This window comes from Mus musculus, chromosome 14 (genome assembly GCF_000001635.26).
Source record: "Mus musculus strain C57BL/6J chromosome 14, GRCm38.p6 C57BL/6J".
Taxonomy (NCBI): Eukaryota; Metazoa; Chordata; class Mammalia; order Rodentia; family Muridae; genus Mus; species Mus musculus.
This window is the reverse complement of record NC_000080.6, coordinates 48,980,373-49,106,062: the sequence shown is the minus strand read 5'-3', so window position 1 is coordinate 49,106,062 and position 125,690 is coordinate 48,980,373. Positions and strand designations below refer to the sequence as shown.

Sequence of the window (125,690 nt, the reverse complement as noted above, 5' to 3'; positions counted from 1 at the left end):
AAGAGAGCAGGCTGAGCAAGCCAGAGCAAGCAAGCCAGTAAAGAACATCCCTCCATGGCCCCTGCATCAGCTCCTGCTTCCTGACATGTTTGAGTTCCAGTCCTGACTTCCTTTGGTGATGAACAGTAACATGGAAGTGTAAGCTGAATAAACCCTTTCCTCCCCAAGTGCTTCTTGGTCATGAAGTTTGTGCAGGAATAGAAACCCTAACTAAGACAAGGAATAAGAAGACAGTGCATAGAATTAGCCATAGGAACTGCCGATCTGTCTATGATACCCAGCTCTCTTAGCTCTCTAGGTTCAGAACTACCCTAACACACTGCTTTTGTGTGGCATACATTAAACACTCATTTAATTGTTAGCAAGATGTCCTTCTGGAGAAGAGGACTTAAAACTTTGAGTGGCATCGAATATGTAACTTACTTGGTTTCCTCTTAATTTCAAGAGCAGTGAATGAGGGCTGAGGAGCTGGCTCAGTAGTTAAGAGCACTTGTTGCTCTTGCCGAGAGCCTGGGTTCAGTTCCCAGCGCTGACATGGCAGTTCACCATCATGTGACTCTGATACCCTCTTCTGGCTTCCAAGGGTACCAGGCACATGCATGGTGCACATGCATGCATGCATGCTGGTAGACACTTGTACAGATAAAATAATAAAAATAAACCTTTAAAGAGAAGTAAAAGATATTATGCTATTTGAACATGTTATGTGTATGATCGAGAATCAATACATAATCTTATATGTGGGAAAATAATGGATACACACACTCCCAACATTCTGTTATCTAAACTCAAGAAACTTCTGACTCAGCTTCTTCACCCACATGACCAGAATCCTGGTGGTTTTCTTCATTCATTGCTGCTGTTGTCTCTCATGGCTGAGCTGAGGGACTGTTAAAAAGTGCATGTTCTGTTTACCCATTGGATAAAGTGGTTCATAGACATAGCCTAGTGGGGCTGGTGAGGTGGCTCAGCAGATGATGATGATGATTCAGCAGATGATGATGATGATGATGATGATTCAGCAGATGATGATGATGAGTCAGCAGATGATGGTGCTTGTTCACAAACTGAGTATCTGTGTTTGATTCCCAGGACCCACATGGTGAATGGAAAGAACCAACTCCTGTTGGTAGTGTCTGTGACTTCCATATGAGCACTGTTGCATGTGCACACACACACACACACACACACACACACACACACACAAACATACACACACAGAACCACACATATAAACAAATGCAGACATACAAACATGTAAACACATGTAAATACATGCACAATCATGTAAACACATACGAACACATATATAAACATGTACATACACATACAAACACACACATATGCAACAAATACAAATGTAGTTTGCTTGTTATTTAAGAAGCAACCCAGTGCTGCCACTTAATGCATACCTCCTTCCATTTTGTACTCCATACCCTGCAGGGTGACAATTGACCTCAGTCACTCAGGATCAGGGCCTGTCCCTGCGTCAGTACCTCATGGGATCAAAATCACTCTCACTGCTCCCTGAAGACTTCCTCCCAGGAAGTTCATGAGCTATCAACCTCCCAGATTTGACTTCCAGCCCTCTACTTACTGACTATTGAAGGGAACAGAAAGCTGAGCCAAGCAGCAGACTTTGACCTGTTGAGACGTGCTCTTACCCAGGACACACTGCTTCAAGTACCATTATTCTTCAGCCCTGTGGAGCTTCCATTTCAGAAGGTAGGTGCACTAGTGAAATTTAGGATTTCTGGTGTTTTGTAAAATTACAGCAGCTGTTTTAAAGTATGTTTGATTTTATCAGGCTGGAAAGATGGCTGGCTGCTCTTCAGAGGTCCTGCGTTCAATTCCCAGCAACCATTTGGAAGTGCACAACCATCTATTAATGGGATCTGATGCACTATTCTGGCATATGCAGGCTGATGCAGAGGCCATGGAAGGGTGCTGCTTACTGGCTTTCTCACCCTGGCTTGCTCATCCTGCTTTCTTATAGAACCCAGGGGCATTAGCCTAGGGATAGCACCACGTACAATGGGCTGGATGCTTCCCAATTCCCTATTCCCTAACTGAGAAAATATGTTACAGCTGGATCTCATAGAGATATTTCCCCAATTAAGACTCCTTCCTCTCTAATGACTCTAGCTTGTGTCAAGTTGACACAAAACTGGGCAGCCAATGCAGTGGCTAAAGTTTAGCATAGAATAGGTTGAGAATGAACCTATTGGAGTGGAAGTGTTCTATTCTGGGGTCTAGGGTCTCCATGCTACTTCTTCAAACTACATCTCCTCCCCCTGTCCACCCTTCTCATATGGCCTGTCCTGATAAGGGAGCAATGGAAGTTATTTCTTATGGTTACAGATGGGAAACAAGACCTCATGAGTTTAAGGGAGTTTCTGTCTTGATGAGCATAAACTATCAAATCCTTTTGATGAACGACAGGTTCACACATGCACACACACACACACACACACACACACACACACACACACACAATGGTGTGTGTGTGTGGAGAACCTAGTCATTTCTCCCATCCCCATTTGCTTCATGTATGGGAATTGACACAGGTGATGTAGTTGTACAGCTTCTCTCGTTGTTTGAATCCAGAGTTTTGTGTTTTAGTCTTAGAGAACCTGTCCATGGCCTCTGCATCAGCTCCTGCCCGCATTGGTTCCTGTCCTGTTTGAATTCTTGTTCTAACTTTCTTCGGTGATGAACAGCCATGTGGATGTGTAAGCTAAATAAACCCTTTAATCCTCAACTTAATTTTTTGGTCATGGTGTTTCATTGCAGCAATAGAAACCCTAAGACACCCACTCTACAATCTTATTTACAAAGCAAATCCTCCGAATGATGCAACGTGAAAGGGTACTATTCTTTACTAAGAACACAGAAACTTTGGTGGCATCCCAGAAATTCTGGAGTACAGAAGTGCTGAGAGCCCTGGTGAACGAGAAGACTGGATATTAAGACTGAACCAATGCTGAGGGCCAACTTAAGGACAGCTGAGTTGTCTCTGCATTCAACGAGCAAACCAGTCTTTGTGGCATTAATAGTAAGATGCAGCATCCAGCTAACCATGCTGCAGAGCGCACACATCCAGATGGAAGCATCTGGATGGTGCACCGTGATTGGACAATTGTTCCTTTGGTGACTGGAACACCCTTTCTGCTTCTCACCCAGAGAATGCTGGTGCGCATGCAAGGATGGGAAGAAGGGCAGCATACTCCTGCTTTTGCTGGTGGATGTACCTGGCTCCAAACTACACTATACAAGGCATGTTTGGGGGGCAGAGATGAAAGTCATGAGCGTGTGGATACAGGGTAATCCCTTCTTGATGTAGGGGACACATCTCCCAGGAAGTTAAACACAATGATCAAACTGACCAAAAGTTGGCAATGTTTTCTTCCTTCCTTCCTGCCTCCTTTTCCCCTTTCCTTCCTTCTTTCTTCCACCTCTCCACTTCCTTTCTTTCCTTTTTTGCTCCACCTTCTTTTCTTTCTTATTTCACAACAGTGTCCCACAGTACAGCCATAGCTGGCCTTTCACTCAGCCTCTATGCAGACAAGACTCAGAGATCTTACTTCTGCCTCCCAAGTGCTAGGTATAAAGGTGAGCACTGCCATGCCCAGGAAGTTGGCTGCTTTTTGCTATGCCAGCAGTTATAAACAATGCTGGTAGGAAAATTATCCTCCAAACTACCTCCAACTCCAACAATCAATTTGATAACACAGTATAATAATTTATCCTTTAGTAAGCACTGTATCCTGCACATGTGGTAGTTTGGAGAATTCCCAGTTGAAGCTCCACACAGTTGATTCTTCTGTGACACTCCTTTTAGGAGAAAATAACTTCCAAGCAGTGTTGAAGGTTGTTTCCTGTGTTTTTGTTTTGTTTTTTGTTTTGTTTTAAATCTCCTAACTGCTATATGATTTCACCTTTAAAGAGCATATTTGACACAACAGTTTAGATGGTATCTAATTTTAAAGATGAGGGAACAGAACCAGAGTCTCTTCTAGGTCACCTCGTGCGGCTGTTATGACAACTGTGAGGTGAAATGCCTTGGAGAAGTGAGAGTTTATCCCAGACGCCAGGTCTCCTGCTATGGTTGAAGAGTGCAACAGGCAAATGTAACCATTTGTTTTGAACTAAAACATAGCTCAGGAGAGTACTGCTCAATCGGTGCTGTTATGCAGCTGTCTAGTGGTCCTCAAGTCCTGCAAGATGTCTTGATTTTATTAAAATTCACGTAACTGGTTATTGTACATCATTGCAATGGGTAATATCAGGTACAAATCCTCTGGTTGCCAGGTCACATTTATGTGAATTACAAAGGATGGCATATTTCCTTATTCTGCAGTATGAATTCCCTATTGGTACTAACATCGTTTGTGTTTTAGTTTGGTTGGTGGTGGGATCTTGTTCTGTAGCCAAGGCTATCTCAGACCTCACTACCTGAGGCTGGCCTTGAGCTTGTGGCAATCGTGCCTCAGCATCTTAAGTGGTGGAATGACAGGTGTGCCAGCACACCTGGCTGGATGTCACCACAGGCACAACAGATACATTTAACAGAAGACAGTCTTTGTTCTCTTCACTCCTCTGGCTTTCAGGCTTGTCACTTTAGCTATAACCTCTAAGAAACCTTTCGTTCTGTGGAGGGGATGGCCATTATCTATCATAGGCATGCACTAGTGTATGCACGTTGCTAGTACTGAATTCTAGACTCTATTCATGAGAAATGGGTATTTATTAACTAGTTGCTACTTAGCAAATACGCTCTACACCTTGGCTTGATTTTTACGTGATTACTAACTAAGCCAACGAGTTATATAAGACCAATTTCACTTGCATTTTTTTTAAAAACTCCATTAAAAGAGAATTCTTATTCTTGTAATGACTTTGTCTTCACTGGTTAAATTGACATTTAGTTATTGGGTTCTCTGGAGGAACATAACTGATAGTGTATGTAAGAGGATCTAGTAGAGTGGCTCACAGGCTGTGGTCCAGCTAGTCCAACAATGGCTGTCTCCCAATAAAAGGGCTGGATGTCTCAGCTGTTCTTCAGTAAACACTGGAATCCTGCAAAAACCGTTTCTCCTGCCAGTGAAGGAATGCCCCAGCAGTAGATGAACTTGCCCCTGAGGGTGAAGACAAGCTGGCAAAAAGCAGAAGCATCCTTCTTCCATGCCCTTTCCATAGGCTGCCACCAGAAGGGGTGGCCCAGATGTAAGATGAGTCTTCCCACCTCAAATGATCCAATCAAGAAAAATCCTTTCTTGGTGTGCCCAGCTGCTTGCGTTTTACTTAATTCAAGATGTCGTCAAGGTGACAGCCAAGAACAACCATAACAGTAACGTACAATACTAATTTACCTTCTGTGTGCTCAAACTAGTCACAGAAGCAGCAGCAGCAGGCTAGCACAGGAAGCAATGTAGCGAACATGGAAATACATGTGAGTATTTCCTCTTGGGAGTCAAGGGGGTAACTATGTCAGCCTGACATAATTTGTGGGTGAACAGCCAAAAGTAATTGAAGTAAGAAGTCAGGAAATATTTCACATGAAACACAAATATCCACAGGATTGTTGTAAGAATGGGTCATAATAATTCTTAGATCTCTTGATAGAACATTCAAATCAGGAAATGAAAACATATGTGCAAACATCCTTTATTTTCTCTTATTTCAAGCAGTCTCACCCCTCAGCTATACACTCCAGGTACAATTGCTGTAATTTTCCTGTCAATATAGACACTTCATTTAAAAAATCCCCAAATTACTATTTTTATTTCCAGAATTTATCTTTATGCCCTGCATAAACAGAACCCCAAAACTCTGATACTGAGAAATATTTTGGCTTCTAGAAACGTGTGGGATAATTATGTACCAGGTATGCCTATTGCTGAGATCCATTTAAAAACAACCAACCAAGGCTGGCCAAAGGGCTCAGTGGGTAAACATGCTTGTAACCAAGTCTGACAACCTGAGTTCATCCCAGGACCCATTTAGTGGAAGGAGAGAAATGACTACCACAGTCACCCTCCAACCTCACTTGTGTATGTGCCTTCACAAAATTAATATATATTCTAAAAAGAGGCAGTTAAAAGACTCACTTTCTCCCTATGGCTTCCAAGGTACCTTCAAAGGCTTGTGCAGGAGAGTTCCCTAAATATGGGGAATCTCACTGAAATTATATCTTGAGATGATGGATCGGAAAGATATGTGTTTGAAAACATACAACTTTGCAGTTGTCACTGTTTTTTTAGGGAGGAGGGAAGGGTTTTTCTATATAGCTCTGGCTATCCTAGAACTCACTATGTAGACCAAGCTGGCATTCAGAGATCTGCCTGCCTCTGTCTCCCAAATGCTAGGAGTGAAGATGTGTATCACTATCCCCAGCTTTCAGTTGTTTAAGGTTGTGTGTGTGTGTGTGTGTGTGTGTGTGTGTGTGTGTGTGTTTATGTGTGTGTGTTGCATGTTTGAGCTTGTCCTATTATGTGGAAGCATCAGGAGGGCAGCAAATGGCAGGGCACATAAGTGTGGGCCACCATACCTGATTTTATTTCATGTAGGTGCTGGTGATGGAACTCAGGTCTCCTCAGCCACTCTCTCTATCTACAGCCACTCTCAGTCAGACAGATTCTAGTGACATCTGATGTGAAGGCCTGATTGATGGATAATGTATTTGTCAGGGCAAGAATGAAACAATCAGATACCTGATGGGAAACTTCATGACAAAATTGTATTTTGCATTTTTTATGTCTTTTCTCATAAATTGTGCCTAGATCCTTAGTGAGCGGCAGATTCATGCCATTATTTGTAACAGTAATTACTTTTAGCCTTACTGCAAATTTTTAGAAAATGACAATAGGCACAGAGCATCATCAGGGACCAGGACAAGAGTGTAGCACAAGAGAACACAATGGGACAAAAGACATTGAGACAGACAGATGAGAAGTCAGATTAGTACAATGAAAACAACTTCTAAAAGCTGCTAACTGCATGTGGAGAAAGGACTCCTCACACCCTTAATAAAGGCGAGAATTTCAGCTCTCAGCGTCCTAGTTGCCAAACAGAGAGATTTATCAGTTACAAGGATACATGTGTCGCTCCTCTCCCCCCACACCCTCTCCTTCACTCTTCCCTCCATCCGATTTTTGTGAGGTAGGATCTTGCTGTGTAGTCGAGTACCTTTGAACCTGTTATGTCGCCCTAGCTAGCCCTAAACTCAATTCTCCTGCCTTTACTTTCCAAGAGCTTTGACTGTACAAATGTCACTGCAACCAACCTGGGTTCATTTTCTGTGTCTGTGCATATACTAGTTAGCCTGCTTGCCATTGATATACATTCTATGTGCTGCAGCATAGATTCAACACTTGGCTTTTCCCTGGTTTACTGGAACACTATCAAAAAGTATGTGGTGTGTAGAAATGGTGTGACCTACTTCCAGCTCCGAGGCTATGAACACTGCAATCTCATTTCATCCATGTACACACGTTACAACATGCACTATCATGAAAGCCAGGACCGTGGGCACAAGATCTGATTGAAGAGAAATGGCATTTTGGAATTGTGTTCAGCCTAATTTATTAGAGTACATCCTTCACTATGCTGCTCATTAACTCTTCAAGTGTCACTGTAAAATCTTAGGCAGCCTGGTGGTTCCCTCTATTATAAATTCCCTAAGCACCACACTTTTTCTTCTATGAAGGCCTTAGGACACGTTTTTTTGCATCCTGAGTTTCAACATCTATATTAGATATATGACCTGAATTGTTATTACTTAGCTGTTATTCAACATTTTTCTTGATATGAATTTATTTTTAAAAAATTAGAAGTTTTGTTAGAATTGGAAATGTATCAGAGTATCTGGCAGAGATAACCATGAAAAAATATATACTAGTGGTAGTGGCACACACCTTTAATCCCAGCACTCAGGAGGCAGAGGCAGGTGGATCTCTGTGAGTTCTAGTGCAGCTTGATCTACAGAGTGAATTCCAGGAGAGCTAGAGCTACATAGTGAGTCCCTGCCACAAAAGAAAGTCAAACCAAACCCAACCAAACCAACCAAACCAACCAAGCCCAAAATAAACAAAGATAAATAACTCCCCCCAAAAATGTATGTACATTTTGTGGGCACTGACAACTGGTGTGTGTGTGTGTGTGTGTGTGTGTGTGTGTGTGTGCGTGCGCGCATGCATGAGATGGACACAGGACTCTCCTGGGCAGGACCCAGCCTGAGAAGGACCCCGAGAGGACTGCAGTGGTCTGCGGACGTTCCTGACAGCCCACCTGAGCCTCAGCACCCAGCCATTCCCTTTCTCACTTTCAGAAGTCAGTGAGTCTGGCACTGAGACAGAGATCCTGGTCTACACACAGGATTGTGTCTTCTGCCACCAAACTCCGTTGCTTCACAGTAGAGCTCATACAGGCAACAGGTTTAACAGAATTAGAGGAAAGAAAATTTCCATTATTAGAGATCTTGCCATTATTGTTTTAACATTATTAGAACACATTCACTGTAAATGAGGGGTTTTCATAGGACATGTTCGGGCACACATCGTTCACTCCACAGTCGACCTCTCATTTGCCTCCCCCTCCTTCCACTTCTCCTTCCTCTTCCCAAGGAGGTCCTTTTTTTCCTTTTGTGTCTTGGACAAATTAAAATCTCTCTTATTTGTTGTCATTTGTCTGGGTGTTTTGCCTGCATGCCTGTGTACCATGAGCACACTTGATACTGTTGGAGGCCAGAAGAAAGAGGCAGGTCCCCTGGAACTGGAGTTACAGTTGTTATGAGCTACCCCACGGGTGCTGGGAATTGAACTTGGATCCTTTAGGAGAGCAGTCAGTTCTCTTAACCACGGAGCCATCTCTCTAGCCTCAGTCTCTTTTCTATGATTACTATTTTCTCTTTAGCATAAACACCCTTGTTCTGAAACATACATACATACATTTATACATACATACATACATTTATACATACATTTATACATACATACATACATTTATACATACATACATACATTTATACATACATACATACATTTATACATACATACATCATACATACATACATACATTTTTACTTACAGGTTTTTGGAAGCTAATTTTTTAACTCAAGTAATGCCTCATTAAATCTATCAGGCACCTGACAAACATTTGTCAATTAAATTTCTTTAAACATTTAAATTATCAAAGATCCAAGAGGCAATAATTGGCACATTTAAGCATTGTAAATTGTGAGAAAACAAGTCTTTAGTCTAATCTTGTATTTTTTCCCTTGGGCACAGGATGGCATAATATGACAGAATATTCACAATATAGTTATCTCTATCAGAGAGCCAATTCAGATTTAATCAGTGATTCACCTTATCACAGTGACTTCTACTCATAAGAATTTATTATGAGTGACACCTCAGTATAAACACCGTAAAGACCTCCAGAAATCAACTAAGTGCCAAGGCTCTGTGAGCAGACAGGGCTTATGTCTGAATTTGTTCGGTGTTCCTGTGGGCAAAATTTACTTTTACTCAGCCTTTGTTTTAATAAAATATTTTTCTTATATGTGAATTTTGAGCAAAAGTTGTTCGATGATTCATGATGAAGCTTTACGAAACTTCCACACCGACTGTTTTACAGCGGTTCTCTTGACTCTAAGGCCCTGACTAGAAGCAACTGACTAGGTGTTCCTGCAACATAACGTACAGCTGCATATTCAAAAACAGGGGCATTTAAAAACAGAGCCTGGCCCATGGAAAGGAAGGCTGTTACAAATCTTTAGAAAGGAGTGGGCATTGAATGCTTATGCACCTCGAACTTGGTGTCATTCAGTGCTCACAGTAACCCCAAGAAACAAGACACCAAAGACCACAAAGGTTAAATAACTTCTCCAGGACCACCCAGCTTGGTAAAGAGCAGCACTAGGATTTGAAATCAAGCCTTTGTGACTTCAAGGACTATTCTCCCTTTACCACCCTGGGCTTATGGTCAAAAGAAATGTTTAAAATATCACTGGGGGCTGGGGATAGTAGAATACTGGCTTAGCATGTGAGCAAGGCTCTGTATTCCATCTTTAGCAACACACACACACACACACACACACACACACACACACACACACAGGAGGGGGAGAAAATAATCACATAAATCAGCAACTCAATTTCATCACTATATAGGGAGGGATGAAAGCTTTGGCTTTATGGAAGGGGCGACTCCCTGATCCTACTGCATCAAATCAAACCCGGTTTACCTTTGGAAAACAGCAAGAAGCTTACAAAGCCGATTCTGGGGGAGTTAAGTTCCAGAAGGGAATTTCTGGGGCTCACTGAAGCAAAGCCAGCAGTATTGAGGGGCTGCAGCCTTAACTAAAGTTGAGTCTCACACACTGACTGCTCGGCAGGCTCATTGCCGCCGAGCGGTGCCACAGCGGTCACTAGCTTCTCAGAGCAGTAGAAATGGCAGCAAGAGTACATCTTACCTGTGCAGAACATGAGCTAGCCACAGATCACACGAGGAACCTTTCAGACACACAGGGAACAATCAAACCATCTAACCATTATGGACTTCTTTTAGGTGAAAGGGAAAGTTGTCTTTATTACACACTTAAGATTTTGCTATTTATTGTACCATTCCTAAGCTTATTCGGTTCCTAGGGGAGTTGATAATAAAAAGATGTGAAGATAAATTGGATGGGAGATAGGGAAGAATTGGCATAGTTAAGTAAATGAATTTAAGAAAACACACACACACACACACACCCATGCACGTGCATTCACACACCTCCAATAAATACAGGGCTAAAAGTGTTACAAGGCAAAAAATCTTTCTAGATGTGAACCAGTGACTTGAAATTATACACTTGTATACATTACAGTATCAATAAGATTATATAAAATTCCCTCTGATGTCTTCCCTTTAATACCATCTATATGTTATTTTCTTCATTGACAACATATCAATAAAACAGGGACAATGGGAAAACACCTTTTTAGTGTGGAGATATGTGCATGTGTGTATTTAGCCTGCCATATTAAACATACAGAATTAAATCTAATTACTTTTTTTCCTGCACATCCAAACCTAAACCACACAGAGGCAAGAAGCATTTCCTTGCATGAATGTGCTCAGTATAATTTAATATTTGTCCTTCTGTCATGCAGTTTCCAGGCTTCTCAGACAGACCTACAGACATCCATGATGCCCTTGGGATGCTCCTTCTGAGCCACCACCTTTTTGGATTGTTTCTGTTTGGAAAACCGTGAGAAGTACCTTTTCACGTTAAAATATCAACGCATTGTAGAAGTTACAAAGCACAACTCTAATCTGTATTACTTTCTTCTCTGTCTAGTTCTGGAATGTCATATGATAGGGGAACCACATTAAAAGTTTAAAATTAGGAGTTTGTATTAACTAGTTTAAGGACTCCAGTTTAGTCTCTGGGTTGCTCAGTGACTTCATTCTGACATATCTAGCTCATGTTTAGGTCTTCAGTATTAAACACAATGAGTAGCATGCGCTATTTCAGGGGAAGATGCTTAAGGCCAGTGGTGGTCACATTAAATTGCTTGGGACTGAGAATGTAGCTCAGTGGCTGAGCACATGCTTAGCCCTTTGGTTCAACTCTCAGGACGTAACAAAATGATACCTATGTACACCACATGCATGCGCAAGAACACACACACACACACACACACACACACACACACACACACACACACACACACACACACACACACAAAGACAGAGGTGGGAAGCCCCTCTGGTAGTATATTAGTTAAAAAGGTCACAAGCATCTCTAGTTGCTTCTGGATATTGACTTAGCAAAAGCCGTGTTAGAGGGACTGGAACCTGCTTTATTTTAGATTCATAAAAATTACAGAAAAAGGATGTTTTATTGATTCTGAACCCTGAAATAATAAATGTAGGATGTTCCACGTGTAACAAAAATAGTGATGAAATAAGACATTGGTGATTTGTCCTGATGAATCTAAGAAAATAGTCCATCAGAATTTAGTCAGTTTACAAAGGATTATATAATGAACTTGCAATCACCACCACTATACAGAAAAGTATAGTGCTTTAATTTTGTGTGTGTGCACATGTACACGTTCATATGTGCTGTTCTCCAGGAGCCATCTACCTGGTTACTGACTCTTCCTTCGCTGGGATATAGGACTTGCTACTCAGGCTGGCTGATGTGGTCCAGGGATCTGCCTTTCTCTGCCTCTCTAGACCTGGAATTACAAACACAAGGCATCACTCCTTCACTTGTGTTGTGGGTACTAGAGATTCAATTTAGGTCCTTAAGCTTGTGCAGCAAGCAATTTCTACTGATTGAGCTATCTCAGACCCTAACCCCTTTAATCCTAATGAAATATTATACTATTTTTATAATCAAAAAGTAATTTATATTGCTTCCATTAGAAAAATCAGTAATGTGGGGCACCAGTGGTGGTGCAAACCTTTAATCCTAGCACTTGGGAGGCAGAGGCAGGTGGATCTCTGAATTTGAAGCCAGCTTGGTCTCCAGAGCAAATTCTAGAACAGCCAATGCTACACAGAGAAGCCCTGTCTCAAAAAAACGACAAAAAGATTAACTGAACTTTCTGTATTCTTGTCAACGTTCTCATTTTACTGGTACAAATACTACTTATTAGACTTTCAAATGTCAAGTTGGCATGTTTGCTGTACAGTGTCTCTTCCATTCTTAATTTCATTGGTATGAGGGAGAGCAAGATAAAAGTAGCTCCCAAGAGTCCCACACCAATCTGGAGGTAGCGGTCCAGGACACACTTACTCGACTGGATAGCTTGTCAGTAATTTCACAATCACTTTATTATTTTTGGTGTATTAAGAAATAAAATCGTTACTAGTTTGTGAGAGGAAAGCCATGTGAAAGACGTGGAAGGACAGAATGTGTGTGAGTAAGCAAAGGTCCCTCAGCCTGAATGGAATACACTTGAGGTACAGCAACCCCCGCCCCCCAAAACTCAACAAACCCCCCAAAACCAGGCAAAAATACTATTCTGTTTAAAAGCCACAATGTAACTAGTTTTTACTATCAGCCATGCAGTGTTAATCTTGTGAAGAGCTGCAGGCTGCTTGGAGAGGCAACACACACACTTTGAACACTTCAATAAACACAATGTAAACAGTCACTTTAATGATGTTTCCTTTGTCAACCCCAAGCAGTGTGCGTTTCCCTTGCCTCTGAGCCCAGACTGGCAGAGTAGCAACAGCTGTGCCCGGGAAGAATTCTCAACACTCATCTGCCTGTTGTACTTTGCTTTTCAAGGTGGATGGTCAGAATCATTAGACTCCTTGCGCCCACCCCCCAAAAAGCTTCCCCAGTAGCTTCACTAAGTTAACTGAACCAGAAGGACCAGTTGCACCCCAACTATACATCGTCACACACAGATGGGCTATGGTAGAGACGAAATCTGCTAGCCCAAAGGAAGGAAAGCAAACACTAAAGTAAGGGACGAGTGTATTCCACAGGGTGTATATTTCAGCCCTCAGAAGGGGAATGGTGCCTTCATTTAAAAATACTTTTATTAGTTGGAAAACCCACAGAATAAACAATACCAAATCAATCTCTACTGGGATCTTTTACAAACTGACCCTTAAAATGACATCACCTCCAACTACATCACTTGCGTGACTTTTAATTTATTCATTGTATAAACTTTAATAACAGTTGTAAATCCTAAAATTTGTGTACTTTTGACCCAGATGAAAACTCAAGGCTTGATATTTCAAATGTATGCTTTTAAAGAGATTAATGGGAAAATAAAGCTATTCTCAAAGTATGTGAATAATTTCAGATATATTTAAATACTCCTCATATCTTCTTTCCATGAGGAGGTGTGTGCTACTGCAGCTCCAGCTTCTACAGTGAGAGATACAATTCTGCCAATTTCAAAAGTGGAAAATTCCTTGTATTAAACTCAATAATGAAAGGGACTTCATATTTTAATCACTGATAATTAATAGCTAACAATATAAATGGAATCACCTTTTTTGTTGAGATTTGAAATAAGCAGGTGATACTTTTAAAATAGGGAAAAACCAAGGTTTGAAATTATAGCCATTAATTATCTACTTATAGCCTGCAGAGGGCACTCAAGACCCTCGAAGAAAAGGTAAAAAATTTTTTTTCCACTTTTTATTTTTTTTAATTGGGTATTTATTTCATTTACATTTCCAATGCTATCCCAAAAGTCCCCCATAACCTCCCCCCAACTCCCCTACCCACCCACTCCCACTTCTTGGCCCTGGTGTTCCCCTGTACTGAGGCATATAAAGTTTGCACGACCAAAAAATTTGAAGGATTAACAATTTTTTTAAAAATCATTACCTTCATTACCAGTATTTATGAAAAACATTTTTCTTTTTGAAAAACTATTATCTAACAAAGGACATTTAAAGGAAACATACAGTTTTCAAAATTCTACTTCCTAATAGGGAACCCCCATCTTTCCATTCCTGGCATTCAGCACCTGTTCAGGCTGGAGCATCGTATACCAACACACACTGATGTCAATTACACAATGTCCAGGGGCTAAGAAAAATCAACCCAGCCCTCAGAGGGCCATGCTTCAGGGCTGGGAAGCTAGTGAATGCGGTATGCCACAGTCCTTCTCCAGGACACCCATGGACAATGTGCTACGCCAACGATGTGGGTGCTGAAGAGAAAGAAAGAAAGAAAGAAAGAAAGCCTGGTGGAAAGCCAGCAGCCCTTGAGGATTTTTAACCATTTTCTAAGACAAATCTCATGGTACTTTTAGCAATCTTCATTTTAATGAATCTCTCTATTATTATGAAATAACGATGTTTGCAGACGTATCTGAAGAGATGTCACAATATTTTTCTTCCCCTGAAACAATGCTGAAATGGCTCACAGGTAAACTCAGCTCAACAGGCATGGAATACACTTCAGGAGCACACAGATACCTATGCTGCATATATGCATATTCCATGAGGGCATATTTAAAATAGTGAATACTTTATTGCCTATTTATTACGTGGAGGAGTCAACTACTAAAACATAAGTTTCTTAGCAACATAACTATGGAATCTTGCCCTTTAACAGTATCTTCTACAGTTTTTCTCTGATTCCCCCAAAGTATCTGAAAACCTATCATTAAATTAGGACTACAGGAGGCTATTATGTCACAAATTTATGTATGCCTTTGAGTTATTTTTATTTATTTATTAATTACAAAATTGCAAAAGTTTGAGTAGAAAAAGCATAAGAAATCATTTAAACATTAGGTTTTATTGTAGATTGCTACTAGAATAATGAACAATTATATAACATCTTGTTTCTTTTTATTTATAAAGTGAATCATTAATAAAAACTTGATAATTAAAAACAAATTTTGTTACAAATAATTGTGTATATATTATGTATCTTTACATTTTATAGGTCATGAAGTATACTTGAATAAATCTTTGACATCTTGCAAAATAATATTAATAATCGTTTTTAAAAAGTGAATTCCTTGACAAACCGTATGAAACATGCCTGAATTTTCTTTCTTAAACTGCACAGACTACTTCCGAGTTTAAACATATGGGAGAAAAGGTAAAGCAAGAGGCAGAAACACTAACAGAATGATTAGCAAGTGGGAAAAGGAATGCAGTTATTACTTTAATGAGACTATGAGGCGCTACTTCTTCACGGAAAGTAAATCTAACAAGACTGTGTGCTGCATGCTTCCCTAACTGCAACTCTGTGCTATGCTATGCAGTGTATTTTCCAGTTCTGCTGGGGACGGCTGGGGAGATGAGGAGGCACTGCAGTCTCACGAAACCCAAGTGTTTTCTCAGCATAACTGTAGCCACTCCTTTGATTCTTGGGTTATCTGGGGGGCAGTAAACATGCACATGAAACAAAACACGAAGTTGTATTTGGAAGGTGGCCTTTGTTTTTTCTCTCTTCAAAGCCCATGATTCTTAATATCATTGTTAGGCAGAGCAAAGAAGAAATGTTTGTTCTTTTACGTAAGAAATAAACTTCATTTGGTATTCAATTGACTTTCTAACTTAGCAGACAAGACTTTACATCTTCAAAAACTGAGACTAAATTGCATTCTTGGCCCTTGCTTTAAAAGGTTATAGAGAATAGGCGCACAGGCTGGGAGTGCTCTAGTGATCTCCCTAATCTCGGCTGCACTTTGTCAGAACGAGCTAACTGGTGGTTAAGGGAAATACCCTAGATCAAAGGGGGATTAATCAGCGACCGAATCCTTGCTGAATCAACCTGTCATTCAAGAAAATTATTTCCACGGAACTTAGCAGAGGATTGAAGGTATTTGCATAACAGCAACCAACATACTTCAGCCAGGTTAAAAGGTTCAGGATTCATCCCATGTTTAGCTTTTTGGCTCCTTTTCCTTTCAGCAGCCTGGCACAATGGTCTCTAATCTGATGATACAGCTAACTATCTCAGGGGTGTCAGAACAGGGAAGTATTGCAAAGTTTGGATGAGGGATGGATCAATTTCACTTTCAGCAACTCCTAAATCTGATTTGTTGGAATTTAAGATGTAATCCTAAAAAGTCCCTTAAACCTGAGGACTGTTTATTAACATCCCTTTTTTGACCTTTGTCTTAGAGACAACTTCTGCGAGGGGGGCAGTCCATGCAGAGGTTTTGGGTGGGAGCCCCACCTATCTAATTCTCAGGGGTAATGTGAAAATCTATGAATGACTGTTAAGGTTTTAAAATATAGTAACAACAACAACAACAAAAATTGGCAATAGTTACTATGTGCAAAATTTCTGCTGTTAAACATAGCACAAGAAATCTAAGACCACAATATTTTAACAGGAGAAATACTGAGATGGCATGAAAGGAAGTGATTCTGAGATGGGCTAAGGTTTAAATAAAATTAAATGCTCCAAGGACATCGTCCAAGGAACCTATTTGCTTCCAAGTTGACAGGTTCCATTATTTAATCATATAAAACATCCCACTCTCTAGCTGCTAGTGTGTGCTTTAAAACACTGCTTACTAAAAACGTGGAGAACAGGCTTGACTCAAATCATGACCTAGCTTTTCTAGAGTTCATTCTAGGATGAACATTTTTTTAACCCTTTGGGTTGAGCAAGAATGATTACAACACTGATATCAGATTTCATAATCATATTTTGTCACTAAATGTGAATTTAGCACGATCGAATCTAGAGCAAGTCTGACAATGTCCAAATCTCTCACTGGAAGTCGACACTCATATTCACTGCACATGCAAAGCACCTTTCAAGTTAAAAAAAATGCAAAGAATAGCTATCAAAGAAAATGAATAAAATCCATAGTGAGATAATTTTTTAGAAAATGATTGAAGTTTTAACCAAAGAAAGGACTCTTAGAGTGTCTTATAGCTTAGAATAAGAACATGTCAATCACGATTAAGCTTCTGGAATCGGAATCCCTTTGAAATGCAGCTGTTTCTTCTTTAATTGTGGCAGTGGACTCTGAAGAAAAGAAAGGTCCAGCCGTAAAGATGAGTAAGGAATACAAAACAGCTCAGGATTAGCTGCGGAGTTCAAAGGTCGCTAATTACACTAAGGAGTTCCCAGACACAGGGAAAACATTAAACAGGTCACCTACCAAACCGGGAACACGCTTTGTCTTCAGAAATTATCCTGAAGTGACAGGTTTCTAGACAAAATCAGAAGCATCGGTGTGTCCAGCTGATCTCCATGGGATGGAAATGTGAGCTGGCTTTGAGTTCCCCAGTGCTGTGTTACAACGGAATGGCAACAGATGGCACTGGTTCCCTGTCACCCCAACGCTTTTCTAGTAACCCCTAGATTTTCCCCAGGTTTCTAGAAATGTCAAATTAGAGGTCACTGGTTTTTCTAATTTGTCTATGAAGAGTTTGCTTCAAGGATTACACATGGAATCTTTCCCTGCTCACTAGATAAATGTGTCTTATCTACCACAGTACAATTGGTTAAGCATTTGTACAATCAAAATTTCCAAACAGGTCCATTAATAAATTAAAGTGAAATGTTAAGTTTTGAGTTGAAGAGTGATAAAAAGCCTCTACAGAACAGTGTTTTCTCAGGAAAGATGTTTCCGTCCCTCCCTCCCTCTGGGTAGGTCAGGATAGCTAGCTCAGGTCCCCGGCAGGCAGCCCATCTCCTCCATTTCCTCAGGAGGACCATGAAAATAGAACTTAATTCTAGGATAATGTTTTGAAGGCAATAAGGGTCTAGAATGAGTAGGACTGACTCTACAAACTGTATTTCAAGTCCTAAGTTTATATATACTTCCCTTCAATGATGGCAACTCTACTTCTAAGAATCAGCAGCTTCTTCCAAGCTTTTTTTTTTTAGAAGACTCAAGGGGAAAAAAAAGACAAAAAGAAGCAGAACCCAGAATAAGTTTAATTAAAAAATATTATTCTACAATTCATATTTATTGTCTGGCTTCTAAATTTGGCATCAGTTAAGTTCCCAGGATCTTTAGATCTTTTTTTTTTTTTAAATAGTCACTTTAAGTTCAATTTGATGACAGTATGCTGCTCTAAAAAAAGAATATGTCATGTAATTGTAGAAATGAGAGAAGATAAGGAACTTGGCTAGACAGTTTTAAAGGAATCAAGAAAATGGTAAAAAGAAAACGACAGGGACAGACTTAAAGAGAAAAAAATTGCTATATTAAATAAGTCTAAATGATACCCACAGAAAGGCTTTTGGTTGTTTACCTGAGTTCATTCATTAACAGAGTTTATTTTATTTTTAAAAACTAAACAAACACTATAATACCTACAATTATTTTAAAGCCTTGTCTAAGGACACTAAAGAATCATAGATCATTATGCTCATCTTCTGAAGTTACTACAGTCTTAAGTCTACTGGCATCCTAAACACAGTTGTTCTGGCATATAACTGAATTTGTTACAGCAGCCTTTGATGGGTTAGGGTCACAGCTCAGCTGGGAGGGTGCTTGTCTGGCAGGCATGAAACCCTGAGTTCGAGTCCTAGAAGGGTACTGGACATGGTGGTATACCACTGTAATCCCAGCACTTAAGAGGGATCATCCTTAGCTACACAGTGAGACCCAGGCCAGCCTGGGCTTTATGAGACCCTGTCTCAGAAAGACAGGAGTTCTAGAACATCAAATAGGAATATGGAGGTTTATTGGCTAGCAGGAGAGATATGATAAAAACCAGGCTACTATTTGAACATTATCCCATTATTTCCCACTGGCTCTTTTGAAAGAAACAATTTGTGATTACTTTAACCAGACCATGGGTATTCTGCAACAGCACGCTCTTTGTACTGAGGCTTGGATAAGCACACAGTTTCCTTGTAAATCAATTACAGCCCATAGGATGGCTGACTGAACCTGCACTAGGAGAAGGCTGAGCTCTTACTCAAGGAAGGGACTCTGATTGCAGCACTGTTTCTCTCTCCATGGGACAGGAAGGGACGTGTGGTACAGAGACTAAAGACTAGTCTAAAGCGAAGCCACTCACAGCTTTTATATATCCTGAGTCATACTGGCATGAAATCAGAGCATCGTAACAATGACAAAAAGGGACATTAGCCTTGAAAATATTCTTTTACACTGAATCAGACTATAAATGTAAGATATGAATGTTTTCATAAAGAAACCACTCAGTAATTTTTCAGTCATGGGCTATGGGAAGACATGTAAAAAAATAAATACTATGATTCTATGATAGAATGTTACCATCATATAAATCCTTTTGAATATGAAAAACATCATGGTAACAATGATGCGTATGTTACTGGAGCAGGTGCTTTAGAATTCCAGATGTAATAATCAGAAGAAATTAGTTTCCGATCTACAAAAGGAAAAAGAAAAGAAATTAATGATAAAAGTGTTTAACCTTAGCAAAAACTCAGTAAGAGAACAAAGCCATTAGTTTTTTAATTTGTGAAGTGCAGTCATAACATGGTAATAACTTTGAAATATTAACACTTATTTTATTCTATTGAGGCTTTATTAAAACTTATACATATAAAAAATGAGCTCATAAATATTTGGGTAAACCACACTGAAACTTATATGAAATATCTCATTTATACCAAACATTTATTCTCCCTACATCTCTAGTTGTACTTCTAATGGACCATTACTTTAATGGTAAAAATTATTTCACTATTTCTTCTTGATTTTCTCTTTATGATCTCTACCAAGTCCCAAATTCTAGTCGAGGTATTCATTATTCAAATCAAAGAGTTAGAGACATGAATAACGTCCATCTCCCTCACAAGACTCTGAAGAGGTTGCCTTCCTGGCTTCTTATAGTTTGGCTCTAATTTAAGCATTGTGTTTTAACAGCTTTGCAACTCTGGACAAATGTTAACCTCCTTGAATTAAAGTTTCATAAGCTACAAACTGATAAAATTATGCTTACTTGGAACACACACATTTTTATTACTACATATACCACTGACTATGCAATTCAGCTTTTTCAACCTTTCTTCATGATCTTCAAAATGAACACAACGTAGGCTACATTACGTCCCCTTTTCTACTTTGATAATACTGGGAGGCAGCGCAGCACACGGTTAAAAAGATAGGCTCTGGCGGCCAACAGCCTGTGTTTGAATCTCATGACTGCCACTTACTACCTCGATGGCCCTCACCTCGTCTCTGCTCCATCAATGTCTCCAGCCATAAAGCAGAGACACCAACACTTGAGGTGCTGTGAGGCTTGATGAGTTAAGATACATAAAACACATAGACATTGCACCGGACACACCACAGGTGAAGATGCTACTATTAAAATGGATATTTATATTCAGTGTGAGGCAAGATGGAGGTTTGAAGGGATGAAAGACAGGTACAGTGAGTGACTCATCTGAAATGAACTCTTCATTCAGTGTTTTTATATAAAGTGCAAGCAGAAGCTAGGCTTGGAGCACACATCTCTAACCCCAGGACCTGGGCATCTGAGGCAAAAACATGGCGAGCTGGAGGCCATCCTGGGCTATGCAGGTGAGATATCTCAATAAATAAATAAATAAGATATATTACTAGTGTATTAAAAAATGGTATGTCAGAGAAACTTCCTATTCTTAACTATGCTTTCTAAAATTATGTTTGGTAAATACTAATAAAGTACTTAAATATATTTTAGTTATTATCTAAAGAAAGAACATTTCTCACAGATAATCGAAAATATTCACTTGTTTGTATTTAGACACAATAATGATTGTTTAATATTTCATAGAAGAACATATATACTATGAACATGCCTTCATCAATTTCAGAATACATACACTGGGAACATTTAAACACAGCAAAAAACAGCTAGAGGAGAAAGGACAGGAACAACATGGAGGGAAAGAAAACTGTCTTATTCTGATTCCATTACTCAGAGTTGCTGCCACTCAGAGATTGCTCACAGTTCTGTAGTTCAGAGTTTTCTATTTCTTCTGAGGCATTCAGGTATAATTATGGTCTTGTCCCGTCCTTCTACTTTTCTGAGACCTTAATCCTCAGTTTTAGGAATCTGAGTGTGAGGCTGTGGCTGTAGCTCAGTGAGAGAGCACCTGTATGTTTTTGCCATGTGTGGCTCATCTGCCACCTGCAGCTTGCCCTTGTGATTGTACACTTCATTCGTGTGACTCCTCTTAACACTCAGAGTATAAAGTGTCTGATGCTTTGAATAGTTAGCTAGTGCATGAAACTTTAGGCAACCTCAGTTTTAGGCTCCACTCTCCCAGGTCTCAAGGCCTTTAGAGTAGTAAACAGTTCCCTACTACTTCTCCTTTATAACTGAAGGGACTAAAACTTTAAGAAGTTCATTAGCTTTTCCAAAGTTACATAGAATAAGACACTGAAGCCAACAAGAGTTGAACATAACCAGAGCTAAGCAAATCCATATATAGCATATACTAAAACCCTCACTAATTGGACACTGCTCACCCAGACTGTATTCAAACAGAAGACAGGCAGCAACACAAAGTTCACAGAGGGTTATATAGGAGTGGACCAAGCCACAGAAACGTTTATAAAATGAGATTATTCTGCAGTCTTCAAGTTTCATTACACGTTAAACTCACCTTAGGCAGCGACAACATATGCCCATTTTAATTCTTTAGTTTGAATCTATATGACTTACATGCACTTATTTTTGGCTTTCCTGATGCAAAAACTTGAACTGAATGCTGGTCTGCATAACATCCAGTGAGTGTATAATCTGCAATCCTAAAGTTAAGCTGGAGAAAGGAGAGAAACATTCAGCCGAGGCGGTATCGTGTCCACACCCTTCCTTTCACCATTTTAAAAGCTTTCCCTGATAGTTCGCAAAGCTTATACACAAATATTAAACTACAATTGTGAGAACACATCCTCCCACTCTGTACGAGTTTTGTTCTTTGTAGGTGCTTAACATACCCCAAGTATTCCACTAATGTGAACCCAGGTGCACACGGTGAAGTAATTAGTACTCATGATGGAGCAGAGCTGGCATCTGAACTAAGAACTGCTTTTTAAAAGTACTGTCTGATATATTGTATAGTCCTTTCTCCCTAGCAGGCTATCAGTGACAAATTCAGATCATACTTTTAAAAATAATTAATCAATCAATCAAGTTCTGTATGTATAGGTGTTTTGCCTGCATGCAAGTCTGTGTCTGATGCCCTCAGAAGTCAGAAGAGGAGCGGGAGCCCCTGAAACTGGAGTTACAGACGCCTGTGAGCCATCATGTGGGAGCTGGGTATCGAACCTGAGTCCTCTGGAAGAGAGCAGTTTCAGTAGGTACTCTTAACCTCTGAGCCATGTCGCAAGCCCCAATCTCGTTCCTTAAGTGGAGGAATGTATATGCTCTTTAGTAAAGCACAAAGATGCAATCACGTCAAGAAGACGCATCAGTTTATCTCACACTCGGGGAAATGGCCTGTTCTACTTAACTTTTTGATAACCAAAGCCCAACTTTTATAGACCTGTTACCACGTTATCCCTTCCCTCATCTAGAAAACCCTTCTAAAATGAAACCTGCAGCTCTCGGGGTCCATTGGCGATGTGAGATCACCATGGTGACAGCAGGTACGTACGCACTGAGCTGTAAGAGTAGACACAGCTCCTTTCCAGGCTGTGGTTCTCACCTGTGTTGGTAAACACCTCATTTGCAAGATCCTGCTATCTCTACACTAAGCCAAGAGTCTACACACGCCAGGCGAGCCCTCCATCTCTGAGTCACATCCCGAGCCTCATACCTTTTTTCTCCTCTCTTCTCTACAAATTTCTTCAATTTTTTTTTTTTGTGTGTATGTGTGTGTGCATGTGAGTGTAATACATTTTAGAGTGTAAGGATCACTTATAGCAATTCTTTAAGAGCAAAGAGCTTGTGCTTGCTTCAGTGCTATAATTCTCAGTGCTGGAGTTTACATAGATGAGGCTCATTTCCATATTTACTATATGATCTTAATTAGATTGGAACTGGTTAAGTAAAATTAAATGAGAGAAATTTTCTAAAAATTATCTTCGGTGAGCATACAATATAGTAACATTTTATATTTTTTTCTGGAAAAAAGTCAGGAATTTTTAATAATCTTTAAAAAGAGACAGGAAAAACGGAGTTTTCAGCAGTGCACCTGAGACCCCACTACCGCTGCCTTTGTAGATCTCTTATCACTGGCTTCCCTGGGAATGTAGCAATCTGTTTCCCTGTAACCTTCCTGGCTACTCCTGCAATCTTCCTTCTTAACTCCTCTGAATTTTCCCTTATTTTATTTATTCTGATCTTATTCATTTCCTTGCCTCAACCTTTTCTTTTCCATTGGTCCTCCTAAATCCTTATATGTGGCTGCTCTCTCAAGTGCATCAAGTTCTATGGTTTCAGCTGCCTGATAGACACTCACATTAAGATATGCTGGTACTACTACATATACATAATACATTCATCGATACATACATTCAGCAAATATTTATGTATTAGGCACTGGACTAGATGGTGAGATTAAAACAAAGAATAGTAAGACTTACACAGCCTCGGCCATCATGCACTTTCCCCTCATCCACTGCAGACTAACACTCATAAAGAACCATTTTGATAACCTAAATCACCTACCAATGGAATAAAAGATGCACACCCTCTGTTCCAACCTCAATTACCTGCCCTTCCTATGGAGAGCTTATATTTCTAGCACAGGCTTTTGAAGCCTTGCTGAGTTCTCTTCACTCTCTGAAGTCACTTTAGAAAATATGTTTATGTAAGCAAGTGCACTATGTGTGTTGTGTTGTGAGTGTGTAAATACAGGCCCATGTATGCGTGGATGCAGAGGTCAGAGGGCAATGGTTGAGAACTGGCGCTTCCCACCCTGAGTTCCTGGGATGGAACTTTGACCCACTGCCCCTTACTTAACCCACTTTTCAGATGGAGATATTAGTCAACTTTCATGCGCCTCTTGTCCTCAGCCTGTTTTGGCCAGAAGGACTCATGTTTTCTCTGAGACACCAAAAGCAGTTACTATTGATGCGTCACTAGTTTATAATGTCGGAACCGCCTGAGAAACCAAGGGCTCTATCTTATTTTTGAACACAAATCAAATTTGATAACTAAGAGCTGGGTAGTTTAAACTGTAATGTTAAGTTATTCTAAACTACGTCTCTTAAAATTTAAGTATTTAGCAAAACATAAAAATGACTGCTCCTGGCCACGTGTGCTGATTTGTGCTTGTCTTCCCAGTGTGGAAGAGAGGCTGAAGTAGGAGGCTAAGCTTGGGCTATGGCAGACATCCTGTCTTTACAGCAAAAATGGAAGAAAGAACAAAAACAAAAACAAACACCACAGAACAAACACAACCCTCACAAATTTTTCTTAAAAAAGACTTAGCTACACAAAAAACATAGAAAAAATTTAAATTGCTGGAAAACAGTAAAACTCATATATATATGCAGTTTAGAAATAAAGGAGCCAGTTCTGACCCAACGTTCACATATTCACCTTTATATACGCTGTATTTCCAATACAAATGTGATCAAATGGCTGCTTGTTATGGCCCTTAACTCCAAAAGTTAGAGTTCCAGAAAGACTAATTTCCATTGATTTGGGGAACTTCTGGCCTAAAACCACAAATGTACCAATCAGTTATTCTAAAACAAAAAATTCTACAGGAAATGAAAAAAAAATCAATAAACAAAACCATACTCACCGATAATCCAGACCAGTAAGCTTTTTTCTCGAAATACCTCAAGTTGACCAAAACTAGCTTTGTATTCCAAATGGGTAATTGGACCTCTTTAAAACAAAACAAAACAGAACAAAATAGAAAAAAATCTCAGATAAAAGTTTTAAAGAGATGAGTCAAATCTTCTTACTATCTTTACATCATCAAAGCAGATCTGTATTCCAATTGCAGATGAGAATGAATAATAAATACTGATCTTAGAAAGCGGCAGAAATCACATAAGCATTTACAGTAACTATATATCTTACATTAGTGTTCCTAGAGACAGTTATAGAATCATGGAGTCCATTCATCTCACAGGCATGGGTGCAACATTAAAACCACGACTTTGCTATTTAAGTACACTTTGTAAAGAGCTAGTCTGCAGACTCCATTTTAAAAGTAGAACAGGTTTATGTTATAACTGGCTAATTCGATTCGCCAGGTTGTTGTTGGTTGAGATGGATTTCTATGTAGACTTCAGAAAAACTGAGAGGACAGCAATTATAGAGTGATATCATTTATCTCTACCTGTTGTAAAAAGGTATGTGAGCTTCACAGACTTCAAAATTATTTCTCACACTTTCATGGAGTTTGAAGTTAACTGTTACTTTTAGCTGTACTCCTTCTTCTTTCATGTGGTAAGAACCCAGTATTGGTGGGACAGGAACCTGAAAACAGACAATCATTATGTACAAGTATGGCTTTAGTAGGTGGGGAGTGTTCTACACTGCTTTCACAACAATGGTGGCTCTACACTCATCCTGAAGGCAGAGTCTCCTGCCTCTCTGAGCAGATATGAGAAAGGTACCTTGGCGGGCGTACACACTTGTTCCTCCTTGCGCTCTCGGAACGGCAGCACAGGTTGTATTCCACACACTAACTGTTCTGCCCACACTTCTGGCTGCTCCTGTCCTACCTGTGACTCTGCTGTTTCTCCTCCCCACGCCCCTCCTCAGGAACGGCTTAACTGGTCAGTAATGATTGAAGAGGAAACTGTCTGCATGCTGGTATGAGTTTGGTTGTTGCTCCTTGATTTTGGTTTTTGGAGAAAGAGTGCCTCTGTGTAGTTTTGACTGTCCTGGATCTTGATTTGTAGTTCAGGCTGGCCTCAAACTCAGAGACTCACCTGTCTCTGCCTTCTGAGGGCTGGGATTAAAAGCTTGTGTCACTTATTTGTGCTTTTGAAGCAAGACACAGGGAGGTTCTCCCTTATATGTGGGTCCTAGGGCTGTAAGAGCATGCACAAGACAGAGAAACTCAAAAGAAGACAGAAGCAGAGAGGAGACAGGAGAGAGTGTCAGACTAGAAGGATCTAACTTTGGTTCTAATTCTCAGGTAGCCTAGATCTAGTTCTTCTCTTGAATGATAATGACAATTCCTGTTGGCCTCTCAAAATCAATGTCTTCTAGTCAATCTACCTTGAACAAGATTTCCTCATGTGCTGGTTGATAATGAGGACAAGAGACAAATGACACAATACAGTAGGAATCATGCTAGGCTTTCGGAGCCTGGAGAATCTGCCTTCCGACCCAGGCTTTGCCACTCACAGTCAGAGGATTCTTTCTGTGCAGGTCATTCAGCCTAAGACGTTCCTCATATAAAACAGAGACAACGTCTACTTTAAGATTTGTTGAGATTACTAGAAAAAGACACACAAAGTGCCTAGGACAGTGTCTGACATACCACACTTATAAGTAATAGTAATAACTACTACTAAGATTACATCTTTATTTAGCTAAGGATGCCTGGGATTAGAATGATTTCATGTTTATATTTAAAACCTGTAGCCTTAGTTTCCTAGTTAAAGATTAAAAAGAAAACCTTCACTGACTTTGAAAATGAATGGTATTACAGGCATCAGAGATAAGAGCCTATTCAAAGAATTGAACTTTTATGTTCTTTACTACTCTGCCTTGTAAATGACTCATGAAAATTTCTCATCTGAGACCAATAATGGCTCAACTTTTCCAAAACAGTTTACCTGAGAAGTGTAGTGGCATAAGTTGAAGGACTCTAAAGGCGGAGTGAATGGAAATTTATACGGCCCACTAAATGCAGAATCCTCCATTGTGTCAATGCTACTAGAAGTCAGAATGGCAGAATCCAGAGAAGTCACACAGGGATGAACAATAATATCCTGAAGTGGAGACCCGTTGGTGGGGAGACTCAAGCTGATGGTAACAGCTGGCATGACCCCTTCCAAGTCACACTGTAACACAAGGAACAAGGTTGACCAAGACCTTAAAAGCAATGCAGCATCTCTGAGGCTTTTCTCAATTCAAATCATCTCTTCTAATTCAACCTCTCGCTCTAGGCATTATTCTCTTAACTCTGTCTTCTGACTAACAATCTGATACCCTGTTAACCAAGCCAGTGGTCAGAGAGCCTTCACCGACCCTTGGCTCACCTTTTAGCTCCCACAGAAGCTAGTTTAAGTTCACTGGTTTCTCCCAGGCTCCTTTGCAACCTTATTTACATAGGCCCTCCTAACTTTTCAGCTCAGTAGCTGTATCTAGATTTGCTTTCTTCTAGTCCATCCAATCTTCATCAATACCAAGCACATTGATGAATCCTAATTCAGCTTTTGTTATATTGAATCTGGGTTCAGACAATTCAGTGGTTCCTTTCAAGCCTTTCAGTGTTTGCTTCCCATCTAACTGGTCTTCTAACCCTTGACTTAAATGTTACAAATAGAAACCCTGCATTTTTCCTGAATAAATCATACTGTTTTGTACCTCCACATACACCTTAACACCTGCCAGTCCTTGCAGGTATATTCCCCCCCCCCTCCCCATATAGTATTTTGCTTAGTCTGGTTTGATAGCTTTGTGGGTAAAGGCACTTGTAGCCAAGGTTGGCAGTCTGAGTTTGATGATTCCCAGACCCACCTAATAGGAGAGAACCAACCATTCCAAGTTGTCCTGTTCTGCGCATGTGCACTGTGGAACCGTGCACCCACACTCACCAAACAAAGGTGCAAAAGAAAGCCTTGCACTCGTCACACCTAGCCCATTTTGTGACATGTAAGCCTTACATACATTGTGCTGCTTTCCTGAGAGTATACTTTTGCATGTAGACACTTCCCTGTGTGAGCTGGGTAAGCATGAGGGATTTCATTATCCTTGGGATGTCAGGAAAGGCAGGTGAGACAGCTCCAAAGTTCTTTCCATGAACTCCTGTTATGGCCCTCGCCTTAAATTCCTGCTTTGAGGTTCAACAGGCTGAGATGGCAGGTCTCAGACTTCTCTGTGAACTTTGGTTTCTCTACCTATACCAGGCTCCAGAATGAAGCATTGAGTGACTTGTTTTTGAAACCAGAAGAAAAGACTTATTCCCCAGCTTCTCTGGTACTTGAGGTTTACCATCTCTATTTCATAAATGACACCAGCAAATCTTACTTGTGTGTGTATAAATGTGGGTACAGGGAGAGGGGTATATTCAGGGTCTTCCTTTGTACCTTAATTCTAGCTTGACATTGACTTCCTATTTTACCTTTAATTGTTTATGTGTTCTGTGTGTGGTCTGTGCAATGAGTACAGAGTCTGTGGAAGCCAGAACCAGAAGACAATGGATCACCTGGAGCTGGAGTTACAAGTAGTTAGTTGTGAGCTGCCTGGCATGGGTACTGAGAACCCAACTTGGGTTTTCTGTAAGAGCAGCAAGCACTCTTATTCACTGATCCACCTCTTCAGCCCTGATATACTTTGTAAAGTACTGGATCCAATTAGCCAACTGATCCATAAAAGTGGCATTGTTTGTTTGACTACATACAAGGTATTTAACAGTAGGACTCAGCAGGGAAATGTTTAGGTCTAAATGAAATACAGTCCTCCCCATGCACTGACTACGTCACCAGTATGTCACTGCTTATGCTTCTGTTTGCTTCCTTTTTTAAAAAAAAATTTTTATTATGTACATAACATTATGCAGATATAAATACATATATATACACACACACATATATGTATATATCTGCATGTCAGAAAAGGGTACCAGATCTCATTATAGATAGTTGTGAACCACCATGTGGTTGCTGGGAATTGAAATCAGGACCTCTGGGAGAGTGGTCAGTGCTCACAACCTCTGAGCCACCTCTCCAGCCCTCTGTTTCCCTGTTGCAGCTTCTGTGCTTCTTCATAAGTCCACTGCTAATCATAGGGGATCCTCAAAAGGTTAGCAGTGTCCACCCTTTTCTAACTTCTTATTTTTTCCTAGTATTAATATAAAGTCTTTCACTTTGTGATGTTTTTAATGTCTGTTTGGTTTTATGGTACGTGTGTTTGCCTGAGTTTATGTATGCACATCACATGTGTGTACCCAGAGGTCAGAAAAGGCGTCAGATCCCCCAGAACTGAAATTACAGACAGTTGTGAGCCACCATGTGGGCACTGGGAATCAAACCCTGGTCCTCTGCAGGAACAAGCGCTCTTAACCACTAAGTCATCTCATTTTGTAAAATCTGATGTACAATTTAAAGTATGAATTCATTAGTGGTTCTGCTTCACATTTAAGTACTTCAACAGTACTGAACTGTGCTAGGGTATAAGTTGTAGTTTAGGAAGGTCGTTGTTTTCTTCTTGTGACAATTAGAAAAATATCAAAGTTCAAATTTGAAAGTTAAAATGACAACTATTCTTATTAGAACTTAAAAATATATGCTGTTTGTATATTTGTAAGAATTTAGGCTTGTTTTTGCTATTTAGGGAAAGATTAAAATATACAAATATTTACTAGTAAAGGATATTAAAATTTAATACATCGTGAATGTGTCATTCACAATGAGATCAAAAAAAGGGTGCCACTATACAAACTTCCAATAAATTTCCCACTATCTAGTCAATTAAAAACCACAAATACAGGATGAGGACAGCCAAGCTAGATGGAATTTATGTACTCTTTTTAAAACGTTTGGCATATGCAAATCTGGACCCCAGGAACTATAAAAGCAGAAGGCACAGGAAAGGTTATCTTATTTTAAAATGATAAAAGATTTACAAAATTATGTGACTTTGTAAGGCCGCAGAACACTTAGTGGCAAAGGTGAACACCAGAGAAACATTTAGTGTTAGGTTGTGGTATACTGCATTCTCCCGCCCCACTTTAAAACACTTTTTAGAAAGTTACATAGATTTGTGTTTGTGTGTGTGAGTATGCATGGATGGATGTGTATAAGCATGTGTGCTACAGCACACAGTGGAGGTCCGAGGTCTCGAAGCACGTGGACAGGCTTGGGGTAAGGAAGCCTTTACTGGCTGAGCCGTCTCACCAGTCCCTCCTCCTTTATTTAAGAAAGATTTTCATCTTGGTAATCTGAGCCAGGACTAAGGATAAGAATCACCCACACATCCCAGAAAAACCAAAAACAAACAAACAAAAAAATCCCTAGGGTCAACTTATCAGTAACCAGAGAGATGTTCACATCATGTTAATCACAACACACCCAGGATGAAAACATCATGACCTTTTCCACTTTTTATTCCACTGTGCTCTTGAGAAAGAGACTCAGCTACTTTAAGAGTGATGAATGAGATAGTTCATGATTTTTTTTTTTCAAGCTTCTTAAAGTAGTCTTCCAACTAGGATGGATAATTTGAAAGCAGTTTTAAGCATGACAAAACTTTTAAGTTACTTTAATTCAAAAAAGTCAATTTCCCTGTCTAATTTTGTTCTTAAAATTTACTTTATTCATAGGACTTAAAGTGACTGAACATTAAAGTTACCAAAATATATAAAGAACTAAAAAAGATATTTGAGAATACTAGTAACATATAGAGGTAGTATTTAACTGGAGGACTTTGATATCTGATCATTATTCAACCTGACATTCAACACATTATCTGTATTGAAGTTTCTAACTGTTTTCTTACATTTTCTAAGTTTAAGACAAATGAGTCTACTGTTGAGTTACTTAAATAAAACAAGAGCCCTTCTTGGTATTTGATGTTAAAGTCAGAGGACTTGTTCAACTTCATCTAGAAAAATGGAAGCTAGATAATTTCAATATTTATTCACAAGTTCTCTGAAACAACTCGTTTTTAATAGTGGACCTGATGCTCTATTTCTTCAGTGTGGCCAGACTTAGAGTGATTGGCTTTGCATCTAAAACACAGAGCATAGTAGAACTGATGCCATGTAACTTTGAATCAATCTCAATCTCTTTCTCTCTTCACACACACACACACACACACAAAAACACACACACACACACACACACACAAGCACATACTATTTGATCTGAAAGAAGCTAGTCACTAAGTTGTCAGGACACTTAAGCAGCCAGTAAAGACATCAGTAGGAGTGGAACTGAGGCTCCTCCCATCAGCCAGCACTGACTTGCCACCCAGTGAGTGAGTCGTGTTGCAAGCTGATATTCCAACCCCAGTCAGATCTTCAGATGACAATGGCTGGAATCAACATGTTGACTATGGGCTAATGAGATTCTACAATGGCGGGTCCAGCTAAGCTGCTCCTAAAGTTCTAACCCACAGAACTAGGAAGATAATGTCTATTTTAGAGCAATGGGATGATTCATTACATTATAGTCATTAAATAAACAATTTGTAAGAAACACAGAAAGATAACATAAAATTTCATGGCTGTTGCTAAGGATAACAAGTACACCATTTAGAAATGTAAAGTACAAGTTACAAAACTGACTGTTCTTCAGTGTAAAATGGTATGACAAAGCAAATCCTGGAGAAAACCTCACCTTGCAAGCGACTGTTCCGGCAACTTGCCATGTGTCTGCTATATCCTGCTTACCATATTGCATGCATTTTACCGTTTCGGTGATAGAAATAGAAATCTGTGCTTTTCCTTTGTATGCTCCAACTTTCCAGGCTGGCTGTTTTTGCGGCTGAGTCACAGATACGGAATTAATGCTATTCAGTGAATTCTGCAAGTTAGCATCCAATAAAGTACCCAAAGGACAAGCCTGTAGAAGCAAGTCAGGCAACTGACTCAGTTTTGTGTGTAGGTCAGTGTCATTTTTCTGACTCGAGTAAAGAAAATCCTGTATCCCCAACAGCAGTTCCAAGCCTTGTGAGACCCCACTAATGCTAATTAAAGGTGGGCGAGGGGACAGAGCTTGTTCAACTAATGGAACACTTGCATATATCATGCTATCCCTCAGGAAGGCAATGACTGGCCAGAGCTCTTCACCTCCTACTGAAAGCCCATAGATGGATGTTTTATTGATGCGTGAGCAGCCATCACGTCTCTCCATGAAGTCCTTATCATCATCCAATAGTCTAAGTTGAAAGAGCAATGCTCTAAGAAAGGGGCCATCTTCAGGTACAGGAACATAAGTCATTCCATTGAAGGCTTTGGCTCGCTTTTCAACAGTTGGGTATCGTCTGCAGTAGGGGAACAGAAACATTACAAATGATTCCTTCAAGTAAAATCTTTCAAGAATTAAAAGATTTTAAAACACAAGTCAAACAGTCATGACAGTAAGGCATAAAGCAACACATAACTACTATACACTACCAAAGAAAATAACCCTGAGCCATTAAACCTGCTCCCTTCTGACATGTTTAGTATCTCAAAGGATAAAATGTATTAAATACTGCTGAAAATTACTGACTCGATTTTATTTAGTTTTTTTCAATAGGTGGAGTACATGATTCTAACTCAAAACCTTTGTTTTTCAGACTCAGATTCCTTCTTGGTTGAAGTCATGGTTAATCCTAATTGTCAACCTGATGGGATTTAGTCTACAGGGAAACAGATCTCTGGCTATGTCTGTGGGGTTTTCTGGATTAGGTTGAGGTTGGAATAAACTAAAAAGAGAGAATGGGGCAGTAGCACCCATGGCTCTCTGGTTCCTGACTGCAGAAGCAATGAGTCAGCTGCTGCCTCAGGCTCCTAGACTGTGACTTCATCCGAAGAGATGGTACTCTCAAACTCTGAGCCAATGTTAAATCCTTCTTTTAGGTATCTATAATAAGCCTTTTTTTTTTTTTTAATTCCATCTTAGTAGGTTAGTCACAAAGAAGTGGTTATATTTAACACTCGAAACTTTTAGATTTATTGATTGAGATGATGCTAAGTTTATATAATGAAATAACAGATGTCGTGAATGTCCTTACCAACTCTTGAAAAAACTATGAAAGATCATTTTAGTAATAACAGCTTATCTCTCTAGCCCTGGAAGATATTTTGAGATAAATAAAAAAAGAGGAAAATCAAATTAATCCTTTATGGTTTATATGATCTGGGTAGAATGTAAATTTACTTAGTAATTTATCTTCCCCATCACAAAATACAATATGCTTAGGCACTTTCAGCCATTTATAAGAGTCCATTAATGATATCCGCACTTCTCTCCAGGGCTAAGAACTGACCCTACCACTGAACCTAAATCGCCAGCTCCTAACCACAGTTTTCACTTTCAACAAATATGTTTTTCTTTATTCCTTTCCTTTCTATTTTAAGGTCCAGAATAAAGTTACTTGCTAACTCCTCATTTTTTGAGTATATAAGCTAACTCTCTGTGATGGCTACTCTTGGTTGTCAACTTGACTGTATCTGGAATAAACTAAAATGCAAGTGTCTGGATACACCTGTGAGGGATCTTTTTGTGTTTCTTTTTCTTTCTTTCTTCCTTTTCTGTTCTTCTTCTTCTTTTTTTTTTTTCCAAGACAGAATTTCTCTGTATAGCTCTGGCTGTCCTGGAACTCACTCTGTAGACCTGGCTGGCTTTGAACTCAGAAATCCTCCTGCCTCTGACTCCCAAGTGCTGGGATTAAAGGCATGTGCCACCACTGCCCGGCCTTTGTGTGTTTCTTAATTAAATCATGTCAAGTGGGAATACCTACTTCTAATGCAGATTTTCAAGGTGGGAGGATCCACTTTTAATCTGGACCATACCTTCTGCTGGCATCTATACAAAGAACATAGAGGGAAGATGCTTGCTTTCTCTCTTAGCCTGCTCTCCTCCACTCCCACTGGCAAAAGTCCATGCCTGCACTGGCATCAAGAACCTACTTCTTAGGGATTCCAGTGTATATGAAGACCAGCAGAGACATCCAGCTTCATGGACCGAACAACTACTGGATTCTTGGACTTTCCATTGCTAGACAGCCATTGTTGGATTAGCAGGATCACAGCCTACAAGCCACGTCAATAAATCTCATATATATATATATATATATATATATATATATATATATATATATATACACACACACACACACACACATACATATATATATACACATATATATATATACACACAATGTATATATATATGTATATGTACACACACATTTATATATATATGTGTATATTATATATGTGCATGTACATTATATATAATATATATAACACACATATATGTGTATATTATATATGCATATATAGTATATATATGCATGTATAGTATATATAATACATATATATAATATAAAAATATACAATGAATAATATATTTATTCTATCAGTTCTGTTCCTCTAGAGAACTCTGACTTTTCTTATTTGTAAAACAAATGGCAGGTCAAGGGGTATATCTCAGTGGAAGAGTATGTATTTGGTGTTCATGAAACATTGGGTTCAATTTCCACCATAAAAACAAATAAAAGCCTAGCAAATGGATAGTAATGACTATGTAATTTTCAAAATAATTTTTATAACAAAATTATTTAAGATATAAAAAGGCAAATAATCTTAATGCAACAATCTTGATTATAAGTCAAGATTAGTATTTCCTCTAATAAGATGCTATTATTTGATAATAATTAAAAATAATGTACTATAATGATTAGATTCTTATGTATTTTTCTGACTAAATAGGGAAAAATTAGCTAGTACACCATTAGTTCCCTCATATTTCTAGTTACCTGGAGGATAAAATTCTTAAGCATAAAACCCTCACGGTTGAATATAAAAAAAAATTAATCTGGGACCTTAAACAATGCCTCAATGTGTTTAATAAATATTTCGTTGGATGACTTAATGTGTCATTTTACACTAATCTAGGTTTTGTTTCAAGACAGGATTCAAGCCTTAGGTATCCCTATAGCTATGGGGTATAATACCAGCCTGCGCTGTACTTAAGCTGATATTATAATCAAGATTATTGTAGTAAGATCATTTGCCTTCTTGTATCTTAAATGACAGCCACTACTCTTTGGCGTGTATATAGAGAATATGCAGTAGTGTGGCTGTTTTGTTACAGGATATTTGATTATTATACATACCAATTGTTAGCAAAATATAAAAGCTTAATTAGATACTGTTTTGCCAGATGCAGTAGCTGTGTTCTGAAGAGATGTAGTTTAGGTGTGCCTCTAAAAGCCTCCATAGATAAGATGCTAAAGAATGGAAAGTTCTTGCCTATTTTAACTCAAGTTGTTTGGGTGAGGTCTTGTGTTCCTTGCTCTACCACTTTAGGAAGTCATAAAGCTACCCTGAGTTACCTTACCCTAAAGGAGAAATGGCTCTGCTCCTACTGACTTGGCTTGGAGGCCCCCACCCAACCCATTTTGGTGACATGGTTCAGCCTGCCAAAGGTGTAGGGGAGGAACTAGAGGCTTCTTTTATAAGTGACTAGACTTTGATAGTTCGTGTTCTCTCTCTCTCTCTCTCTCTCTCTCTCTCTCTCTCTCTCTCTCTCTCTCTCTTTCTCTCTCTCTCTCTAGTTCGTGTTCTCTCTCTCTCTCTCTCTCTCTCTCTCTCTCTCTCTCTGCTTTGAAGAGATAGGGATTTTTCTCTTTGGACTTGCAAGAACAACAGAGAAGCAGCTGGCAGGACCCAAGTAAAACAGAATTCTAGGCAAGAGAGCTAAAGAGATCTCTTGGGTTTAGAGAAGCTCAAGAGTAAGGTCGACTAGCTTAGTAGTATGACACAGATCTCTAAAAAACTAGCAGTTTAGTTGTAAGGATCAGGCTTGTAAATAGATATTTTATATATAGCTAAGAAAATTAAGTTACCTCCTTGAGCTAGCAGGTTTTTATCTCAGTTTAGGCCTCCTGCCTCCCGTGTCTTTATTGGCTTTAATTAGATCATTTCAATGGTTACATTGTTTGCCCTGAGTTGAGGAGGGTAGCCCAGGGAGTAGCACTATTAGCAGGTGTTGCCTTGTTGGAGAAAGTGTATCACTGTGGGTGTGGGCTTTAAGACCTTCCTTCTAGCTCCCTGGAAGACAGTCTGTCCTGCCTGAAGTCCGATCAAGACACAACACAGACCTCGCAGCTCCTTCTCTAGCACTGTGTCTGCCTGGATGATGCCATGCTTCCTGCCAGATGTTAATGAATTGAACCTCTGAAACTGTAAGCCAGTCCCAGTTAAATGTTGTACCTTGGTCATAGTGTCTGTTCATAGCAATGAAATTGGGGCTAAGATAGAAGTTATTAGCTAGCAGAGACCCTGACATGAACCTTTTAAGGCCTTCCCTCCTCAAAACATCAACTACTACCATACAACTAGTGAACAGCTGACTCAGGTGACTTTGGGTGGTTGGGGTGTTTTCTTGTCAGTCATCCATGCTCCCTTAAGTAACCCCAGTAAAACACATTGGTTTGCCAAGCTCAACTTGAATAGTCCTTTGGTCTGTTGCTGTCCTTTAGATCTAGGATTATCACACATTTCTTTACATCTTTTTCTAAAAGGTTATAGAGCATGTGTTAATTCATATCTATTAGCCTTAACATCAGCTCCAAGTGGTCCGAATCTGAACTTCACAAAACTAGGAATTCATTCAAAACAGAATTAAAGTGACACAGAGATTAATTATGTGACCCCCTCCCCGCAACTTGCTACCTCCATTGAGATGTAGTGAAACTCACCTAAACATATCTGAATGTGTCTTCTAAAGTATATAGTATACACAACTGGGAAAGCATTCTGAAAACTAATATGACTTTTCTTTTAAAATATTTTTACCATTTTTCAATTATGTGTATGTATGTGGAAGGGTGGCAGTGGCTATGTACAGATGGCTTTGGAGTCTAGAAAAAGATGTTGGTTTTAATAGTGAGGGCTACAGTTAGTGGTGACTGGTGAGCTGTCCCACACGGGTTCTGGGAATAGGACATGTTCTCAATTACTGAGCATCTCTTCAGCCCTGCATGGCTTCTTCAGAGAACTTACTTTTTCAATTAACAAAAAGTCTCACTTCTATTACAATGTTAAGATACAAATACATGCACATAAAACCAGAACACTGGCACAAAAAAGAAAGTAATAGAACAGAGGCAGACCAATGTTTATATGAAGAAATATAGCAAACATCAATAGTGAGTCAATAAAAGACAGAGAGTTTACATAACGATGTTAGGAAAACTCAAGTCATATAAAGAAGAAGTGAAATTCCTACTTAACACCATATTCAAAGATGTACTCCTAGTGGACTTAAATATAACAGATAAAATTATACAGAATGGATAAAATGGTATCTTTGGAAAGGGTAATTCACAGAAAAGGTATTTCAAGAGTCTAATGAATATTGTTACAGAAAGGTATACAAATAGAAATTAGTTCTCCTTTACTGGTAAAATTAAAATAAGAGTCAGGGAAATACAGAAATTCATCGATTTCTTTTTTTTTAAGTGTTTATTTATTTTATGTATATGAGTACACTATAGTTGTCTTCTGACACACCAGAAGAGGGCATCAGATCACATTACAGATGGTTTTGAGCCACCACGTGGTTGCTGAGAACTGAACTCAGGACCTCTGGAAGAGCAGTCAGTGCTCTTAACTGCTGAGCCATTTCTCCAGCCCAATTCACTGATTTCTAATGACTCTGTTTGCATTCAGGGAAGCTATTTGTCAGTATTTTGTTAAATCAGTACAGACATGTTCTAAGGCCCTGTTTGAGGATGTTTACTAGATAGCACTGTTCTGAAAGGTAGAGGCAGCTTGGACCCTATCATTAAGGAATGTAAATAAAGAAAACCATAGATTCATACAGTTCAAGTATCTAGAGCTGCATTATCCAGTATGGTAGACACCAGGTACATGTGTTACTGAAATGTAAGCAAAACTAACAACTAATGGGGGTCATGGTTGTTGCATTCCTTTAATTCTAGTATTTGGAAACCAGAAGCAGGAGGGTATCTATGAGTTTGTGGCTAGCTTGGTCTACACAGTGAATTCTGGGTAAGCCAGTGGTACACAGTGAGGCTCTGTCTCAAAACCACAGCAACAAAAACCTAATAACTGAGTTCCTCAGTTACACCATTCAAATGCTTTCTGGTTTACATTCGAAGAGATTTAAAATTGGTCACCTTTCTACCATACATTGCTGCTTTCCAAGAACACACATCTACTCATTAACACAGAGGCTTCTTAGAAATAATGCCAAGAGACAGGTAACAACTTCAAGAACTGACAGATGGGATCTCCTGAAATCAAAACAGTTCTGCAAAGCAAATAAAACTACAAGCAAAGTGGCGAGACAGCCTATAGACTGGGGGGAACTTAGCCAGCTATACTTTATATCGGGGTTAATATCTAATATAAAGAACTGCAGAGTCCTCTCCATAGAATTATCTTGGTAAGATATGGCAAATTCTAAAGGTGGGACCAAACCACTTATGCCACCTGGATAAAAAGGTGACTGTAATTTAATTTTTCACACTTCTATTTTGCTCACCCACTAGAAGCTGCAAACTATAACGTTCTTTAAGCAATCATTTTTGTACCAAACTTAAACAGATGGAATTAATTTTAAAGATACATTAGTATAGCCGGGTGTCGTGGCCCACACCTGTAATCCCAGCACTCTGGAGGTATCTGTAAATTCAAGGCCAGCCTGGTCTACGTATCAAGTTCTAGGACAGCCAGGTATACATGAATCCTGTCTCAAATATATAAATAAATAAAGATACAATAGCAGTAATACTAGAAAACATGTAGCATCATGTAACAAGCAACTCATTCCTTACAACAAAGTGAGATAAACGTAGAAAGCCTAAATTGCCCAAGGGCACCCTGCTAGCTGCTCCTGGGACAGCTGAGACTCAGCGCACCACAAAAACTCCTGCTTAGATTCATCCTTGGACCCATCATGCCTGAGGATCCAGACTTGCAATTACCTGGAGAATCTGACGGTGCCTCCAAGTGGAGTTCCTGGTTCGTGACGTATGAGCCACACTGCCCGCAGGGCCATGGTTAAGCCTCCCAAGTATCAGAGCGATGTAGAAACTAAGGTCGCCATCCAGCCAAAGTAGACCCCGCCTTCTAGATGGGCTGTACCAGGCAACGTCCGGGTTCTCCCTGAGCCGCAAGAGCTCACTGGAGATGCTCGCTCTTCCGGGTGAGGTGACTCAAGTCTCCCGGTCCCTTCAAGAGATTAAAACACTCCTCAGAAGGTCTTAAGAACCTACACCCGGAATCTCAAGGGACTGGAATACTCTTCTCGCCCACTTCCGGGACGGCGGCCCGCGAGGCTCAAGACGCGTCACCCTGTCGCAAACGAGCGCCTCCGCGGCCCGCTCGCCGCTCGCTCCTTTCGCCCGCCCCGCGAAGTCGGCCGGGCGCGCGCAGCCCCACTTCCGGCGTGCGAGGCGGTGACAATGGGAGCGGCGCGGGCGGCGCCGGGAGGCAGCTGACAGGCGTCTGCGGCTCCGCTTCATGGCTGCTCTCCCTCTCTGCCTTCGCTGTGTGAGGACCGGGGCAGCCAGCAGCGGTGCGCAGCCCGGGCCGGAGGCGGTAGGCCGAGCTGGGACTGGTGAGCGGCGCCGCTGAGGCGCAGCATGTGAAGCGGAGACGGCCTCGAGCGCGGGGCGAGCCTCTCAGCCGGCCGGCATGGCCACGACGGCCGAGCTCTTCGAGGTGGGTCCCGGGGCTCGGCGGGCGGCGGCGGCGGCGGCGGGGGAGGGGCGGGTGGCGGCGGGACGCTGGGCCGGCTCGGGTGGCAGGGCGGCCAGACGTCCCGGAGACCGGACGGGCAGTGGGCAGGGCTGACTCCGGAGCCCAGGGCCGGCGAGCCGGGTCTTGCTGTGCGGATCCTCGCGACGGTGCTACAGGGGGCATCTGAATGGAGACTCTGGGGGGCTCCTCGGTGCCGAGGTTCCGACAAGCTCAGAAGCGGCCCTGGGGTGCCTGCCGTCTTACCTTACAGTCGAAAAGGCTGGGAGGATTCTTTTAAGGACAATAAAGGCCTACTTAGCCTCAGCACGGAAGGGAAGCGACACATCTTACTGCATTTAATTGCTGTGGAACCCTCCGACTGCTAGTTAAAGGATCCTTGGGCTGTGAGAAGCTGTGGGAGCGTTCAGGTGCATTTTCTTGAGTGTTTCAATATTTAAACTTGACAGTTGGATTTTGTGGCGTGTCAGTGTCAGAAGCGGTGAGGTTTGAGATAATGGAATGGGGTTACAAGACAATGAAACAGTATCTTCTTGTGTGGAAAAAAATAGAAGTAGTCATATGAAGAAAAATGAGGAATACACCTTCTCCCCCGCTGGGGCGTGATTACTCCATAGCAGCAGAAGTGTAAGTTGTAGAGAACACTGCAGTTCACAGTTAAGAATGTCACCATAGGTGAAAATTGTATCCATTGAGCATCAGCGTGTTCTGTGGCGTGAATTTTAAATGCCATTGTTTCCATTAAAAAAAAAATCTAACTTTTCAGTTACTTTTTTTTGTTACTGAACGTTGACTTGCAGTCATTCCTAGCATAGATACTGCATTTGTTTAGAGAAATAGCATGCCTAAATTGTAAGTTGTAATGAAAGTGATTTGAGTAAAAGTTATAATTACACCTAGGAAAAATTTATTGCTGTTCCTCAGATGTAAATGTCTGGAGATATTATAACATTTGCTTCACCAGTCATAAAATTCTGCTCATTTACTGTGTATCCTTGGTCAAGATACTAGGTAATTCTGTAATTACTTGTTTCAATTTTTATATCTTACAGGCTTTGGGATCTTTAAATAATACTTTCATGACGAGCTACTTATTAACAGAAAAACAGTATATTATCCTACTGTTATAGTGAATTCTCTTTAACATCCACAATTTCCTCTTGGATGGAAAATTATATTTTCTTCTTTAGACGTATACCAAGATGTCTTCAGTAACTTATTCGAAAATGTGTTTTCTTTCTCAGGGATGAAGAAAGTGGGGGTGGGGGGAAGGGGTGAAGAAATTTGTATTTTGTTCTCTAAGTCTTGTCATTTAGTGGAGTTGTTAAAGTTGTTTAGCTTAGTGACAGCAGTTCTGTAGGAGAGAAACCCAATGATGATACAGTAATCGGAAGATTCGTAGAACACACAGGCATATTGATAGGTCTCATAACTGGAGTGATCCCAACTCTGTCATTTGTAGTTGTTGTTTCATCAAAATCAGAAACATAATAATAGTTACAATGAAGTAGTGCCAGTTATGCATAATTAAGTCTGTTTGTCCTTTCCTGTGAGTCTAACCCTGCACTAGGTTCTGCTTGTGAATAAACCTTCATTCTCCAAGTGAAAAGTTACCTTTTTTTTTTTCTAATAGAAAGGGAAGAAGGAAAAAGGCCCCCAGTGTCTGCTGCCATTTCCTGCAGCTACTGCTACAAATATGGGTTGCAGATTAAGTCAGGCTGTGTCTTTCTCTCCTACTTCCCATTCTAAGTCACAGCTGGAGAGCAAGGGAAACAGGGCAGGATGTAGTCAAGGATATTTTGTTTTTATGCATCCTGGTTTTCATGTACTTCTAAATAGAATTGGACTTCCATTTTCCACATCAGAGAAATTAAGTGGAAACAAAGTTGAGCTTTGAATTTATGAAATTTCATTGCTAACTCTGCTTTTTATAAAATCTTATTACTGGTTTGGTGACTCATCCTTTTTTAAACAGACAACTTCTGACAATAAAATCAAACTGTAAATCTTTACTCAGTTGACGGGATGATTTATTACTAGGTGACTCAGTTATTACAATAATGTATATCCTGGAAGTTGCCCAGAATACCTTCTTAATTTCATTCCTCGTTGACAGGTCTTTCTGAAGGAATCTGTCTGTGGTGTTTTTAAGTAATAAACTCAGGATGGCCTATCTGAACTGAGATTCCTCAGTGGTTTGGATAGTCAGCATATTAAAACATGGCTTGAGTGGTAAATTCTTCTGTTGCTGCCTATATTGCTCTTTTTCTATGTACCACCGAAGATACTTCCTTCTCCTTTGTTGACTGTCTCTCCTGTCATTCTTACTGATTCTTCACATTTCTCTTGGTAGGTTACATTTTATAGGAGAGTTCTTTGTTAAAAACTAGGGCCAGTTATTCATTCAGTAAATATTTTTGAGTACTTATCAACTTCAAGATAAACTGCTAAAATTAACAGTATTGAATGTCTCATCAGACATGCCACAGAAAAGTCTATTCATTGGTTAAAAGATCCTGAAGTAAAAAATTATAGTTGGGGTAGACAGATGAGTTAACTGATAACATGGTGCAGAGGAAGGTCAGACTCCTTCTCCTGGGGTAATTAGGGAAAGTCCCACATACTAATAGTATCCCAAGTTAGGTGTTAATAGATGAGAGTAGAAACTTCAAGCAGGAGGGTAACTCCAGCTTGTAAGGGGAAGGGTAGACCAGTTTGGTCTACAGAGTGAGTTCCAGGACAGCCAGGGCTATACAGAGAAACCCTGTCTCGGAAAAAAAAAAAAAAGAAAAAAGAAAAAAAAAAGAAAGAAAGAAAGAAAGAAAGAAAAAGAAAGAAAGAAAGAAAGAAAGAAAGAAAGAAAGAAAGAAAGAAAGAAAGACTGAGAAGAGGGAAGAGGGCAGTGTGTGTGTTTCTGTGTGTGCGTGTGCGCGTGCACGTTTGTGTGTGAAGAAAGTAGTGGTTCAGGACAAGTGTTTGAGAGGAGAGGGAGAATTTGAGGAAGTTTTAAGAAAGTTTTTGTAGATCATGTGTAAAGGAGTTGATGACTTTTTCCTAGTAGGCTTACATGAGTCATAAGACTTTAATGTTATTGTGAATAATGACTTTCAGTGTGGATTATTGATATCTGTCATTGTTACTAATAACTGTTCTTGACATTTGTCAATCCTTTCAAATTGTCTGTTTTTGATTATTTAACCTAGAAGGTAAAATTCTTAAACTAATTTATTGGAGACAGAAAGATGAGGATTTGGGAAGGCATTTTGGAAAAGAACAAAGAGAATTTGGTTACAGAGGAGTTAGTTTATGTGTGTTCATGAAGTTGGGAAAGGAGGTGGTTGATGATACATGAACCAGAGCAAAGAAAACATAATTGTGTGTTAAGGAGAGAAGGAATATGTTTTTGTCTGTCTGTTTGTTTGTTTTTTAAAGTATATGCTAGGCTGGATCTAGTGGGTGGTCTGTAATCTCAGTTACTTTAGAGACCACTGCAGGATTGCTAGTTGAAGACAATATGGGACAATTTAGATTCTTGTCTCAAAATAAAAAGCAAGAAAGACTGAGGTTCTAGCTGAGTGCTTGACACTCAGGGCACTGAGTTAAATCCCCAATGTTGCAAAGAGGAGGAAAAATGTATAGATTAAAGCTAGGGGTTGTAGCACATACCTGTAATCCCAGCCTTGGAAGGTGGGTAGAATTAGGAGTTCAAGATATACTTGGCTATATTCAAAACCCTAAAAATAAACAAAACTACCCAACTAGTTGTAGCAGTTTTGAAATTATTGCTTTATATAGAGAATAACCTAGGCCTGGGAATGAATGGCACCCCTCAGCTATACGTCTCAGCAGCTGGATGGGGGAGCAAACTACCTATCTCCTTTGTCTCTGCATTCTCTCATCTCATAGCATGGCTAAGAGAATAATCATTTCTACTTCAGAAGAAGGTTATTTTGAAGATTACTTTATGTTTCTATCTAGGGGTAGAGAGAATGAAGAGTTACCTTGAATTTGACAAACTACTTAGAAGAATACAGTTCAAAGAATGGTAGCCACTTGGAATTTAAGTGAATTAATAGGAAGGAGGGACCTGGCAGGGTAGTACATACTTGTGATTATGGAATTGGGGTTGCAGAACAGGAAGAGTGTGAGTTTGAAGGCAGCTTGAGCTACATGGTGAGGTGTTAAAAAAAAGAAGGAAAAATGAGATTGAGGGTCTCTTAGCTTTTTAGAGGTGACTGAAGTCATCCTAGAGATAGTGGTAGCCAACTACAGTGAGAGAGACTTGAAGAAGTGACTGGAAGGTTATAGTCATGGTGTCTACAAGATTTGTCACCCTCTAACACTCTTTCTTGTGGGTCTATGCCTTTTCATGAGTTTGAAAGTTGAAGACAGGCATTTATTGGGTGAGAGGAAACACACACATGGCAGCAGACACACAGAAAGACTTCTCAGAGCAGAAGCGGACTCGGAAAGCCAAATCTCCAGGATGTTTTAAACTCAGTAATAAAACAAACTTGGAACTAACTTCTCTGATATTCTCATTTCTTGGAATTGAAATCAAGTAAGATGAGATGAAAGAGTTGAGCTATGGTGATATTTAAAGATCATTCTTGCTTTAAAATTTTAAATCGAATTCTGTGACTCTCTTCAATCATGTAAAAGATACCATTACATTCTTTACTTTTTCTTTGGAACCTGAAATATCAGATATTTTTCAGAAATAAAGCATATTCTCTCATGGGAAAGAGATTTTACTTAATATAACCTAAAAAAATTGATGCATTTTAACTACCACCATTCAGTCTTTTAAAACATTGATACCTCCTTCAAGACTGAATCTTGTATAGGTAGTTTACAAAAAACATTTTGAAGTTTGTCTTGATTTTGTATATTAATGGGCTTTATTTTTCTGCCTTCCCGTATTAGTTTGAGATCCATTTTTGCAATCTGAGAAGGATTTTATAGTGCTTTTTAAATAATCAATAATTAATAGAGTTTATTAATTTATAGACAATAGGACTGGAGAGATGGCTCAGAGGTTAAAAGCACTGACTACTCTTTCAGAGGTGTTGAGTTCAATTCCCAGCAACCACATGGTGGCTCACAACCATCTGTAATGGGATCCGATGCCCTCTTCTGGTATGTCTGAAGACAGCTACAGCGTACTCATCATATAATAAATAAATAAATAAATAAATAAATAAATAAATAAATAAATAAATAAATAAATAAAATAAATCTTTTTTAAAATCGTAGAAAATGTATAGAGAATATCATTAAAAATTGAATGGAAATAGAGAGGAGGACAAAATCATTCACTTACAGTGTTATTATTGGTTAGGCTCATATTTCTAATATATCTTGTATATTATATATTGTATATTAGACCATGCACACACACATAATAGAAGGCAAAAATGGATGGGTGAGAGAAGAGAGACTGAAGTAAGCATGTAATATTGGTTAATGAACTCCCATCCTCAAGCTCCTTTATAACTGGAATGAATCTATTCATGAAGGTAGAGTTTTCGTGATCTAAACACATTCAGTTATACCTAATCGCACAACACTGCTTCATAGAGGATTACATTTCCAACACATTTTGGGAAAGAGTCAAAGCTAGAAGTTGTGTTAATAGGAAGAAGGCATCCTGTAGAGTAAGTTACATGACCACAAGTTAGGTAGCTGGAGTGGTGTGAGTTGTAGTCTGCTGAAAGGCTGATGGGAGTCTGACTATTTGGGGAAAAAGAAATAAGGGTGAGTGGCTCAAGATGAGCTCTAAAGCTCACAGAGAATGTGAACTCAATTGGGATTGCTTAGGGAAGTTTCTGAATAAAAGGAAGGAAGCAATGTTTTGATAATTTCTTGGCAGAAATAAGCATTGCAAATATAAGGGAAATAGGCAACAGGCAGGAGTTGAATTTACAGTTTTGTTGGCCTAAAAGAATACCAAAATACTTGACTGAAAATTTCTATTCTTTCACCTAAATTGTGGGGGAATTACTCTGGTTTCTTTGAGTGTATGGGTCGTTTGCACATTATATTGATCTATTTTGGAGGTAGTGGTGTAGGAAAATTAAAGTTGATTGGATTTGTATTCTTGATTAAAAGAGATAATTTCCAAGAGATTTTCAGTAGGGATGAGCAAAATTGCTTTGCTTTGTCTTTCAGTTGCTAATGTTTACACCGTAGTCAATTATGTGGAATTAAATATAATGTGATAGCACATAGTACTTTGACTTTTATTGCAGTTTTGCTGAATCAAAAAAATTTACTATAGCCAAGCAAAAGGTATAATATAAACCTTTACTATTCTTATGAAATTCTAAAAGGTTGTTTTCTTGTTCATTTTGTTTGTTTTGTGAGAAGCCTTTTGGGAGCACATGGCCTGTTCTTTTTCTGTAACACCAACCTGGCTTTTTAACTACATGCTTTATATTTCACTCTGATACCTAATGAACATCTGTAGTATGATACATCCAGAACAAAACTCTTGTTTCCTTTCTCTCTTACCCATCTCCTTCCCTGGTTTTTTCCAACTCGATAAAAAGTACTGCTACATCTTTGTTCAAACCATAAACCTTTAAGAAAATTCTGTTTCCCATTTCCTCCTTTCTCTTTACTTCCATTCCTTTAGCAGTATATAAATGCCTCCCTTAAGACTATAAGAAGCCATGTCTCAGCACTCGGGGGGCTTTCTGCCACTTTCACCTCTTTGACAGTATTATTGGTTGCATCCTCTTTTTTTTTTTTTTTTCCTCTTGGATATTTTTTCTATTAGATATTTTCTTTATTTACATTTCAAATGTTATCCCCTTTCCTGGTTTCCCCTTCGAAAACCCCTATCTCTTCCACTCTCCCACTGCTCACCAACCCACCCACTCCCACTTCCCGGCCCTGGCATTCCCCTATACTGGAGCATAGAGCCTTCACAGAACCAAGGGCCTCTCCTCTCATTGATGACCAATTAGGCCATCCTCTGCTACATATGCAGCTGGGGGTCCTTCCATGTGTACTCTTTGGTTGGTGGTTTAGTCCCTGGGAGCTCTGGGGGTACTGGCTAGTTCGTATTGTTGTTTCTCCTATGGGGCTGCAAACCCCTTCAGCTCCTTGGGTCCTTTCTTTAGCTCCTCCATTGGGGACCCTGTGCTCAGTCCAATGGTTGGCTGAGAGCATTCATCTCTGTATTTTTCAGGCACTGGTAGAGCCCCTTAGGAGACAGCTATATCAGGCTCCTGTCAGCAAGCACTTGTTAGCATCCACAGTAGTGTCTGAGTTTGATGACTGTATATGGGATAGATCCCCAGGTGGGGCAGTGTCTAGATTGCCTTTCCTTTAGTCTCTGCTCCACATTTTGTCTCTTTTAACTCCTTCCACAGGTATTTTGTTCCCCCTTATAAGAAGGACCTAAGTATCCACACTTTGGTCTTCCTTCTTCTTGAGCTTCATATGGTCTGTGAATTGTATCTTGGGTATTCTGAGCTTCTGGGCTAACATCCACTTATTAGTGAGTATATACCATGTGTGTTCTTTGTGTTTCGGTTACCTCACTCAGGATGATATTTTTCTAGTTCCATCCATTTGCCTAAGAATTTCACAAATTCATTGTTTTTAATAGCTGCGTAGTACTCCATTGTGTATATGTACCACATTTTCTGTATCCATTCCTCTGTTGAGGGACATCTGGGTTCTTTTCAGCTTCTGGCTATTATAAATAAGGCTGCTATGAACATAGTGGAGCATGTGTCCTTATTACATGTTGGAGCATCTTCTAGGTATACTCAGGAGTAGTATTGCTGAGTCCTCAGGTAGTATTATGTCCAATTTTCTGAGGAGCCACTGAACTGATTTCCAGAGTGGTTGTACCAGCTTGCAATCCCACCAGCAGTGGAGGAATGTTCCTCTTACTCCACATCCTCACCAGCATCTGCTGTCACCTGAGTTTTTGATCTTAGCCATTCTGAATGGTATGAGGTAGAATCTCAGGGTTGTTTTGATTTGCATCTCCCTGATGACTATAAATGTTGAACATTTCTTGAGGTGCTTCTCAGCCATTCGGTATTCCTCAGTTGAGATTTCTGGGTGCCATTGCATTTGGAGCATAGATGTTCAGAATTGAGAGTTCTTCTTGGTAGATTTTTCCTTTGATAAGTTTGAAGTGTCTTTCCTTATCTTTTTTTATGACTTTTGGTTGAAAGTCAACTTTATTCAACATTTACTCCAGCTTGTTTCTTGGGACCATTTACCTGGAAAATTGTTTTCCACCCCCTTTACTCTGAGGTGTGTTTCCTGTATGCAGCAAAATGCTGGGTCCTGTGTACATATGCAGTCTGTTAGTCTTTGATTTTTATTGGGGAATTGAGTCCACTGATGTTAAGAGATATTAAGGAATAGTGATTTTTGCTCCCTGTTATTATTGATGTTATTTTTATGTTTGTGTGGTTATCTTCTATTGGGTTTGTTGAAAGAAAATTACTTTCTTGCTTTTTCTTGGCTGTAGTTTCCCGCTTTGTCTTGGCATTTTCCATCTATCATCCTTTGTAGGGTTGGCTTTGTGGAAAGATATTGTGTAGATTTGGTTTTGTCATGGAATATCTTGGTTTCTCCATCTGTGGTAATTGAGAGTTTTGCTGGTTATAGTAGTCTGGGCTGGCATTTGTGTTCTCTTAAGGTCTGTATGAGATCTCCCCAGGATCTTCTAGCTTCCATAGTCTCTGTTGAGAAGTCTGGTGTAATTCTGATAGTTCTGCCTTTATATGTTACTTGACCTTTTTCTCTTATTGCTTTTAATATTCTTTCTTTGTTTAGTGAGTTTGGTGTTTTGATTATTTTGTGACAGGAGGAATTTCTTTTCTGGTCCAATCTATTTGGAATTCTGTAGGCTATGTTTATGGGCATCTCTTTCTTTAGGTTAGGGAAGTTTTCTTCTATAATTTTGTTGGAGATATTTACCAGCCCTTTACTTTGAGAATCTTCACTCTTCTATACCTATTATCCTTAGGTTTGGTCTTCTCATTGTGTCCTGGATTTCCTGGATGTTTTGGGTTAGGATCTTTTTGCATTTTGCATTTCTTTGACTGTTGTATCAATGTTTTCTGTGGTATCTTCTGCACCTGAGATTCTTTCTTCTAACTCTTGTATTCTGTTGATGATGCTTGCATCTATGACTCCTGATCTCTTTCCTAGGTTTTCTATCTCCAGTGTTGTCTCCCTTTTTGATTTCTTTATTGTTTCTATTTCCATTTTTAGATCCTGGATGGTTTTGTTCAGTTCCTTCACCTGTTTGGTTGTGTTTCCCTGTAAGTTTTTACAGGGATTTTTGTGTTTCCATTTTAAAGTCTTCTACCTGTTTACCTGTGTTCTCTTGTATTTCTTTAAGGGAGTTATTTATGTCCTTTTCAATTTCCTCTATCATCATCATGAGATGTGATTTTTAAATCAGAGTCTTGCTTTTTTGGTGTGTTGGGGTAACCAGAGTTCACTGTGGTGGGAGAATTGGTTCTGATGATGCCAAGTAGTCCTGGCTTCTGTTGCTTATGTTCTTGCACTTGCCTTTCACCATCTGGTTATCTCTGGTGTTAGCTGGTCTTGCTGTCTCTGACTTTGGCTTGTCCTTCCTGCAAGCCTGTGTGTCAGTACTCCTGAGAGAGTAGTTCTCTCTGGGAGGAATTTGGGTATGAAGAACTGTGGTACAGGGTCAGCTCTGGGTTGCAGACAGAGACCAGAAGGATCCTGTACCCAGCTTATCCTTGGTTCCTATGTCCTGATGACTCTGTGAGTGTTCCTCTTGGGCCAGGAATTTGAGGAGATGTGGTGGTCTTACCTGGGCTTGCAGGAATGTAGGCACTCCTGGGAGACCAGCTCTCTCCTGGCAGTATTTGTGTATGTATCTCTGTGGCACAGGATCAGCTCTGGGCACAGACAGAGACCAGAAGACTCCTGTCCCAGGCAGACCTGTGTTCCTGTGTCCTGAGGGTTCTGAGCAGGTTCCTCTGAGCAGCAGTGGAGGTCCTAACTGCACTCACAGGCCTGCCCACACTCCTGGGAGGCTTGCTCCCTCTTGGTGCTATTTGAGGATCCAGTTGCATCCTCTTAAAAACAAATACTGAGACAGTTTATTATGCAGCACATTTATTTGGAGGTACCTGTGCTTTGAAGAGGTAAGGTGAGGAAGTAAAATAGGACATATGGAGAAGTGAACATCTGTGGCCCTGTGTGATGTTGGTAACACCTGTGTGAAAAGTTACAAAATTAAAATGACCTGCCACTTTGTCTGGTTTTGACCAGACAGATCATGTCTTTCTTTGTATGCTTATCTCAGTCATTGGCATCATGTTACATTAAGATAGGTATGATATTCAGTGAAATGCCCCTCAGCACCTGAGGGGATCTCTGAGAACACTACCAGGTAAAAGCACTCCTACCAGCTCAAGTCCCTTTTTTCAGGGAGAACTGGAGGGCAACATCACTTTCCACAACAGGCCAGTCTTGTGTTACTAGATTCTATACCATATTCATTTGACTAACAGATCCTCCAGCAATCTAATTCATTCTCATGGAGGAAAACTAGAAGATTATTAATAGAATAAATTTCGGGTATCCCTGTGGTAGATAGATGGTTTCAAATTGCATCTGAACCTATATCTTTTCTCTGTGATCATTCTGATTCCAGCTTACTTTTAGATAATATTTTTACTAGTTTTACTGTTTAAACTAGTTAACATAGTCTTCTTAGGCTATGGTGACATTTATTGATTGAGGGAATTGATCTTCCCAACAGAATTGTTTCTGTGACACCTAAAATACTACTAGTCATTGCTGTAGCCTAATAGAACCTCTGCTTCCTTTTGAGGGCCACAGTGATTGCTCCTGCCAAAGGTGGAGGCCAGAAGGGGGCATCAGATCCCTTGGAACTGGAGTTACAGGCAGTTAGTTGTGAGATCCCTGACACAGAGTCCTCTGGAAGAACAGTGAGCAGTCTTGACTGCTGAGCCATCTTTCCAGCACATGCAATGCAGTTCCTACTTCCTTTTGGCTTAGACAAAGCATTTCTCCTTTGGTACCATGATATCTTTCACTGAAGACATGAGTTGAGAACAATTAGCAGATAGAGTAGGCAGGGGAGTTTGTACTTTACTTTTTATTCCTAATCCTAATAACTTTTCTGTTAAGAGATCAACATTAAAGGTTTTTTATTTGGACTATATCCTGCAGCTTAAGAGACAGAGAGTACCGCCTCTGAACTGGTGCTTTTGTTACATCTGAGTGTAGGTCTAGTTGGATTATTATAATATTATAATAAATTTGAGTCCTCTGTCCCATGTTTATCTTATCTTTTGCCTGGCCATTATTGAGAGAATATAGTACAACACATTAAAGATAACCTTAGAAGCTGTGTTGATGTTTTATTAAGGAATAAAAACAGCACCTTCTTTTTGGGTTAATTTGACCAAGAGTGAGCCCAAATTTCAATTCTCTGCTTTTCTCCCCATGTCTGTAGTCTGGTTACTGGCCTACTACTTATCTGTAATCTTTCTGTCCCTGTTACTTGTGTCTGTCTTGTCCCCAAATCTGTGCCTGTCCCTAACAAGGGGCTTTGTTCCATATTTATTGAAAAGCACAGGAAACATGGCATGTGAACAGAATCAGAGATACTTTCATAGAAATCTTTAACAGAGTATTACAAGAGAAGTTACTTTACTGGCTCCAGCTGACTCTTGAAAACACTACTGCAAACAGACATCATTAAGCTATATCCAGATTGCTTCCAACATTTATGGTGGTTATTGGATGCTTCCAACGTCTTGGCTGCTTTCAGCAAATGATTATCACAAACACATGCACAAATATATTACTTTGGGTAAGGGTAGAAGACTTCTTTGTTCACTTATTTTTGTGTGTATTCTATAGAATTTTGTTTTTATTATGAGGCTTGTGTTTGAGTTCTTATCACACTCTAGTTTAAATTTATATCAGCTTAAACTCAATAAATTACTAACAGTGTTCTACACTCATCTCATTTATCGTTGGTATCACAAAATTACATTTACATATTGTATGCCCCAAACGTAAGCTTATAACCTTTGAAATATGTTAATCGCTTACATTTTGTAAAAAACAAAATATCAAGTTGTACCCAAAGTTATTTTTTAGACTACCTACCTGTTAATTTACCTTTATTAGAACTTTTATTTCATGTCTTAGGTTATTAGCGCCCATTTATTTCACCTTATATTCTGGGCAGGTCTAGTGGTAATACACTCTTATCTATCTATCTACCTATCTATGTTTTAAATCTAGGGAATTTTAAAAAAGATTTATGTATATGAGTACACTGTAGCTGTCTTCAGACACACCAGAAGGCGGCATCAGATCCCATTACAGATGGTTGTGAGCCACCATGTGGTTGTTGGTAACTGAACTCAGAACCTCTGGAAAGCAGCCAGTGCTCTTAACCACTGGCCCATCTTTCCAGCCTTTAAATCTAGAAACATTTTAATTTCTCCTTTGCTTTTGAATACCGATGTTGCTGGGTATAAGATTCTTTGACAGCTTTTTGTATAGCACTTTGAGCTGATAAGCATCAGCTTCCAATGTGATATCAAACCCTGCTAATCATCTTAGGGGACCCCGTGACCTCATTTTTTTCATGCTGCCTTCACAAGTCTTTGCCCTTCAGAAGTTTAAAAGTGCTGGGATTGCAGGCATGCATCATTGCCTAACATGCATATTTGCTCGTTTGATTGGACCTTCTACTTCAGTAACTTAAACAGTTGTAATATAATAATGCTTTCTCTGAGAAAATTTAATATGCTTGTTATCAGTGTATACATGTTTTCTTGTTTCATTGAATGTTGCTTTATGTGTTTTTTTAATAAAACGTAGCTTCTCATCTAAGTTTACCTACTTTGTTAAGTGCAGTTTCATTAAATATTTATGTAAGTTGTTTTCAGTATTACACACAATACATAGTTATTCCAAAATCTTTTGTTTATATATGTATTTCCTTGAAATTTTATTTAATTTTAATTACTGATTACAATTTTGAGACAGGGATTGCAATGCAACCAAGACTGGCCTTGAATTTGTTATCATGCTGCCTGGATCTCCAAGTGATCGGAGAATAAAATTATGGGGTTAATGCTCTGAGCATTTATAACACTGTTGATTTTACCAAAAGACCTGCCAGCTGTCTTCTTAAAAGGTTGTATCTGTTAACATTTTTGACAGTAATGAAAGTGCAAATTTCAGTTTACTTTCTTTTGGCCACATTGAGCTCTGTAATTAAAATTATATTTCTTGCTTCTTAGGTTAAAAAATAATAATAACTTGCTGGATGTCATGTGGCATGGGTCTTTAATCCCACCAGCACTAGCAAGGCAAAGACAGCAGGATCTCTGAGTTTAAGGTCAACCTGGTCATCATAACAAGTTTCAGACCAGCCAAGGCTGCATAGTGATAAGCTATGCCCCTCATCCGCACCCCCCCCCCCGAAAAAAAGATTACTTGACTTTGTTTGTTAATAAAGCTGTACATGTGCTTTGGTTTTGGTTTGGGAGGTTGGTTGGTTGGTTGGTTGGTTGGTTTTTTTTTTTTTTTAAATAAATTGCCTCCTATGTTCTTTCATCGTTTTCAATTTGGTTCCTCCAACTAATCAGTAAAAACTTTTAAAAAAATATGTTTATTCTGTGAACCAGGAGCCTTTTGTGGCCGATGAATACATTGAACGTCTCGTGTGGAGAACCCCAGGAGGTGGTTCTAGGGGTGGACCTGAAGCTTTTGATCCTAAAAGGTAAACTTGGAAAAAAAATCCATAGTTCCAATATAGTACTAAAAATTGTGTTGAGAATAGAGATGGCTGAATTGGAATTACTTTGAGTATTCACTGAAAATGATTTTAATTAACAGTTTGTTCCCACCTCAAAAAAAAAATTCTTAACAGCATTAGAAGTCTGAAATTGTGTTTTTCCTTAAGCATGTTAGCCAATTGAATAAAAGAATTTTATCCTTTATTAAGAATTTGATTTTTCCATTTAATATTAAATTAGAAAAGGCTGGTTATACTTCTGAAGTTACAAGATGGTTGGGTATAGTAGTGTATACATGCAATCTCAGTACTTTAGAGGCTGAGGCAGGGTTCTGAGTTGGAGTTTAGCCTAGAATATGTGCAAAACCCTGACTCTGAATAAGCAAATTAATAATAATAAGCTAACTACATTCTTTTAAATTTAATAGCTGTAAATCAGGGAAACAGAGCCACTAAAATCTATAATATATACAGTTTTTTGTTGTACATTAGTCTTCTTGAATTTTAAATAAAGTAGAGCTTGTTTGGATATTTAATGGGGATTGTTGAGGTTTTTATTTACCTTAGAGATAATCCACTGCAAAGTCAATAACAACTGGCTGAATTTCTAAGTGCTATGTATTGTCAAAGTCACGTGACCTGTTCAAAGTGAAAAGAAAGTTAGGACATTAAAGAAATTGCAACAAGATGCTGTAAAGAAAATGAATATGCATGTCCCTCTCTCAAAGGACCCTTATTAAAACCTTCATAAAGTTTGTCTGTTCCTTATGGTTACTGGCAGGCAAGTTGGTTGTGCTATTATTTTCCTCTATTAGGTTATTAGAAGAATTTGTGAATCATATTCAAGAACTGCAGATAATGGATGAAAGGATTCAAAGGAAAGTGGAGAAATTAGAACAACAGTGTCAGAAGGAAGCTAAGGAGTTTGCTAAGAAGGTACAGGAGCTCCAGAAAAGCAACCAGGTATGCATTTGGCTAAGAACGAGGAGTTTAATAGACTACACCATTGCCATTTTCCTTAGAGAATAGTATCTTCATTCCTTTTTAGCTTTAGGCTTTTTAAGAGTCGTGCCAAATTACAGTAACTTCTAACTCTCTGGTCCTATGGAAAAAAAATTAATGTGCTCTTACTGCCTACCATTGGCGTTGGTGTTGGCATTGGCGTTGGCGTTGGCTACTAGATAAGTTCAGAATCCCAGTGCTACCTTTTTCAGGTTAGGGGTAGATGCTTGACAGTGACCCTTGCTTCACCTCTTATTAAATACGCTTTCACAAGACTGACTAGACCACAGCCCTGCATTTTAAGAAACACCTGGTTAGTATTGCTATTTAAGTATCATTTTAATTCTGTTTAATCATAAATAAGACTAGACCTGGATCAAGTTATTCCTTAGAGTGGTAGTTTTTAAACCTTCCTAATGGGACCCTTTAATACTGTTTCTCATAGCATGTTGACCTCCAACCGTAAAATTATTTTGTTGCTACTTCAGCTGTACTATTGCCCTTGTTAAGAATCATAATACAAATATTTGACATGTAGGATATCTGATACATGACCCCCAAAGGGGTTGTGAACTGCCAGTTGAAAGAAATTTGAAAGTAGTTTCACAAAAGTCATTAGGATATGCCTCAGTGAGGGTTCTACTCTGTGAGAAAAACAGGTGTACATCTCTCCTCAGTCCACTTTCCAGAAACACCAAGCCACTAGTCTGCCCCAGGTCTATGCTTGACAACTTCTTAACTCCTCTTAGGTCCTGACATTCACCTGAATGTCTGAATCTTCCACTGGCTTGGTTTAATTTGGAATTGATCTTTGTTAAGTGTTGTTTGGAGAGCATTGCTGAGCTTGGCTCACTCTCAGGCCGGTCTTCAGATTCTATGGAACTAGTAAGCTTGTTTCTGCTAATGTGTCATTTATGTATTTGGTTAAAGAAGTCAATAATTTATGTATGGTAAGTGTTTTTGAATAACCATGGTGACAGTTTCCTTATACTTCTAATAAAGCTTTGCTTTTAGTAATAAAAAATAACGTTAATAGTTGAGGTAACAAACTAGAGCCAGTCTGTGTGAGTTTGAATTGTAACCTGACCACTAAGCTAATTGTATAATTTCAAGCAATTTAACATCTCTGAGCTTCCTGTTTTTATGTATAAAATGGGTTGTGATAACTAAATAAGTAAATATATTAATAGTAATATGTAATTGATATATATACATATATATATCACCTATGTGATAAGTGATATATTTAGAATAGTATCTGATGCAAAGCAAGTCCTCAGTAAATGTTTCAGCTTTTCCCCCTTTAAGAGTAGAACAAAAGAATCCTGTTGAATTATCAGCAGTTATCAATTGTCTGCTATTGACAAATCTAAGGGATTCATTGCATTGTTTTTAATGTGTTGTAGGACAAAGGAAAGAAAATGCTGAAAGTAAAATAGTTTTGCTTTAGTAAAATAATTGCTATAGTCTATCTTGTTTTCAAAACTTGGAAAAAACAATGTTATCACAACTATTAGTGTCACTGGCATTTGGAAGGAAGTATTAAGACAGTCTTGCTATGTATTGTAGCTCACAGTGGCCACTCCCTTGCATTGTTTTCTTATCTCAGTGTCCCATGTGCTGAAATTATAGCATGTATCAACACACCCAGCTTAGCATTGCCTTTTAAATATTTTTTAATGTTAATTTTTAAATCAATTTCTTTTAAGCTTCTAATACATTTTTTAAAAAATGTTCCAATTTGGTAACAAGAGTGTTCTTTAAAAGTACAATTCCATGAGCTGGGGAGGTGGCTCTGGATAAAGTGCTGGCTATGCAAGCATGAGATCCTGAGTTCCTAAAAAGCTGGGTTCAGTGTCTGCATGGATCTGTAACCGCAGCAGCGGGGATGAGGTGAAGAGGTGGACAACAGGCAGGCTCCCTTTGAGCTTGCATGTTGAAATGGCAGCAAGCTGTCCAAGTTCAGAGAGTCCCTGTTCACAATGTAAGGTGGAGCATAAGGTGGAGTGCAGTAGAGGAAGGCTCCTGATGTTGACCTCAGACCTCTACACTGTATTGCATAGGTGCTTGTACTTCCCCACATGCATACGTGCCCTCCTCCAGAACTAGTCCTCTGATACTTAATTGTTTTCACAGCCATTTAGGACTTTTGGGTGTCTGTGGTATCAAAGTTAGAAGCTTGGTTAAGAGTTTTTAGATTGTGTTGTGCTAGTGAGTATGAATTGTTTTGTGGTCCTCTTATAAAAGTTTTGTTATTGTTAGTAGTGGTGAGGTTGGTATGTGATCTACCATTAATGCCCTGAGCTGGTAGTTTACTTTTAGTAGGTATTATATTACAAACTTAATTCTCTGATTGTATTTTTTCTGTGCACAAATTCCTAGGTTGCTTTCCAACATTTCCAAGAGCTAGATGAGCACATTAGCTATGTAGCTACCAAAGTGTGTCACCTTGGAGACCAGTTGGAAGGGGTAAACACACCTAGGCAACGTGCAGTGGAGGCACAGAAATTGATGAAATACTTTAATGAGTTTCTAGATGGAGAATTGAAATCTGATGTTTTTACAAATTCTGAAAAGGTAAGCATTGCCAAAAGAAATAATCAAAATTTAATTGGTTTGCCTTGTACTTTTCAAAAGATCTATTCATATGTGGGGATGCACATACCTGTGCACAGTTGCCTTGCATTTTTATGAAGTTACAATTAGTTTGTAAATGCTGAAGTAACTGTATTTTTAAGTATTTCTTTATCCTTTAACTATTAATGAAATGTATATAGTCTTTAATAGTTATATATTATTAGGCGATAGATCTCACCTAAAGTGATAATGAGCTGAAAAGAATTAAGGCAGCTTAGATCATGATCATTGAAAACTGGGTTGGTTATGTTATTCCTGTCATAACATAGTCACCTAATCGTCATCTAAAGCTGTGTGCTGTTGGCTGGTCTACAATCTCCAGAGAAGGCAACTTGGCTTGCTTTCCTCCCCTTAGGGGAAAAAGGCATCCTCGTGAATCATGGATCCTCCTTGTACTATTACCCACTCACGTCTTGAATACAGTTTTAATCCAAATTTACTGCATACAACATTAGATTATAAGATGTTAAAAACTAAGTATTAAGAACCTTTGCTTTGAATTAAGCAATGTATTTTTATGATTAGGACTCTATAAAGCCAAAGGATTTATAATTTTTAGATTAAAAAAATGGTTTCATGTCTATAGATAATCCCTCTAAAGAAAAGACAGTGTTTAGAAGATTGAATTTCAAGAATTATAGAATAGTCCTGATAGTATCAACAAAAGTGTAATGCTTAAGGATTTGTTAAATACTAGTAGTATTGTTTTATATTTATTCAAGGGTATATATTGGACTTGAACAGTAAATTGCATGTCAGGATAGGTCTGGAATTTTAAAGCTTTTTTTCCTAGATATTAATAAGTATAACATAAAAGTACCTATTTAAAAAGTAAAAATTCTGTTTTATATAGAAACAGTTGGCTATAGTAAGGCCAGTTCTTCAGATTACTTCTGATTATACCTGTTGGGTCATATGCTCCAAACAAAATACAAGTATCTTAATCAATTGTTGGCCTGTTGTTTTGTTTTGAAAATATTGTTTTAATACAGTATATTCTGATTATGGTTTTTCTTCCTCCAACTCCTTCCAGATCATCCTCATTCCCCCAGCCACCAAGTCCACGCCTTTTCTTTCTCACTCATTATGATATCAGCAGGCATCTAAAATGATTATAATAATAAAATAATTATAATAATTGTTATTTTTATTATTGTTTTTATTTTATTTTTATTTTCTAATTTAATAATTATTTTATCTAATAGTAATGGCTTATTATTATTATCATTATTATTATATAAAATAAAAGCAAGCAAACCACAGTAAGACAAAACAGGGAAATGAGTCAAAGAAAAAGCTGAAAAAACATAGATGCAGAAAACACACAATCACACATAGAAATCTCATAAAAATAGAAAACTGGAACCATAATATATATACAAAGGACCTATCAGATTAAAAAACAAAAGGCCCTTACAAAGCATTATGAGACAAAGAACCTTTCAAATGCTATTGAGTTCATTTGTCTTGGCCACTACTGCTGAACATGGGGACTGGCCTTAAGAATGGTATGTATATCCAGTGAGACTTATTTAGAGAAAGGTAATTTTTCATTTGCAAGTAATTGTCAATTGGACATAGCTTTTTGGTAGGATGTGGGCCTGTGTTCACTTCCCTCTCAACACAGGGAACCCATCAGGCCCAGATGTGGGCCTGTGTTCACTCCCCTTTCAACACAGGGAACCCATCAGGCCCAGATGTGGTCCTTGTATGTGCTATTGTAGTTTCTATGAGTTCACATGTGGATCAGACCTGCTATGTCTAGAAGGCCATGTTTCCTCTGGCTCCTAAGATCTTTCTGCCTCTCCTTCAGGGTTCCTTGGGGGAGGGAAATGATGAGAACACTCATTTAGGACAGTTATCCAAGGTCTTTCACTCTCCTCAGTGTCCCGTTGTGGGTATTAGTTGTCATCTAGTGTAGGGGAAAACATCCATGCATGATGGCTGAGTGAGATGCTGATCAATGGATTTACCAGAACATCATTAGGCACCATTTCATTGCTATGATCCTTTTGAAGCTCAGGATGATAATTTAGAATCTTTGAACGAAGTATCTATATTTAGATTGACTGACTTTTTTTTTTAAAAAACTGGCTTTATACTTATTTGAATGTTTGCTCTTTAAACTTTAAAATTTTTAAATTACCCTCAACTAATCACTTAGCTTTTGATGTTACTGTTGTCTGCTAATCTCTTCAGGTTTTAGTTAAAAGAAAATAGCCTTTCCATTGTTAATATCTTTCTGGGTTACTAAATGGTCTGTAATTGGAGACTCACGGTGTGTAAGTTAGTTTCTCTCCTTTGCTTCACTCTCATTTGTACCCTGGTTTCTGTTGTTTTTATCTGGTGTAATCTATAGTTTATTCTGCTTTTCCCACTTGCCTTGTTTTGATTTGTCTCTTGGTTACTGTTTAATAATGAAGAGTCATCATTCTTTGACTTGGAATTGCTACAGCTGCCATATGTTAAGAATGCATTTGTGGGGTTGTGAGAGTTGCCTTAGTGGTTAATAAGTTTGTGACACATAGTTTGTCTTGTAGAAGACAAAAGTTCTGTTCCCAGCATCCACATGAGTGGCTGACAACTATTCATATATCCAGTTCCAAGGAGTCCAACACCCTTTTCTGACCTCTGTGGGCACCAAGCATACATGTAGTACATATACGTGCAGAAAAAGGCCATACACATAAAATTAAGTAAATAAATAAAATTTTAATTCATATGTGGCCTTAGATTGAAAATTATCAAGTGAATTTCTAGCTATCTCAGTTTCAGGATTTTTGCCAGCCACTTTCCCAATAGAAAGAAAAGGGAAATCACCCACGTAGCTCTAGGGAGATTTGACTGTAGGAGGAATTCGAAGTAGATGAAATGCCAAGCACATCATATTACTTTTTTCTTCTTGTCTCCGTGTGTGTGTGTGTGTGTGTGTGTGTGTGTGTGTGTGTGTGTGTGTGTGTGTGTGTCCCTCCCTTATTCTTTTTTTTTAAATATTTTTTATTACATATTTTCCTCAATTACATTTCCAATGCTATCCCAAAAGTCCCCCATACCCTCCCCCCCAACTTCCCTACCCACTCATTCCCATTTTTTTGGCCCTGGCGTTCCCCTGTACTGGGACATATACAGTTTGCCTGTCCAATGGGCCTCTCTTTCCAGTGATGGCCGACTAGGCCATCTTTTGATACATATGCAGCTAGAGTCAAGAGCTCCGGGGTACTGGTTAGTTCATAATGTTGATCCACCTATAGGGTTGTAGTTCCCTTTAGCTCCTTGGGTACCTTCTCTAGCTCCTCCATTGGGGGCCCTGTGATCCATCCATTAGCTGACTGTGAGAATCCACTTCTGTGTTTGCTAGGCCCTGGCATAGTCTCACAAGAGACAGCTATATCTGGGTCCTTTCAGCAAAATCTTGCTAGTGTATGCAATGGTGTCAGTGGTTGGAAGCTGATTATGGGGTGGATCCCTGGATATGGCAGTCTCTAGATGGTACATCCATTTGTCTCAGCTCCAAACTTTGTCTCTGTAACTCCTTCCATGGGTGTTTTGTTCCCAATTCTAAGGAGGGGCATAGTGTCCACACTTCATTCAGTCTTCATTCTTCTTGAGTTTCATGTGTTTAGCAAATTGTATCTTATATCTTGGGTATCCTAGGTTTTGGGCTAATATCCACTTATCAGTGAGTACATATTGTGTGAGTTCCTTTGTGAATGTGTTACCTCACTCAGGATGATGCCCTCTCAGGTCCATCCATTTGGCTAGGAATTTCATAAATTCATTCTTTTTAATAGCTGAGTAGTACTCCATTGTGTAAATGTACCACATTTTCTGTATCCATTCCTCTGTTGAGGGGCATCTGGGTTCTTTCCAGCTTCTGGCTATTATAAATAAGGCTGCTATGAACATAGTGGAGCATGTGTCCTTCTTACCAGTTGGGGCATCTTCTGGATATATGCCCAGGAGAGGTATTGCTGGATCCTCCGGTAGTACTATGTCCAATTTTCTGAGGAACCGCCAGACTGATTTCCAGAGTGGTTGTACAAGCCTGTAATCCCACCAACAATGGAGGAGTGTTCCTCTTTCTCCACATCCACGCCAGCATCTGCTGTTACCTGAATTTTTGATCTTAGCCATTCTGACTGGTGTGAGGTGGAATCTCAGGGTTGTTTTGATTTGCATTTCCCTGATGATTAAGGATGCTGAACATTTTTTCAGGTGCTTCTCTGCCATTCGGTATTCCTCAGGTGAGAATTCTTTGTTCAGTTCTGAGCCCCATTTTTTAATGGGGTTATTTGATTTTCTGAAGTCCACCTTCTTGAGTTCTTTATATATGTTGGATATTAGTCCCCTATCTGATTTAGGATAGGTAAAGATCCTTTCCCAATCTGTTGGTGGTCTTTTTGTCTTATTGACGGTGTCTTTTGCCTTGCAGAAGCTTTGGAGTTTCATGAGGTCCCATTTGTCAATTCTCGATCTTACAGCACACATTAAACAAAGTTTTCAGTCTTGTAGGGATATTATCATTTTTGCTTTAAAAAAAAATCTGTTTTATGTTTATTTCTTTCTTTACATGTATGTATGTATGTATGTATGTATGTATCCTTCTTTTCCTTCCTTAAGACAAGTTCTCCTGTAGTGCAGGCTGTCTATACTACATGACTGAATTTCTGATCTCCCTTCATCTCTTAGGTGCTGGGTACAGGTGTGCATCACCACACTGGTTTTTATAGGATGCTGGGGGTAGAATCAGGGCTTTTGCCTGCTAAGCAAACGCTCTACAGATTGAGCTACACCTTACTCTCACATAGTATCTTAGTGCTTTGTTTGTGTATAAGACCTGATAAATATTGTAAATTGTTTTAAACTGCTTGAATGCAAACTGTTTATGAGGTGTTATTTTGGTACCTTTTTGTATTTATTGATGCATATTTTAAGTGATATTGTAATCTAGAGGGCTATATATACTTTAGACAACTCTTACCAAACAGTTAGCACTGAGGATTCAATTAAAACACCTTTTAAAGAACAGAAGTATGGTCCTTCTACTACTACATCAAGCACACTTCCCGAAAGGAGTAAGAGCAGCTAGAACCCTGATGAAAGCAGAGCTGGATATTAGCTGTGCTCTGAAAAGGGTGCTGATGAGGGAAAATGATGGGCATCACTAGTCACACTGCATGGCATGGAGGATATTGAGTCTGGAGGATACCTGTACTCATGTGTCAGGGTGACATTGAGTGACCTGCTGAGTCGTCAGACAGGGAGAGATCTGAAGCAGGAATATCACTGTGCACTGTCACATGGAATAAGCAAGAGAAAGCCCTGCCAGGGTTAACATAAGCGCTTAGAGAAGTCTATACTAATAGTCTGAGTCCTTCTTTTATGGTTCTTAGACTCTTATTTTTGTGTATAAGAGTATGATTCATCACAAAGAGTTATTGTACCAAAATAAAGTACTAAATTGCAATTTAAAGGAAGAAGTAGCCCCTATTTGACTTCCTGTACTGTTTCATAAATAAGCATAAATGTCTATACTTAAAGAATTTTAGAAACCTTGCCTAAGTTTCTTTGTTCAACTTGAAAGTATATACACATTTCTATACTATATTTCACCCAAGACATCATATTAAACTGCTGTCTTTGCTTTTTTGTGCGTGTGTTCTAAGTTTATATGGTTACTAACCATTTTGTTATCATTTTATTCATTCAGCTTAATATATGCAACAGCATAGTCTAAATCTTAAGTTTGTCTATTCTGTTTGATTTTATAAACTTAGTAGAAACTTACACTTTACTTTTGACAAACAAAGAGTTTTAATTTGTTCAGAGTGAAATTAAACTGCAGATTTTGTTGGGAAGAATAATGGTATCAATTTTTTTTTTAAAAAAAGAAAAACCTCAATATTTTAAGTACCAGAAGGATACATACTTGGGTTTTGAGTTGTTATGGTATTACCCACAAAGTTTTAAAGAAAAGTGTTTGGGCCTGCTGTTATGACTGTATGTAAGGAGGTATTAATCTTTTTAGCTATACTCTTAAATTTTGAAATGTAAGAGGTTTTGTTTTATTGTTCCTTTTACTTATTTTTAATAGATAAAGGAAGCAGCAGACGTCATTCAAAAACTGCATCTGATTGCCCAGGAGTTACCTTTCGATAGGCAAGTTTATATCTCAAGAGCTTACTTGTAAATACAATTTATGGGATAAAATTGTATTTTTCCTTCTCATTGAGGCAACAAGAATTTATTGAGCACCTCATTTGTACAAGATACAATGTAATATAATGATAAACCTAGAAGCAGATACATTTCTTTGGTTTTTGAAAAACAAAATTGATGGAGATCTTTTAAATTGACAAAGTAAAGATGTTGATTTTTCTGCTTGGAACTTTAAGAACCTGGCTGTACTTGGCTATTCAACTCCGTTTTTGTTTTTCCTATTACTAGACTAGGGCTAAATTAAAGGGTTCTGATCATCTTTGAAAAGCTCGTGAAAGCTATATAGTTTCGTCAAGAAATTAGGATGTGTACAGATTGTTGTATATAATTGTATGGAGTTTTAGACTGCTCATAGAACCTATCCTAGAGAATTTAAGTTAAGAATGCCCTTTTAAATGCAAGGTCCTGGGGCTATCACTAACTAGACTTTACCCTAAAATAAACTGTCCACTGAGAAAGAAATGCTTTTCATGATCTCAACTAGTTATGGAATGCTGAAGTCCTTTAATGAAATCTCAAAAGAAGCAATTCCTTCAGGTGATAGTCTGAAAGAAAGCCAACTTTCTGCATAACAGAACATGGTTTTCTGTTGATATGTAAAGGTCTTCAGATATAGCTACAATGTGAATATATGTTGTTATACTTAAAGCTTGACCTTATTTTCCTAGCATATAGCTAACCATCTCCCATATATTTATTTTACTCCCAACCCTATCATAACAGATGAGCAGTAATAGTATTTTAATCACCCAAGAGTTGGACCATTACTTAAATAGATAAAGTATCTGGGTCAAGATTACGTGGATGTTAATAATTGGCTGTATTCTCTATCCTGCCTTACATTCTGTTTTTTCCTACTAGACTGTTAACATTTGCGCCTGTGTTTATCTGTTTATCCTCTTTATTTTCTGTGTGTGGGGGGTAAGGGGGTAGAGAATGTGTGTGTGTGTGTGTGTGTGTGTGTGTGTGTGTGTGTGTGTGTGTGTGTGTCTCGGGGTGGTCAAAAAAGTTGTGAATACTGGTGAATGAATCCAGATCCTGACACATGTTAGGCATGCCTCTGTGCCAAGCCTCAGAGTTATGTGAGTATGTTTGTATGTATATATGTTTCTTAATCAGATCTAATGTATTCACATAGATCATTGGAGCATTTCTGTTGTCTACCTTGACTCTTATAATGTTTTTGTGTAGCACTATAAAAGTATATCTTTTCTCACCTTCTTTTAGCATCTCCTGTCCTCAAATGATGAATTATATAGGATCTTTCAAAATCACTTTCTTTTTTTTTTTTAAAGCAGTAGTAATTTGTGTTTTTATTCTTCACATAATAATATTCCTCTATCACATAATATAATATAAATTGAAATTAGATACATAAATTCATATTTTTTCCAATTATCTTTTTTTAAAATTTTTTATTAGGTATTTTCCTCATTTACATTTCCAATGCTATACCAAAAGTCCCCCATACCCACCCCCCCTACTCCCATACCCACCCACTCCCCCTTTTTGGCCCTGGTGTTCCCCTGTACTGGGGCATATAAAGTTTGCAAGTCCAGTGGGCCTCTCTTTCCAGTGATGGCTGACTAGGCCATTTTTTGATACATATGCAGCTAGAGACAAGAGCTTCCAGGTACTGGTTAGTTCATATTGTTGTTCCACCTATAGGGTTGCAGTTCCCTTTAGCTCCTTGGGTACTTTCTCTAGCTCCTCCATTGGGAGCCCTGTGATCCATCCAATAGCTGACTGTGAGCATCCACTTCTGTGTTTGCTAGGCCCCGGCATAGTCTCATAAGAGACAGCTATATCTGGGTCCTTTCAGCAAAATCTTGCTAGTGTATGCAATGGTGTCAGCGTTTGGAAGCTGATTATGGGATGGATCCCTGGATATGGCAATCACTAGATGGTCCATCCTTTCATCACGGCTCCAAACTTTGTCTCTGTAACTCCTTCCATGAGTGTTTTGTTCCCAATTCTAAGAAGGGGCAAAGTGTCCACACTTTGGTCTTCGTTCTTCTTGATTTTCCTGCATTTAGCAAATTGTATCTTATATCTTGGGTATCCTAAGTTTCTGGGCTAATATCCACTTAATATATCACTTATGAGTACATATCATTTGAGTTCTTTTGTGATTGGGTTACCTCACTCAGGATGATGCCCTCCAGGTCCATCCATTTGGCTAGGAATTTCATAAATTCATTCTTTTTAATAGCTGAGTAGTACTCCATTGTGTAAATGTACCACATTTTCTGTATCCATTCCTCTGTTACTTTTGATGCTTAATATTAGAAATGTTTTAGTGTATATTATGGTTTTCAGTTTATAAAAATTGATGGTTATTCTCATGGGCTCATCATTGAATTCTCTTGTGGTCTCTTTCATTTTTCTAGTTTTAGAATAATTTATTTCTGGTTTTTATCATTTGTGAATACTGAATTATCATATATGGTCTTTTCCTTTTTTTTTTCTTTTCTTTTTTTTTTTTTTTTCTCCAAGACAAGGTTTCTCTGTGTAGCCCTGGCTGTCCTGGAACTCACTCTATAGACCAGGATGGCGTCGAACTCAGAAATCCACCTGCCTCTGCCTCCCAAGTGCTGGGAACTGCCTGGCATATATGGTCATTTTTAAAATGACTTAAAAGTTTATGTTGTGATTATTCTTCACAGTAGCCAAGTGAATTTAAAACAAGTAAGGACAAAATCGAGCATTGAGATTGGCTGGGTTGTTAGTGCCTCAAGTGGAACTCTTTCTTTAACAAAGGAATTGGTTATTCCATGTAAATTTCCTAAATAAGAAATAGCAATTTCATTTGAACTGTCTAATTTCAGTACCTAGCATGTTTCCTTTCAGTATTCTCGTCCACAGCTTTATCTTTCCTTTTATAGTGACATTTTACTTTTATAATAAATTTATATTTAAGAAAAGTTAGAAAGATAATACAGAGTCCATATACTTCACCACCCCCAGTTTCCCCCTGCTTTGTATTGTCTTACATTATGTTATCTTTGCCACAACCTCATCATTGACTTTCTGTTTTTTAGGTTTTCAGAAGTAAAATCAAAAATTGCAAGTAAGTGCAGTCTATTTCTTAAGTACTTTTTTTTAAAGATTTATTTATTTTTATGTATGTGAGTACACTGTAGTTGAACAGCTGGTTGTGAGCCTTCATGTGATTGTTGGGAATTGAAATTTTAGGACTTCTGCTTGCTCCAGTCAATCAATTCCACTCGCTTTGACCCAAAGATTTATTTATTATTATATCTAAGTACACTGTAGCTGTCTTCAGACACACCAGAAGAGGGAGTCAGATCTCATTACGGGTGGTTGTGAGCCATGTACTTGTTGGGATTTGAACTCAGGTCCTTCAGAAGAGCAGTCAGTGCTCTTACCCACTGAGCCACCTCACCAGCCCAGTACTTTTTTAAAAAAGAAAAAAAAGTTGTACTTTAAAAAAAAAAAAAAAAAAAAAACAAAAAACAGCTGATGAGGAAGCGGGGGCAATACCAATTAATTCTTCCCGTCCTAGAGTTTGCGTCCTTTCCCTCAAAATACCCAACCTCTGCTTTGTTCTTCTAGGACCGTGTGTGAGTGTGTGTGTGTGTTTCTATATTTTAAATAATCGTGAACAGGTACCTTTAGACTTTATATTTAGTTTAAGTTTGTATTTTTAGAGATTATGTTCAGTTATATATCTCTGAAAAGGGTTTTTGTTTTATTGTGGAGACAGGAGCATTTAATTCTTATTTAGCTATTTGACTCCTTACATGTTTATAGTTTATAATTTCGGGTTTGTTTTCATGAGACAGGGTCTCACTATATATCTCTGGCTATCCTGGAACACACTATGTAAGTAAACCAGGCTGGCCTGTAACTCACAGAGATCTGTCTGCCTCCTGAGTGCTGTGGGATTATATCAGTCTTTGGGTTGTGTTTTAAGCTATATCCATGCTTCTGGTAAAAAAATAATCACTGTAATTTTACTAAGCTTCACCCATGTTAACTGTTTGGCAAGCCATTTCGCAGAAAGCCAACCACATGTGTCTTAGAATAAGGACATGTAAAGATATTTGGATTCCCTCAGAATATTTGTAATCACTATAAATTAATGCAAGGTTCAAATAGTAAATAAGAACTATAATAGACTTGAGAATATGGTATTAAATCAAAGGCTACATACTATCGTAGGATAAAATTTGATGGTGAATCAGCTGTTATTCACAGTAGAAGTACCTGACTTCTAGTAAAAGCTTTTATAGTTCTTATTCCTTTCCAAAGCTTGAGATTAAAGATTAAAGGTTTTTTTCCCCTATATTTTGTCATCAGAATTGACATCTCCTTTTTCTTTCATTTAAATATGTAGTCACCTTTTGGTTTATGTAATAATTATAAATGGCTGTTAAATTCTGAAGAGTTTTATCAGCTTACTAGTTTATAAGTTTTTGTGTCTTGAAATACAGATTTGTGTACATTAGTATATTGTATGAGCTAAAGTCACTGTTTATAATCTCATGTTTTTGTAATTCTTCCAAAAGAAGATAGACCCATAACCACTATAAATTTTTATAATCTTTGTAGACTTAGAGAGCTGTAATAAGTTGTATACTAAGATTGTCTTGATGCAGTTGGATGCTTTTCTTTTTAGGTAAATACCATGACTTAGAATGCCAGCTGATTCAGGAGTTTACAAGTGCCCAAAGAAGAGGGGAGGTCTCCCGGATGAGGGAGGTGGCTGCAGTCCTCCTTCATTTTAAGGTAAATGGTAAGATTTTTAACTTATGATCAGCTTCGAGGTTCTGAAGATTTCATATTCTATGTCCCTCAATTTCCCTTATTATTGCATAAGTATATAACAGAGTAACTTTATTGATGTTGTTAAGTGTTATTTAATATTTAATTTTATGGTGCTCTTAATATTATAATAAGGAATTTAAAATAGTTCAGGAAAGAAAATCATGTCATCAGCCTTCTTGCTTTTTAATGTACCATTTTCAGTCAGAAATACTTGTAAGTAGAAAGAACACCTGACTGTAAATATCTGTTGGAAGATAAGAAGCGAAGACTAGATGCACTGTGAGTAGGAATCTGGGAGATCTTGGGTGCGGAAGACGGATATGTGGATTATGGCGCTGTCTTCCTGGAATCTACACTGGAAAGAAAAATCTCACTGAAAATTCCTTTTAATTTAATCATGGAAAATAGGACAAGATACATATGTTAAGTTATTGGATTCTTCTCTAGCATTTATTTTATTTATGTCTAATGGTTATTGTTCATCCACTGGGATACAAGGCATAGTTTAACTACATATATAGCACTTTTGTTGTGATTCTTATTATAGTAGAAACAGACAATGCTAACATTGTTTCTTCTTTATAGGGTTATTCCCATTGTATTGATGTTTATATAAAGCAGTGCCAGGAGGTAATTTTACAGTATACTTTATTACATTTTATTTTATACTAATTTGTATTTTGAAGCCATTTAAAAATAACACATTGGCAATGTAAAATAACTTTGTTGTTTAGGGTGCTTACTTGAGAAATGACATATTTGAAGATGCAGCAATACTCTGTCAGCGAGTGAACAAGCAGGTTGGAGACATCTTTAGTAATCCAGAAGCAGTGCTGGCTAAGCTTATTCAGAGTGTGTTTGAAATCAAACTACAGGTAACGTTAAACGCTAATGAATTAAATAGGCTTTAGGGCTGTGTGTATGTGTGTGTGTGTGTGTGTGTGTGTGTGTGTGTGTGTGTGTGTGTGTGTGAGAGTGTGTGTGTGTGTGTGTGTGTGTGTATGTGTGTGTGTGTGTGTGTGTGTGTGTGTGTGTGTGTGTGAGAGTGTGTGTGTGTGTGTGTGTGTGTGTATGTGTGTGTGTGTATGTGTGTGTGTGTATGTGTGTGTATGTGTGTGTGTGTGTGTGTGTTCCTACAAGATTTTCAAAATTTATATTTATTATTTTAAATTTTTTTGTTTGTTTTGTGTGTATTCATACATGAGGAATGCAGGCACCCACAGAAACCAGACACGTTAGATCCCCTTGGAGCTGATTGTGAGCCACCTGATGTGGGTGCCAGGAACTGGCTCTGCAGCCCTCTACAACTCCATGCCACATGTATTCTCTCCCCCTCTCAGTTTCTCACCTCCCCTAAGGTCTCTTCCCCCTCTATCTCCTTGCTAGTGTTATGACTTATACACAACATACTCATGTAATCTTATCTCTAGGCTTCACAGACAAGAAACATTGTGCTATTGGTGCTTTGACATTTGGTTTATTTGTTTAAGATAATGATCCTGAGAAATTAATACAATTTAATATTTGCTTAACCAAATGTTTTCTCTTTCAGAGTTTTGTGAAGGATCAGTTAGAAGAATGTAGGAAATCTGATGCTGAGCAGTATCTTAAAAGTCTCTATGATCTGTATACAAGGTATATTATTATCTCATTACTTTTTTATTACCTTTTTGGAGACAGAATCTCACTGTACCTAGCTAGCCTGAAGCACACTGTATAGATCAGGCTGACTAGAAACTCCCCGAGGTTCACCGCTTGCACAGCATGGACAACCATGCCTTCTTAAGTACATTTCAGATTTTTCTCTCTCATTTTTAAATTAAAATAGAAAATGGAAAGTATTTAAGTATTTTGTCAGATAGTAGTGTGCCTTTTAGTATTAAATGCATCCTTGAATAGACTAGAGTTGAATGCAAGCAGAATTTTTATTGAACTAACAAGACCTTGCAAAAACTGACTTAAGAATTTTGTTTCTAATTTCTGAGCTAATTTTTGTACGAGTTTTGTTGGTGGAGTTTACTTTTAAGAATTAGGACAGTTATTTCTGAGTTCGAGGCCAGCCTGGTCTACAAAGTGAGTTCCAGGACAGCCAGGGCTATACAGAGAAACCCTGTCTGGGGGGGGTGGGGGGGGGAATTAGGACAGTTACATTTATCTGCAGCCACTTTGTTTTGGGAGAAAGTTCACCTTAATAACAGCATCAATACTGTCTCAGCATCCTCAAGCATCCACACTGACAAAGACAGAAATGATGAACAGACAGTAGAATTTGTCATACCATTTGGGTACCTTGTAGATGAAGACTTTAGAGCGTACATTAGGCTGCTCTCCACTCTTGCCATTTCTACATTGTTTCACAGTCTTTTTTCCTAGGTCATTTCTACCACTTAATGACAGTTTTATAGACTATATATAATGTTATTTGTAATTTTCATATATAACTTTGTAAGCTGTTTTCTATATCCTAAGTAGTCTCCCATTATTTAAGAAATGATGGTTTGATATAAACAATGGTTTGATATAAACCATTAAAGTACCTTTATAAATATATACGATCTTTAATGTTATTGTTGTATCTAAAATATACATCTTTTTCTCTCTGTTTCCTATGAAAAGAACCACCGGTCTTTCCAGCAAATTGATGGAGTTTAACTTAGGTACTGATAAACAGACTTTCTTGTCTAAGCTTATCAAATCCATTTTCATTTCCTATCTGGAGAACTATATTGAAGTGGAGATTGGATATTTGAAAAGCAGAAGTGCTATGATCCTACAGCGCTATTATGATTCAAAAAACCACCAAAAGAGATCCATTGGCACAGGAGGGTAGGTTTCTAAAAATTAAATATAGTTAAAAATGTTAACAACATTCAGTTTGGGCAAACTTAGTACATATTAGCTGTCATTAAGATTTGCTGTGAATAGCTCTTCATATTATATGTGCTATTGGCCAAACCCTTTCTTGGATCACATGCTGAAATGGCCCCAAAACATGATTAAAATGTAAATTAAATACTTCTCAATCAAAATAATATGACGAGAGTACTTGTAATATAAAGAATTCTGTAGTCTCAGTTCCTTCACTGAGTTACTCTGAGTTACTGACTAAGACTTCCGTCATTTGTGTGAAACTGTGAAGAAAGAGGGGCTACTTTACACTTTCAGCAGCCCTGGGTTGAGCTGTTTTGTTTTTTGTTTTTGTCATTTATACATAAAACTATTAAATTATGTTTTAAAGTCTCAGATAATTTGCTTATAAGAAGAAAAGAGTTTGCTGTAAAGTTGGTAACATTTAGTTGTCCAGATTGTCTCCCGATTGGGACCCAGTAGATTCTAGGAGGAGGACTAGCCTCTATGGTGCCTTGTGGAAAGTAGAGTCCACACTTGCACACCCAGGCCTTTCTTGTAATGATTAGAGGGTACAATAATAAATAAAGGTAAGATCTTAATGGCATTGAAAGTCTTAAGTTGGTGACATGGCTCAGCTGGTAAAACTACTTCCTGTGTGAGGCTTTATAATCCAAATTCCATTCCCAGAATCCACGATAGGAGAATAGACTCTGAAAAGGTGCCCTCTGACCTTTGTGTACCTGCATGCATACATATCTAATAAATTATAAAAAGTTCCTGAGTTCTTATGCCAAATCAAAATTTTTATTTCAAAAAGCTAAAACCTAAAGAGTAATCATAAGACTTAAAAAAAGGAGTTCATAGCAAAAATAGTTTAACCAAGAGATATCTACATAATAAATGTTCCAAGTGATCCTTAGTCACTAAGAAAAGCTCAGGTATAGTTAATAAATCTAGTTTAACAGAGTGAAGGCATGAGCAGTGTGAGCCTTGGGAACATTGGGAGCAGGATCCATAGGGTTTACTGGCTGCCAGCCTTGCTCCAGGTGCAATGAAAGACCCTGACTAATGGAACGGTGGTGAAGAATGACCAAGCAAGATTCGTGACATCATCATTTGGCTTACATGCACCCAGACATACTTGTGCACATACTCAGCAAAGATGAGAACTCCAAATTTACCCTTTTTTGATGAAAGTCATTTAAAAGCTAATACTTGTAATTAGAATTTCAGTCTCTTGGTTATTGGTTCATTTTGGGTTTTGGCTTTTTCTTTTTTGTTGATGTATGCTAAGGTTGAGAGTATTTGCAGTTAAAAATCTAAATGTAGTAACCACTTTTTTCATTTGTTTTTATGGTGTACTAGTATTCAAGATTTGAAAGAAAGGATTAGACAACGTACCAACTTACCACTGGGGCCAAGTATTGATACACATGGGGAAACTTTCCTATCTCAAGAAGTGGTAGTTAATCTTTTACAAGAAACCAAACAAGCCTTTGAAAGATGTCATAGGGTAAGAATAATAAATTAATTTTAAGATATAGTTGTATAATTCAAGTTTTACTTCATTTATGGAAAAAATTAGGACCAACCAATTTTTTAATATAGATTTTTAATTAATACGGTTTGTACAAATTGCATATACTTATAGGTACCATATGAAGTTTTGATAGAAATTATATGAGTAATGTTATAATCAGGATGAGTATATGTATTCTCAAACATTCGTTTCTTTGTGGTAAAAACATTTAAAACCTAAAAGGACTTGTTATATTTAAAAGTCTATAGAACATTGTTAATCTGTTGTCATCCTACTGGGACAGTAAACCACCATAGTCATTTCTCTTCCCTAGTTAACAGTACTGTTCTGCAGCCTTTCCTCATTCTCTCTCTCTTCCCATTCCTTCCTTAGCCGCTACTGACCGTGTTCTACTGACCATGAAATTCTCTTCTTTAGATTTGGCATATGAGCAAGATCATGCAGTATTTGTTGTTCTAAGACTCACTTATCTCACTTAACATGTCTTCCAGTTCCTTCCCCATTGTGCAAACAAAAGGATTTTAATGGCTTTTCATAGCTGAAAACTGTTCCTTTGTGTGTGTATATACCATATTTTCTTTATCCACTATTTAATGGATTCTTAAATTGATTCTGTCTTTTGACTATTGTGAATATTGTTGCAATAAAATTGGAATGTAGAGCCCTCTTTAAACAAGTAGATTTCTTTTCCTTTTTTGTATACCAAGTAGCGGGACTATTGGGTCCCACTTTTTAACTTTTTTTTGTTTTGTTTTGTTTTTTTGTTTGTTTTTTTGAGACAGGGTTCCTCTGTCTAGCCTTGGCTGTCCTGGAACTCACTCTGTAGACCAGGCTGGCCTCAAACTCAGAAATCTGCCTGCCTCTTAACTTTTTTTTTTTTAAAGATTTATTTATTTATGTTATTTATATGAGTACACTGTAGCTGTCTTCAAACACACCAGTAGAGGGCATCGGATCCCATTACAGAGGGTTGGTGATTCACCATGTGGTTGCTAAGAATTGAACTCAGGACCTGTGGAAGAGCAGTCAATGCTCTTAACCACTGAGTCATCTCTCCAGCCCCTCTTTTTAACTTTTTGAGGAACCTCTCTCTACACCATTTTTCACAACCGCTGTTTACATTCCCACCAGGGTGTAGAAATGTTCTCTTTTTTTCCCATAACCAGCATGTTACCTTTTGTCTTTTTGCCTTCCTAACTGAAGTAAAATGATTGTTTTCACTGTGTTAGTGCCTTATATGTTCTTCATATGAACCTATGATTGTTAGATTTTATAATTATACATATTTTCTCCTTATTCTGTAAGTTTTCTTTCATTCTTTGCTGTTTCCTGTACTGTGTAGAAGCTTTATAGTTTAGTGTAATCTTGTCTGCTTTTACTTTTGTTTCCTTTGCTTTGGGGGTCTCAGTCAAGAAGATTTTATCCATTCCAGTGTTATAAAGTATTTTCACTATTTTTTGTATTTTCATAATTTTAGTGGTTATATTTAAGACTTTAATTTGAGTTCATTTTTGTCTGTGATCAGTGATAGTAGGTACCTGCATACTATCCCACACCAAATGAACACAGTCTTTCTCTAATTTGTCTTAACATTTTTTGTCAGATCAAAAAGAAACTTCCTGTGGCCAAACATGGGGCAACACCAATCTATGTATATAATGTAACTCTTTAGTGGGTAGTTTAATAATGTGTCCATTTAGCCACATAGAAACAGTAGGTTCACCATTAGGGTCTGTTACCTTGGCCATGGCCTTTGACCAAGTTCACAGTACTAGGCCTGAACTCACTCATGTGGAACAAGCTTCAGATCCCATTAAAACCTAGTTGGTTGCTTCCATAACTGCCATGCACACTGTTCTGCCAGCTTAGTACTCATTCCTGATCAGTTTAGGTTTTCTGCTCCTTTATGATAAGGTATGTGTCCTGGAATTTACCCATTTCTTCTAGACTATCAAAGTCGTTGACATATCTTTATTCATGATAATCTGTAATCCTTTGCATTTTTATAGTTTTCATTATAATGTATACTTTTTCATCTTTGATTTACTTATATAGAAATTTTTGTTTTTCCTTTTTCTGAAAGGGTCTTACTCTGTAGCCCTGGTTGGCCTGGGATTCACTATGTCACTATGTTGACCAAGCTGGCCTGGAATCGACAAAGAGCCTCTGCTTCCAGAGTGTTGGGATTAACACTGTTCATGATCATACCTAGCTCTTAGTCTATTTGTTTTAGTTGTTCGTCTATTTATTTTGAGATTATAATGTAATTACATTATTCTCCATCACCCTTCTTTATTCTTTTAAATTTATAGCCTCTTTTTATTAATTATTGTTATATTCTTAAATTCATGAATACAACCTTCTCAATCTGTATAATGTTACTTGTATGTATGTTTTCATAACCAAGTTGACATGCTATTCCCTGGGGAAAGTTGTTTCTCCTGTCCTCAGCATTCCTTAGTTGCCTGTAGTCCTTTGTGGAGGGCTGAAGCCTCCAGTTCTCCCCAACCCCATGTTAGCATAGCTTTTGTTGTCCTTGTTCAGCTCATGTGTTGTTGGTGGGCTTATGAATGTAGCTTCTGACATTTCTAGGAGACATACTCTCAAAGCAAACTTGAAATCTGAAAATCAAAAGTAGTAATAACTAAATGTGAAATGGTACATTTTTAAAAGTCCATGTTCCTCTTGCTCTTGTAATCTTTTTCTCCTCTTCCATAACCATCCCTGAGCCTAAGGTGAAGTAATTGTGTGGTAGCTGTATTTGCTGAGACTTAAGTCTGCTTTTAAAAACATAGTTATTTGTCTCTGTAAACTTCTTGCCAGAACTGCTTCATCAACAAGATACTGGTTATTTCCATTATTGTGTATATCAAGAAAAAATTCCTTCTTTATTGATTTTTGCTGATGTAGTTGTTTAATTTCCATGCATTTATATAATTTCCAAAGATTTTTCTTGTTATTAATTTATTTTATTTAGGAAAATACTCAACTTTTAAGAATTTATTCAAATTTGTTTTATGTCTCCTATCATCTATAATGAAAAATGTTCCATGTGCTGTTGAGAATATATATGCCCCTCTAAGGGACCTTATTGTATTGGAACATATCTTTCCCTTTAAACTTGTTAGTGTTTGCATATTTGATTGTTCTAATATTAGGTAATTTTAGTTGTTAGTTCCTTTTGTTGAATTAGTTCTATCATTATATAATGTCTTATCCTTGTCACTTTTTAGCTTTTATTAGATTTAAATAATTCCTGCTTTTCATTTGGATTTCAATTCTATAATATCCTTTCCTTTTCTTTCTATAATATACAATTGTCTTTAGAGGTGAAATGGGTCTTTTGTTTATATAAGTAGTATATAGTTGAGTCCTTGATTCCACTCAGCCATGCAGAGAATTTAGTCCATTTACATTTAGTATAATCATTGATTGGTAAGATTTTACTACTGCCAATTTTTTTGCTTGTTTGTTATTTTTGTTTTGTTTTCTTTGCTTTTTTATTTTTTAGTTTCTTTCTCCCTTTTACAGTTTTTCTTTGTAATTAAATGATTTTTATCTACTAGTGTATATTAATAGATCTATATTTTATAGTTATGACGTTACTCAAACAACTTTCAATTATAACAAGCTGTTTTAAACAACAATTTAACTACTATAGGATAGGAGCAAAAAAAGAAAGAATAATAAAAACTTTTCTACAGCATTCCAATTCTCTCTACATTTTCAATTTTTTAATGTCCCACTTCACTTTTAGTGTAGTTATTACTCTTGTGTTTTAGATTTTATGAAAGTGTTATACTTTTTTTTTATGTACTAAAGCTTTCTGGAATTTATTTGTAGTGTCAATTCTTCTCAGGGAGTTTAGTATCTTTAGATGTTTTCATCTTGTTAGCATCTCATTTTTTTAGTTTGGCGAACTCCGTTTAAACATATGTTTTGGGGTTGTTTTTTGTTTTGTTTGTAAGAGAAATGCGAAAGTGATAAATATTCTCGGCATTTGTCTGAAAATGTCTTACCTCTCTATTTCTAAAAGCTAGTTTTGCTGAGTTGGCATTCCTGGTTGGCAGGTTTTGGTTGTTGGGCTGCTTTTGTGTTCTTGTTTTTCCCTTCAATGTGTGGGTATCAAGTTTCTGCCACTCTGCAATTGAATGACAGAATAGAGTTTTAGGTTGCTTTGTTTATTTGTTTTTAAAAGACTCAGATACATAGTACTGGAAGGGAACCGAAGAAGCCACATTTTGCCTCTAAAGACAGATGTATACTCTCAATCTCGTTATCTGCTGTTCCCTTTTTTTGTTTTTTGTTTGTTTGTTTTGCTTTGCTTTTAGAACCTTTTCTTTAACCTTTGACATTTGGTTATGGCTCTTTGTAGTATAAATTCTCTATTCTTTTTTTTTTCTTTTGAGACAGGGTTTCTCTGTGTAGCCCTGGCTGTCCTGGAACTCACTCTGTAGACCAGGCTGGCTTCGAACTCAGAAATCCGCCTGCCTCTGCCTCCCGAGTGCTGGGATTAAAGGCCTGTGCCACCTCTTACTTTCCTATCCTTGCATCCCTATAGCCCAAGTATTAACTCTTTTAATGCTTTCCTACAGGTCTGTATGCTTTAGATATTCTGATTACTTTTTTCTTCTCCCTACCTGTTTTGGGGGGAGGGGTGGCTGATTCTTCAGCTTCTTTCTGCTATTTATATTTCGATTACTTTTTCATTCTATTTACTATTCTTTTAATTTCAGGATTTCTTTTTGGTTTTTTTTTTTTTTTAATTATTGCAACTTTCTTTGGCAAATTGCAGAATTATTTGCATATGTTTTCTTGTGGTTTCTAGAATATCTTTAAAACATCTCCTTTGAGTTTTCTGTGGTTCTGGTGCCTTGCTTTTGGTCCTTATTGGGTTCTTGGGAACTCAGGATGCTTGGTGACCTACAGCAGTGTCTGCATGCTGAAAGATTAGGTGTTAATTGCCAGCGTAGTAATTTGCCTTTGTCTATGTATATTCATTCTTCCAGAATAATCTGTTTATTATTTTCACTAAGACCGTTGTCACTGTCCCTGTTTTAACACTAGATGGCACCCTAAATAGAGATTTTTTTTTTAACCAACTCTCTGGTTCCCTAGCTGTCATTTCAACAGTAGAGAGTGCCTCAAAGCCCCAGTCTGTCATAAATCCATAATCATCCTTTAAAGCTGACATTGCAGGATAGCAGGAAAGACCTAGACATTAGGAGCTCCTTAGAAAGGTAGGTCATGCTGTTTATGCATCTTTCTCCTGAGCCAGGGTGGGCGTATTAGTGATCCAAAAGCTGTTTCCACAGTTACTGGTCTGTGTTCAGCACTGCAGGGTTCTTTCTTAGCACTCCACAGCCTTGCTCTGGGAGGCCTGGTCCATAGTTCCAAAGTAAAAACTTGCATTCATCACTTTCTTCTTTCTCCAAATGAAGTTATCTATGTTTGATGTCACATCAATCACAATACTTGATCTTACTCAAAGTTCATAGTCTATCAAAATGAGTATAGCACAGGGATAAGACAAAGGCTTACACTGTTATGGTCTGCCCAGTGCTGTGGTCTGTTTGTAGCCTCTGACCTCTAAAGATCTGGAGGTGCTTTTGTCTGGCCCACTCAGACTGTCATTTCCGCCTTGTACACACGGGTATAAAGGCTCCAACTGTGGGCACTGGGCTCAAGAGAAGGCCTATTGGGTTGTGTCTGATATTAACTCTTACCATAATAGGCCTGACATTCAGTTCCAAGGAAAACTTGTATGCTTAATTTCCTTTCCTCCTTTTAGCAAATAAAATCTTGGTACACATTGTTCAGGTCTATAGTAGCATGATAAAAAACTCTTGGTTGCCATTACTGAACCTAAGCTGACCTGTACCTGAGACTTGTGGCTGAAGGACCTGACATTCATTATCTTAGACATTTATTCAAGGACTAAGCTGCAGTTGGTAGTGGTGTGGGCCTGAGCTCAGGTCTGTGTTGTAGGTTTCTGCTTAGCCAGTCCAGAGTCCATCCATAGAGACTGGCTTTGGGCCAGCGCTGAGGCTCTGCTTGGTACTGTACTTTATAGCGCGTTCTGCTAACTAATCTAACCACTTGAAATGTTGCACATTAACTTATCTAATCATCATAAAGACCTGGTGATGATTCTTACAGTTTTCCGGTGGACCACTATAGCTCTTACATACTAGAATCAAGTATTTAATTCCTCCATAAACTGAGGGAAATGTAGTTTATTTATATGCATATATTATTTCTACATTTTGAATGCCAATCCATTAATATAAACATTAGTAGAAATTTTCAAAGAATATATACTGACTCTGCATGTTTCCATCAGTTGCTGGGTGAAGAAGACTCCTGTCTGCAAGTCTAGCAGAATATCTTGAATAGTGTTAGGAGTGGGCTCCCTCTGATGTGATGGGTCTCATCTTGTATTTTATTGGTTTCTAGGAGAGAAAAGTTTGGTTTTGATTGGAATAATAGTGAATCTATAATTCTATTTGGGAAGAACTGATACATATTTTTTATTGTAAAATAAAAGATGACTTTTATTTTGTTCTTGTGTCCTGTTGCTCTGGCCAGGCTTCTAGTATAGTGTGAAATAGAAGTGCAGAGAACAAACACTCATCTTTATACCTTTCCTTCAGGGTACAGCATGTAGTCTTTGATCTCTAAGTATGATGCTGACTATAGGCTTTTTATAAATAATGCCTTTTAGTTTCAGCAAAGTCTTTTATACTAGTTTATTTAAGTGTAGTGTTAAGTTAGATATTATTTGATCCTAGTACTTGGAAAGTGAGATCTTGAGTATAGCTCTCCCACATATGCAAAGTTGGATTGAAACCAGCTTTGGCCACAGGAGATGCGTATCACACAGTAAGCAAAGCAACAAAATAAAACAAAGGATTGCGTGTTACAGTTTGGTATATGCTTTCTCTTTATTCTTTTGGGAGAATTGTGCTAACTGATATTTCAGATGTTAAGGGTTGCTAAATTTAAAAGACAAAACAAAACTTTTTAAAAAACTGCATTTATTTATAATTTGTGGGCATGCATTTTGGAGGTCAGAGGAAAACTTAAGGAAGTTGGTTCTCTCTATCTTCAAAGTAGGTCCAAGGAGTTAAATATGTTTTATCAGACTTGGCAGTGAGCTTGTTCAGCTCTGAGCAATCTTGGCTGGCCCTTGTATGCTAAATTTTGTTACAAGATTTTGCAAAAGTGTCTATGAATACTGTTTGCCTTTGATGTCTTTGTCATGTTGTAGTAATGAAAATAATGCTATACCCATAGGATGATAAGCCGAGTACTTCTGTTTCCCCTTTCAGTTGTTTGTGAGTATAGACGATGGCCCTTCTGTATTAAATGTTTGCTGTAACTCACCAGGAAAGTGATTTGAGCTTGTGGTTTTCTTTGTAAGGATTTTAAACTAAAATTTCAGCTTATTTATTATATACAGAAACATTCAGGTAATCTAATTGTAAGTGAGCTTTGGCAGTTTTGTCTGTCTATCTGTCTGTCTGTCTATCTGTTATCTGTCTTTCAGACAGGGTCTCACAATGTAGACCAGGCTGACCTCAACTTCCCGAGATGCATCCACCTTCCTGTGCCTCCTAAGTGCTGGTATTAAAGGTGTACAAAACTCTGACCACCTAGTGTATATCTTTTAAAGACTTTTATATTTTTACAGAAGTTGCACTTATTTGAATAAAGTTATGACACTTTCTTACATTACTGTCTTACCAGTTTTTGTGGAAGCTATAGTAATAATTAGCTATTTTATTCCCAATATCAGAAATTTGTTTCACAGATTTTTTCCTGAACAAATGAAAAAAGATTTATTTATTTTATAAATGTGTACACTATTGTTATATGTGAGTACACTGTCACTGTCTTCAGACACACCAGAACAGGGCATTGGACCCCATTACAGATGGTTGTGAGCCACCATGTGGTTGCCGGAAATTGAACTCAGGACCTCCAGGAAGAACAGTCAGTGCTCTTAACCACTGAATCTTCTCTCCAGCCCACAAGGTGTATTGATTTTACTGATTTTACCGAGAACCATTTTTTTGTTTCATTAGTCTCTCCACCCCTTGGGTTTCCCTGATTTTTGTTCTTTATTGTTACCTTCCTTCAACTTGCTTAGGTGTTATTTGTCCCTTTCCTGGTTGTTTTTGTCTTGGTTTGGTCTTTCGGTAAAAGCAGAGTGTGCTGATCTTTTCCAGTGTGTGCATTTAACTACATTTCTCTCTTAAGTACTGTGTTAGTTGAAAACTGAGTTGTTTAATATGTTTTAATTCATTTCAAAATATTCTTTAATTTCTCTTTGATTTTTTTTTTCTGGCCCTAATATGATAAAGAAATTGTGTTATTTGGTTGCCAAACATTTGGAGACATACTAGATGCCTTTCTGTTAATGATTTTGGATTTTATTCCATTGTAGTCAGTGGGAAAACTTTGCATCATAATGCCAATCCCTTTTAAATTTATTGAGATGATTTATATTATAAGATACAGCCTGATTAAGGTTGTCTATACACGAGAGAATTGTATATTCACATTCTGTAAATGTCAGGCCTTATTCTTTGATGTCTTCTATACTTTTTTTAAAATCAGTTTTCTGTTTATCTCTTCTATATGTTATGCATGGATTTGGGGATATAAGGAGGAGAAAGGTGAAAACTTAGGCTTGGTTTTTATGATTTATGATGAAGGTAACGGTATCTGTTGAACATCAAAAACAAACAAACAAACAAAAAGAATAGAGAGATTGGTAAGAATTAATGGTCAGAGTAGTATTTAAGAAATCCTTACAAGTGGGAATGTATAATCACTGGGGTTTTAAAATGGTATATGAAATTCTTCATAAATGTACTTTAAACATCAGGCTTATATTGTTACATTAGAATTTAGTGTCCTTAATTTGAAACTTCAGAATCTTCATGCTCCAAAATAAAAAATTTTTGACCACTAGTACAATGGGACATTGGAAAGTTCTACTCATGGCCTTAAAGTTTAGTAAAAAATACTATATTAAGTTGTCCTTATGCTATTTGTATAAGGTGTTCATAAAACATAAATAAACTTTATTATTAAACTTGACCTCATTATAAATTTGTAAATATTTCAAAATCCAAGAAGTCCAATAGTATTACCTTGAAAGTTGGGGTAATGCTTTAAGTAGTTTTGGCAGAGACAGAAAGTAGTTCATAAATTATATAGAACACAGTTAATACTTTTTAAGAAGAGTTCATTTTTCTCAGCATAACTGCTAACATTTCTTTAAATAGTCTAATGGTAGCAACACCAAAGTAAAAAGCGAGAGCTTAGTGTAAATCAAGTTTGCAATTTTCCTATTTTATTTCAGCCTTAAGATTAAGGAGAAATGCTGTTAATGTTAGTTTATCTTATATGAGGATATTACGACTTGGTGAAATTGAATAACCTTCTAAAGACTTACTCCACCAGGATATGATGAGTTAAATTTGATTTTGTTGTATTTTTATTACTATGTATATTAATTGACTTCATAGCCTAATTCCACAAGTATCTTTTGTTTTGTTTTGTTTTGTTTTGTTTTGTTTTGTTTTGAGTTTTACTAGAACAGCCTAAGTTAGTTAGAGGTCCTCAAATTTCTTTGACTGTGATCCTGGCAATTCAAAATGCATCCCACATTGTTATCAGAGTGTACACATATGCATATGTGTGTTTTTTGAAAGTATAATTGTGTTTTACTCAAAGATTACAACCTAGATTTAACACTGCCCTAGGTCAGGAGGGTCACCAACAGTCTAGAGGACTGATTATAGTTGTACGGCAGTGAGACAGGAACGGTCACATTATGTTACCTGAAATAGTGTTGTATACAAAAAGATGGCTTTATTACAATGTAGACTTGAAGAGTAATACTGTTTTTGCTTATTTTTAAAGCTTTCTGATCCTTCTGATTTACCAAGGAATGCCTTTAGAATTTTTACCATTCTTGTGGAATTTTTATGTATTGAGCATATTGATTATGCTTTAGAAACGGGTCTTGCTGGTAAGTATATGTCTATTACACTTTTTGTTAAACTCTTTTAGTTCTGCTTGGTTGAACAATATTCATAATGCTGTTTTATTTGTGACTTTTGTGTGATGAATTCACTTCAACACAATGTATTTTGCGCTTCTCTAATAACAGGGTGTGCAGAGTGCTAGAAATTAATTAGGCTTAATTTTTACATATTGTTTACATCCAGTAAAGAAAGGCTATAGATTACTTAACTCAGCACAATATATTGGCAGAATGTATAAAAGTGGTCTATGCTATAAAATGTCAAGGAGCATAAATGGAGGTAAGAATAATTCTGCTTAGGAATTGAGTAATGAAGTTTTGAGAGAAAAATATTCAAAAATAAAGCTGGAAAGGAATACATTTATGTTAAAGTTTTCAGCTTCATTCTTTTGGGTTTACTGCTTTGTAACTATAGTATAATAACAACATATTCCCTGACTTCCAATCTCCTTAACATAGTTGATAACCTGACCCTGTAACCTGTTAAGTGGGGATCTCAGATTTAACATTTTAAAAATGAAAGTCTTTAGCCAGGCATGGTGGTTCACGCCTGTAATCCCAGCATGCAAGATGCCAAGGCAGGGGTCACTATGAGTTTGAGGCCAGCCTAGACTATATAGTGATTTTTGAGTAACCTAAAATAATAAAACAAAGAAACTGTATTCCTCCAACAGTGATCTTCTCTTAGGTTTTTAAGGAAGTTGTTAGTTACCAAACCCAGAAACTGCTTTAACCTTCCTGTTCTCATTGCTAATAGCAAGTTCATTAGCAAACACTGTAGGTATACATCCAAATATAATTTATCTACTTTGTTTCATCTCTACGGATACAATCCCACTTTGAGCATTGTCATCTTCTAACTGGTTCCTGTGTTCATTCTTGCCTTCCCTAGTTTCTATGCAATAGCCAGCTTAATTGTTACTTCCTTTTTTTTTTTAAGGTTTATTTATTTTATACATATGAGTATGCTGTTGCTGTCTTCAGACACACCAGAAGAGGGCATCAGATCCCATTACAGATGGTTGTGAGCCACCATGTGGTTGCTGGGAATTGAACTCAAGACCTCTGGAAGAGCAGTCAGTGCTCTTAACCGCTGAGCCATCTCGCCAGCCCTAATTGTTATTTTCTTATTGATGACTCCTCAGTGATTATTACTCTTAGAGGGAATAAAAACAAACTACTTAAAACAATATGATCCATAGTGTGCCTCTATAGATTTCTCACCATGCTGCATTTCCTACTGTGCCCAATAACCCTGGTCTTCATTGTTTTCCTGTTAGGCTTTTTGCACTTGGCATTTGTCCATTGCAGAAAACTTTCCCCTCAGCTCTTTACATTTGTCTTTTCAATCTGACCTCAACTAAGATGTCCCCTTTTCAGAGACACTTGTGCTGATCACCTTAGATGCAGTAGTGCTCCTTAGGCGGCATAGTTCTCCATTGTCCCAGAGTTGAATTTGATTTGTTAATGTCTGTCTCTTCTCAGAACTTACTCATTTAGCACATACTTGTTAGATGGTTAGTTATGGGATTCGTGTTCTCATAAAAATGATAGACAAATGATTAGGAAGTATATAATAAAGGAAAACAAAACTAGATAAAGGATAGAAAATACTAACGGGGAGGCAGGGTAAAGGATTTACAGACAGAATTTTTTTCTTTTTCCTTATTTATCATTTATTTTGTGTGTGTTCACGCATGTAGAGGTCAGAGGACAACTTGCAGGAGTTGGTTCTCTTTTTCCACCATGTTTGTTCCAGGGATCGAACTCAGGTGGTCAGGCTTGGCAGCAGGCACCTTTACCCACTGAGCCATCTCGCCAGCCTCCCAAAAGCTTTTTATGAAAGGGTAGTCAGAGAAGGCTTCTGAGAAGACACATGAACCAGAGAACTCAATAAAGTGGTGAGTAAACTGAATATTTGGAGTAAGAATAATCTAAGTAGAGACAACAGCATATTAGGAATATATAGGAATCTCAGTTGTTTAGTCCCTCCTACCCTCCAGCATTATACTCTAGCCTGTAGAAAGCATATACAGTTCAGAAAGTTTCTATTGGCTGTGTAAAATACCAGCCTAGAAACCTTTAATAATGAACCAGACTTAGCTATAGACCAGTCACTAACTTAACTCTATTACCCTTCATAAGCAACCATGTCTTTTAGTGAATTTTAACTTAATTAGAGTAGACTGTTGACATTAATTATTTAAATTGTGCTGGTAGAAAATGACTTAGTGTAGTCATTTGTATTAGAATAATTTAAATATTTTAAGATGTGATTACAGAATAAGATGATGAGTAAGAATAAGGGCCAGTAAAATGGTTCAGCAGTAAAAGGCACTTGCTGCCAAGCCTGACAACTTGAGTTCAGTATCCAGATCCCATGGTGGAAGGAGATAACTGACTCTTGAATGTTGTCCTCTGACTAACACACATACATAACTAAAATCAATTTGTTCATTAGAAATTACAAGATAACAAGGAGTAAGGTATGAAGAATTTATTGTTCATTTAGAATGGAAACTTTCCTATTGATTTCAATAGCAGTATTTGAAATGTTTAGGAAAATTTCATTTGGACAGGGAATATTTCTCATATCTATGAGCATGTTCAATGCAGTTAGTGTTCATGGTCATTGTCCTAATGACCACATACAATTCTGCCAGGTAATAAGACATACTGGAGTAGCATTGTAGACCTTTCTTTTTACTGAAATTATTGTCTTTAGGTAAAGTCCCAAGTCAAAGCACACTATGCATATATATTTTAAAATAATTTTCATTAATGTACTTTTTTCCTAAGGAGCTTATTCCGTACAACTTACATTGCTTCTAGCCTGTATGTATATATAGGTTTTTATGTATGTTAGTACATAGTTTTCCATTTTTTTCACATATTATTAGTTAAATACATCCACTAATACTGCCTTAATTTCCATGTTTTATGGTGATTAGTATTTTCTACATGTGCTTCAGTTTTTTTAATTGTATGTTTGTGTTGGCACCTTTAATTTTCCTACCAACAATTGTATTTTTTGTACAAAACATCTTTGTTTTCCATTTGTAAAGCTACTCTAGGTAGTAAGAACTCTAGGCAGTAAGTTATATATTATCATTAGCTGTGGGTGGTTTTCTTAGACTTCTCTTAATTTTACATAGAAACACTGGCATCTCGAGCTAAAAAGAGGAAGGATCCTTGAGTCCGTGTATTTCTCTTTATGAAAGGAGGAAGTGGATCTAGAGCGGGTTTCAGCTCCATCTTTTGGTGTCAGAATGTTGTTGACAAGCACAGAGCATTAGGAGATGTTGTGGAAACACGCCTCTGGGTGATGAGGGTCTGAATAGTTCTGAGGACGGGGTGGAGAACATGATGAGCACAGTGTGTAGTTGTGGTAGGAGGTTTGGGGACAGAAGGAGAAGGCAGAGCCCAGGCACGTTGTTAATTGATTCATTTTCCATTTTATCTAAACAAATCATGAAGATGATTAACTTTGGGGTATAAAAATAGCTTTGGATAAATCTCATTAAGCTGTTTAATCTATAGAATTGTTGCTGATTTGTTACATGACAGTTAATTTTATTCATGTGGTATATATAAATATTTTTTTTCTTTTGCTCAGTTTTTTTAAAGGTTGTTCCCACTTACCTATGCCTTCCGATTTTAGGAATCCCATCATCAGATTCTAGGAATGCAAATCTCTACTTTTTGGATGTTGTACAACAGGCCAATACTATTTTTCATCTTTTTGACAAACAGTTTAATGATCACCTAATGCCACTAATAAGGTTAGTTGCATTGTCATATTTTCATTGGTATTTAATGACTACTATATTTTTATTACTATTTTTAAATAATACATCTTCATATAAGCATCAAATAGGACAGGAGGTTTGAAATAAAAATCTTTTCTTTCTTTCTTGAATTCTTGTTTTCTCTTTTCACTGTGCTGTTAATTTTGATATATTTGAAAAGTTTTAACTATCATGAACCAAAATCTGAAATCTAATGTGGAAAGGGCCTTCCAGCTTAGAGCAGTTCAGCTGTTTGCATCCTTTGGAAGGCAAAGCAGATAACAGGCAGGGTGGTATATGTAGTCTTATCTACTCAGGAGGCTGAGGCAGGAGGATCTCATGTTTGAGGCAGTCTAGTCAACATAATGATTTCAAAGTCAGCTTGGATAACTAAGATGCAATCTCACACAGCGGTTTTATGTTTGCTTGTTTGTCTCTGTCCTTCTGCACCTGCATAAGGCATTCTTCTGATTTGTTTAATAAAGAGCTGATGGCCTATAGTTGAGGCAGGAGAGGAAAGGCCAGTTTCAGGCAGAGGAAGGACCTCTGGGGAAAGGAGATAGGCAGGAGATTGGCCAGCCAGACACAGATGAAGTCAGATGTATTGGAACTGAGTGAAAGGTAATGGACCACATTGTAAACATGGACTAGACTAAATGGTTAAGTTATGCAAGCAAATCAGGAGGTAGTCAGCTAAGGCCTAAGCTTTAATAAATAATAAGTACGTCATTATTCAGAAACTGGCAAGTCTGAGACAGTCACGTCATAAGCTAGTTAGTTCTTTCCTCCCTCTTCTCTTATAAGGGCTGAGGCTAGGAGAGGTATGTAGGATTTTCAGGGAAGAAAGGGAATTGACAAATATTGTAATTATGTTATAATACATATATGCACATGAACACCAGTAGACATGATACACTTGTAAAGATTACAGGAAACAGGAATGAACATATTTTGATAAAGCACTAGGATTTGGATCATATTTCATATCAATTTATATGGACTTTTAAGGCATTTGAAAATTAGAATTATATACATATGAACATATTTCACGAAGTTGTTTTCTTAGCACTGTTATCTATGCAAGAAATGTTGAGATAAATGAGTTTGATAGACTTTATAAACAGTATTATGCCATGTCTAGACCAGAAACAAGTTCAAAGATCATTTGTGATTCCCAAATCAGACTTTGAAAGGAAGTTTACTGTTTTTCTGTGTAACTCAGGTGGGTATTACAGACATGAGCCACCAAGCCTAGCTAGTTCTTATTAATTTACTTTTTAAAAGAACTATTATGCCGCATAACATAGAGTCATAGGAGTTTTAGTGTTGTTTATTCTTTAATATTTTGAGGCTTTTGGACATTTTAATAGTATTTGGAAGGTTTTGTGTGTTTTATTTTAAAAAGTTAAATGTAACTGAATTTACTTTCTACTGTCCATATTATTAGTTGGATTTATTATATTTGTAAGAGTCTGGTGATACCCGTGACTTTTATTACTATTCTATCAGATATTTAGATACACAGGAAACTAGTTTCAAATTCAAAGCTGCATGATTATGTCAAGTGCTATTTCCTTAGAGATCAGAATAATATGTCTGTCTTTTCTTGGTTTTTAATGGGTTAATTTTTCTAGTTTGAATGAATAGAATATATTAATATATATAATTGCAAGCAATGATTTATTTTGTAATTATTGGATTTATGAGCAAATGAAAATAACAGGTGTTAGTATTATTTACAAATATGAATACACAATATATAAATTATAAACTTGTCAAATGGGCTACTAATGGGAGGGTTTGTTTGTTTTTTCCCCCTTTGTAATAAACAATAGCTCTTCTCCTAAGTTATCTGAATGCCTCCAGAAGAAAAAAGAGATAATTGAGCAGATGGAGATGAAATTGGATACTGGCATTGATAGGTAAGTTAACTGTTTTTTATCTCCTGCTTTTTTAAAACTTGTAGAATCACATTTGCATAGCAGCATGAACAGAGTTTTTAGAGTTGATTCTTTAATGTACTGTTCTCATCTATAAGAGAATTTTCCCCCCCTGGAAATCAGTATGTTTAAATATATTTCAAATCAAATTCATATTTTAAGCCCCACTCATTTGCATCAAACATGTACAGGCTACAAATTCCTTTAAAAACAGAGATGCCAAGCTGGGGATATAGACCAGGGGTAGAGTATTGCTAGCATGTGGGAAGCCCTGCACTTATCAGTGCTGCTGAACCAACAAAGACTTGTAGTATTTAGGACTATATTTCCACTTAGTGGCTTCAGCCTTATCTATGAAGTTTTGTAGTAATTGTACTGATTTTGTAAATGTAACTTATGTTAAATGAATTTTAAAACTTTGACTGAAGATAATTACTTTCCAGGTTTCTGTTTTGAGAATATGATGTTCTTACACTGATTGAAAAGTAGTAGAGCTCACAGATGTGAAGGATTCACTACATCCCACCATCTTATGTTGGCCTACTGTCATTTTGTAACTTGACCTCATTATTGTTGTGCTTAATTATGTGATCCGTCTCTTTAATTTAACATGAAACTTATCTTTTGACTACTCTGTCTTGCAGCCCCTTAACTCTAAATTAGTGTAGTCTTTTTATTTGCATAAGCTGAGTGATTGCTCACTATTGAGGAATCACATAGGTTAGATATTATTGGTACTTTTTAACCAGTGCCTTTATTGTCAGCTAGAATCTCAGTACTGTCTTCCTGATTGCCTGTTGACTGTGGGATTGAATGTGCCAGCTTCCACAGCCGTTCTCTTTGAGCCGTTTATCCTTCCACTTTCCTAAGTATTCCCTATGCACGGGTTTGCCTGAGAAGATCCTTAGATGTGAAGGAAATGATTAGTGCTAGGTTATAAGATCTTTTCTAAGGAGAAAGATGATAAAACCAGAATATCAAGTTGATATCAAGTCACAGAATGACCTTTTCCCCCCAAAATCTAGTTTGTCAATTCCAAAGTGGTTTTGTGATGATAGGCAATTAAATAATTTAACTTAATTCCGTATAATCCGTAGGTAAAATTGAGCGAGTTAAGTGAGTCATATATGTTGTGTTCTCAATCTTTAGGACATTAAATTGTATGATTGGACAGATGAAGCATATCTTGGCTGCAGAACAAAAGAAAACAGATTTTAAGCCAGAAGATGAGAACAATGTTTTGATTCAGTATACTAATGTGAGTGGAACTAATATATTATCTTCTTTCTTCATTCTTGTACACGCATTAGTGCACCTGTTGTGCTGTTTTTAAAAACAAAATACCTAATGTTCAGTTTTACCAAATGAAGACCCTGCTAGCTCAGAGAAGCACAGGAAGCACCCAGCTGCCCTCCATCCTCAGCTGCAAAAGCCCTCATTCTCCACTGTCTAAACACCGTTCCTGCTTCCTTGTGTTCACTCCCTATCAAGTGGTTGGTGCTCCACCTCTCGACCTATTGTTGACTTTATTTATTTAGCTCTTATTTACAAAGAATTCTTAGAGTTAAGGTGATTGCTGGGAATGAGCTACACCACAACTACTTGTTTAATAGTAAACAGAAAGCCCTTGGGTTAAAGGTGTGTGCTAGGGCTGAGCCACACCACGATATGAAACAGATTTTTCCAGTTCACGGTCTTAGGGTTCACAGTGTGATCAAATATCCTTCAACATAGTTGTGCTTTAAGTGTTGTTTTTCTTATACTTAGAAGTTGGAAAACTGTATTTACATATCTGTGTAATAACTGTAGAAAAACTTTTACAGGCATGTGTAAAAGTTTGTGTTTATGTAAGAAAACAAGTTGAGAAGATTAAAAATTCCATGGATGGGAAGAATGTGGACACAGTTCTGATGGAACTTGGAGTACGTTTTCATCGGCTTATTTATGAACATCTTCAACAATATTCCTATAGTTGTATGGGTGGCATGCTTGCAATTTGCGACGTGGCTGAGTATAGAAAATGTGCCAAAGACTTCAAGGTACATATAAACAAATTAGTTACGCTTGCAAGTAAGCTCAGAAACAGAAGCTGTACCATTAAAAGCCTGTACTGGAAATGTGTGATTTCGCTGGCAGCATTAAGAGACAGCTTTAATATAGTCTACCAGTTACATCTCAATATGAACATTTTTCCAGTTGGGACTTCATTTTAGATAAGGTCATATTTCAGCACATTCCATCGAGATAGTCCTTTTAACATCCATGATGGATGATGTTTATGTCACACATTAGGAAAATGATACTCCTTTTTCATGTATGTTTATCGAAAATCAGTTTTCCCTAATGATTAAATTATTATTATTTATTTATTTAGGTTTTTCAAGACAGGGTTTCTCTGTGTAGCTCTGGCTGTCCTGGAACTCATTCTGTAGACCAGGCTGGCCTTGAACTCAGAAATCTGCCTGCCTCTGCCTCCCGAGTGCTAGAATTAAAGGTGTGCGCCACCACGCCCAGCTTGTTTAAATTATTTTTAAAGGTGTTATACTAAAGATAATTAGTTCTAGTGTACCAAGTTACAAATTATTGAAAAACTGAGTAATATGAATCTTTTGTTTAAAGATTTATTTATTTTATGTATATGAGTACACTGTAGCTGTACAGATGTTTCTGAGCCATCATGTGGTTGCTGGGAATTGAACTCGCTTCAGCCCCGCTTTCTCCGGCCCAAAGATTTATTTACTTATTATGTGTAAGTACACGGTAGCTGTCTTCAGACACCAGAAGAGGGTGTCAGATCTCATTACGGATGGTTGTGAGCCACCATGTGGTTGCTGGGAATTGAACTCAGGACCTTCAGAAGAGCAGTCATTGCTCTTAATCACTGAGCCATCTCTCTCTAGCCCAATATGAATCTTTTTAATGGTTAAAACTTTTAGCTATGGAAACCTTTGAGTTTTAGCTCTTCAGAAGCTTTAAGAAATTCTAACATAGGAGGCAACTTCCCCATGTTATTAAGTTCTGACTAGCAAGATGTGAGAAGACTTTGCAGAGCGCATAGGAAAATAAACTGCTGTGGTTCAGTGCTTCCTTCCCTCTCTCCATTCAGATTCCAATGGTATTACATCTTTTTGATACTCTGCATGCACTTTGCAATCTCCTGGTCGTGGCTCCAGATAATTTAAAACAAGTCTGCTCGGGAGAACAACTTGCCAATCTGGACAAGAACATACTCCACTCCTTTGTACAACTTCGTGCTGACTATAGATCTGCCCGCCTGGCGCGACACTTCAGCTGAGCTGAATTTACAAAGGCAATGGATTGTTTTCTCAGAAGGCCTCGGTAATGGGAAGCACAGGAGATTCCTTATGACACCGCCAATATTTTATGGGAAAAAATGACTGGAAGAAAGCAGCAGCCATACTTACCTGGAATTTTGTTTGAAATTTGGACACCTCTAGCTGTATTTTTATCTTTTCCCTGTTATGTTGAATTCTATACTTTAATTTATAAATTTCAAATTCTATAAACCTACATGACTGTTATAATCCTGGAAAATGTTGGTGTCAGAAAATGAATGAAATTCACCAGTGTTCTGGTTCTTGGTTTTTAACATATTCTACTTGGAAATCTTATCTTCCTGTTTTTGCATTAAAAATAGGCAAAAGTGCAGTAAAACTATATTTCTTATTTATCAGTTTTTCAGTGAAATTTTCAGTGCTGGTGATTATTAATCAAGCTATTAGGTTTTCCTAAAGAACTTCTCACATCTCAAGAGGATCCCGGTTGAGCATCATTTGTGTAGGTGGTGATGTGCTTTTCCTGTAGGGCAGCAGCAGTGCTGGTCTAAGGAAAATCTCACGAGCTGAACTAACTGTTGATGAACCATTTTAAGTAGACACTAGGAACAGATCAGAATGTTATCTGCTTTCTGGGTAAAACTTAAAGTTTACTATTTTTTATTTGATAAATAGATTTTAAGTCAATTAATTAGCAAGAAATTAATAAAACTACCTTATTTTATATTTAACTTAAGGTGGAAGACTTTTAAGGACCATATTTGTTATTTTAATACTCTTAAAGGAGTAAAAAATTGATGTATAGTGTAAACGGTGTATGTGAGAAATAACACCATGTTTAGCAACAGTGCAGTCAGTCCCTTAAGACTAATCTTGAATGAGATGGGATGGCTAAACATGCAGGAGTCTTCTATTTTAAGAGGAACTGAGAATTTTAGATAATGAATAGTATATATTCCAAGTTTGGAGGCAAGCTTGCACTGAAAGCCTGCTTTTCAGACCTGTAGAGTCTGTCATTCTCCATTCTCATTCTCCAGTCTCAAAGCATTTCTGAAGTTAGTACTTCTTGAAGATTATTAATTGAATTGGCTTAATATGGCAACATAATAATTCACTCACAAAATTTTAAATATCAAATAAAACTTTAGAAAGGCCATTGCTCATAGACCTATCAATTTACTCTAAGAATACAAACTAGGTTATATGTTGTCCACTATTCTAAGTTGTGTGTAGTTCACAGCCATCTAGGAACCAGGTAAACTGCAATCTTCAGTTCATTCATAGCATTTTTTTTCTTTCAGTGTAGGATTTTGGTCTAATTTGGAGGAACTGTTTTTCTTTTGAGAACCTGACTGAATAGTTATCAACATTATCAAACTGCCTAGGTCCAGAGCTAACCACTGCACAGCTTACTGTTGACTGAATTTTCACTTTCTGTTTAGCCCAGTGTTAACGATGGTAAGCGGCGGGCAATGAGCAGGCCAACTTTTGTCATTGTCACTTTTGCAGGATATAGTGGCAGGTTTAGAGGCTTTCCAGATAGCTGTCCTCAGAAAAGAGAGAGCCAGAACAGGTTCTCGATACTAGCAAAGCTCTGTGCTTGTACTGTTACCACTTAGAACGTACTGATGTGAACTCAAATTATACCTCTGTTACTTAAAGCCAACAGTTTAAGGCAGTAGTTTTACTGGCCATTTGAACTCTTTGTACAGTGTCAATTTGTAAAAAAAAAAAAAAAAAAAAAAGGAAAAAAAAAAGAAAGAAAAATATCAAATGAAACATCAGATGACATTTTAAGACTTCTAAATCAGAGAAGCACTTCAAATTATTTTGTTTGGATTAATTTTTAAAATGTAAACCAGTTACTTGTTGCTTAGATATTTTGTTAATTATTATTTCCATGCTTGAGTTCTGTGCAATATTTTCCATTATGTCCAGTGACAGGACAAAGAAAATTCAAAGTGAATACCTTATTTAGACATGTTAACGTTCATGCTCAATAAACAAATTCCCTGCAGTTGTTTTTTTTATTTTTTATTTCACCCTGTTTTTACACTTTAAGGACATCTATAATGAATTCTATAAACAATTTTTACTTTAAAATATTCCTTGTTTTTCATAGCTTAGGTCTCCCCCTTTTTTAGTAGAAAAGAACGTGACTGTAATCAAGATTTAGAAATCTTAACTAGAATAGATGAGTTATTTCTTTAAGGAAATAAAAATGTTGCATTGTGTAAACTAGTATTTATTCTTTGCATTTTACTTTTTAAGTATTTATATGAATGGACATCATAAAATTTAGTTTAGAATTTATAACTCAAAATGGTTGTCAGTAGATAAGATGCTTTTATATATACATGGGAATTTTCAGTTAGACATGATGGACATAATGGAGCCTAGTACCTTTTGCCAAAGCTTAAAGAAGAACCTTGTAATAGTCCACAGTTCTTGGTGAACTATGTGTAATATTTAGTTTAAAAAGTGCTCCTCCAAAACACTGAAAATTATTTGTCTAAACTTGGGTGTAGCCCTGACTGTCCTGGAATTCACTTTGTGAACCAGGCTGGCTTCAAACTCAGAAATTCCCCTGCCTCTGCCTCCCAAGTGCTGGGATTAAAGGCGTGTGCCACCATGCCCGGCTTAAACTTGGGTGCCTTAATGTGACTGCTGAATGAACATAGACTCAGAAGGACAATCAGCTTTTATGTTAGTTATAGTAAGAGCACATGACATCTCCTTATCCATAGGCTAAGAATGAAGACTGGCCCCTCCATTACTGAAGATGATAGAGTATATAATGAACCCTTATCAAGAATTATTAGATAATAGTTGAGTGGATGGATTTTTAGAGTATGACCATGTAATCATTCCATGACAGTTACTGGCCTCATTTAGGAGTGCCATTGCTGGGAGTCCTTAGGGTCTTCCTTGCTTTAAAAAGTGCTGCTAACATAGGTTAAAGGAGGTTAAATTCAAATTTAGTTTAAAGCAGGCAATTTGTGTTATATTTTCTTTGATCTTTCCCTTTTTCTTTCCTTCTAAATACTTCACTATCTGAATACTACCTTACTGATACACAGCCTGAATAATAATTACCATTATTGATTCAAAGTAGAGGATTTACTGATTGCTTGAGATGCCTGTGTCTACATTAGTATACATCCAGATGAAGAGATCTTGGTTTCTAAAATGCCACTGCACCTCAGAGTAGTCACATAAGGCATGCTTGAACTGTTGGTTCAAGAGTAAGGGTCACTCAAGTACATGCCTGGTTGGTGGCTAGAAAATCTTATATCTCCTGATTAACATGTTTTTTTCATACTAAAATATCCTGTCATTGCCCACTTATTTTTAAGGAGTGTAAAATGTTTTTCACAAGCTCCCTGAACACTCGTTGATTGCTAGTGGGGACTTTGGTATACAAAACACTGATTTAAGTTCATTTAATGACATTGAGTTTCTTTACTACTCGACTTGAGAGGGCTTGTCCTATAATGTACTATATATTTTGGGAAAAAGATCAGTGCATATCATGCCAAATAATTTTGCATGAAGTAAAAACAGCAATTTAAATTTTTAATGTATAATCAAGGTAATTAATTAGTTCTACATTTATTGGACTTGATTTTCATGTACTGTGCTAAGTCCTTCGCATATATTTCTGATCCCAGAGTAACTCTTATCATTTCAGAGCTACTATTTCTGTTTGGCAGGTGAAAACCCTAAGGCACAGAGCAGGTAAGGAGACCTTCAAGGTCTATAGCTGACACAGTCTCAGACTTAAATCTAGTATAATGGGAGTGAATAATGTCTTTTTTTTATAATATATGCTGTATTTTTCTTATTTGTGGAACATTATATTTTTTATTTTGATAACCTTGTTTTACCCAGTTTTCTTTTCTCCCAGTGTTTGGTCCTCATTGGGAAATGTAGATATGAGGTTGGAGTACAAGATCTGTATCAAGCTACTGTTAGATTTTTTTTTTCTTAAATGTGTTCATTTTGTGACCATACTTTCTCAGTGGGTGTTTAAAGTATGTCATGAAATTTTAATTGACTATTAGGTTTGAATTTAATGGAAACCTGTCCATCACAGATTTCCCATTAGATAATCATGATAATTTCTGCTTAGTAATTTTCACAATAGAACAGGTATTTCATATATTTTTAAAATTTTTGATATAATAATTACATAATTTTTCCCTTCCCTTTCTTCCCTCTGAATCCTCCCATATATCCCTTCTTGCTCTCTTTCAAATTCTGGTCAGCCCTGACACCATACATTCAAGTAACATTACATAGACTGAATAGATAATTATGTATTTAGGACATAAATACATGCCTCCTTGTATTTAGGCTTAAATCTAGTATAATGAGAGTGAATAATGTCTTTTTTTTAACAATATATGCTGTATTTTTCTGATTTGTGGAACATTATACTTTTTTTTTTTTGATAACCTTGTTTTACCCAGTTTTCTTTTCTCCCAGTGTTTGGTTCTCATTGTGATACTTACTAGGAGGAAATACATATCTTTATATTAGTAAGTCAGGCAAAGACTGGATAGAACCTGTTCTAAAGAACTGACTTCCTATGGTGGACTTCCAAATTGTAGGGTAAACTTAGGAACTGCAAAACACATGCATATGTTCATATAGTTTATTATAACATGAGAGGAAATAACTCTCCTTTAGAAGGTACAAAGAAATCAGTATTTTTACATTGAAAAAATAGAATAAATGTCCTAGGCTTGCTGATTCTTTTGGCTGTCTAACACATCAGTAGTCTTGAAATGGCTACGTCTAGAATGAAAGTATAGGGCAAAAAGTAGCTATTGATAATTTGTAATTTTCATTGGTGAGTGAAGCTAGTAACTCTGGGCTTAACTAAGTTTATAGTTTTAAACTAGAAACTGCATATTTTACCACTAATATTTGGTGATATTATTTGCTGTAAGTATCAATAAACTTATGATTAAATATTCATTTGGGGCAAATAGGACAAGCAATTAAACACAGTTGCTCATTTTCTCAGTGACTTAGAAAGTTTTCATTTGCCTTACTTTACAAAGCCAATTTAAATAGGAACATATTACATCATACTCCAAAAGCAAACAACCTCAGAAGAAAGGCATTATTAGGAAGGCCTAGGTCTGTGTTGGACAACAATGAGGCATACGAATGAATAATTGTTTGCACTAATATTTGAGCAGATGGAATGGATTAGAATATGGTCAACATTATTCTGCTGACATGTATTTTTCTGTTAATTTGTACTGTGCAACATGTGTTAAAGCTGTCAATTCATTTTAGTCAGGATACTAATATTTGTATTACTGTGTTTAAGAGGCAGTATCCAACTGAGCCACTTTTAATTTAAAAGTCTGAGACCAGAATTATGTTTGCATTCCAGAAAGCACTTAACTTACTTTATAATCAAAAGGTCAGTGAAACAGACTTATCAGTGCCTGCTACTTACTAGGAGGAAGTACATATATTAGTAAGCCAGGCAAAGATTGGATAGAACCTGTTCTAAAGAACTAACTCCCTATGGTGGACTCCCAAATTGTAGAGTAAACTTAGGAAGTGCGAAACCCTGGTGCCCCTGTCATCTTAGGTAGGCAGCTGCCCTTCAATGAGGCCATTCTTTGTGCCTGCCTGCCTGCCTGCCATTTTCTCTTAGTTCCCTGGGTGATCTCAGTTTCTTTGAACTCTGGCTTTTTTTCTTTTCTTTTTCTTTCTTTTTCTTTCTCTCTCTCTTTTTTTATTGGTAGCAGTTCTGTCAAATGTTCAGCTTTTTACAATAAAGATATCCAACTAGAAATGCAGACACAGTACTGACCTAAAGAAGACTGAGGCTACCTCTGTGTATATTGTTTGTAAACACTGCAGGGAGCACACAGAAAAGTGTGTGAAAATACTTTATAACTATTTTTCTAAGTGCCTATTAGGATTCTCCAGTAGAGTGTATTTTCAGATTTTTACCACAAGGGGGTGATGTTATTTTTATAGTGATAACATTTTTATTTGAAAAGTATACTTCATATAGCTTTACTGAACAACATCTATGAACACTACTGTCAAGCGCTGCAGGGGTGGGTGTTTGTATGTGCACGTGAATCAGAAAGTCATCCATCCATGAGGAAAATTCTGAGGAAATTCACATAAAACATGTTTCTACACAGTAGATGGAGAACATGAACCAAATTCACAACTAAAATTGTGTTTTTAGAGTTTTGTGTATTACATCGAATTCTCTTTTCAGCATGTTTAAAAATAAGGGCATTGACTTATTGTCTGCATTTACTCTTTCATGGGAAACTTTTGAAATAAGCTCAAGTGTAAAGAGAGGGTATTAACAACCTTACCAAAGAAACCTGCCCCCTTTAAGGGTAGGTTGCTCCCATGATGCTGTTGTCTTGCAGTCTTTTGCATTTTCCAGTAGAATTCTGTCTGACGAGGCAGTGGTCACACTCAGGAGTGTGCTTTGACATGTAACTGATTCTCATGATCCTCACACCCCACTGTAGGTTTACTGGTTTGTCTCAACAATGTCTTACTCTGGGATCCAGAGGAAAATCCCACAGCTGCAAGTTGTCTGCAGTTCATTTGCTTGGGCATCTGCAGCCTCTGGCTTTCCCAACCCTCCATACTGTGTGCATTATAGGCTCGCTATATGTCCCTGAGTTTGGATTCCTGTTTGTTTGCGGCTAGATCGCAGTCGTACTTCTCAGTGTTCCCTCTTATATTCATACAGCTCTACCTCACTCACTTCTGAAGTGCTCGTTTAGATGCTTGTTAAGGGGACAAACCTCTCCACTGTGTAAAGCTACCATCTTCCCCTTTAAAAGTATATTGTAGGAAGTTGCTATGTGTGTGTCTTAGACCTAATTGTAATTTCAATCTGTTACCAATTTTCTATTCAAGGTTAGTGAGCATTGTCTCTGGTTTGATCAGTGGAAGCCCTTTTCAGATTGGCTCTTTTGGCAGTCCCATCATTTTAAAAGCACTGTCTTTGCACTCCGCACAACAGAATTTTCCAAATTCATTTTGTACCTATCCACCCTAGCTTTCCCATCCAAGTACTTACAAACCAGGCCCAAACACGCTTCACTGCCAAGGTGAGATGTGATTGAGCATCTTCAGGGTGGTATGGCTGTAGACTTGCTGTAGCTCTTAAATCAGTATCCTACGTTTTAGTGGAAACTGATACTTGGAAGCCAGGGTTTGTGCGTTGGTTATACTTATAATGGAGATGCTGCTGCATCTTCTAGTATTTGGTGCTTGGGAATATATATATATAATCTTGTGTGCCCCTCCTCCTTTGTCTTACACAGCCCCTGTGAGCTTCAATGCCCCTTACTTGCGTCCCTGTTCCTATGCAGAGGAGGGCATCCTCATCCTACTTAGCTACTGAGTATTGCCTTTAGATCCAAAATGGAGGAACAAGAATGACCATTTTAGGAATTATGTGAATTGAATGTTGTTCGTGCATGCCTTTAATCCCAGCACTCGGGAGGCAGAGACTGGTGGATTTCTGAGTTCAAAGCCAGCCTGGTCTAAGTAGTGAGTTCTAGGACAGCCAGAGAAACTCTGTCTCCATACAAACAAACAAACAAACAAAGGAAACCACGTTAAGATTTTTAAATTCTAAATAAGTTACTTGTAACTTTAACACTCAAACAACTACATGGGGAGAGGGTGCAGTATAGTGAGGGAAACAGCAAACCTGAAATGCACGTAAAATGTTATGTACACCAAAGGGGTTCAAACTTGAAACGCATAGCATGTTTACATCTCTTTACTACTGTAATTGCGTTTTTAATGATAGATTACATCATAGGAACTGTGAATGAAAATTTAGCTGTTAAATACTGGATAAGATTTTTGCTAATAAATTTCAAAGGAAAAATGATTATAGAATTGTTGTTTTTGTAGGCCCTTAAAAAGTACGTGTTCAGATGAACTTCATGTGAGACAGGAGTCTATCAGTGCTGGATCTCACATGTACTGAGGTCAAGTTCATGTTAAGTGATAAGCTGGAGCACAAAGAGCAACCAAGTTCTATTTCTGATGAGACCAGCATTTTAAGTACTTGGTTGTGTTGCCCATAGAGAGAGTTAGCTGAGGTACTCGTGTATAACCTGGGCTTTTAAAATACAAGCAGCACTTTACAAATGGAGGCAGGGGAAGGAGCAGAGTGGCTGCTTAGATGTGTAAAATCTGAACCACTGCTGTGTTTACCAAATGGAAAGACACCTTGAGCATAGAGTTCAGTGCACCTGGGTGTGGCTTTAAGGCAAAACTGGAATGGTTTGGGTTAGCTTATTAAGTCTTCAGTAATGGGTCAGTTGACTTAGTATATGGACAACAAGAAATCATTAAAGATAAAGCAGAAGTCTTGGTTTTGAACAACGCAATATAAACTAAATGCAGGGAAAGAGAGAAGAGCAGAAGCCAGGCTCCTACATGAATGTTGTGAAGACCTGAGCTTGGGCTGTGATACAGGAGTGAAGGGGTCTGGGGTTCAGAAGCCAGTAAAAAACAGACTCAGTCGGACCTGTGTATTGTCCCGGATGTGGGAAATGTATCAGAAAGGACATCAGAAGTGATGCCTGCGTCACTATCTTGATAAACACCAAACTCTCGGCTCGTTTATGGATGTTAGGAAACACAGGCTTAGGAGGTTCAGATTTTGTGAAGAATTTAAACTTTATAATTTTCACTTTTCAGAACAGCAAAGTTCAAAACAATTTGTAGCTTTGATGAGGGAACAAATTTCAAAATGTCATTGTAAGTGTGCTTGAGATTTCTTGTACTTAAAAAGGAAAATAAGTGGCCTAGTATTTTCATATTTCACTGCTGGCTGTTGTAGGGACTGATGGGTATATCATTGTGTTGCAGTAATTGCACATACCCTTGGCACGTTTGACATCCTGATTCCTAGTGCTAAGCCCAAATCTTCCACTTTCCCCAAGGTCTCACGTAGTCCGTTCTGGAAGACACTCCAGATGTGCAACACAACCCTGACCCACTGTTCTCTAGTTATAATCCCAATGGTTGCATCTGAGTGAGGTCGGCAAGATGAGTCCTAGGAACCATTACATGGAAAGTGTAATTACACAACTCCTCATCCCGGTGTTTCCAGACAGTATTGTGATATGTTTCCAGAAGGCGCATTTTGTGATTTGCAAATTTGACATACTGAGTTATTTCTGTTGGACTGCTAGTTATCCATACAATGCAGACACATTCTAATCTGCTCTGAGAATTTTATTAACACAATGAAATGAAATAGGTTTCATTCAGATTTCCAAAAGCTTGAACCAAAAGCTCATTAGCAGAATAGAGATTATTATAATAATTTATATAAGTTTAATAATTTAATAATTCTAAATACCTTATTAACATGAGATTTAATTTAGTAAGTAACTTAGTGCATATAACTTTCACTAGTGATCTGAAGACATTCCAATTTCATTTTCATGAAGGATACTGTAAAGCACTAAAAGTCAAATGTAACAACTAAATGTTTGTTCAAGTGCACATGGAAACTAACAGAAATTACATGTGCTAAATAAACCATGACCCAATGTTTCAAAATTTTGAAAGTGTGCTTTGTGACTACAGTAGCACTAAATGGGATATTTACAAAAAATAATGTATGCTTTTGAGAAATAAAAATGAAGTTCTGTCTGATCCAAGGGTCAAGAAGGTTACAATGAAAGAAAACGTCTTAACTAGATGTTAGACATTCATCTTATCTAACTGAGGGATGTATGTAGGTAGACTCAGCTGGTACAGAGACTTGCCACCGAGCCTGAGCCATGGGGTCAGTCCTGAGTCCCCATGTGCTGTAGGGAGAAAATGGTGACCTCCACATGTGTACAGTGGCATGTGTCCCCATACACACGCATATGCACACCTACAGCTGAATTTTCTAACGAAAATTTAATAAACCTTATTGTAAGAAACTTGCAAGTAAGAACCATTGCATACCAAAATTAACCAGACTCAAAGTCCATGCATCTCAAAGACAATAGCTAGCCTGGGTTAAATGTGAGACACTATCTAAACAAATAAAAAAAAATCCAACAACAAATTTAGACTCCAATGGCATGCTTGAAAGGTTCCTACAAATATTAAAAGGAGAAATAATACCAATTTTGTACAGACTTTCCAAGTAGAAAACTTAACATATAGCCAATGTAAACCTTTTCTGCTGAAAATGAACAGAAGAGAAATACAGAATATCTCTCATGTATGTGGAGAAAAAAAATCCCAAAGCAATTTAACTGCAGTGATAGCTAAAAGGAACCTACAGTATATCTACATCAGATAATTAAAAACTCAAAATCTATGTTTACTGAACTAAGATGGACATAATCTCAAAAGAAATCACAACCAAAAAACAGTTAATGAAATTCAGCATTTTTTCTTCAGTTATTCAACCCTTTGTTTTTTTAACTTTTTATTTATCCTTTGTGAATTTCACATAATGTACTTCAATCCCACTCAATCAAAAAATAAAAATAAATAATAAATAAACATCTCATCATGGAAACTGTAGTGTGTCCCACAGTATCCCCCCTATCCACACATCTTTACTTGGAAATGTTCGTTGTAGTGAGCCTTTGGTCTGGTTTGAGACTTCTGGCTTCTGCATCACTATCAATACTGGATCCTCACCAAGACTCCTCTCAGATATCCTGTTGTTGCTGTTGTCATGGAGATCTTGAAGCTTTGGATTTGCAAGGCCATCCTCTTCACACACTCTAGTAGATGGGGTAGATGTTGAGCCCTGGACCTGGGCCTGGGTGGTAGCTAAGTTGCTCAGTTCACTAGCTCTCCCACACCTAAACTACCAGGGCTAGCTCCATCACTTCCCTGGCTAGCTCACCTAAATGCTGCAACCAGCAAGGGGCAAGCCAGCAAGGAAAGGTCTCCAGCTTTCCTGTCCTCAGGACCAGCTCACCAGTGTCCACACCACCAGAGCCAGCTCTGTTCTGTTGCCCAGAAAAGGTTCAGGACCTGCAGCTCAAGAGGGGCAAGGTCATCTCCCCACTCTCCTTACCTTGGGGCCAGCTCTCCTGCTGATCAAAGGTGGCAAGGGGTTGGGGGAGGTCATTTTTTAAAGCAAATTAGGAATAAAAATTCCTTACAGTAGTTACAAAAAGTAGCAAGAATTATAATAGTGATAAATGTACAAAACTTACTTTCTGGAATCAATAATGAAACAAGGAAATATGCTATCATTTCTGTTTAATATACTGGAGATCTTTGACAATGTAGTAAGACAGAAATTATTTTTCCTTTATACCAGCAATAGCAATTTGAAGATAAAGATTTTAAGACAATACTAATTACAAAGCACCAGATATCTAAGAGTAACGCTAGTGAGGAAATCTGTCTAAGACTTTAAAACTCTGAGGGCCATCATGGACAGCAGGCTCCGTATTTTAAAGTGCTTAACAGAATCTTAACCAAGATACTTGAGCTATGAGCAGGCCATTTGACTGTGATAGAATTCTGGAATTTCACCTTTTGGAATGTGGAAGTAAGCTTGTTACGCAGTTTGAACAGAGCCTTTCATCTGGAAGGAAGGAAATATTCCTGAATTCATTGTGCTTTTTCATTACCTCAGATCCTAAAAGAACTTTCCAGGAACCTTCATATCGAAATCCAGTCTTCCAACTGCTTGGCCCCCAAGAGTGAGTCTCTTCCACGGCCACTCCTAAGTCCAAAATCCATTCATTTTCTGTGCAGATAATAAGAAAAAAATAGGGAAATAGTTAAAAGAATTATATATGCAAAACATATGATAAACATCTGCATATCCTTAAGACTCAAATAGGAAAACAGGCAAAAAATTTTGAAACAGCTACAAATGAAAACATTTAATAACATAAATAACAAGAAAAGTTCTCAAATTTACTGCTCACTAGAGACTGACCCTACATGAGATTCCACCTGCAGAATCAAGACGCCCAGACAACTCCGTCCTCTAGCAATATGAAAGGAGTGGAAGGCACACCTTTCTGATGGGGTGGGTATATCATGATGTAGGTTATTTTTCAGCTTCATATGCATACTTTAAATAGGCAGAATCAGTGTTCAAGAATGAAAGGGAGCGCTGAGCACAGTAAAATGAATGCACTTCTTCTTTTTTATATTTTACTTTTTTCTTTTATTGGAAGTAGAGAGTTTTTTTCATACAGTATACACCACTTACAGTTTCCCCTCCCTCTGCTCCTCCCAATCCCCTCCCACCTCTCAGAGACCTTTGGAGTCCAGCCCCTTTCCAGCTCATGAGAAAACAAACAGGCATACTTACCTGGCAGGAGAGATACCATGATCACGAAGGTGGTTTTCCCAGGATAAGGTTTATCCATTGCACTCCAGATGTTCTGACCTCTGTGACACCCCCATCAAAAACAAAAATAGGCAAACAAATCAAACAAATGGGCAGCTCAGGGATAATAATAGAATAAGATGAAATAAAACCACGGGAATGGGACAAAACAAATACAAAAGGAAAGGAGCCCAAAACAAAAGAAACAGAGATAGACTCAGACACACTCAGGCACACTCAAGAATCTCCGTAAAAACACAAAACCAAAATCCATTTTATACACACACACACACACACACACACACACAAAGGACATGTAGAGTAAAAAATGAGAAATAAAATTTAAAACGTTAAAAATGTATTTATTTTTTCAAAGCTCTGACAAAGGACCTCCAAAGACACTGAGTTGGTTTTCTGCTGGCCATCTACTGCTCGGCTGTAGCCCACCCTCAAGAATAATTTGTTTCCTCAGTGAGACTCCCTTAGAGGAAACTAAGTTTTCATTTGTAAGTGGGTTATCAATTGGAGATAACCTCTGGGTTAGAAATGCGGGTGTATGTCCTCTTCTCCTTGGAGTTCCAGGACCCCAATTGGCACAGACCCACACAGGGACTCTGTCTACTACTTCAGTCTCTGTGAGTTCATATGTGCACCGATCCTGTTGTGTTTAGAAGGCCTGGTTTTCTTGGTGTCTTCCATCCATCTTCTCTGGCTCATACACTCTGCCTCCTCTTCCTCAGTGTTCTCTTAGCTCTTAGGGAATAGGATTTGATGGACTCATCCCATTTAGAACGAGTGTCCCAAGGTCTCTCACTCTGCATATTGTCCTTCTGTGGGTCTCTGTCCCATCCATTACAGGAGGAAGCTGCTCAGGTAGTGTCTGAGCAAGTCTCTGACCTATGTGTGGCAGAATGTCAACAGGAGTCATTTTATTGCTACATTCCATTAACAGAGCAGTAGTATTTGGTTTTACCCTGGGTCCCTGGGCTATCTAGTCTCAGGTTCTTGGTTACCCAAGAAGCACTGGGTATGGACTCCATCTCATAGAATGGGCCTTAAGTCAAATCAGTTATTGGTTAGCTATTCCCACAATGTTGTGGCCACCATTGCACTAGTGTATCTATCTTGCAGTCAGGACATCATTATAGATAAAGGGTTTGTGGCTGGCTTGGTGTTTATGTTTCTCTTTTGGTAGTGTGCAGAGTATCTCCCGGTACCAAGAAGCTCTAGATGAAGTTCTAGGTAGGCACCAGCTCAACTTCTCTGTGTTCAGTGAGTTGTGTAGTTGCTGTCTTCAGAAATAGGGTCTTGCTCTCAGTTTGTGAAGAGCAATCTACAGCCTGGGCAACAGCGTGGGTTGTTTGGGGAACCCAATTCCTGTGGAACTCCTTTGGCCAACAATTTAATTAGATGTAAGCCAAACCTAGTTCTGGAAGGTTCATTTGGTAACAAGAGATAGCCAGTTGGGGCTCTGTCTCCCCTGTTATTTGGTGATTTTAGCTAGATCTCCTAACATACATAAAATGTATTTCAGGGAGCTTCCACTGTAGTAGATTACAATAACCACCCATAAGATGGCCCCTTCAATTTGGCTGTCTCTCCCTGTATTCTCTTCACCTTCCTGCTTGATCTTCCCATTCCAGTCCCTACCCACCACATCAGTTCCTAACTATTTAGCCTATTTCTCTTTCCTAGAAAGATCACCCCCAGTAGAACATCTGCAGTTCTGTAGGTTATAACTTGGTCATCAAAAACTTAGCAGCAAATATCCACATATAAATGAATCCATACCATAGTTTTGTTTCTGGATCACTAAAGGGCATTTTTTTCTAGTTCCATCCATATTTATCTGCAAATTTCATGATTTTTTTTAGCAACTGAACAATATGTCATTTGTAAATGTACCACATTTTCTTTATCCATTCATCTATTGAGGGGGACATCTAGGTTACTTCCAATTTCTGGCTGTTATGACTAGAACAACACAATGAACATGGTTGAGCAAGTGTCTCTGTGGGAGGACGAGGCATCTTATCCTTTGGGTATATGTCTGAGAGTAGTAGAGCCAGGTCTTGAGGTAGAGCAATTCCCATCCTCTTGAGGAACCACTACACTGATTTCCATAGTGGCTGTACAAGTTTGCACACTCACCAGCAATGGACAAGTGTTCCCTTCATTCCACATCCTTGCCAGCACGAGCTATTGAATTTGGCCATTCTGACAATTATAAGATAAAATTTAGATTTGCCTTTCCCTGATAACTAAGAGTGTTTAGCCAGGCAGTGGTAGCACACATCTTTAGACCCAGCAGAAGCAGGAGGATCTCTTAGTTCAAGGCCAGCCTGGTCCACATAATGAATTCAAGGACAGCCATAGTTACACAGAGAAAGCCTGTCTCAAAAAACAAAAAACAAAAAAAACAAAACAAAACAAAACGAGAGAGAGACAGAGAGAAGAAAAGGAATGTTAAACATTGTTAAGTGTTTACTCAGCCATTTGAGGTTTCTCTTCTGAGAATTCTCTACTTAGATCTGTACCCCATTTTAAAAATTGGGTTATTTGATTTCTTGGTATGCAGGGTTTTTTGTTTGTTTGTTTGCTTAGTTTTTCTTAGTTCTTTATAAATTTTCAATATTAGCCCTCTGTCAGATGTGTAGTTGGAGGGGTGGGGGGATTTCTCCCATTCTGTAGGTGCCTGCTTGGTGTTCTTTGCCTTACAGAAGCGTTTCAGTGTCATGAGATCCTACTTACAAGTTGTTGACCATAGTGCCTGTGCTAATCGCGTTCTTTTCTTGTGCTAATGAGTTCAAGGCTGTTTCCTGTTGTGGAAGGGCCTGGTGCTATTTGTATGTTGATGCTAAACCACTCTCCTGGGAGGGACAAAGAGTGAGTCATACTCAGGTGACTTCGTGTGAACCAATCCACTAATGAATAAAGGAGCCAATCACTGGGCAAGTAGGAGGGACTTCCAGGTTGGACAGAGGAAGAGAGGAAGCAGGAGAGAGTTAGGATCTTTTGGGGAAGAGATAGCATGAGGACAAGATGTAGCTACGAGTGTCTCCTGGTTTCAATGATGGATCCATCAGGATTTGCCACCAGAGGATCTAGACTTAATAAGGCTTACAAGATTAGGATTTTAGTTGCTGCACTCAGCAATTGAGTTACCTGTCATTTCTGAACTAAGTTTGTGCTGCTTTTTCCTTCATGGGGCGGCTAGTCCAAGTTTAGGAGAGAAAGGCAAAAGCATGGGTTTGCCTGAGGTGCACCACAAAGGCCATGGGGGATTTGAAGCAGAGTTGGGGTGGTAGTAACCCACCAGTGGGAACCTAGCAAGCTGGGTGGAGAGATTGTGGAGTTCTGAGTCAGATAAAAACAGGTCGAACATTGCCTTCCAGTGCATGACCAGCTGGGCCACCGGGGCAGAGAGTTGCCAGAACAAGCACAGGAACATGCCAAATCTTTTTAATATTCCCTGCAACAGTTTTCCACTCTCTCTTCTATCAGGCTCAGTGCATCTAATTTTATGTTGAGGTCTTTGATTCATTTGGAGTTGAGTTTTGTGCAAGGTGGTCTGTGTGGATCCATTCAGCTTGAAGATGCTGTCTTTTCTCCCAAGTGTGTATTCCTGGTCTCTTCATCAAAAATCAAGGGCTTGCTTATAGGTGTGGGGATTTATGTCTGGGTCTTCAATTAGATCCAATTGATGAACATGTCTGTTTCTGTGCAATAACACTGTTTTTACTACTATAGCTCTGTAGTCCAATTTGAGGTTGGAAATGGTGATACCTCCAGCAGTTCTTTTACTACTCAACATTATTTTAGTTATGCTTGGTATTTTTGTGTTTCTGTATGAAGCTGAGAATTGTCCTTTAACGGTCTCGTGAAGAATTGTGTTGGAATTTTGTGTTGAATCTCTAGATTGCTTTTGGTAGGATGGCCATTTTTACTGTGTTATCCCTACTGATCCATGAACATGGGAGATCTTTTCATCTTCAGTTTCTTTCTTCAACATCTTAAAGTTTTTATCGTTCATGTCATTCACTTGCTTGGTTAGAGTTACCTCAAGATATTTTATATATTATTTGAGGCTATGATGAAAAGTGTCATTCCCCTGACTTCTTTCTTGATCTGTTATTTGTATATAGGAAGGCTACTGTTTTATGAGTTAACTTTGTATCCAGCTACTTTGCTGAAAGTTTTTATCAGCTGTAGAAGTTTCCTAATAGAAATTTGGGGGGGGGTCACTTCTATATACTATTATGCCATCTGCAAATAAATACACTTTGATTACTTTGACTTCCCCCTTTCCAGTTTGTATCCCCTTGATCTCCTCAGCTGTCTTATTGCTACAACATTAAGTTCCATACTGAATAGGTATACATAGAGTACACAACATTGTCTTCCTCCTGATTTTAGAGGAAATGGATTGAATTTCCGTTTAGGTGATATTGGCTGTGGGCTCAATGTATATCACCTTTATTATGTTGAGGTGTGTCCCTTGTATCTCTAATCTCTCCAGAACTTTTATCATGAAAGGGTGTTGGATTTTGTCATAAGCCTTTTCTGCATCTAAGGAGATGATCGTGTGGTTTTTGTTTTTCAGTTTATTTATATGGTGGATTGCTGATTTGTGGATTTACAAATGTTGAATCATCCCTGGATCTCTGGAACGAAGTCTATTTGATCATGTTGGATGATCTTTTTAATGTGCTCTTGTTGGTTTGCTAATATTTTCTTGAGAATTTTTGCATCTATGTTCATAAGGAAGATTGGTCTTTAATTCTCTTTTTCTTGGGTCCTTATGTGATTTTGGGTATCAGGGTAACTGTGGCATCATAAAATAAATTGAGCAATGTTCTTTCTGTTTCTATTTAGTGGACTAGTTTGAGGAGTATTTCTTTGGTAGATTTTTAATTACTGCTTCTATTTCACTAGGGGCTATAGGTCTGTTTAAGTTGGTTGGTCTTGATTTGATTTTGGTAGGTGGTAAATAACAAGAAAAATTATCCATTTCTTTCAGATTTTCCAATTTGGTAGAGTACAGGATTTCAAAGTATATTCTTAAGATTCTCTGGCTTTCCTTGGTGTCTGTTGTTATGTTCCCTTTCATCTCTAAGGTTAGGTGGAGCTTTCCTCCCTGTCTTTTGGTTAATTTGGCTGAGGCTGTCAATTGTATTGATTTTTTCCCAAAGAACCATTTCTTTGTTTCATTGATTTTTTGGGGGGGATTGTTTTGTTGTTATCGTCATTTCTATTTACTTTGCCCTGTTTGATTATTTTTTGTCATCTACTCTCTTGGGGTATGGTTTCTTCTTTTTCTTCTAGAGCTTTCAGATGTGCTATTAAGTCATTAGTATGAGCTCTCTCTCCAGTTTTTTTTTATGTAGTCACTTAGTGATATGAACGTGCCTTTTGAAACAGCCTTCATGGTTCTCACTGGGCACTTTGCCTTTTTGTTTTCGTGCAACTCTAGAAAGTCATTTATTTCTGCCTTAATTTCTGTCTCAACCCACTTTTCATTCAATTGTGATTTGTTCAGCTTTTTGGGTTTGCAAGCTTTTGGTTGTTTTTACTGTTATTCTGTGGTGTGCAGATAGGATGCAGGGTGTTATTTCAACTTTCTTGTACCTGTTCAGGCTGGCTGTGTGTTGAGACTGTGATCAACTTTGGAGAAGGTTCCATGAGTTACTGGAAAAAAAATGTATTATTTTGTGATTGAGTGAAATGTTCTGTAAATATTGTCCAGTGCATTTGCTTTCTAAAACTTCAGTCAGTTCCAACATTTCTGTTTAGTTGTTTGTCTGGATTACCTGCCTGTTGGTGAGAGTGGGGCATTGAAGTCTCCTACTTCAGTGTCTTCTTTATGAACTGAAGATGCCGCTGTGTGTGGTGTAGAAATGTCAAGACTTAATATCCTTTTGATGATGCTATCCTTTGATGAGTATGTAGTATCTTTCCCTATTTCTTGTGATCAGTTTTGAAGACTGTTTTGTCAAATATTAAAATAGCTATACCAGCTTGCTTCTTAGGTCTATTTGCTTGCAAAATATTTTTCACCCAAAATTTACCCTGAGGTGATACTATCTTTGATGTTAAGGTGTGTTTTTTTGAATGCAGCAGAAAGATGGATCCTGTTTTTGCATCCATTCTGTTAGTCTGTGTCTTTTCATTGGGGAATTAAGGCCATTGATGTTTAGAGTCATCAATGAGTAGTGTTTGATGGTTCCTGTTACTTTGTTGTGTGGTTTTCTTTTTCCCTCTCTTGATTTGCTGGTCTGGGAATATTTCTTTCTTGTGGAGTTTTTTGGTATGGTTAACCTCTTAAGGTTGAAGTTTTCTTTCTCTTGACTTCTGTAGGACTGGATTTGTAGATAGAAACTCTTAAATTAAGATCATAGAATGTCTTTTTCCCCCCTCTATATATTGTGATGGAAAGTTTTGTTGGGTATAGTAGTCTGAGCTGGCATTTGTATTTTTTAGAGTTTGTAGAACATCTTTCCAGGCCCTTTTGTCTTTTAGAGTCTCCATTGAGAAGCCAGGTGTTATCTAATAGATCTACTTTTATATATTACATGATATTTTCCCTTTGATGCTTTTAATATTCCTTATTTGTTCGGTATGTTTAGTATTTTAATTATTATGTACCAGGAGAATTTCTTTCCTTGTCCAGTCTATTTTGTAATCCGTATGATTCTTATACCTTGAAGGCACGTCCTTCTTTAGGTTAGGAATTTTTGTTCTATAATTTTGTTAAAAATATTTTTGTGCCTTTGACCTGATTTTTTTGTTTTATTTTGTTGTATTTTCCTCCTTTATCTGTTCTTACTATTTCTAGATTTGGTCTTTCATGGTATCCAAGAGTTCCTGGATGTTCTTTGCCTAAAGTTTTTTAGATTTAACATTTTCTTTCACTGAAAATGTTCTTCTACCTTGTTTTCAGTGTCTGAGAGTCTCTCTTCCATTCTTATATTCTGTTATTGTAGCCTCTGAGGTTCCTATTCAAGTTCCTAAATTTTCCATTTCCAGATTTCCCTCAGGTTTTTTTTTTTTTGAGAATATGGAACTCCTAATGATAACAGCTAACATAACAGTCATAGAATACTCCTGTGGTATATGCTGCTTTAATCTGTACATGAACTCTTCAGCAGATATTGCTGCTATTTTATAAATTAATTGAGGCGTGGAGAACACCAATGGAATTTCACCCAAGTAAAGGAAGATAGAGCCTGGGTCAAACAGGGCAGTTCCCTGTTGGCATCTATACTATTAAATACCCACAGTACATTTCTTAACAAGTAAACCAAAACCAGCTGCTCTGATTACAATATCTGGATTTGCAGTTTTGGATGACTTCACATTCCCAGGATCAGTAGATGAACTATTAGAGCCTCCTTCAGGGTTATTTTCTCCATAAGGAAAGAATGCAAGAATGAAAAAAATTTCAATCTAACCCTCAGATTAAAACCCCTGCTTATAATCAGGCTGTAGGTTTTTATTAGCATAGCTTCAATTTACTTGATCTCAAATAATCTTTGCCTTTCATGCTTAATTGTGCAGCAAAGAACATCACTAATACGTCCTTTCACTGCCCAAGTAAAGACTGGAAACACCTACACCAACATGTTAAACTTAGGTAGTGTGTTGCTTTGTAATTCCAAACACATAGGTAAAAATTCAAGAGCTAGCTGATGCTAATGTTGCTTGAATGCTGGGCTAGGCCAGCCCCAGAGCCTGCTGCACAGTTTGTAGTAATAGGCTGCTAGATTGCAAGGCCTGCCTCAGGTTCATTGTTGAGTAGTGAAGATGATATGGGCCCATCTATACGTGTGCCCAGTTATCTAAGCCAGTAAGCAGCAACAACACAAATATGAGAGTGGCAAGTCTCCCAGTCTCTGCCGTGCTTTTCAGAAGAGCTTTATCTTCTCATTCATCAAAAACAGTGAGCCCCCAGTAAGTATCAAGCACTGTAGGCCACATTGCATGGTGGAGTTTTCGTGCCAGCCACTGAAAGCCAAGCAATGGGATTAGAAAATAAACTCTGTAATACATTAAAAGATGATAAGAAACAGAAAAATCTTAGATCTGACCATAGGGAGAAAGGAGAGTTAGTGAGGTAGAGCTTCAGTTTAAAAACCAGGGTTCAGCATGGCACGCTAGGTTTTGTGTGGATTAGACCTGCACAGCTGCCCTGGGCCCACTCTCAAAAGAACCTACACTTGATGCAGTATTCTGTAGACATCAGGTTGACATTCTCTATAAGCTATCCCTTGAACTTGTATTTCTAAAGCCAAAACAGGAACACATAATCGAACAGAGGCAGTGCTTACACCACAAGTGTCTTAAGTTTGTTGAGATTCTAGTTAAAAAGTTGCATTGGACAAGGTCAACCGTGGTCATGACAGATTGTCCTGAGTGCTCACTTATTACAGTCATGGATGTCCGAAAAACCGGTGAGAAGTAACCAGAGAGGTCATTGACCTGGTAGACTTTCCAGTGGGCCAGGATGGAATGGATGCAAATAACAGCAGAAACAAGAGCCACGAGAATCAGAGGGATGGGTGCTCCATTCCTGACTGTGCAAACAGAGGAAATTAATCTCCTGCCAGATCCAAGCTTATAACCCTTACTGAAACTAAAATGGATGCATTAAATCAGAGCATATGACTTCCTAATAGCAGTATGAAATACGCCGATGGAGAAGCTAGACGAGAACTAAGAACAACAGGGTAAACTAGCACACATGCATGAAGATGTCACAATGAAATCTACTGTTTCATATACTAACTTAAAAGAATAAAAAACAAAGGTGTCTAAGAAAGCTCTACAGCTCCCGCTCAGGAAAGATCTTTACAGTAAAGGTTTTTGGGTTGTTGTTTTGGTCTTTTGTTTGTTTACTTGTTTGTGAGACAAAGTTTCTCTATGTAGCCCTGGCTGGCCTAGAACTCACTCTGTAGACTAGGCTGGCCTTGAACTCAGAAATCTACCTGCCTCTGCTGGGATGAAAGGTGATTGCCGCTATCTCCAGGCTACAATAAAGTTTTAAATTATTTATTATTATTTATAATAATAATAATAATAAAATCAGAGCAATAACTTGATGGCTGAAAGACATGGACAGAATTCTGGACTGAAATGGGGTGAGCACAGAGATCTTTATGATGCTATAACCCTTCAGTGTTCTGCTGGAGACACTGTGGCTTGTGGAAGGTGTTCAGCTCAGCAAGGTCGTTGATAGACCCAAGAGGAAAGAAGGCAGGGAGAAATGACTCAAGACTAGATCTGAGACTGTGGCTCTATCCACTCTGTATGAGGAGTCCTTATCCACAGGGGAAATACATTGAGTGTACTGAATTACCGTGCCTGCCTAAACCAGCCACTTTAGTGGGCCTAATGTCATTTGCTCATATAAATGTTCCCTACCAATTCATTCCTTTTTCACAGTGGCCGAGGAAATGTACATTCATTGTTAAAACAAACAAAGAACCCTTCTGTGCTGCCTGACTTGCAAGTGATGCTGAGACCCTCCCAGGATACAGGCTCAGCAGAGAATATCCCTGCCCTTTATTTGGTTTGTGGGAAGGGAGTGGGAGGCTATTGTTTGGATCCAGGACTGGCAATGTACACTGGAACATTCCTTCTCCACCTAAGCCCTGAGACAACCGCAATCCAGGAAAGAGTTAAGTCAGAAAGAGGAAAATATCTCACCAGCATAGCTTTTAAACAAAAGACATGAAAATGGAGGCTCTCCGTATATGGAAAAATTTTCCCTTTTCATCCATATTGATAGCCAGAGGGGGTTATTATTGAGAATATGGGTAAAGTTACTGCCAGTTTTTGCTGCTACTCGTGTTTAAAAAGAAACTATGGAAACCGAGAGAAGGAATATTAATTAAGTTCAAATTTGGAATGTCTTTGCCAGGCGTGGATGAATGAATTCAATGAAGCAACCTGTTGGGTTGAAACTCAGTGTTTTGTTTGCAATTAAAAGAGTGCTGAACTTTTCATAGATTAACACTTTTTGCAGTAATCTTATTAAAAGGTTATTTCTTCATGAGATTAGTTCTGGAATGCATTTTTTTTCTATTTAAAGAACCAGTAGATATTTTCTCTCCACCCCCTCCCCCACAATTGTAAGTAGCTGCATTACTAAGTATGCCCCCCAATGTTTACAAATGTTAATACATTTACTTGCTAAAAATAACACCAAATGGCACAGACTAGCAAATCCTCAAACACCCCAGCCTTGGCATCTTCCCCCACCTCTAACTGAAGAAACTTGTTACCAGTCTGGTAGATCATTAAGAGATTTGATTTGCAAAAACTAACTTCTCTCACCTGGAAATCCAAGCAACCTACAAGTTACTGGACCTGTTTTAATTTTTTTTAAGAGCCTGTGGTTTGAATATATATATAAACTTTCTAAGGTCCTTGGATAGTTACATGGTCTAAGAGTTATTTATAGCCTGTGACTTTTCTAAGACTGTTTCCAGTACTGAAAGACAGAGGCCCAAGTGGATAACGCTAACGAACAAATCTGAAACGAGACAATTCTTCATTTAAATAAAGCTAGACTAGCTTCATTGGCCACCGCGGGGGGTGGGTGGGGGGTGGGGGGGTGTTAAAGGATGCCCCCACTTTACAATGTGAGTAAGTTGTGGCCGTCGTAGTTCTCTGATTAATTTGCTTCTTTCTGGTAGGGGGATAGCAATGCTGAGGCAAACACTGACGAAACTGGAAATCAGCTCTGTTTAGTAAATGGGAAGCCGCGTTCTAAACACAGACAGCATCCTAAGGGCTCTGCTCGCATGCTAAGCCGCGTGCCTGGCTGATGGGCCGCCGCAGCTGCGGAACAATGCACTTCTCATGGATGGTAGGAGGGAGGCAGTCTTGTTTCAAGTAATACTATTTCTGGGCGGTAATCCAAAATGCGCAGTAGGCAGAAGTTAAAAGGAAGCGCTTGCTTTTAGGTTTTTAAAATATATCCCTTAATCCAGGGTGATGATTGACAATCATGATTTAGAGTATGAGGGGCCGCTCTTTAATCCAGTAAGTTTGATGTTATTTGTGTATCTAGTAGGGCTTTTATTCCACTAAAACTAAGTGGAAGCCTGTGCAATTGATGCCGCATTTCAGAATTGATTCTTGGCCTGTGCTCTATTTACAGATTAGTAAGCACACAGGATCCGGCCTCCTCATCTTTTTGAAATTTAAAGGTCTTGAAAGGCACATTTACAATTAAAATGTTTCTTGCTGTGTACGAGTGTGACCAGGAAGTGACGTTTTTTTCCCCCCTGTGATTTAATTTTTTTTCCCTAAACCAGAAAAGAAGCAGTTTGTAAGATTTTCTAATACAATTATCAAATGGAGCCTTAACCATTCATTCTGTTTACAGGTGGCTGAAATATTGTCGCCGATGCCTCTGTGTAATTTGTTGGAAGCACATTTGAGACATGTTACTGAACGGTCCCCTAGCCTTTGTTCCCCCTGTAGATCTCCATGGACGCTTTTTCTGGAGACTAGATCACTGTGCAGCCATTGTGCGCCTATTGTTTTCATCAACTGGGGCAATACTCTTCATAAAAGGCCCACATGATGAAACCATCATCTCGGAATCAAGAAGTCCAAAACTAAGATATAAACAGAGGGATCAGAGTGAGGGGTGCACTCTACGGTAGGGATGGAACGTGCTTCTTGTCCCTCGAACTGTCCTTGCTGTCCTTTCTTCAATCCTGAATAAAACAAACTGGCCTTAGAAATGAGAGGAGGAAAGGAAAAGCCGGAGTGACAGAGTTTTGTCTGCATTCTGAGGTCTTTAATTGGGAAATTCTTAAAGTAGAACACATTCACTGCGAAGCGTTTGGAAACTATTGAAACAGAGAGAATGCTGTGATCCCTGGTTCAGAGCAAAGACAGTCTTTGTTATATTTGACTTGTTTCGTTGTAAGGTTCTGGACTTCAGGGCTAAAACACTTCCCAGGAGACATTGAAGCTTTGGAGTGGGGACCTGGGTGAGACAAAGGGCTATGGGTTTGCTTTGTGTGAGCAAAACTTTCTGTGATTAAAAAAAAAAAAGAGTAATGGGTCCTTTTTGTGTTTAGAATATACTCTAATGTGATAAGTGAATGTTTACAGTACTGCTGTCTGTTAACATTTCCAAAGGCTCTTTGGCGTGCGCACACGCGCGGGGTGTGTGTGTGGGTGTTTAGGGAATTGTGTATTTGGTATTTAAAGGCTAATAAAAAATTGACAGGGAAATCATGTCAGACTATCTGCTGGAAACCAGCTATCAGTCCATATCCTTCCAGCCTTTAGACTTTCAGGCTCTTGTCATGAGCGGCTGAGTACTCTTATTTTTTTTTTTTTTTAAAGATTTATTTATTTATTATATGTAAGTACACTGTAGCTGTCTTCAGACACTCCAGAAGAGGGCGTTAGATCTTGTTACAGATGGTTGTGAGCCACCATGTGGTTGCTGGGATTTGAACTCTGGACCTTCGGAAGAACAGTCGGGTGCTCTTACCCACTGAGCCATCTCGCCAGCCCCCTGAGTACTCTTATAAACTGCCACTTGCCTGAGCTGTGGCCGATTGATTCATGAGAACTGCGTAGAAAAGTCATCAAATCTTAATGAGGATTTCTGAGACCTGTGATAGGTGGAGCTAAATCTGAGCCCAAGGATTAAATCCAGACTCCTTAGACTGCCAGGGAACAGACAATGATGGCCTTCATCCCAGGAACCAGACCAGACAGGTGGCTTTTCCTTTGCCCAAAGGATTCTTTCTCCCCTGCCTTACACTCTTACTGCATCTTCCTTGAAGGTGTCTTAGTGTCATCTTTGCCTGCTAACTGTAGCCATTGACTCCTCCAAATTCACAACCTCTCCCTCTGCATACAACATACTCTCACTCTCTCACACACACAGCACACTCACATACACATAACACATATACACTCACACCCATATACACATATACATACACATATACACATACATACACACAACACACACAACACGCTCACACATATAACACACACATACATAGCACACACATTCTCACACACATACACACTTACACACACATACACACTCACACATATATACACACACTCATATACATACACTCACACACATACATACACATACACATCCTTACACACTCACACACACTCTCACACTCACACATATACTCACATGCACATATACTCACACACATGCACACTCACACACACAGTCGCATACCACTCACCCCTTCAGTTATCACCACCTCCAGACTCATTATTTGCTTACTGCCTGCCCTTCCGCTTTCCTGTGGGCTCTCACAGCCTAGCACGACTTTATGAAGTGATCTACTGACTATGTGAGTTGCTAACCAGATTAATAAATAAATGAATGGGTTTTCTTAATGAGATAATGGCAGGAAGTACTCAGAACCCTGCACACATCTAGCACAGAGTACTCAAACCTTTCTGACTCCTGAGGAAGACCCACCAAGTTTGTGGTCAGTGTTCTGATGAATTATGACTGTATTTTATCCACCTTTTACAGAAGCAGCAACTCTGAAGCTTGGAAAGAATAGCACTTGTCTAAAGACACATGATCAATATGCACAGGACAGACATTCAAACTTAAACCATCTCATTCCGAACCCATGTGTCTACCAAAACCAGACACTTCCCTTTCTCTAGCAGAAAGCTCATGGTCACTATATGAATAAGCGGGTTAGTGTGCTCCTCACATGAAAGAAATTATAATAAAAGGTAACAGTAGATGCTAGATGTATAGAAAATGCTCAACAAACAGTGATGTTGTTGGTATGTATGTATATATATATCGTATAGCCTACCCAGAAGCAACCAAACCTAATGAAATCAGTAAAAACCTGATTTATATAGGGGCTTGGTTGGGTTGATAGCTGAAAAAAGAAGTTTAATATCTATTTAGTAGGAATGGGTCATTCTTGCAAGGGTGCTGTTTTTTCTTCTTCCTTTTAAATTTTCTCTGAAGCCAGATGTGGTGGGGCATGTCTTTAATCCCAGCACACAGGAGGCAGAGGCAGGCAGATCTCTCTGAGTTCAAGGCCAACCTGGTCTACAGAGTGAGTTCAAGGATAGCCAGAAATACACACTGTCACCCTATCTCAAAATAAAATAAAAATAGGTAAGTAAATAAATGAATGAATTTTATTATTTCTAATATACTCGTGCCACAGATATTTGTCTATTTTTTTTCTGCCCAGTAGTTGCCCCTATATAAAGAGTGATGTTATTATAAAAGTACTGACAGATATCACCAGCACAAGATGAGTCACATAACACAGCAGCCTCAGCCTCAGGTTTGAATCCATTTACTGAACTACTACCGTGAGGTCCATCCTGAGAGGTAGGACCAGCTTCTCCTTAACTCTAGTGCGGGGTAAACTGGGAACCGCCACCAGGGCCCCTTAATCCCTTAGTGGAAGGCTGAGAGTCCTAGACAGCTATCTTGAGTCAGATCTCGAGGAAAACAGTCTGACCACAGGAAAATCAAACTAGAACAACTGGAGGAATGAGTGCTGGCAACAGAAACACCAGACAAAACTTCGTGTGTGGGGGAAGCCAGCCACAGAGGGATAAAATAAAGTCAAATTCAGGTTCTGATGATGATGGTGATGATCTCAGAGGCAGGAGGATCAGGAGTTCAAAGTCACTCTCAGCTATATAGCAGATCTGAAAGCAGAAAGCTACTTGGCTTAATACCTCCCAGCCCTGCAAAAGGAATCTCCCTCCCCAGGGAGCAATTTCAACACAGGGGTCATTCCTTGCTCGACAGCTTCTGTTATGCTGCATCAAACTCACAACTTGTCTGAAAACCCCACTGTTAAGGCTTCATTATGGTATTAAAAAAAAAAAAAGGTATTTCCAGAAAGGGTAACATAATGAGCCTTTCCATGAATGGATATATTATGACTTTCAGCCCTGGCTGCAGCTTGGAAACACAGGGAGTACCGCTTTGTTGGTAGTGTTCTCTCCATACCTATACCCACTGTCAGAGACTCGGGCAGCTGGTCAAGGATGGGGGTGGGGTCCGGGCCAGGCGTGCACGCGCACGCGCGCACGTGTGTGTGTGTGTGTGTGTGTGTGTGTGTGTGTGTGTGTGTGTGTGTGTGTGTGTGTGGTTTAAATGAAAGGTGTCTTTAATGTGCAGTTCAAGTTGTGCTCCATCGGTTTGAGTGTGAAAAATTTGATCATCTCCTTTCTGGAGGGCAAGTTTTGATTGGGAAGGCCAGAAAATGGAGTTTGGCTGAAGGGACGCAGGGAGAAAGAAACACCTGGGGTGGTTATAGGGAAGTGGGGGGAGTGCAGATTAGGATGGGGAAGTGCTGAAAATAAACTATTTGTCAGCTTTGCCTAGGGCTGGCTCTGACCCAGGACGTGAGGGAGATAAGAGGCAAGGAGGAGCCTGAGCTTAGGGACGTGCATCTTCATAAATACATATTTAAAGCTCTCTCCCAGCGTTCCGAACGCCACCGGGTCCTGGGAGCTGACCACCTTTAACAAAGCCATTTTAGTTCCTGCAGGAATGGTTCTTCTGCCTTAACCCTAAAGTAAAAACTTCAGCCAAAGTGAGGATTAAAGTCTATCATGGGCCCTAGTGAATGAGGGCCTGCGTATGGACCCCGTGGGATGGTTTAGGTAGGAAATAAATTTTACTGTGTTATTTGGAAATCGCTGTACAAATGATTTTTGTTTTTTGTTTTTTGTTTTTGTTTTTGTTTTTTAATTAAAATCCAATTTCCTCAAATTGCTTTTGTTTGCTCCTCCATGGCAGGAACAGCTTGCCCCTTGCTCTGTTTTTCTGTTGTTTCATTTGTCAAGAATGTTGATGAGCTGTGTCAGAGCTTCGCTGTACCTCCGCCCTGCCACCTCTGAGAGGTGCTGTGGCACTGTGTACGGAGCTCCCGCAGCCTGGTTTGGAAGCCAGCTCTCGACCTTGGGTGAAGCTCATGCAGATTTCCGTGTCCCATCTGTAAAATGGGAACCATACCACTTCTAACGCCCACCTGGGACTTCAGTGGCGACACACGTGAAATTGCCTTGCCAATGTTAGTGGCACGGCAAGGAAGGGAGTGGGTTATTTGGAGATGATACAAGTTGCACTCAGTTTGTGGGCACCACTTTAAAATAGAGGTGCTGATCTGACTTGAGGCCCAACTGAGGTGACAGCTCGAGGTCATCACCATGGTGCCTGGGAACATCATTCATTGGATGTTCTGTCTGTCTGGACCACATAGACTGAAATGATGGAAAACTGAGTTTGTGTCTCCATCCTTCGTGTCAGACCAGAGTTCCGTCTTAACACCATCATAACTGTAGGTTCCTTAATCCCTCGCTCTTGGGGATGTGAGAGTCTCCCAGTACATTCAATCAATGCAACATCTGGGTAAAGCAGAGCCCCACTGGTGGGTTTAGGGTTGTCAGTCAGAATTGTGTGAGGCTTCTAACCTGTAAAAAGAAGGAAAGAAAGAAAGAAAGAAAGAAAGAAAGAAAGAAAGAAAGAAAGAAAGAAAGAAAGAAAGAAAGAAAGAAAGGAAGGAAGGAAGGAAGGAAGGAAGGAAGGAAGGAAGGAAGGAAGGAAGGAAGGAAGAAAGAAAGAAAGAAAGAAAGAAAGAAAGAAAGAAAGAAAGAAAGAAAGAAAGAAAGGAAGGAAGAAAGAAAGAAAGGAAGAAGAGAGAGAGAGAGAGAGAGAGAAAGAAAAACTAAATAGGAAACATGTTTCTTCGTTGTCTCCTGCCCCAAGACTACTCTTGTGCTCTTGATCTAGGACAGTGGTTCTCAGAGTGGAATCTCCAGACCAGCAGCATAGGCATCAATCAAGGGAAGTTGTTTAAATGCTAAGTCACCAGTAGCTACACCCAGAACTCTTGAACTAGAAGCTTTGGGGATAGGGCCAAGCAGTCTGCCTTAAGCAAGCCTTCCAGGAAACTGTGATGTTCCTATCATGGGAGAATCATTATTTCACAAGTAAACTACCCAGAAAGTCATGCTCACCAGTTTTCTTTGGCTCCACAAAAACAAAAACAAAACAAAAAAACAAAGACAAAAGCTTCCATTGGGGGTGACCCAGTGGAAGAGTGCATTCTTGACAGTATACAAAGCTATGAATTTAATCTCCAACACCACAGACACACACAGACACACAGACATACACACAGAGAGGGGGGGGTGGCCTTCAGACACTTCTTTGAGGCATCTTTGAGGCCAGTTTAGTCACCCCTTGTGGGAAGAGGGTTTTATTTGGTATGTATTGATTACTACCAACTGTCCTGAAGAAAGTTTCAACTCTTTGCACTCAAAAGCCTGGTTTCTTCTTAGAGTGTGCCTCTAAGTTAATGAATTTAGGGCAAAACTCTTGGCCTAGTGGGTATTAATGAGAAAAAAAGGAGACAGGATTTGTGGGAAAAACTGAGGCAGCCTTTGGAATTCTATAGTCCATAGGTTGAATTGACTCCAGAATGATGGCTGCAAACATAGTAAACTCATTTCTAGTCTGAATGCTACTTTGTTTCTTCCCTTCCAGAACCAGAGAGTGAAGTTTAGGTACAAGGGAACTGACCTTGGGGGGTGACCTTTTTTTCCCGTCCCACCTCACCATCAACTTGCTATGTCTTAGGCAAGTCAAACATCTTTGTTCCCATGAACGTCAAATTAGAGGGGAGACACTATAAGGTGACAAGAGGACATGATACCTTAGGACTCTCATAAACTGACCTCATTAAAAACTCCTAAGATGTCCTCCCATTCCAAGAGCTTTCCGTACTACTCTGAGTTAACTGCTTCTTCCTAGCCGGTACGTCCCGCCTGATCTCACCGCCATCATTTCCCTTGCAGGGAATCGTGCTCGTTGTAGAGTGGAACAGAGCCTTCCCTGGCACCGTGTGTCTCCCAGGGTTGGTTTCGCCATGGCAGCCCTCAGTCGAGCTTGGCTACAGGAGCCCAAATTGCCAGTAAGAGTTTCACTGGCCTGGGCCTTGTGTGCTGAAGGTGGGAGCAGCTGGCTTGGGCTTCTCCCTCAAACTCTGGGTCTCTTAAGGCTTAGCTTCACCCAGCGTCTGGACTCTGCGGTTTTTACTTTCAAGACTCACAACCTTGGGAAGAAAAGCTTGTGATTTCTCTTCCTGGGTAACTGTGCATTTTGTTATCTGACCTCAAGAAATAGCATGAAATTAACTTATTTCCCCTACCCTTGGTTAAAAGAAATGTAATTTTTTTCTGTGGCTCTCCCCACATTTGGTAATATCTGACCATAAATAGTTTTAGGACTAGAGAGGGCCAAGCAAATAAAACAGCCTTGCCCATGGGCTGGAGGAAAAAATTCTGCCCAACAAATTTAAATTGCCTCTCCTTTGATCATAACGCTTATTGGTGGCCCGAAGGAGGGTAGCACCAGTGGGCTAAGGGCAGAAATTTCCATTTCTATCACTTTTTTTTCCCCACTGGCATGGCTATCTGGACTGTTGGTCATGTTCTCTAAGTGGGTTGTGTCGCTTTCTGCTTCTGAATTGTACAGGAGAGCTGTGTAGGCTAACACTTAGGAATCGATGGTAATGAATGTTGTTTCCCATAGGATCACCATTCTGATTGTAATAGCTGAGAAGTCACATGCGGAAGCACAGAAAACACATTGCCCCCACCTTTTATTGATTCTGAACCTGAAAAGATGACGTCTTAGGTTCTAATGGACAAAGACAAGAGACTCGAAGGCCTATGAACCAAAAGCTGTTTTCTTGGTGGTCCTCAACTCTGGGATTCTGTAAACCCAGGACTGAAGAACTCCTCTCAGGCTCAGCCCACTGTTCGTGGTCTACTTTGAGGCAGTAAGTAAGCCCTTTCCCAAGTGTGAGTGGTGCTGGCACCTCCTTACCACAGAGGACTTTGGGGGAAGACAGTGATGGTGCCTCACATCGTAAGTCTTTCTTAATCTGTACGTATGGTGGGGGTTGACATAAAGAATGAGGTCAGGTCATTTGCAAGAAGGTGGAAGTATTTGGGAATCATGACATCACGTCTCAGAGAGACTATGCCATTTCTCATATGTGAATACGAGTATATAAAGACTGTGTATGTATATATGGCATGAAACAGAATCAAAACTGTCTAGGGAAACAAAGGGAATTAATGAAAGGGGGAGGGGTGGGGAGGAGCAACGTGGGGAAATACAAGAGGAGACCATTGCTCAATGTGCAAGACATACTTGTGTGAAAATGTCCTTATGTAACATGGCACCATGAGTATAGACAATGGAAAAATGTTAAAGATTATAATAAAACTAAAATGAAACATGTAAAAAAAAATGACAATATGGCAGCCTTAAAAAAACAAACCGGCGAAGATATGAGTCACAGGCTGTAAGAAAGTGAGCAGCAGAGGCTTGTGTCACGGGGTGTAGGGAAATGAACCGAACCACCCAAGCCCACTCCTTTGCTTGCCTTGCTTATTCTCCAATGACAGTAATTCCAAAATTCTCCCTAGCAACTGCCTGTCCTCTCTTTGACCCAGTGAAGACAGGCAGCTAGGAAGAGATGGCCTGTGGGAAGTTCCCTCTGCATCCCAGTGTTTCTCCTCAAGTCTTGCTCCCCTCACACCCAGCTCCACCAGGGAACCAAGTTGGGGAAGGCCTTTCTGGTCTTGATAGCTCTAGATTATTGGGGGTGTTCTGTAATGAGACTGGTTCTACACTCAAAGTAGGAAAATATCCAACCTATATTTGGTTAATCAAATAAAACAGAAGTGACACACATACCCTAGGAGAAAAATGCTAATTTTAATTAAAATTTTAACTTTATCCTCAGCTTCATTTTATCAGTGAAGCTTTTCCATCGTGATTCATTGGGCAGTGTGTATGTGTGTGTGTGTGTGTGTGTGTGTGTGTGTGTGTGTGTGTGTGTGTGTGTGTGTTTTCTAATAAAAGATAGACACACAGAGAGGTCAATGGTTTGCCTGAGATCACACAGTGCAGCAGCAGTAGATATGAGGCCTGGCTGCAAGTTGGGATGCCCAGCCCCAAACTGTTTCTTCCTATCTCTGGAAGCACTAGTGACCAGGCGGCGTGCCAGTTCCATCCAGAGATGCTCGGAGCCTCATTCTCTTTCCTCAACACCAGCACAGAAACAGCAGTCTAGGAATTGTAGCTTAGCTGGTAGATCAGATACCTTGCCTGGCACAAATGAGGTGCTAGGTTCAATCCCTAGCCACATACAAAAACATCTAGTATTAATAAAAATAGGGACACCTTTTAAAAAGAGATACTTGGACTCACAAGAGGACAAATTTTTTATATTGCTCCAGTTTTAGAGGCAGTTTGACTCATAAGAACGTACCAGATACTTTCTTTGTAAACTTTCCAACCTATGGTTCTGTGTTGGTATAGTGTGGCCTGGGAAGTTCTCCTTTGTATCCTCCTTAAACTCATGAGTAGTCACATACTTCCTTTTGCTGATGGTGAACATTTTGAAATTAATTTCTCTGTCTGTATTTTAGAGAAGCAGAAACCACTTTTAGATTTCTTTCATTATCCAGCCAAATGCTATTTAAATGAGCAATTGCTTAAAATCCACAGTGTGATTTTCCTCTGAAGACACATAACATTTATTTTTGAGATGGAATCTCATATGGCCCTGTCTTAGTCAGGGTTTCTATTCCTGGACAAAACATCATGACCACAAAGCAAACTGGGGAGGAAAGGATTTATTCATCTTACACTTCCGTATTGCTGTTCATCACCAAGGAAGTCAGGACTGGAACTCAGGCAGGTCAGTAAGCAGGAGCTGATGCAGGGGCCATGGAGGGATGTTCTTTACTGGCGTTCTTCACCTGGCTTGCTCAGCCTGCTCTCTTATAGAACCAAGACTACCAACTCAGAGATGGCACCACCCACAAGAGGACCTCCCCTCTTGATCACTAATTGAGAAAATGCCTTACAGCTGGATCTCATGGAGGCATTTCCCCAACTGAAGCTCCTTTCTCTGTGATAACTCCAGCCTGTATCAAGTTGACACAAAACTAGCCAGTACAATTGACCCCTTGTCAACTTGACACACAAACACATCACTATTGAGCCTCAACCCTTAGTTCCTTATTCATTCCCAAGATCTAAACAACTTTAAAAGTCCCACAGTCTTTGCAAATTCTTAAAATTTCAATCTCTCTCAAAATCCAAAGTCTTTACAATTAAAAGTCTCTTAACTGTGGGTTCCACTAAAATACTTCCTTCAAGAGGGAAAAGCATAGGGGCACAGTCACAATCAAAAGCAAAATCAAACTCCAACCATCCAATGTCTGGGATCCAACTCACGATCTTCTGGGCTCCTCCAAGGGCTTGGGTCACTTCTCCAGCCCTTTCCTTTGTGGCACAAAGCTTGTCTTCTAGGCTCCAGCTGCCTGTACTTCACTGCTGCTGCT

General features: G+C 38.4%; 2 protein-coding genes, 1 long non-coding RNA gene and 1 other non-coding gene across 14 annotated transcripts; 3 read left to right on the top strand and 1 right to left on the bottom strand.

Moving 5' to 3' along the window:
• Positions 1-11,948: 11,948 nt before the first annotated feature.
• Positions 11,949-39,655, bottom strand: Ap5m1 (adaptor-related protein complex 5, mu 1 subunit). 7 transcript variants are annotated; one of them, XM_011245212.3, is made up of 9 exons: positions 39,199-39,655; positions 31,869-32,514; positions 27,141-27,368; positions 25,688-25,827; positions 25,142-25,227; positions 24,934-25,052; positions 22,108-22,204; positions 19,704-19,818; positions 11,949-12,230 (listed from the first exon to the last, which is right to left on the bottom strand). In XM_011245212.3, exons 1-8 carry the CDS (start codon positions 39,270-39,272, stop codon positions 19,736-19,738), a joined length of 1,473 nt encoding a protein of 490 aa, XP_011243514.1. In that variant the 5' UTR covers positions 39,273-39,655; the 3' UTR covers positions 11,949-12,230; positions 19,704-19,735. The 7 variants fall into 7 exon arrangements, 6 of the variants coding, with proteins under 6 accessions (XP_011243514.1, XP_006519686.1, XP_006519689.1 ...); XM_006519623.4 differs by lacking the exon at positions 11,949-12,230 and adding an exon at positions 15,184-15,863; XM_006519626.4 differs by lacking the exon at positions 11,949-12,230 and having other exon boundaries at positions 15,256-19,818; positions 31,869-32,093; positions 32,321-32,514; positions 39,199-39,401.
• On the top strand, positions 39,396-94,141 carry Exoc5 (exocyst complex component 5). Of its 5 annotated transcripts, XR_001781081.2 has the most exons (19): positions 39,640-39,937; positions 53,671-53,765; positions 54,596-54,743; positions 57,165-57,359; positions 63,514-63,578; positions 66,680-66,708; positions 68,281-68,390; positions 69,015-69,059; positions 69,164-69,304; positions 69,982-70,064; positions 71,046-71,255; positions 72,645-72,792; positions 82,756-82,864; positions 84,639-84,780; positions 86,541-86,661; positions 88,503-88,589; positions 89,757-89,865; positions 90,431-90,646; positions 91,714-94,141. XR_001781081.2 is itself a non-coding variant. In NM_207214.3 (18 exons), exons 1-18 carry the CDS (start codon positions 39,911-39,913, stop codon positions 91,900-91,902), a joined length of 2,127 nt encoding a protein of 708 aa, NP_997097.1. In that variant the 5' UTR covers positions 39,396-39,910; the 3' UTR covers positions 91,903-93,919. The 5 variants fall into 5 exon arrangements, 4 of the variants coding, with proteins under 4 accessions (NP_997097.1, XP_017171255.1, XP_011243186.1 ...); NM_207214.3 differs by lacking the exon at positions 84,639-84,780 and having other exon boundaries at positions 39,396-39,937; positions 91,714-93,919; XM_017315766.2 differs by lacking the exon at positions 84,639-84,780 and having other exon boundaries at positions 39,556-39,937; positions 90,431-90,529.
• A 10,085-nt stretch (positions 94,142-104,226) lies between these two features.
• Gm23470 lies at positions 104,227-104,384 on the top strand. Its single transcript, XR_003951295.1, has one exon. It is a non-coding gene; the product is annotated as a U1 spliceosomal RNA (small nuclear RNA).
• Positions 104,385-120,957: 16,573 nt separating this feature from the next.
• Gm36024 lies at positions 120,958-123,583 on the top strand. The gene is made up of 2 exons (XR_383418.2): positions 120,958-122,411; positions 122,857-123,583. It is a non-coding gene; the product is annotated as a predicted gene, 36024 (long non-coding RNA).
• The last annotated feature ends 2,107 nt before the right edge of the window (positions 123,584-125,690 follow it).

Coding starts and splice junctions, on each gene's coding strand:
- Ap5m1 (XM_011245212.3), bottom strand. CDS start 39,272: ATGGCCCTGCGGGCAGTGTGGCTCATACGTCACGAACCAGGAACTCCA. Junction 25,228..25,687: donor CACATACCTTTTTACAACAG/GTAGAGATAAAT, acceptor TTTGTTTTAAAG/AGGTCCAATTACCCATTTGG. Junction 22,205..24,933: donor GAAATACAGCGTATATAAAG/GTGAATATGTGA, acceptor TCCTTTCTCCAG/CTTAACTTTAGGATTGCAGA.
- Exoc5 (XM_011244883.3), top strand. CDS start 39,911: ATGGCCACGACGGCCGAGCTCTTCGAG. Junction 53,766..54,595: donor GAAGCTTTTGATCCTAAAAG/GTAAACTTGGAA, acceptor TTCCTCTATTAG/GTTATTAGAAGAATTTGTGA. Junction 63,579..66,679: donor CAGGAGTTACCTTTCGATAG/GCAAGTTTATAT, acceptor TCTGTTTTTTAG/GTTTTCAGAAGTAAAATCAA.